Raw genomic sequence first — 144,179 nt, forward strand, 5'->3', positions numbered from 1 at the left:
AAACTTGGAAAGCAAAAGTTAGCTTGAATATTAATGACATTGTTTTAAGTGTAAGAAGAATGACACATGTCAAGCAAAAAAGGGAGAAGATTCAAAGGAGAAGGTTAGAGAGAAGGTTGCTAGCATTCCTCTGATAATTGTATTAGGATATTACTTTCCCTTCATTTTTGTTATTGATGGGCCTAAAGCAGTTTCTATCTGGTTTGGTTTAACGTGCATCATTTTCAGGTCTAATTTTCTAGGCACCAAATTCATTATTTATGATACCCAGCCTCCCTACAACAGCGCTCAGCTTTACCCACCTGGCCAAAGCCGTCGGTTTTACTCTAAAAAGGTCTCTCCCAAGGTTCCTACTGGCAGCTACAACATCGCTCAGGTGACATATGAGTTAAATGTACTTGGCACTAGGGGGCCACGCAGGATGCACTGCAACATGCACTCAATCCCTGCCGCATCCCTTGAGCCTAGTGGCATTGTCCCTAGCCACCGAGCTTCTCCAGCGCTCCCTTGAGGACTCATTCCGGAGCATATCCTTCTCAAAATCAATTGATAATTCAACTGAGTTTAGCAGTGCTCGATTCTCTGATATAGTCGGGTCCCATTATGAAGATGAAGGAAAAGAGAGACCATTGATTCTTCGGAACAAGGCACCGGGATGGCATGAACAGTTGCAGTGTTGGTGCCTTAACTTCCGTGGAAGGGTAACATTTGCCTCTGTCAAGAACTTTCAGCTGATAGCAGCTACACAGTCAATTGCTGGTGCACCGACACCCTCGCCACCACCGCAGCCAATCCAATTTGACCATGACAAGATCCTCCTTCAGTTTGGTAAAGTTGGCAAGGATATGTTTACCATGGATTACCGGTATCCTTTGTCTGCATTTATCCTTTGTCTGCATTTCAGGCCTTTGCTATCTGCTTGAGCAGCTTTGACACCAAATTAGCATGTGAATAGAGGAGAGAAATTGTGGCAAGAAATAGAAAGTGTAGTTGGTAATTCTTTCTAGGCCTTTAAAATAGATTGTGGTTGTTGTATGATGTCACTGTTACAACTCATGCCAGACTGCATGTCCGTGCACACAGGCGCGTGCGGTGTAGATAAACAAACCGTTGAGATCCAACGGTTAACTTCAAACGAATGACAGATATTTTATTGTGATGGTTTTAATGGTAAAAACAATAGTAAATTTGGCTTACACCCTTCAAATTCAATTTGCCGTACCTAAAACCCTTCACTTTTTGTTCCTATAAATAATACCCAATTTGTATAAGTAAAAACCCATGACTAGGATCCAACTCAGCAAGTTACCTAATTAAGCATAAAATCTGATTTATTATATTTTTCAGATTCCAAAAATACCCCCAACTAAGCCATTATTGAAATTGGTACTTAGGTGACTAATGGTAAATTTAATTACACAAACAAGACAAAACAACACAGCAATCTTCACACATTTTAAACCTTGACCAAATACACATATGACTAGTCAACTGCTAGTCATGAACAATCACAATCAAGAGAACACACAGATCATGCCACAATGTACCTGCAACCCTAGAAGATTACTAGTGACAACCTAGGCACTCAGAAGGACCCCAATCTAGGCATCCCCTATGCTAGCAACAACTGTGGTGAAAGTGTGTGAAATCATCATAATCATGCAAACATCAAACAACAGATAAAGATGACTAGTTAACCACCAAGAACACAAACCCTGAAAAATTACAGATATGCAAAACAGATTTTGTTCACCCAGAAACCCACCATTGGGAAAATCTGGGAGTCATCAACCGACCAGGCACTCCACTAAGTAGAAAAAGATTCTTACAAAGGAAACACAACCAAGCTCAAGATGCACCTAGGTCTATTTAGGAATATGAGCAATACCTCCTTTGTGCAATCTTCTTCTCCAACTTAGCAAAACTTGAAGCTCAGTTCTTCATGGCAATGGCAGCTCCTTCTCCAGCTCGTTCATCCCATGGCACTAGCTTGCAAGCTCCAACACAGACCGAAACGAATATTTGGATTCAAAGGAGAATGACCAATTTCTTCAAGAAACCATACTCTTGAAGAAATCAGTCTTGAATCCAAGGATTAAAATATCGGCCGTGCAGATAATATCGGGCCTCCAATTTACAGATATTTCGGGGGATATATCGTTATCGTTTTAGGTATCGGGAAAAAATCAACAAAAAGGACAGATATAGGCATTGAAACACATAATCTTTGTGTAAAACTTTCATAGATGTTATATACATTATCAATGAATGTATTGAACAAATAAAACTGAAAATTTACTAATAATAAGACATACATTGATGAAATATAAGTGGTATGTAATGCGAATTAATGAAAAATTTGAAAATAAAATTTTGAGTAGAATGAATAAACCATGCATAAATCCATAGTTTGTTTAAACATTAGATTACAATTTAGATAAGTGTCCACCTACATAAATGAAGAGCTCCTATGAGGTTCAAACAATGAGGAACAACCATCCAGATTCATACAATAGTCATACCAAGTCATGTAACCCGAGCAGTTTGTAAGCCATGTTAGAACATGGGGCACATAAGTCTCTCTCGAGCTCCCTACTGTCCTCCCATATATGGGATAGTTAGGATTAACACAACTAGTAGGTCCATAATCTGTTTCATCATCTTGAGCTCCATAACTAGTTCCACTATAATCAGACATGACATAACCATAGCCATCATAAGATTCATTTGAGTTAGTACTAGGTCTAGTTTCTATGCTCATAGATCCAAAACTATTCCCCATGTCCTCTTCAGATGGATTGAAGGTATGTGGCCGGATCTGTACGATTCTTCATATTAATAAATTATAGGGTCGGGCAAGGATTAGCAATTTTTGGGTTTCAATTTGCTTCAATTGCCTTCAAAACTTCTGAATTTTTTTTGGGTTCTGTTATGGGTATCAGTGAAATATCGATATCGCAAAATATCGAAATATCGTGACTTATCGGAGATATATCGTCGATACATTGTGAAGATATGGCCTTAACCCCAAGAGTGATCGTGTCGATAGTTGAAAATACCGATATATCGGCGCGATATATCTGCATCGCCGATATTTCAATCCTTGCTTGAATCTGACCTAGATATAAATGAGAGATGATTTGAATAGCTAGATGCAGATTCGGGTTTTCAAAAGCAGTTTTTCAAAAGAAATCAATTGGAAAAACTCATAGATGAAAATATATGGTTCTCTCTTGAGGAAGAAGAGAAAGAAAGCAAAGCAATCTTTCCAAAACTTCCACGCAAAGAGACAACACCAAATGACCAAAAACGAAGCCTTTACACCAAAAAAATTCGTTAGGTCAGAAAACAAAGATGGCAGAGAGAGAGAGAAAGAGGAATAGGACAAAACAGTTTGTTATCTAGCTGGAAATCCAACAGAGCAAGGATGACTAGTCATCCGAGAAACGGATGACTAGTCATCATTTTTATGAAGACTGTTTTATGAAATGATATGCAATGCACTATACCTTTGTCAACTTGCTTGAACCTCCATAGAGCAGAAGTTAGAGAAGAGCACCAATAAAGGTTTTCCTTAATCTAAACTTGAGCTTGATAAATAACAAAACACATCCTATTACAAAGTTGTCAAGGGAAGCCAAAAGAAAATAGTAAAAACCATACATTAACAATTATTGCATTTTGTATATTAATGTAGAAATCAATATGGAAACCGTTTTTAATTGGATTGTATATAATGACATATGTTGAATTTGGAAAGATCTCCAAATGGTTGTAATTGATGTAGGAATTAACTTTGAAACATTTTAAAAAAAATTTAACAATAAATTCAAATTTGGGTAATCGGTTTGTTTAATAAAATGTTTATGTTATTTTCTTTTTATGAATTATACATGACTAATAATCCACTTTATAATTGTTTTTGAATAAAACTGTACATATTAATTATGTTGAAAAAATAATGTACCTATTTCTTGTTTGTGTTATGAAAAATATAATTTACCTAGTATGAAAAATAATGTACCTATACACATTTACAGGTATATTGTAAAATAATTTACCTGTGGGTAAATAATGTACCTATTTTTATATAAATTATTGTGTACCTATTTTTAATTATGAAAAATATACGCATAATTACAAAGTAACTGACTTTGTTTTTTTGTTTTTTGTGTAAATAATATACCTATATTTTATATGTATATATTTATATTATATTTTTCATAGGTACATTATTGGATATGTAATTTCCAGAATTTTGTTTTGTTTGCAATTTTAGGGGGCGAGATGTGAGAGGGAATGACAACTAAAAGAAATGGGGTGATTGATATGCTATTAATAGAGAGTATATTAATTACAATTATGGCAGTTAATGAAATGCTTGAAATAAATTATAAATAAAATATGAAGTTTAGTGGCAACGATGTAAAAACATGGAAATACTACGACCTCTTATATCCTACTGGTCATTTAAATTTGAAATTGGGTTTTACACATAGATTTATAGAGTGATGGGTATATGTCTAAGAAATAGAAAATGTAGGGATCTATATTGGACAAGCCCAATGATCCAAATTTAAATCCAGCGGTAAAAATAAAATAAAAATACAAAACATATTCAATCCCAAATTTCACCCCAAACTCTATAAATATCAAATACCAATCCATTTGTGAATTAATCCACACAAAATCAATTTCAATATATTTCACTGTCAAAGTTTCTTCAAATTTATTTTAATTTTCATTCTTTTTTTCATTTCCTTTGAATAGGGCTCCAAAAACATCCGAAAGAGGTTCCAATTGGAAGCACCAGGAAGATGAAGCTCTATGTAGAGCTTGAATTTCCATAACCGAAAATAAAAACACACATTCTGCTTCAGATTTCCATAACCCAAAAAAACAGAATCCACAATGTAGCGGACTTAGACTAGTTTTAATTTATTTTTTATGATACAAGTGATATTGGGGAGGGGAGATTTAAACACATGACCTCGAGTGTAGGGGTAACTGTTCTTAATCACTTGAGCTACAACAAGCCATTTGCTAACGAACTTGACTATTATATTCATTACATCGACGGCGATCCCTTCACTCAAAGGTCCATAGAGAGAATGGAGAAGGTTGCGAAGACTGGAAATCATATGGATGTTTAAATTTTCTAAGAAGATAAAGCTCTTTTCTCCTATGCTATGCACATAACGTGTCTTATTACAATGAAGGTTATTGGTGCTAAATGGAAAAAAAAAAGGTAGGGCCTATGCATTATGTAAGTAAATTATTCGATATTAAAGGGTTTAATAAATGTTATTCGAAATAATCATATTGGTCAAATTAATGGAAATCGTATCTAAAGTTTAATTTTAAGCTAATTGAAAAGGGAGCTGGGAGTATCCACAGACCAAAAAATCATCCCCTACTTTAGTTCAACAAATGAGTGATGAACCATAAAAAAAGAGAGAATATTTTTAAACCCAGATCATTACAAATAAAGGAAAAATCTCATAAAAAACATGATACACACAAGTTTATTTCGAAGATGTTGACTTCTTCTGAAACATACATAAAAGGAGGAAAAACAAAAAATACTCACACTGTCACACATAAAGGAAGAAGAAGAGGGAACCATAACTGAGAGCTATAGCAGCACACTCTTATTCTGACTGACCTTTCGAGCTATAGCAACAGCATAGAGCTCACAAATCATATCACTCAACGCGGGGAAGTCACTCGATCTTATCTTATAAAATAAAAAAGTATCCGCGCTGGCTGCCACCCCAAAAGAAGCGACGGACAATAGACCTTACCCTTGTAAACCTAGACTATAGTATCTCTAGCCTTCAAACTTTGGGAAAATCCAAACACACCCCGAATTGAAGATATAATCGGCTTCATTTCCTTTGAAATGTAATTCACACATTGGCGAAATCCACATACAAAGGAAATTGCGAGAGCCCAAACACAGAGACAGGAAGAAGGGCAACCACATAAATGAGGGACGTTGTCCACATCTTTTGATGATGAATCAAGAGCACAACAGCAGCAGTGAAGGTGAGCATGGTGGATACCAACGAGAAGAAGAGAAGGGCGAATCCTAAATGCAGCCTTAAGGGAAGAGAATGGTGAAAGTTTTTGTACTCAATCGGGGACGTCGAGGATAGAGAGAAAGCGTGCACAAAGAAGTCAATGAGAAGATGAGCGAGATAATGTCCGAAACGGCGAATGTGACAAAGAAAGTAGAATGCCCGAGAACAGGAACCCGTAGTTATTACTCCCGGAGCCGTAAAGGTACTGCAGATAGGCCACGGTGGCCACCAGTCGCCACGGTCGAGCACGCCAGGTGTCTCTTTATCCATCCTTTTGCCAATTTAAGATCATCTGCATGCTCCTTCTCAAGAGCTTCACATTATCGAAGCCCCGATTGTTCGTGCATGGCGTAATGACTTGGCATTATCTTTTCCACACGCTAGCCACAAATGGAAAAATTATTGAGGATGATGAACCATTTTGATCAAGTAAACAATGATTTATAACTAGTTTCATTTCATATACTTCTGTTTGCAATGTTTGAAGATAATTATTAAATATTATTAAAAAAATTAGGGAATCGACGTGTATATATAAAGTCACTCACCGCCATCCAACGCAATTCTTCTTGCAATTGAAATGCAGGACCATTGAGCCTTGAGCGTCTACAGGGTAAGAACTCATATGTGCAGCGTGGTGCAATATGGTGTTCCCATCAGTATCAATCCTGTAAGCCAACCTTGACGTTATCGATTTGCTCCTTTTTAGTATGTTAAAGATGGCCAGCCGGCGATACTTAATGGCCATGTGCAAAAAGCGTTTTGTCGATTTGCAGGATCCAACATTTCCACCGCTTGAGGTGATAATCCAACATCATTTCCACAATTTTGATATTCCTTGCATGTTGCTACAAGCAATGGGGCATGCTAGGGTAGATTCAGAGGTTTTTTGTGGAGGAGCATCTGATTTGTTTGGACATACCAGAGTAAATGTGTTGTTTGAGGTTTTTTGTGGAGGATCATCTGATTTGTTTGGACATACCAGAGTAAATGTGTTGTTTTTGTTTCTTATAGTATTTACCGCCCATGAATAGTCCTTCTCCACCAGCAAATGAGTGAGTGTCGATAGACATTTTTGATTTTTGATTTCATCGAACATATCACGGATTGGTCGCCATCCTAGTAAGTTATGATCATTATATATTAATATTCATGAGAGATAATATGAAGAGAAGGAGAAAAGTAATAAAGCTGTAAGAGCATGCATCCACATGCATGAAATGTAGAATTGTAAGTTGTGAGTCTGATTTCTTTTAAGCCTAGAGTGTTAATTGTGTATTCACTTAGTCCTAGAATGACAAGTGTAAGGCTACAAACATGTAAAGACTGAAATAGCCAAGAGCTAGAATTAAGACAGATGGATGGCTGAGATTCACTGATGCTTGTGTGAATCTAGCTCAAAGCTAACGGTCTGATTGTACTTACCGTGTGAGCTCATTTTCTTACATAGAGAATATACAAGAGTCTTGCTCACTGATTTCGTGAGCAAGCAGAGCAGTTAGTCAAAATTACATTTCTTCATCTTTCTTCTTTTCTCTCTAACAGACCTCTGCACAAAACCCAGCTTGAATATCAAAACACTAACATGGCCTTAGAGCCAGGTTGGATCAATTGAATCTAGGCGTTTTTCAAATCTGTGAAATCAAGCTGAATTGGTGCTCACTCAAGCTCGTGGCGATCGATTGGAGCTCATTTGATATCTGAAACGAGTTGGTTGTGGTTATCTGAGATTAGCAATGTTTGGATCTGGAGGTTCAGAAGTAAGAACTCCGATCTTCTCCGGTGAGAACTATGAGTTCTGGAGAATCAAGATGATAACCATCTTCAAGTCATATGGGTTGTGGGCTCTAGTGGAGAAAGGAATTACGATTCCAACATCGAAGAAGAAGAAGGTAGTTGATGAAACATCTATAGAGGAAGATGATGAGAAGATGGCTGCGATTCTTATGAAGGATGCAAAAGCTTTGGGGATTATTCAGAACTCTGTCTCTAATCAGATCTTCCCTCGCTTTGCTAATGCTGATTAAGCTAAAATGGCATGGAATCTGCTATATGGAGAATATCATGGTGGTGACCATGTCAGGTTGGTAAAGCTTCAAAACCTTAGACATGAGTTTGAGTATACTAGGATGCATGAAAATGAATCTCTGTCTGTATATCTTACTCGTTTGAATGAGCTGATTAATCAAATGAAAACGTTTGGTGAATCTCTATCTAATGAAAGGCTTGTTCAAAAGGTTCTAATTAGCTTAAATAAGGTTTATGATCATATTTGTCTGGTGATTGAGAATACAAAGAGTCTGGAAACAGTAGATTTGCAGGAAGTCATTGTCATTCTAAAGAGTCAAGAGCAACGATTTGAGCTGCATAATACTGATATCGTTGAGAAGGCATTTGCCTCTTTTTCTGTGAATTCCAAAAGCCAGAACAAGGGAGGATATCAATCTGGTTAGTCTAAGTCTGAGAAGAATTGGAATCCAAAAGGCAAATCGTGCGAATCAAACTCCAAGCCTCAACACACCAATTTTGCACAGAACTCATCATCAACAGTGGGTCAAGAAGGCTCAAAACCACAGTGCAAAGTGTGTTCTAAATTCCACTTTGGTGAATGCAGATACAAGGGAAAGCCTAAGTGTTACAATTGTGATAAATTTGGACATTTGGCTAGGGAGTGTACTGCAAGCAAGAATGTGCAGAAAGCAAACTGTGCAAATCAAATGGAAGTGACTTGAAACCTATTCTATGCCAACAGTACCATTCTTGCCACAAATGTTACTGGAGAATGGTATATAGATAGTGGGTGTAGCAACCACATGACTGGAAATGGGAGCTTGCTGATAGATATTAGAACAAATGTGGTAGGCAAGGTGCAAATGCCAAATGGTGAGCTTGTGAATGTAGCTGGAATGGGCACGTTGACAATTGATACTACCAAAGGCAGAAATTATATCAAGGAAGTGATGTATCTTCCCGGTTTGAAGGAGAATTTACTAAGTGTGGGCCAAATGGATGAACATGGTTATTATCTAGTATTTGGAGGAAAGGTGTGCAGCATCTTTGAAGGTCCTTCACTAAAGTGTCTTGTAATCAAAGTGGAGATGAAAAGGAATAGGTGTTATCCCTTGGCACTATTACCTAATGACCATATTGCACTAAAGGCAAGTGTATCTAATTCCACTTGGACATGGCATAAAAGGTTGGGTCATTTACATCTAAAAGGACTAAGTCAACTCAAAGAGAAGGATATGGTGCATGGATTGCCATTCATGGAAAAGGTTGATGGAGTTTGTGATGGATGTCAGTTTGAAAAGTAGCATCAGGAATGGTTTCCTAAGAACCAAGCATGGAGAGCAAGCAATCCTCTTGAGCTAGTTCATGTGGATTTGTGTGGACCTATGCAAAATGAATCCATTGCTAGAAACAGGTACTTCATGCTCCTTATAGATGATTTTTCAAGAATGGTATGGGTTTATTTTCTCATATACAAATCTGATGCATTGAATTGCTTTCAAAAATTCAAGTCAATGGTAGAATTGCAAAGTGGTTTTAAGGTCAAGTGCTTGAGAAGTGATAGAGGAGTAGAGTTCACATCTAGTGAATTCAACAAGCTATGTGAGGATGAAGGGATCCAAAGACAACTCTCTATGGCCTACACTCCACAACAAAATGGAGTGGTGGAGAGGAAAAATAGGACTGTGGTGGAAATGGCAAAAGCAATGCTTCATGAGAAAGGATTGCTTTACTATCTGTGGGCAGAAGTTGTACATACAGCTGTTTACTTGCTAAATAGGTGCCTTACTAGAGCACTTGGAGATAAAACACCATTCGAGGCATATAGTGGGAGAAAACCAGGTCTAGCTCATCTCAAAATATTTGGCTGTCTGTGTTATGTACACATACCAAGTGAAGTGAGGTAGAAATTAGATGCAAAAAGCACCAAAGGTATTTTTGTGGGATATGCAATATGTGAAAAAGGTTATAGAGTGTATGATCCTGCTACTAAGAAGATTCTACTCTCAAGGGATGTTGTGTTTGATGAGAATGCAGCTTGGGATTGGAAACAAATGTCTGATAAACAAGGAAGTGTGATCAATCATGAAGAGCAATCTGATCTGCCGAATGATTTATCACAAGTGACACCTTCTAGAAGTCATGATCACCTTCAAACTCCAAGAACAAGTGATATAAGCAGCAGCATGAGAAATACTCAAGCTTATGATCACACTCCATTAAAATGGGGAAATCTGGACGATGTTCTAGCTCAATGCAATCTTTGCATTATGGAACCAGAAAAATTTGATGAAGCTACTAAAGATGAGTCTCGGATGAAAGCAATGATGGATGAATTGTCAATGATTAAGAAGAATTCAACATGAGAGCTAGTGGACAGACCAGCTGATAAACCTATAATTGGAGTTAAGTGGGTGTTCAAAACCAAGCTAAACCTTGATGGATCAGTACAGAAGAACAAGGCACGGCTGGTTGCCAAAGGTTATGCTAAAAAACCAGGTATTGACTACAATGAGACCTTTGCAACAGTGGCTAGACTTGATACAATCCGCACACTAGTTGCTTTGGCAGCACAAAAGAATTGGAAATTGTATCGGCTATATGTCAAATCTGCTTTTCTAAATGGTGTCTTGGAAAAGGAGGTGTATGTAGACCAACCGGATGGTTTTGTGGTCAAGGGGAGTGAAGATAAAGTGTACAAACTTCATAAAGCTCTCTATGGCCTAAAACAGGCACCAAGAGCTTGGTACGGTGGGATTGACACATACTTTGCTCAATGTGGATTTACCAAGAGTCAAAGTGAGGCCACTCTCTATACCAAAACTAGAGGAGAAGCAGAAATTATAATAGTGTCCATTTATGTAGATGACATTATTTATACAGGGAGTTCTCAGTCAATGTTAGAGGAGTTCAAGCAAGACATGATGGTGAAATATGAAATGACAGACTTGGGGCTCTTGCATCATTTCGTAGGAATGGGAGTTATTCAAACTCACACTAGCATTTTTCTTCACCAAAAGAAATATGCAGCATATTTGTTGAGCAAGTTTGGCCTACATGAATGCAAACCTGTATCTATACCTTTGGTTACAACTGAGAAGTTAAGCAAAAAAGATGGAAGTGGTCCAGCAAATGAAGAGCAATATAGGAAGATTGTGGGAAGCTTGCTATACCTCACGACTACAAGACTCGATATAATGTATGCATCTAGTCTACTTGCTAGATTTATGCATTGTCCTACTAATAAGCATTATGGGACTGCTAAAAGAGTTCTCAAGTATATTCAAGGGACACTTGATTATGGGCTGGAGTATGTGAAAGGAAGGAATGCAATGTTAATTGGCTACTTGTGACAATAACTGGAGTGGCTCGATGGATGACAGTAAGAGCACTTCAGGGTATGCTTTCTCTTTTGGCAGTGGTGTTTTTGCTTGGGCATCAGTCAAATAGAATTGCGTTGCTCTTTCTACGGCAAAGGCAGAATACATCAGTGCTTTAGAAGCAAATGCACAAGCAATTTGGCTCAGATTTGTCTTGGAAGACTTTGGTGAATTTCAAGCTGAAGCTACACCACTACACTGTGATAACACAGCTGCTATTGCTATCACAAAGAACCCTGTGTTTTACCAGAAAACTAAGCACATTGATAGAAGATATCACTTCATCAAGGATGCCTTGCAAGAAGGAATCATTAACTTGATTTACTATCCTACAAATGAGCAACTGGCAGATATCTTCACAAAGTCATTGGCTAAGGATTGATTATGCTATCTCAGAGACAAGGTTGGTGTGAAATCAGCTCAAAACTTAAAGGGGAGTGTAGAATTGTAAGTTGTGAGTTTGATTTCTTTTAAGCCTAGAGTGTTAATTGTGTATTCACTTAGTCCTAGAATGACAAGTGTAAGGCTACAAACATGTAAAGACTGAAATAGCCAAGAGTTAGAATTAAGACAGATGGATGGCTGAGATTCACTGATGCTTGTGTGAATCCAGCTCAGAGCTAACGGTCTGATTGTACTTACCGTGTGAGCTCATTTTTCTTACATAGAGAATATACGAGAGTCTTGCTCACTGATTTCGTGAGCAAGCAGAGCAGTTAGTCAAAATTACATTTCTTCATCTTTCTTCTTTTCTCTCTAACAGACCTCTACACAAAACCCAGCTTGAATATCAAAACACTAACATGAAAATGAACCTTCAATTGTGAAAAATTAGTCTTACATTGTCATTCTTGGATAAGGCCTAATTAAAAACCTGGCTGTGAGATTGGTTCTATTTTATTTTTAGTTCTCTAACTCTTTATATTTGCAGTTTCGTTATTATTACATTCTAAACATATACGTTTGGTAGGTATATCGATTCTAACTTATGAGCATATTTGTAGGTATATATTACAGTATGTATACGATCATAATTTACTAAATTAGACTATATCTCTATGAATATATATAGATATATAGTCAAAAGGAGCAAAACTAAAATCTAACCTCACAGCAAGTTTAACGAAAAAGTTTCTTAGCTAAGAATAGCTTACCAACATTTTTGAGATAAAGACAATAGTATTTGTAATTCAGTCACAAAGGCAGCCAAAAAAGTTAGCCATGATAAATTGCCTAATAATGGCTTCTGTATTTATAATATCCTTGTATGGTTATCTGTACTAATTTGTACTGACTTACCAGCATTTTATGTTATGGAAAAATAATATACTTTTCTTTTTTAACAAATCAGTTGTTTTTAAGATTTTAGGGTTTATGGAAGGATGACATTCTATATGTAGAGAGCATTTTTGCTCACCACTTTAACTCAATGTGTACCCTCACCACTATTTAAAAATTTGACATCTGTCCATATGTAAACCATGTGTAAAAAAATTCTCACTCGTAATGAAGTCATCGTTTTGATTTGGTGGCTGATCGGATCCTCTCTCCAAGTCATCCTTTTGATTTGGTGACTGATTGGATCTCCTCTCCGAGTCACAGTTGTCATCATGGCCTGAATCCGAATGCATAAAAAGGGGAGGACAATTAAAGATCAGCATTATCATCATCAGAAGTTAAGGCTTGCATAAATAAAGGGGGCACTATTCCTTCTTGCACCACAAGCTTGGCTTGCGAGATCAGAAATACCAATGGCTGTAGTCCAGGTTATCCTTTGAAGAAACAGAAAATTACCATCTATAGCTTTACTTGTTTGAACTGTTGTCCATCTAAAATAAACTAAGAAGAAAAAAAAAAAACAATATAAAACCCAGCAGGTAAGTTTTTTTTAAATTTTTTATTTATTAAAGAAGAAAGAGATAATAAAAGAATATTATCTATCTAAGCAACAATTTTGGAATTTAATGGGTTGCTTCCCCTTTTTGTTATGAGGGTAAAATGATGGGCATTGAGAAAAGTCAAACTATCTGACTACGAAAATAGGCTGACTCATCAGTAATACATGCGTTGTTCCTAAATTGAATTTTTGAGTTTGTATCTAATTTTAGTTGTGGTGTATAAGCAGTAGAGTAGATGGTACATTTTATAAATGAGAGTCCTCCATATGCTTTTGGGAAGTCAAAGTCAACCATGCCCACCATTCATTGACATCACTTGCGATATGTCTATTATATTATATGTGTATATATATTGCTTATCATCTTATTATGATCTCATCCTTGGTGTGACAGGCTTCACCAAAAGTCAAAATGAACCATAAGTAGAACTACCCCTAATACAAAAAAATAATGAGAGCAAAATTAAAATCTAACGTCACACCAGGTTTAAGGAAAATGTTTCTTAACTAATAATGGGTTACCAACATTTCATATTATGGAAAACTAACTTATTCTTTTTTTCTAACAAAATAAGTTGTTTTAAAGATTTTATGCAAGAGGATGGCATTCTATATATATATATATATATATATATATGGGGGCGGATCCGTGGCACTACGTTTTTTACACAAGTTTTGACACAATTTTTGGGCCATTAGATTACTCCACTTTCAATGGTTGAGATTAAATATTATATGGCAAGTAGTTTTAATTTTTTTAAATAGACAATCATTAATTTTATTTTCTCTCTAATACAAATAAAAGGAAATTTTTCTCTCTCCAACCTTTTTGCCAGAAGATGTAATCTCTCCTGCCTCTTTAATCTCAAATATTTATTAGGGTCTAATAAATAAACAATCTCACCAAAAACTAAATATCCAAACCACAATCCCACTTCTCACGCCTCTCTCTCTATCCTTTGATTGAATCGGCAAATAAAAATGATATGAAACCAGTAAGGTTTGCCTATAGCTTTGATCAATGAAGTATTTCATTGAATAAATTCTCTGATGACAGTTAGTTCTTCTACCTCTTAGACATTAAAATAAAAAGTGAAAGGAAGAAATTTGGGAGGAAAATGAAAATGATATGAAACCACAATGCAAATATTAATTAAGAAGCTGGTTTGGGGACGAGAGAGAGAGAGAGAGAGAGAGAGAGAGAGAGAGAGAGAGAGAGAGAGAGAGAGAGAGACGTTAATTCTCTGTAGAAGAAAGAGAGAGAATTAAATAATTAAAGATAATTAATGAGAAGAGAGAAAATGAATTCTTAATTAATATGGTATCAGGATTTGAATCCCAATGTATAAATATTAATTAAAGAGAAAAATATTATTTTGCCATGTCATATTTAATCTCAACCATTAAAAGTGGAGTAATCTAATGGCCCAAAAATTGTGTCAAAACTTGTGTAAAAAATATGGTGCCACGGATCCGCCCCCTATATATATATATATATATATATATATATATATATATATGGCGAAGCCAGGATTTCATGTGTGTGGGGGCCTCTTACAAAATATAAAGAATCAAAAATTCGAACTCATAATACATACAAAAAATAGTGTATATATATCACATATGTCAAGAATTATATCGCTTATTGGTTGCAATCATAATTGTTCTCGACAAAGGGATAGACAAATACATTCTAAGCAAGAAAAATTGCAAGAGATAGACAAAGAGTAGGGATTTAGAAAATATTTTTAAAGCTTTTTCCCCATTAAATCCAATAGAAAGGAAAAAAAAAATCAAAATTTCCCAAATTAAAAACAACCTTAGGCTCCTTTATGCATTCATATCATACATGAAAAAATATGGGGGTTTTACTAAAACACCCAAAATGGGGGCTGAAATTATAAAAAAACCCAACACCCAAAACACTTTATAAACACACTCAAAGCCCATCATTACACACACTCAAAATCCATTTATAAACAAACCCAAAAAATATACAATTGTTGATTTTAGGTGTGTTTCTATGTTTAAATAGTGTTTGGGTTTTTTTATAAATACATGTCTAGAATTGGATTTATTTATAAATTTGTAAAAATGTATTTAAAAAAGTATTTACTAAGTATGAAAAAATGGTTTTTTTGAATAATCATTTTCTCAAGATAATTTTTGGCGGCTTTTATTCCTTACACATGAAATAAGAAAATATGATTTTATGAGATTTTAGTATGAATTATATATTGACTTAATGAGCCATCATTTTTAGCCTAAATCGTATTTTACACTAAAACCGATTTTTCATATTTTGACTTGGTGAGAATTTGATTTTCTAGTATTTTTATTTGAATTCAAATAAGGGTACTTCCTTATTTACATTGTAAACTTAAGTAAATAGAGTAATATAAAAATAAATTAAAGTCAAAGGACAAAGACATTTACTTAAATGTTGAAAATGGAAATAAGGTAATCTGTACACCTGGAGTGCATCACCACTAGCTGAGCAAGGGCGCAATTTGAACTACCTCCTTGTGCCTTAATAAGTCCGCCACAATACATGTGGGTACATATCAAAACATAAAGTATTTGAAATAATATACATATACAAATACATAGCAGTATATTACTTTTAAAATATAAAAAAACTTGAGTGGGGGCCCGGGACCACACTGGTCCCAGTGTGGCTCCGCCCCTGTATATATATATATATATAACTTTGAAAGTTTGATTAGTTACTTGTGTTATTCTGTGAACAAATAGACTGGGAGGGCTGATTGATCCTTGTGATATTCTGTGAACAACTAGACTGGGAGGGCTGATTGATCCTTCTCTTCAAGTCAATCAAGTCATCAGTAAAAGGGTAAATCCCTGAACAATAAAGAGCGCACAAAGATCAGCATTATCACATCAGAAAGCGTTGCATAAATAAAGCTTGGATTGCACTTCATTCTGAGAGTGGAAATAGCAACGGCAAGGCTAACATGCATGCGCTGCAGCCCTCTAGGTAATCCTTTTAAGAAAAGAAAAATTACCATCTATAAATGGGGCTATAGGTTGACTCATTAGCATGGCCAACGATAAATTTTTTGATATAAACCTGAAAAATGGGCCTAAATTGATCCTAAAAAATAATAGATGGTTGTTCCTATGAATTTGTGAGTTTATCTCTAATTCTAATAGTAGCAGTAGCGTAGATGGTACATTTATAAATGAGCATCTTCCATGCGCTTTTGCGAAATTTGGCTTCGAAGGCATATGGCATTTGGGCTAGCAATTGAAGACATGTGAGTCCATTTCTTTCCTTTCTATTCGCAAGATTTGGGTACTCTTTTAGTAACCAAAGAGCAGTCTCTGCATTGAAGGAAAACCGTGTTAGTAATAATAAAGTCAAATAAAAAAATATTAGACTAATGTTTATTTGGCAAGATTATATATTCCAACCACACATTCAGACAAGAATTAATCTTAATTCACAGCTATATTTCATAGATAACTAACATATATAACTAACAATGCAATTGTCAGAGGGGAGAGAGAGAGGGAGAGACCAAAATGTTGGCTAATGACTGCGATCTGAAGAATGGATATGTTATCATGGTTTCTGTTGAAGTGGTACTCCATAGCCTCCTCCTGCTGCTTCTCTATATCCTGCTGCTGCGGCTGCAGCTTCACTTGGGAAGCCAAATATTTGACCAAGTTTGTGTTACCGAAAGCAGCAGCCCTGTAGAGTGGGGTCTCTCCTAAGTTGTTCTTAATCGCTAGCATACCTCGACAGCTATGATCCTTTTCCTTGCTCATCAAGATCATTGCTGCTTCCAGATTTCCAGACACAGCCACCTCATGCAGAATGGTATTGCCATAGTTGTTCCGGATTGAAAGCGCATAATCTAAGATCGCAGGGTGTTTTATCTGTTCAATCAAAAACCGAAGCACGTCGTTGTGTCCGGCAGCGGCTACGACATGTAGTACAGTGTCGTTGTTCGGTGTCAATTGGCCAACTACTTCATTTGGCTTATTCTCGTAGAATTTTTTTAAGGGGTTCCCATTCGCCGTACATGGCACATTTATATGGCTTTTGGCAGTGACTCAGTGCCTTTCCTATAACCTCCTCCATCTCCTCCTCCTCCATCTCCTCCTCCTCCTCCATCTCCTCCTCCTCCATCTCCTCCTCCTTCTCCATCTCCTCCTCCTTCTCCATCTCTAGCTATATTATGTTTCGACTCAATTCGTTGCTTTCTTTATATAACCGCGCGCTCTCCACTACTATATATATGGCGAGTAATATTTGATATCCCCAATATCACCTTGCTTTTTTTTTTCTTGAGCATCACATACCTTGCTTAATCAAGTAACAAAGTAACTTCAGACCAAAAAAAAAAGAAAAAGTAACAAAGTAACTTACATCGTTCTGGACAAAACAAAAATCAATTAACAAAGTAACACGTATACCAGCCCCCATAGTTGTAAAATTTTAAAAAGAAAAAGTAATAAAGCAAAAGTAGAATAACAAATTTAAAAAGCATCAAATAAATTATAGCAAATTTGTCTTACCCCCTTCAAATTCAATTTGACTTACCTACAACCCTTCACTTTTTGCTTCTATAAGTAATATCAACCAAAACCCATGACTAGGATCCAACTCATCAAATTATCTTATTACAAATTTATAAATAAACCCAATTATAGACATGTATTTATAAAAAAACCTAAACACTATTTAAACATAGAAACACACCCAAAATCAACCCAAAAATCAACAATTGTATATTTTTTGGGTGTGTTTATAAATGGGTTTTGAGTGTGTTTAATGATGGGTTTTGGGTGTGTTTCTATGTTTAAATAATGCTTGGGTTTTTTTATAAATACATGTCTAGAATTGAGGTTTTTTTATAAGTATCCCTTATCTTATTAAGTTATATATCTGATTATTATGATTTTTAAGTTCCCAAAATATCCCTATTTACAATTGAGCGCGTAAGAGGCTAGTGTTTGAAGTTTTGGTCCCCTTATTTATTGTAGTGATCCTCTCCAAAATTTGTGTCTGCAATTAATTATCCGTTTTGATTATGGGGTTAATTTTCTTAGTCCTACGTTTTGATTATGGTTTTAGTTTGGAGTTTGGTGTTCTTATTAGGGTTCCTAAAGGTGGAAATTTGGTTGAGGGGTTTCTTCTGTTGCAGTTCAAGAAATTCCAGGTATTGAAATTCCATTTGAAAATTCCGGAGCATTCGACATTGACTAGTAAGCGTGAGTGGTCTGCCATCAAATTGCAGGTAAAAAACGTCTTTCTCTTTTATGTACATGGAGCCCTGTTCATTGTTAGTCCTAACCAAAGCAAAACCAAAGCAAAATTGGGTATCTGGGTATTAGTTTACCTACACGGAAAAGATTGATTTTTGGTTTTTTAAAACCTGGTTATGGACCTACAACATACAAACTAGAGCAAAACCAGAGCAAACCTGGGTATCTGGATATTAGTTTACCCACACGAAAATAGATGGGTTTGATTTTTGCTGTTTTTAAACCTGGTTTGATTTTTGCTTTTTTTGATAACCTGATGACAGGTTCTGTTGTACATGATCCTGTTTATTTTAGAATCAATTTTTAAGTTTTATACTTTTGTATAGTGATTGTTGGTTTTATCCTGCCAGTACAGAAAATCAACATCAGCCCACCATGTAGGTAAATACTGATTATGTACCTACATACAGTTTATATACCCAGATACCCAATTTTGCTCTGGTTTTGCTATGGTTAAGTTTTATACTTTTGTATAGTGATTGTTAGTTTTATCTTGCCAGTACAGAAAATCAACATCAGCCCACCATGTAGGTAAATATTGATTATGTACCTACAGGCAGCTTATATACCTACAGGTTTTCTAATCATTAAATTATTTTGACATCTTGCATACTGTGTGAGTTTGGTTTTAATAATCGTTGTCATCAAAGGAGTTTTTTGCTTCTGTTATCTCGTGCTTTTACAACAAATTTTGCTATATATGATTACGCTTTTTTTTCTATATATTTTTTGAGATGCTCCAGTAACTCATAACAGTTGTCTTCTTTTTCTTTTAGTTGGTTAGGTCAATTATTCTCATCATTTTTATTCTACCTATCCAACAAACAATGATTTTTCTTTGCATGTAATAATCTTGGATACTTGGGTAGGTACATTAGCACATGAAAGAGAGAGACTAACAATCATTACTTTCTTTGTTATAGCAAAAATGGAACATGTCTTATTTGGAAGATGTGTGTTTAAGGACAAAACTGTTTCCATTCCACTTCAAAGTGACTCAACTTTAATGTTCTTGTGTTCTAATATATGTTCAAGATTCAATGAGATTGAGGTTGGGGCATTTGATATGACTTACCTCGTGCCGGATCATCCTCCATGTGTACTAGAGACCGACTTAGATGTGCGTGTAATGTATCTGTCCTTGATGAATGAGAAGAAATATGTAGTTACAATTGCTATTAAGGAGTTTCTATTTCCTGAGAAGCAAAACGGTGTTGATGATGTGTTTTGTGGTGATGGTAATACGCATATTGCTGAGGACGATTTGGTACAACTTAGGACATATAAATTAAAAGAAGCATCAAATAAATTAAACTTGTTATATGGATCAGCCAATAACACAGGTTTCACGTTTTGGTACGACTTAGGTATAAATATAGATAGAAGGGAGCTTCTCTATTACAGAACAATAATGCTACGGACACCAACTTATTAATACCAATATATATTACACGCAAGTTGTGTCATTTCTCATGGCAACCCTATCATCTGCCACATCATCTTTTTTTTAATTGTTTATTTTGTTTGGAAAAAGAAAAGAAAATCACCAAGAAAAACAGTAGAAGAGATGACCCAGCAAGTTTAGATCCAATTGTTGAACCCATGCCAGAAAAATGGTTGTACTTTAACTGTTTGTTTACCGTGATTTTTTATTTTCAAAATCTTCGTCTATTATTTTCAAAATCTGATACTTTTCCATGCATAACCACTAATCTACCCTGACCTTCTCCTTCAATACCTGCCAGCGCCAGTCTGCACGCCTTGTTTTGTGATATGCTTCCGTTCCTTTCATATTTATACACATTTAGACTTCGTTCCTTCAATACCTGCCAGTGTCAGGTTGGTGGGTTACAACGATGGCCATGGGTGGGTGAGTTTTAATTTTTGACAGGGATAGAGAAAAGGAAAGGTAATGGGTGGGTCACAGCGACGTTAATGGGTGGGTGAGTTTTAATTTTGGACAGATGGTAATGGGTGGGTGAGTTTTAATTTTGGACAGAAATAGAGAAAAGGAAAGTTAATGGGTGGGTTACAGCGATGGTAATGGGTGGGTGAGTTTTAATTTTGGACATTAAACTGTTGAGATTGGTAAAATTTTCATGTGGGACCCATATAGTAAATGGGAAAGCAAGTTCTGGTTTTGGTTTGGCTTTAAGAGGAAGTTATGTTGCATTAAATGAGTGGTTGAAATTGAAGATTAGGTCTTCACTTGGGGCTGCCGACATTGGTGTAGAGTATGAGAAAAGTCTTGTTTTTCATATTGAGCAAAAGGCCTATTAATATACAGCATCTGATTCATTTAGTGTGTGGGGACTTTGAAAACAACATAAAAATATAATATTAGAAGTATTAAAAGTAACAAAATTTTAAGTGGCAGGGACTGGGAAGAGGAATGTAGGCACGCCAACAATAGCAAACATGTTATATTATAGATTTGTAAATTTGTAAATATTATATGTAGTATTTTTTTATTTTATAAAAGTTGAGAAGGTATGGAAGAGAGGATTGGGTTAGATGTTGCAGAGAGTGAAACTATGAAAAAGAAAATGGGAGGTTTTGTTTTTTGTTTTTTTAATTTTCTTTTTCAAAGTTGGGGTTTGGGCTTTTTTCATTTTAATTTTTTTTAAAAGGTAAGTGTAGTCTCTATACATTATAATTTTATTCTTTATAAAAAATGATATTCTCTTTTAGATGAGACATTAACAAAAGTGCCTAAAATTATTAAAAAAATAAATGATTTATGAAGCTACAATGCAATGTTTTTAAAAGAAAATTCGTCGTGTATAATTGAAGTTTGGATGGAAAGTACTATTTTTCTGTTTTTCTAGTGTTATTTTCTTCTAAAAAAATTTCGAAACTTTTACACTATGACCCCTTGGCCCGAGAATCCTAGATCCGCCATTGGTCACAAGCTAAAGCCCTCATCCTCATCGTACACGTAAATACCAAAATCATATGCATTATATGCATACATGGAAATGACCAACTTAGCCCTGCTTTTACCTATATAAGCAACAAGAAGCATTGGATGGAAGACGTATATTGAAGAGATGGGGGAGTCCGAAAATGTCTGTATGGTGAATGCGAAGGATCTGAAAATCGCTTGGTCTGATGACCGTCGTTACTGGCGATGGGTCAATGAGACAGAAACCAGGTAACAAAAACTTCTTTACATAACTTATGGTTTCTCGGTTTCTCCAGTCCTATTGAACATTTGAAACAGATACGAATAACATATACAAAATATATATATATGCTATCCGTAATCTCAGTCCTAACTTCGATTCCATTGCAGTCGCGTTGCTGAACTGGTAAATGTATGTTGGCTAGAAGTGAGTGGAAAACATGAAAACCCAAACCTGTCACCAGGAACTCAGTATGAAGTTGTACTTGTGGCCAAGATGAAAACTAGAGCTTATGGATGGGAAGATCAAGTGAATTTCAAATTCACTCACCCAGGTGGTACAAATGACTGGCCCATTAATTTGGAGGATATGTTTAAGCATAGTAAAGTAGATAATCAATGGAAATATATTAAGTTGGGTGAGTTCAACGCATCCGCAAATCAAGGGGACATCGAGTTTTTGCTCTATAAATGTGGTGGGAAATGGAAGAGCGGACTTGTTATCAAGGGTGTTGCCGTTCGACCAAAGAGCCAAGTTGCATGTGAGCCAAGTTGCATATCTAATAAATGATAATTAAGAACAGAATAATGAAGCACTTAATCCCAATCTCCCAATCTAGTTGTTATCAAGGAGATTTTGAATGATAATTTAATTGTATCATTATTATGTACTATATAGTTCATTAAATCACTCAATTCCAATCTCCAAATGATTTTGTTTATGAACAATGTTGAGCAGTGCCAAACCCATATTATAACTACCAGTACCAACTAATTTTATATTTATATATGATAGGCATAATAACTACATGCAAAATTATTTTGGAGATTTATTGTTTCATGACTTACTCTTTATAATACATGTACTTTACACATACACCTGATGAAGACAACAAAAAGTGTGAACTAGGAATTTTATGTGAGATTAAGTTACTTATGTGTCTTATTATGTAATTATAAATTATAAAATACAAAATTAGGATGTGTTTAATCTTGTTTAATTAATTACTGCACGTATTCTAGGCTTGAGTGTTTGTTAGCTCACAATATACTCAAAGCACTCGAACAAATTATGCAATGCGTTTACTTCAATTCTTTTTTGTCAAATAACAGATAATTGACATCTTCTAAGGCATACACATGCAGCATCAGCTCTCCAGCCGTACCTCAAGCGTAGCTGGCATAGGGTAAGGGTTTTGTATGCATATACACTTTACCTATCTTTGTATTGATCAGAAAGCAGAGCCGCTGATTCATGCGAAAGGTGAGCTGCATATATGTTCTTTTATAGAAGTTTTCCATGGTATCAGAGCTTCTCTCCACCCATCGGTGATTCCCCTTCTTGTGCACCGGTCCATATTGCATCTCCTCCTTTCACCAATTCATTAATTCTCCATATGGCATCTATTACTTTCCCCAATCCTTTATGCCTACACTCCACCTGCCACAACAACCAAGCATATCTCTTCTCTTTTACGCATCAAGCTCTCCCGTACGTGACAATTAATAAGTGCATAAATTCACATGTCTTTAATACATACTTTTAATTGGTTTCTGTATTTGTTCCTCTTTAACATGAGCCAATTAGTTTGGTTTCAATTGTGTTTTGTAGAATAATTAGGTCAGAGAGAAGAATTTTGAGCATAAACGGAAGTTTCTGAGCCTTTCCTACAAAAAATTGTTGTGAAAGTTACGAACCTAATTTCTAGACCAACTTAATCAAAATTTTAATTGCAAGTGCACGAAACATGTAATAGTACAGCAAGCAAATACAAGATCCTTTTCAAGATCCTTTTCATAGAAATTAATTTAAACACTTTAATTTTATTAGTTAACTTAGTTAAATTAGATGAAGATTTAAGAAAATACGAGATCCTTCGATCCTTACCATAGAAATTAATTTAAACACTTTAGTTCTATTAGTTAACTTAGTTAAATTAGATGAAGATTTAAACAAAGACAAGCATACACACAACTTGTAACCATATATTTCTTCATGGCCAAATTAAATCTTTCAAACAATCCAAGGTGATATTATTGCTTCAACCAAAACAAAGCCAAGTGGCAAGTTCAAATATACGTCTTCATTTAAGTCTCCATGTACAAAAGCAATCTTTATATAATATTGCTACAAAGGCAAATCTAAATTTGCAGCCTGTGACAAGAGGACTCAAATTCTATTAATCTTGAAAACATACGTAAAGGTTTCCTCATAGTCAATTTCATAAGTCTGATTGTATCCTTTCATAATTAATCGAGCTTTATACCTCTCAATGAACCCATCAGAATTAATGGAAAAAAAAAATTTGGGTCGTGTTTGTCTAAGCCCACATCCAGCAAGCCTTATCTAATATAGATGATAAGTTTTATAAATAAAAAATAGAAAAGTAAAGCCAATTATCCAATAAGCTTTTCAAGTATTCAAAGGTGGGTTAATCCCACGTGCAAATCTCCTAAAGGAATTTAAACATAGGAGGCTGACCAATCAATGAAAACTCTCAAGAGAGGTTGACGGTTCCTGTTTTGGTGGAGCTGATTATTGAATAAAAAGTCCTTCACAAAAGTAATCTCTCATGGCTAGCCTACAAAAAGCACAGCTGTGGGAAAAGAAAAAGGGGGGAGGATGAGCATGAAGGCTGCAAAGAGAGAGAAAAAAAAAACGAAGAAAAAAAAAGAAGAGAAGCGGCAAGGCTTGGGAAAGAGTGGAGCAAAAAAAGATAGAAGCAATCAAAGATGCATTTTGTATCTGCAACAAAGCTCATCTCTTTAAGTTGCCTCATGCTTGAGTATAAAACCTGCAAATCGAACAAATGGATAGCAATCCATGTTGGGTGACAACCCGCAAATCAATAATGATTTGCCAAGCAAACCCCCGTGTTTTGGTATAAAACTCACAAATCAAACAAATGGATGGTAATCGTTGTTGGATGGTGATGAGTCGATTTTATATTATATATTTAACCCTATTCTTAGGATAACAATCTTTGGGGACAACGACCTTGCATGAGCATTTATACTACAATTACCTTGTATTCTTGCAAGTATTTTCAGTGATTTTAACCCTGTTTGCTCAGGTACTAAAAATCCTATCAGATGGCAACCACAAATCTCCATGCCTTGCCTAGCGAAACTCCATGCTCTGCTGAGCGAACTTGGATGATGAATTCATTTCAGGTACAAAACCCACAAGCTAAATATTGGTGTTCCATGTGTCAAGGCAGTGAAAGACGAGGGCATGCAATTACCCAAGTCAAAAAAAAAAAAAAATTTGTCTTCTGTTCAAATTGTGGAGCCATGAAATGCTGTGCAATAAGGGAAAAAAGTGCCGCAAGACCGAAGTACCATTTTGGCAGTATTCTCTAATTGCAACCACAGAAAATATCTATTTGCTGGCAGAGTGAAAAGAATAAATCAAGGCTAGGATGTTTAGCCCAACGTTAAAAACAGTTAACTGATGATCTTTATCATAACCCAACATGAGCGATGATTGTGAGCATCACATGCTTTGGTCTTGGAGCTCACTTCCAGCAAACAAGAAAAGATCACACTTTCTTTTCTTGGACGGGAAAGTATCAGCCAAAAAAAAGGAAAGTAGCTCACGGATAAGGTGACATTTCACTTAAATTTTTCTTTAAGGTGAAAAATTGAAACTAATCTATAAATTCAAGTGATATTTCTACAAATATCTCTTTATTTTATTTATATATTTTGTTGTTACAATTATGCCCCTAAAACATAAAAGCATCTCCAACAGCCTCTTCAACAACTTTGAAATTCTAAAATAGGTGAGCCACATCAGAAAAACTCTCTCCAACAACTTTTTCAACCTTAGTCATCAAAGCTGCAACCTCTTTCTATCTCTTTAGAATTGGTAAGTTGACTTCGGCTCTTCAAACATTTATTTTTACGTCGGAAAAACAAAACCTACATTGAAAATGTTAAAAGCATGCATTTTTTCTTTTCATATAAAAAATACATAGACATATTCACATGTTTTCATATATATATATTATGATATTGCATTAATTGAATTGAAGAGTCTGTTAGAGCAAAAATTATTCAAATAGCAAATAAGACTTTTCAATGCAAAGTGCATTACTGAATATATGGGACCTAAAAGTGCATTTTTGAATATAAAATTTGTTTTTGTTCATGTTCTTAGGTCAACTTCTTAACCATTGATCACCATGTTCCAGTGCTCGGATGCGGTAAAGTTCTTCATGAAACTTGTTCCAATGGGTATCGACTATAACATATCCGAAATTTAGTTCCATTCATTAAGTACAACCCCCAACTGTTCCAACATTGATCTTAGTTTTGGGAGTTTATTTTGGGCCAGTTTTACCTCCACAAGGGAGCGTTTTAATGAATTTAAAAACCAAATCTCATCATGACATGAAGAATATAATATTATCTTCTATTGGCCACTGGCATCTGCTGTCCATTGGCCATGGATTAATAATATGGGGTAATGGGGATTCGTTATGGCGACTTTACATTCTTAGCCTTGGTTTTGCAGGAAGCACTCCTGCAAGAAGTATTTCTTTTGCAAATGATATTATTTTAAAGAATTTTAAGATGCATATTAATTGTTTTTTTACACATATCAATTCCCTTCTCTTCTTCCAAGGATATTGGTGATATTGCGGGTTAGTATTGTACTTTTATGTGTTATCTCTCTATTTCAGTTGCTTTGGCTGCATTGGAACTTCCATTGCTATATCCTTAATTTGAACATGTATGAAATACTGACTTTATGAGGCATTATGACCATGGTTGAATAACTGGTGACAGTCCTTTCGTTATGATGTGTTTTGGTCTGTCACTTTGCATGATGTCAGTGTCCGCAATTGTTGCTGCCTGAGTTCTCATGGATGCATTCGTATAGTGGTGGTTCTTATATTTTTATTACAACTAATATTTTATTGTTGGCATGTTTTATTTATTAATTCTTAATTAGTAGCGAAGTTTGTTGACCTTTTAGCAGTTCATGCTATTGGAAATGCAGCTAAACAAATCAAGTTGCGGACATGCAATAGTAATAATAATTGTATTAGGATATTACTTTCCCTTCATTTTTGTTATTGATGGGCCTGAAGCAGTTTCTATCTGGTTTGGTTTAACGTGCATCATTTTCAGGTCTAATTTTCTAGGCACCAAATTCATTATTTATGATACCCAGCCTCCCTACAACAGCGCTCGGCTTTACCCACCCGGCCAAAGCCGTCGGTTTTACTCTAAAAGGTCTCTCCCAAGGTTCCTACTGGCAGCTACAACATCGCTCAGGTGACATATGAGTTAAATGTACTTGGCACTAGGGGGCCACGCAGGATGCACTGCAACATGCACTCAATTCCTGCCGCATCCCTTGAGCCTGGTGGCATTGTCCCGCCAGCCTGAGCTTCTCCAGCGCTCCCTTGAGGACTCATTCCGGAGCATATCCTTCTCAAAATCAATTGATAATTCAACTGAGTTTAGCGGTGCTCGATTCTCTGATATAGTTGGGTCCCATTATGAAGATGAAGGAAAGGAGAGACCATTGATTCTTCGGAACAAGGCATCGAGATGGCATGAATAGTTGCAGTGTTGGTGCCTTAACTTCCATGGAAGGGTAACAGTTGCCTCTGTCAAGAACTTTCAGTTGATAGTAGCTACACATCAGTTGCTGGTGCACCGACACCCTTGCAACCACCGCAGCCAACCCAAACTTGTAAGATTTGCATTCTAATACAAACTCTAAAGATGGTCTCCTAATCACTTAAGGATAACTAGTCCAATGTCAATTAGGATTACATGGATCGATTTATTTTAAGGCTTGATATATATGACTTTTCAGATAAATACAAGTGCTTAAGATTTCCTATATTAAATGGATTGAGATACCTAATCCTTTTGGCTAAGGGAGTTTAAGTAATCCATGATGAGGAGGATTCTTAAACTATGCCTAAAAAAGGGAGGTCCCTATGCTAACGGCAAATCACTCTCATATTATTCTACCCCATCAAGAAGAGATTCAAGAGCCGGATAGCATAGAGAAACTACCCTACTGCGATACTGCAAATCTGTCCAAGAACGAACCAGCCAAGAACCTGCAGACTTCCAGTTTCTTCCAGAGCAAGAAATCCAGTTCCATGCTGCAGTAATTATCACCATGTCTGATCAAGGTATGTTATGTGTTTTGAGCATTTAAACATATTAAGTTAACATGTGGTATCAGAGCTTAGGTTATATGTTCTTAACCTAATTACAAGATAAAATTCGCTTTAAAAGAATATGTTTTATACTGTCATTATAAGCATGTAAGTTTTGATTGCATATCTTAATTGCTAAGGTATGAGTTAAGCATAAAGTTCTCTGCTTAAATCATGCTTGAAAGACTGATTGATCAAAGTTTGGAGAGAATCTTGAATCGATTAAGTAAGCCACAACAACTAAATGGATGCAGGAAATTCTTCATTCAAAGTTCCTGATCAAGATTGCATTATATTCAATCTCTCTTGTACAAATCTCTGTCCACAGATGTGAATTGTGCAAGAATGATTGATTATAATGGAACGGATTACAAAAATAGATTGTATGAGCAAACAATGAATGTTTCTCCATCCACAGATGTGGAATCATTCGTTGTTTCAAGACTGCTTCTACAGATTTGTTGTTCTAGGACCATGGAACATGTTTGATTTGTGATCTACATATGCAAATCAATAATGTTTAATTAAAGTTATTGGGGATTTGTATTTATGTTTTTCTTTAAATTACAGTCAATACTACAAGCTACAACTCCATCGAAATCTTGACTGGTTCAAACTATCTAAAGTGGAAAGAAGAGTTGGAAATCTCACTAGGGCTAATGGACTATGATATTGCTCTAAAATGGGATGCACTTAAGGAACCTGCTGCAGATGCAACTGTAGATGTCAAAAGGAAATACCAAAGATGGGAAAAAGCCAATAGGATGGCTACACTGATTATGCTGAAAACCATGACACCTTCTTTAAGAGGAAGTATTCCAAGATCAGATTGTGCCAAAGATTTTCTTGTTTCAATTGGTCAGAAGTTTAAAGAATCTGAGAAAGGAGAGAAAGGTGTCCTGCTGAACAAATTGACTGAGATGAAGTATGATGGGCGAGGTTGTGTAAGAGCTCACATAATGAATATGACAGACATTGCGAACAAGCTAAAGGGATTAAACATGACTATAGATGATGATATGATGGTGCATTTTGCATTGAATTCACTGCCAAAAGAATTCAAAACTCTCAAGAGTTCTTATGTGGCTCAAAAGGAAAGTTGGACATTGAACGATCTCATAACAATAAGTGTTCAAGAAGAAAATAATATCACCATGGAAAGGGGTCAAAAGACTATGAATATGGTTCAAGATTATCGTGTCAAACAATCCAAAGAAAAGAAGGGAAATTTTGCAGAAAAGAAGGATAAGGAAAATACCAAGATGAAAGAGGGAAAGCCAACTGGATTGAAATGCTATTTCTGCAGAAAATTTGGACACATGAAAAGGAATTGCACAAGGTACCAGAGGTGGTTAGAAAAGCAGAAAAACAAACGCAAAAATGAAGGTAAGATTGAAAACGTTTTGGTCTGTTTTGAATCAAATTTGACTGATGTTTCTACTGATACTTGGTGGTTAGACAGTGGTGCTTCAATACATGTTGCTAATTCTTTGCAGGGGTTCATAACCAAGAGACCGCCAAACAAGGATGAGGTGAAGGTGTTCGTAGGAAATGGAGTCAAAGTACAAGTGGAGTTCATTGGAGCAGTTAGGATTCAATTAGATTCTGGTTTTGTTTTGGATTTGGTAGATGTAGTATATGTTCTTCTATGACAAGGAACCTTATTTCAGTTGCTAGGCTTGTAAAATCAAAGGTCACTTTGAGTTTTGATGAATTTGGTATTTCAATTTTCAATAATAAAGAGTTAGTTGGAAATGGAATTCTTGTTGGCAATATGTTTCAGTTAAATTGCAAGGCTCCTCAAATGGTTATGAACATTACAAGCACAAAACGTAAGAATCAAACTTTTGCAAAAATTTGGCACATAAGACTCGGGCATATTTCAAAAGAAAGATTGAACACCCTACGCAAAGAATCTGTGTTAGCACCACTTGATTTTAATGAGTTGGATGAAAACTGTGTTGAATGCATAAAAGGAAAACTAACCACCTTAAGGAAGAAAGGAGCAGTAAGAAGTGAAAATTTGTTGGAATTAATTCACACTGATATTTGTGGTCCTTTTCCAAATCCAACACATGAAGGATACAAGTATTTTATCACCTTCACAGAGGATCACTCGAGATATGGACATATCTATTTAATAAAAGAAAAATCAGAAGCCTTAGATATGTTCAAAATCTATAAAGCCGAGGTGGAAAAACAGTTGGAGCTTAAGATTAAAGTGGTAAGGTTAGACCGAGGTGGAGAATATTATGGAAAATTTGATGAAGCTGGAAGAAATCCAGGTCCTTTTGCAAGATATCTCCAGGAAGAAGGTATAATAGCTCAGTATACCAATCCAGGTACACCTCAGCAGAATGGAGTTTCTAAGAGAAGGAATAGGACTTTAAAAGACATGGTAAGAAGCATGATGTGCTGTACCAATCTCCGTATTTTCCTGTGGGGAGAAGCCTTGAAGACTGCAAACTATATCTTGAATAGAGTTCCAACAAAAAGCGTTGACAAAATCTCTTTCGAAATATGGAATAAAAGGAAACCAAGCTTAAACTACTTAAAGGTTTGGGGTTGCAAAGCAGAGGCAAAGCTCTACAACCCTGTGGAAAAAAAACTAGACTCAAGAACTGTGAGTTGTTTTTTTATCGGCTATCCTGAAGGATCCAAAGGGTATAGGTTCTACTGTCCAAAGAACACTACAAGATTTGTTGAAACTCAAAGGGTAGTTTTCATGGAAAATGAATCTGATGAAATAGAAGATAGAGTTTTGGATTTTGATGAAGAATCAATGGAGATTGATAACAATGCTGGATCTGAGACAAGTAAAGGCATTGTTATAATACCTGCAGTTGAGACAAACTATGAAAACCTTGACAATATGGAAGAAGACACGGATCAGGCACAAGACATAGTTGAAGCAGAAATTATGAATCCACCTGTGCAAGACAATAACGACATTCCAGACACAGCTCAAGCAGGAATTTTGAATCTACCTGTGCAAAATAATATTGACGTTCAAGGCACAAACCAAAATATGCAGGATATGGAGTTGAGAAGGTCAAAAAGAGCAAGGAGATCTGCATTGCCGGATTTCTATGTATATCTACAAGAATTTAAGCATGACATACTTGGGAAGGATGATCCTGAGAATTTCAAGCAAGCTATAATGGGTGAAGACAATGAAAGGTGGTTGGCTGCAATGAAATCTGAGTTAGAGTCAATGAGAAAGAATGATGTTTTAGAATTAAAAGTTTTACCTCAAGGATGTAAACCTATAGGCTGAAAATGGGTTTATAAGACTAAAAGGGACTCGAAAGGAGCAATAGACAGGTACAAAGCTAGGCTGGTTGCAAAAGGGTACACACAACAAGAGGGCATTGATTATACAGAAACCTTCTCACCAGTATCCACTAAAGACTCAATCAGAGTGATCATGGCGTTGGTCGCACATTTTGACCTGCATCTTTACCAGATGGACGTCAAAACTGCATTCCTAAATGGATATTTGAAGGAAGAAATTTACATGCAGCAGCCTGAGGGTTTTGTTCAAAGGGGACAGGAAAACATGGTCTGCAAATTGAACAAATCGCTATATGGTTTAAAACAAGCTTCAAGACAGTGGTACATGAGATTTGATGAAGTTATTAAGACATATGATTTCACAGAAAATGTCCTAGATTCATGCATATATGTCAAGATCAGTGGGAGGCACTATATTCTACTTGTACTCTATGTGGATGACATTCTCCTAGCAAGCACTAATCTCACATTGTTACATGATGTCAAGGTCTTCCTATCTAAACATTTTGAAATGACTGATTTGGGAGAGGCATCTTATGTTCTTGGAATAGAAATTAGCCGAGATAGGAAAAGAGGCTTATTAGGACTCTCACAAAAGGGGTACATTGAGAAAATACTCAAAAGGTTCAATATGATGGACTGTGTAGGGGGTGATGTGCTTATTAACAAAGGTGATAAGTTCAATCATGAACAAGCACCAAAAACAGATCAAGAGAAGTTGGAGATGGCAGATAAGCCTTATGCTTCGTTGGTTGGCAGCCTTATGTATGCTTAAGTTTGCACAAGGCTTGATCTAGCTTTTCCTTTAAGTGTGTTAGGGAGGTTTCAATCAAATCCAGGACAGGCTCATTGGGTAGCAGGGAAGAAAATCATGAGATACTTGCAGAGGACAAAGGATTTTAAGATAGTTTACAAAAGGAATGAGAGCTTAGAATTGGTTGGCTATGCAGATGTTGATTTTGCAGGGTGCGTAGATGACTTAAAGTCTATTTCAGGTTTTGTTTTTCTATTTGGAGGAGCTGCAGTTTCTTGGAAAAGTGTTAAGCAGCCTATTGTGACTACCTCAACTATGCAGGCATGAAACGACTGACCCAATTTCCACTTTGGAATCCGGTGAAACTCGCTTAAAATCGACACTGTAATCGTGGGTCGAATGACCAAAATGCCCTCAAAACAAGAACATAAACCCCGAGCCCTAACTCGTGGCTGCGCTTAATAATCGTAGGGTGCCTACGCATTCTTCAGAGGATCAAGCCACACGTAGTTCTTTCCTCTGTTCGACTCAGAATCGGTTTGTTTTACTATAAACCTTACTCTATGACTGACATTTTTGGAGTATCCGGGACTCCGTTTACGATCCACAATTGCTATACGATCCTGAAATTACCTAGATCAACATACTGGAACATGATTACGATCCAACTGTTCAAACCTGCTGAACCCGGGAATCACCCACTAGGCGAGGTCCATTCGAGGTTCAAACGTTATATGAATTAAGATCCGTGAAATCCTACGCGCTCATGGGGACTAGGAGATTATTCTAGGGCTGACTCTGGTCCTCACCCTATTGCCCACGCGCCGGCAGCGCGTGGTGCCTAAAGCGATAACACTCCGCTGAAAAAACTCTAAATCACGGCTCAAGACTCCTACCCTAGGTATAACACCCTATTTGGATCCACTTTTGTTCTTGGACCTACCCTAAAAACTGGCCAGAAGTGGCCGGAACAGTGACCCAAAAGTCTGCTGAAACCTAACTTAAAAATCGAACGATCTACGCTTGAAATCTCTGAAATCCTACCCAACCAGCAGCTAGAGCATGGAAAATAGCTAGAAAACCATACCTCACTCGTCCGATTTGGTGGCCGGACGATGGAGAACGAGAGCTTGAAAGTTCTGTCAAAAACCGGTTGTTTTTCGGTGGCGGAGTCGCCGGGTCGGGATGCGCGGAACCGATGGTCGGGTGATGGCGGTCCTAGCTGACCGGTCCTGTGGACCGCCGTGGTGTTGGCGGTGGGTGGCGAAGCCACGGCTGGAGGAGAGAAACGGGGAGGGGCTGGGTCGCAGAGGAGGAGAGAGAGAGAGAGAGAGAGATCAGTTTTAAAACATCTAACCTGGCAAATTACCATTTTGCCCCTGAACGTATTTTGATCGTATCTCCCTCAATACAACTTAGAATCGAGTGTACTGCACGTCTACGAACTCCTTTCATCGCGCTCTACTCAACGGTATAACTGAAATCTCAAAATTCCTTCTAGGTTAAAAAGTCAACTTTTATATTATTAAAATATTCTAGGGGTATAGTGGTCTTTTACTGGAATAGATTAATAATTAAATAGTAATTAAGGACCGGGTTGTTACAAGGCAGAGTTCATAGCTTGTTATGAAGCAATATGTCAGGCTATTTGGCTGAAGAATTTTCTAACTAGCCTGAAAGTTTTGGGAACAATTGAGAAGCCTATTCAGATTTGGAATGATAATAACTCAGCTATATTGTTTGCAAAATGGAACAAAAGGTCAATCAGAGGGAAGCCTCTATCGCTAAAGTTCTTATCAGTGATAGAAAAGATCAGTGAAGGAATCATTGCCATGGATCATATTAATACAGAGTCTAATCTAGCAGATCCATTCAATAAAGGGCTACCAAATAATGTTTTCAAGAGGCATGTAACTAGTATGGGACTGCTATCCAGTTTTGATGCATAAAAATAGTGGGAGCGAATGGATGTAGCGGGAATTTGCAGTTTTATTGTCCGAGCTCTGATTGAGATGCATGATACCTTTTCGAAAAGGGAATGAAGCCATGAATCAAACACACAGTTATGCTGTGACATATGATGGTTTTTGGCCATCCGAGGTCGTTTAGCCTTTCAAAAACGCATTTAAAGAGTTGAAAGTATTGATTTTAGTATTGTTTTGCTTACTTTGTTTGAACAATTTGTTTTGCATAAACTGTTTTGTTGGTTGAATGTAATTAACAGTGAATGGTGCTAGCTTAAGGTTAATTGTTAAAGTATTGCATTCATAACAGTGATGTCTTTTACCTAGAGTAAAAGAAAGGATCTTGAACAATCCTATAAGTTGGACTACGAGAATGATCATAGCAGTTATGTCATTTGGTTAGCTGTGATTGTTCTATGATTTCAATCTTGATGGTAGCCCTATGTGACATTGGATTTGATAATTGTAGTTGTAAAGACTTCAAGGAAGTTTCTTTGCTCAGTCTTGATAACTCATTATCATTTTCACTGTTGACAAGTTGCTTGATGAGGAAACAAAATCGAACTGTATTCCACATAGGCCTTACAGTAATTGACATTGTTCTTTAGTGATTATTTGACCAAGTGGGAGAATGTAAGATTTGCATTCTAATACAAACTCTAAAGATGGTCTCCTAATCACTTAAGGATAACTAGTCCAATGTCAATTAGGATTACATGGATCAATTTATTTTAAGGCTTGATATATATGACTTTTCAGATAAATACAAGTGCTTAAGATTTCCTATATTAAATGGATTGAGATACCTAATCCTTTTGGCTAAGGGAGTTTAAGTAATCCATGATGAGGAGGATTCTTAAACTATGCCTATAAAAGGGAGGTCCCTATGCTAACGGCAAATCACTCTCATATTATTCTACCCCATCAAGAAGAGATTCAAGAGCCGGATAGCATAGAGAAACTACCCTACTGCGATACTGCGAATCTGTTCAAGAACGAACCAGCCAAGAACCTGCAGAATTCCAGTTTGGAAATCCAGTTCCTTGCTGCAGTAATTATCACCATGTCTGATCAAGGTATGTTATGTGTTTTGAGCATTTAAACCTATTAAGTTAACAAATCTGACCATGACAAGATCATCCTTCAGTTTGGTAAAGTTGGCAAGGATATGTGTACCATGGATTACCGGTATCCTTTGTCTGCATTTCAGGCCTTTGCTATCTGCTTGGGCAGCTTTGACACCAAATTAGCATGTGAATAGAGGAGAGAAATTATGGCAAGAAATAGAAAGTGCAGTTGGTAATTCTTTCTAGGCCTTTCATATAGATTGTGGTTGTTGTATGATGTCACTGTTACAACTTATGCCAGATCTGCATGTGCGGAACAAGAAAACTGCACATCGGACGAGGGCCTCTCTTCCTATGTTCTTTTTTCAATTGTTTTTCTTTTTTCTTTCTATTTTCCCAATTCTCTATCTTTTGTTAAGACTTTTGTTTTATTATACGCTTTGAAAATAACAGTCTAGACTTGGTAGCATTAATCAAGCTAGGATTGGGCTAAAAAAGTTGGGATCCACGAAGCAATGGGCGGAAGAGCAATTTTTGTCTGTTTGTTGGTTTTTGGAACCGGATGGATCAATTGTGGCGCGCAGCTGTTTTCTATCCGTGCACCTGAGGCGCGTGGGGTCTAGATAAACAAACCATTGAGATCCAACGGTTAACTTCAAACGAACGACAGATATTTAATTGTGATGGTTTTAATGGTAAAAAAAATTGACGGTCCAAATTCAATCCCAAATTTCACCCCAAACTCTATAAATATGAAATTACAATCCATTTGTGAATTATTACACACAAAATCAATTTCTTTATATTTCAGTGTCAAAGTTTCTTCAAATTTATTTTAATTTTCATACTCTTTTTTTCATTTCCTTTGAATAGGGCTCCAAAACCATCCCAAAGGGGTTCCAATTGGAAGCACCAGGAAGATGAAGCTCTACGTGGAGCTTGAATTTCCACGAGTGAAAAAAAAACATGAACACACATTCTGCTTCAGATTTCTTTATTAATGGTGAGCCCCAACCATAATCATACTCACCCCTCATTCTGACACCAAAAAAAAAAAAAAAAAAAGCATCCGCACTGTAGCGGACTTGATATGATACAAGTGATATTGGGGAGGGGAGATTTGAACACATGACCTCGAGTACATGGGTAATTGTTCTTAATCACTTGAGTTACAAGTCCCTTGCCGACGAACTTGACTATTATATTCATTACATCGATGGCGATCCCTTCATTCAAAGGCCCATAAAGAGAATGGAGAAGGTTGCGAAGACTGGAAATCATATGGGTGTTTCGATTTTCTGAGAAGATAAAGCTCTTTTCTCCAATGCTATGCACATAATGTGTCTTATTACAATGGAGGTTATTGGTGCTAAATGAAAAAAAAATAGTAAATTTGGCTTATACCTTTCAAATTCAATTTGCCGTACCTAAAACCATTCACTTTTTGTTCCTATAAATAATACCCAATTTGTATAAGTAAAAACTCATGACTAGGATCCAACTCAGCAAGTTACCTAATTAAGCATAAAATCTGATTTATTGTACTTTTCAAATTCCAAAAATACCCCCAACTAAGCCATTATTGCATTTTGTATATTAATGTAGGAATCAATATGGAAACAGTTTTTAATTGGATTGTATATAATGACAGATGTTGAATTTGGAAAGATCTCCAAATGGATGTAGGAATTAATTTTGAAACATTTTTAAAAAAATTTAACAATAAATTCAAATTTGGGTAATCGGTTTGTTTAATAAAATGTTTATGTTATTTTCTTTTTATGAATTATACATGACTAATAATCCACTTTATAATTGTTTCTGAATAAAACTGTACATTCTAATTATGTTGAAAAAATAATGTACCTATTACTTGTTTGTTTTATGAAAAATATAATTTACCTAGTATGAAAAGTGCACATAATTATCTATTCCAATATACCTACATTATACCACATCCAATATACCTACATTAATTTTAATGTACTTACAATTAGGATTTAGGTATTATATGTCATCCAATGTACCTAGCATTTGAATAATATACCTACTACGAATAAAGTACCTATTATTTATCTAAATAATGTACCTATTTTTTTCTATAAATAATATAGCCTTTTTTCTCTGAATAAAGTACCTATTATTTGTTTTATTAAAAGTATTTTTTTAAAATGAACCTATTTTGTCTCTCCAAATAACTTACCTATTTTTTTCCTCTAATAATGTACCTATCTTTCCTCTCCAAATAATGTACCTATACACATTTACAGGTATATTGTAAAATAATTTACTTGTGGGTAAATAATGTACCTATATTTTATATAAATTATTGTGTACCTATTTTTAATTATGAAAAATATACGCAATTACAAAGTAACTGAATTCTTTTTTTGGTAAATAATATACCTATATTTTATATGTATATATTTATATTATATTTTTCATAGGTACATTATTGGATATGTAATTTACAGATTTTTTTTTGTTTGAAATTTTAGGGGGTGAGATGTGAGAGGGAATGACAACTAAAAGAAATGGGGTGGTTGATATGCTATTAATAGGGAGTATATTAATTACAATTATGGCAGTTAATGAAATGCTTGAAATAAATTATAAATAAAATATGAAGTTTAGTGGCAACAATGTAAAAACATAGAAATACTACGACCTCTTATATCCTATTGGTCATTTAAATTTGAAATTGGATTTTACACATAGATTTATAGAGTGATGGGTATATGTCTAGGAAATAGAAAATGTAGGGATTTATATTGGATAAGCCCAAAAAAAGAAGAAGAAGGTAGGGCCTATGCACTATGTAAGTTAATTATTCCATATTAAAGGGTTTAATAAATGTTATTTGAAATAATCATATTGGTCAAATTAATGGAAATCATGTCGAAAGTTTAATTTGAAGCTAATTGAAAAAGGAGCTGGGAGTATCCACAGTCCAAAAAATCATCCTCTACTTTAGTTCAACAAATGAGTGATGAACCATAAAAAAAGAAAGAGAATATTTTTAAACCCAGATCATTACAAATAAAGGAAAAATCTCATGAAAAACATGATACACACAAGTTTATTTCGAAGATGTTGACTTCTTCTGAAACATACATAGAAGGAGGAAAAACAAAAAACACTCACACTGTCACACACAAAGGAAGAAGACGAGGGAACCATAACTGAGAGCTATAGCAGCACACTCTTATTCTGATTGACCTTTTGAGCTATTGCAACAGCATAGAGCTCACAAATCATATCACTCAATAATAGACCTTACCCTAGCAAACCTAGAATATAGTATTTCTGGCCTTCAAACTTTGGGAAAATCCAAACACACCCGAATTGAAGATATAATCGGCTTCATTTCCTTTGAAATGTATTTCACACATTGGCGAAATCCTTCATACAAAGGAAATTGCGAGAGCCCAAACACAGAGACAGGAAGAAGGGCAACCACATAAATGAGGGACGTTGTCCACATCTTTTGATGATGAATCAAGAGCACAACAGCAGCAGTGAAGGTGAGCATGGTGGATACCAACGAGAAGAAGAGAAGGGCGAATCCTAAATGCAGCCTGAAGGGAAGAGAATGGCGAAAGTTTTTGTACTCAATCGGGGACGTCGGGATAGAGAGAAAGCGTGCACAAAGAAGTCAATGAGAAGATGAGCGAGATAACGTCCGAAACGGCGAATGTGACAAAGAAAGTAGAATGCCGAGAACAGGAACCCGTAGTTATCATTACCCCGGAGCCGTAAAGGCGGTGCATAGGCCACGGTGGCCACCAAAGCTGCCACAATGAGCACGATCGAGCTGTCTCTTTATCCATCCTTTTGCCAATTTAAGATCATTTTCATGCTCCTTCTCGAAGAGCTTACTGTCAGGCCCGATTGTTCTGGTGCATGGCGTAATGACTTGGCATTATCTTTTCCACACGCTGCCACAAATGGAAAAATTATTGAGGATGATGAACCATTTTGATCAAGTAAACAATAGATTTATAACTAGTTTCATTTCACATACTTCTGTTTGCAATGTTTGAAGATAATTGTTAAATATTATTAAAAAAAATTAGGGAATCAGGCGTATATATATAAAGTCACTTACCGCCATCCAACGCAATTCTTCTTGCAATTGAAATGCAGGACCAATTGAGCCTTGAGCGTCTACAGGGTAAGAACTCATATGTGCAGCGTGGTGCAATATGGTGTTCCCATCACTATCAATCCTGTAAGCCAACCTTGACGTTATCGATTTGCTCCTTTTTAGTATGTTAAAGATGGCCAGCCGGCGATACTTAATGGCCATGTGCAAAATGTTTTGTCCAGTTGCAGGATCCAACATTTCCACCGCTTGAGGGTGACAATCCAACATAATTTCCACAATTTTTGATATTCCCATGCATGTTGCTACAAGCAATGGGGCATGCTTAAGGGTAGATTCAGAGGTTTTTTGTGGAGGAGCATCTGAATTGTTTGGACATACCAGAGTAAATGTGTTGTTTTTGTGGCTTATATTATTTACCGCCCATGAATAGTCCTTCATCACCAGCAAACGAGTGAGTGTCGATAGACATTTTTGATTTTTGATTTCATCGAACATATCACGGATTGGTCGCCATCCTAGTAAGTTATGATCATTATATATTAATATTCATGAGAGATAATATGAAGGGAAGGAGAAAAGTAATAAAGCTGTAAGAGCATGCATCCACATGCATGAAATGTAGAATTGTAAGTTGTGAGTTTGATTTCTTTTAAGCCTAGAGTGTTAATTGTGTATTCACTTAGTCCTAGAATGACAAGTGTAAGGCTACAAACATGTAAAGACTGAAATAGCCAAGAGCTAGAATTAAGACAGATGGATGGCTGAGATTCACTGATGCTTGTGTGAATCCAGCTCAGAGCTAACGGTCTGATTGTACTTACCGTGTGAGCTCATTTTTCTTACATAGAGAATTGTACCGTGAGCAAGCAGAGCAGTTAGTCAAAATTACATTTCTTCATCTTTCTTCTTTTCTCTCTAACAGACCTCTACACAAAGCCCAGCTTGAATATCAAAACACTAACATGAAAATGAACCTTCAATTGTAAAAAATTAGTCTTAGATTGTCATTCTTGGGTAAGGCCTAATTAAAAACCTGGCTGTGAGATTGGTTCTATTTTATTTTTAGTTCTCTAACTCTTTATATTTGCAGTTACGTTATTATTACATTCTAAACATATACGTTTGGTAGGTATATCGATACTAACTTATGAGCATATTTGTAGGTATATATTACAGTATGTATACGATCATAATTTACTAAATTAGACTATATCTCTATGAATATATATAGATATATAGTCAAAAGGAGCAAAACTAAAATCTAACCTCACAGCAAGTTTAACGAAAAAGTTTCTTAGCTAAGAATAGCTTACCAACATTTTTGAGATAAAGACAATAGTATTTGTAATTCAGTCACAAAGGCAGCCAAAAAAGTTAGCCATGATAAATTGCCTAATAATGGCTTCTGTATTTATAATATCCTTGTATGGTTATCTGTACTAATTTGTACCGACTTACCAGCATTTTATGTTATGGAAAAATAATATACTTTTCTTTTTTAACAAATCAGTTGTTTTTAAGATTTTAGGGTTTATGGAAGGATGACATTCTATATATATGGAGCATTTTTGCTCACCACTTTAACTCAATGTGTACCCTCACCACCGTTTAAAAATTTGACATCTGTCCATATGTAAACCATGTGTAAAAAAAATCTCACTCTCCCCTCCTTTTTGACCCTAACCCCAACCCAGTCTTCGTTCAAACAAAAAAAAAAACAAAAAAAACAAAAAAAAACAAAACCCAAACCTAGTCCTAGACACCCTATAGCTATACCCCCTCAGCCACCCCAGCCACCACGCCTGGTGTTTTCTCTGCCATCATGGTTGTTCTACAACAAGTCATCTATGATCTCTCCATCCCCAGTAACCCTAATCCTAGAGTTGCCGTCACATGTTGTGACTTCATGTTCGTCTCCGTTAGTAGCCTTTCCGGCTTCAGATATGAAATCTCATAACTCTTTTCTTACCACTGCAGGGCATCTTCAAACCATCCCTCTATCAATTCTCATTGGAGGCTGGGATTTTCCCAAAACTTGCCTTTATTGAAATCTTATTTTCAAGAGTCTCAAACGTAACTAACTAATTTCAACTAAAGGGTACTATTATGTGTTGCGTTGGACATGTGTTAAGATTTTAAAATGGTAGTGAGGATATACCTTGAGTTAAAATGATAAGCAAAAATACTCCCCATATTTATAGACACACACAAACATTGAAAGTTTGATTAATTACTCGTAATCTTCTTTGAAGAACTAGATTGGCGAGGCTGATTGGATCTTCTGTCCAAGTCATCGTTTTGATTTCGTGGCTGATTGGATCCGCTCTCCAAGCCATTGTTTTGATTTGGTGACTGATTGGATCTCCTCTCCGAGTCACAGTTGTCATCATAAAAAAGGCCTGAATCCGAATGCATAAAAAGGGGAGGACAATTAAAGATCAGCATTATCATCATCAGAAGTTAAGGCTTGCACAAATAAAGGGGCCACTATTCCTTCTTGCTCCACAAGCTTGGCTTGCGAGATCAGAAATACCAGTGGCTGTAGTCCAGGTTATCCTTTTAAGAAAAAGAAAAATTACCATCTATAAATGGGGCTATAGGCTGCCTCATTAGCATGGCCAATGATAAATTTTTTGAGATAAACCTGAAAAATGGGCCTAAATTGATCCTAAAAAAATAATAAGTGGTTGTTCCTAAATTGAATTTGTGAGTTTATATATAATTCTAGTAGTAGCAGTAGCGTAGATGGTACATTTATAAATGAGCATCTTCCATATGCTTTTGCGAAATTTGGCTTCGAAGGCATATGGCATTTGGGCTAGCAATTGAAGACATGTGAGTCCATTGCTTTCCTCTCTATCCGCAAGATCTGGGTACTTGTGTAGTAACCAAAGAGCAGTCTCTGCATTGAAGGAAAACCAAACAAAAAAATATTAGACTAATGTTTATTTGGCAAGATTATATATTCGAACCACACATTCAGACAAGAATTAATCTTGATTCAGAGCTATATTTCATAGATAACTAACATATATAACTAATAATGCAATTGTCAGAGGGGGGAGAGAGAGAGACCAAAATGTTGGCTAATGACTGCGATCTGAAGAATGGATATGTTATCATGGTTTCTGTAGAAGTGGTGCTTCATAGCCTCCTCCTGCTGCTTCTTTATATCCTGCTGCTGCTCTATATCCTGCTGCTGCGGCTGCAGATTAAAGATAATTGCTGCCAAATCTTCGACCAAGTTTGTGTGACCGAAAGCAGCAGCCCTGTAGAGTGGGGTCTCTCCTAAGTTGTTCTGAATCGCTAGCATACTTTCATAGCTATGATACTCTTCCTTGACTTTGTTCTCCTCTCTCATCAAGATAATTGCTGCCTTCTGATTTCCAGACGCAGCCACCTCATGTAGAATGGTATTGTCATAGTTGTTCCGGATTGAAAACGCCTGGAATAACTTCTTACGGTCTTTTTTTATTAGATCAATCAAAAACTGAAGCACGTCGTCGCGTCCGGCAGCGGCTACGACATGTAGTACAGTGTCGTTGTTCGTTGTCAATTGGCCATATACTTCATCTTGCTGATTTTTTTTTTTGGTCTGAACTTCACCTTGCTGATTTTTTTGCTGATCATTGTAGAATTTTTTTAGGAGTTCCCATTCGCCGCACATGGACCATTTATATGGGTATTGGCACTTATCCAGTGCCTTTCCTTGAAAAGCCATTTGTATGGCTTTTTCGACTCAATTCGTTGCTGTCTTTATATAACCGCGCGCTCTCCACTACTCTATATATATAGCATCACATACATTGCTTAATCAAGTAACAAAGTTACTTCCATCGTTCTGGACCAAAAAAAAAAAAATCAAGTAACAAAGTAACACGTATAACAGCCCATAGTTGTAAAATTTAAAAGGGAGTTTCACTAAAACACCAAAAATGGGGGTTGAAATTATAAAAAAACCCAAGCACTATTTAAACATATAAACACACCCAAAACCCATCATTACACACACTCAAAATCCATTTATAAACACACCTAAAAAATTGACTTTGGGGTTGATTTTGGGTGTGGTTCTATGTTTAAATAGTGTTTGGGTTTTTTTATAAATACATATCTAGGATTGAGTTTATTTATAAATTTGTAAATTTAAAAAAGAAAAAGTAATAAAGCAAAAGTAGAATAACAAATTTAAAAAGCATCAAATAAATTAAACTTGTTATAAGACCAGCCAACAACACAGGTTTCATGTTTTCGTACGACTTAGCTATAACTATATATAGAAGGGAGCTTCTCTATAACAGAACAATAATCCTATGGACACCAACTTATTAATACCAATATATATTACACGCAAGTTATGTCATTTTCATGGCAACCTTGTCATCTGCCACATCATCTTTTTCTTAATTTTTTTATTTTTTTGGAAAAAGAAAAGAAATTCACCAAGAAAAACAGTAGAAGAGATGACCCAGCAAGTTTAGATCCAATTGTTGAACCCATGCCAGAAAAATAGTTGTACTTTAACTGTTTGTTTACCGCGATTTTTTATTTATTTCAAAATCTTCGTCTATTATTTTCAAAATCTGATACTTCTCCATGCATAACCACTAATATACCCCTACCTTCTCCTTCAATACCTGCCAGCGTCAGTCTGCACGTCTTGTTTTTTGATATGCTTCCGTTCCTTTCATATTTATACACATAGAGAAAAGGAAAGATAATGGGTGGGTTGGGTGGGTGAATTTTAATTTTGGACAGAAATAGAGTGGTTGAAGTTGTGTTGGATTAAATGGGTGGGTGAATTTTAAGTTTGGACAGAAATAGAGTGGTTGAAGTTATGTTGGATTAAATGGGTGGGTGAGTTTTAATTTTGGAGGAAGTTATGTTGCATTAAATGAGTGGTTGAAATTGAAGACATTTAGGTCTTCACTTGGGGCTGTCGACATTAGTACAGTATGAGAAAAGTCTTGCTTTTCACATGGAGAAAATGGCCTATTAATATACAGCAGCTGATTCATTTAGTGTGTGGGGCTTTAAAAACAACATAAAATATAATATTAGAAGTATTAAAAGTAAGAAAAGTTTAAGTGGCATGGAATGGGAAGAGGAATGTAGGCACGCCAACAACAGCAAACATGCTATATTTATAAAAGTTGAGAAGGTACGGAAGAGAGGATTGTGGTGGATGTTGCAGAGCAGAGAGTGAAACTGTGAAAAAGAAAATGCGAGGTATTGTTTTTTGTTTTTTATTTTTTTAATTTTCTTTTTCAAAGTGGGGGGTTGGGCTTGTTTCATTTTAAATTTTTTTAAAAGATAAGTGTAGTCTGTATACATTATAATTTTATTCTTTATAAAAAATGATATTCTCTTTTAGTTCTAGAGCAATTTCTAAGGATATGGAGGATAGATTCAGAAAGCCAACCACAAATCATGCAGGATGGGTCCAGAATGAGGTGCCTTTTTGCTCTCTGCTCATTAGTTAAGACTTTACCCTGATAAATCAACCAAGCAAAAATCTTCAATTTAGGGGTGATTTGCAGTTTCCACACACTTTGCCAAAATCTGATACTTTTCCATGCATAACCACTAATCTACCCCTACCTTGTTCTTCAATACTTGCCAGCGTCACTCTGCACGTCTTGTTTTTGTGATATGCTTCCGTTCCCATCTTTTCCCTCTTTTCAGGGTGGTGTGGAAGGAACTTTTGGTCCTTCTTTTTTGAGTGCGGGGCGTGCCACCACCAAGCCCCGAATTTTTGCTTGAATGGAATGTGAGTAGATGGATGTGTTGTGTCCGAGATCTGACTTTAATCAAATGATTGTTCTGCCGAGCAAGGAACCTCATCACGGCCTAGGTTCTTTCACTACCTCGAGGTCAAGGCTTTATGTGAGCGACCAGATGATTAGGAGTGGGTGGAGATGTAGATGGAAGGTGACACGTAATGAAACGGAGAACAAGCGTGTAAAGTAAAGGTGCTTAAACTTAAATATAATTTAAAGACAAATGCGTAAAATAAAGTGTGAAAGATAAATAACATAAAGAGGAGAATTAAAGTGTGATAAAATGAATCAAAGCGATAAGTAAAACAATAACGAAATGAAAGCGATAAGAACGATAAAGTAAAATGAACTTGAAATTAAACTTAATTGAAGTGCGATAACAATGAAACACAAAGCAATTGAAATAAACTTGAATTTAAATGACAAGAAAATATAAATTGAACGAGAATTTAAACTTATACTAAGAAAAGGAAGAACTTGCTACACTAAATGCATGAAAAGTAAAATCCTAAGTCTAGGAAAAGAAAAGTGCGAGACGAAAAATAGGCTTGTCTGTCTGATATTGTGTGTCTTCTGTCTTCGTCTGGTGAAGTTTATATAGGGCTTCCATCAGCCCATGGGCTGGCCATTGAATGGCCAAATGTCAACTCTTTTAAAAACCTTTCCTTTTGAGGCTCCTTGAATCCGTGGGATTACATTGGTTGAAATATTCTGATTGCTTGATCCTCTCTTGTTTTGGAATATTATGAACTATCATCAATCTCCTTGATTTGTTTCCTTGTGAGGCCTCCATTACATGCACACTGACCTCCGAAAATCTTGGGCGTGAATCCGTGACTTGGGCCTTGACCTCCGAGATTTCATCTTGACATATGGTGGAACCTTGTGCCCCTTGAGCTTTTAGAATTTTACAGTTGGCTTACCATCCGCCGACCATCCGCCAAGATGGGTGGTATGGGAACTCCAAATATTTGGATGTTGGGCTTGGCCTTACATTGGACTATATTTGAGTTCTCAAATATTCGAATATTGGGCAGTCAGCGGACATACCTCCGGCCGAACTTCAACTCCCTTGGCCCGCCTTTGCTTGCCCAAGTGTTGAGAGGAGGGTGCCAAGGTGAGCAAAGAGAAAATTCGCCCGACCCAACTTTTTGAGAAGGAAGCATTCGACCACTTTTTGTAAGGATATGCCCGACCACTTTTGCAAAGGGAAGTGTCCGACTATATTTGCAAAGGGAAGTGCTCGACCATATTTTTGAGAAAGCACCATGACCTTTGAAGAAAACACATCGGCTGCATTTTGGAGAAGGCACCATGGCCTTTGAAGAAAACACATCGGCCGCATTTTTGAGAAAGCACCATGGCCTTGAAGAAAAGACCTCGCCACCTTTTGAGAAAGTACTTCAGCTGCTAGGAATTCTCGGCTAGAAATCTCGCCGCTAGAATTTCGCCCGCTAGGAATCTTGCCTATGAAATCTCCTCGTTAGAAATTCTGCCGCTAGGAATCTTGCCTTTAGGAAACTCGGCGCTAGGAAATCTACTTTGCTAGAAATTTCCCGTTAGGAAATCTAGCATGCTAGGAATTTTGCCCGCTAGGAACTCTTGCTCTGAACTTTCGCCCACTAGGAATTCGCCGCTTGGAATCTCGGCCGCTAGGAATCTCGGCCGCCTTCTTGAGAAAGTACTTCGCTGAAATCTCCCCACTAGGAATTCTGTCCGCTTGGAATTTATTGGCTAGAATCTTGCTCGATAGGAACTCTCGCCCGCTTAGAATTCCACCGCTAGGAATCTTGGCAGCTGAAACTCGGACCTCGCCAGCTAGGAATTCCACCCTCTAGGACTTTCGCCGCTATTCTTCCATTCAAGAAACGGCCGCATTCATCCATTCCAAGTTCGGCCGTAATTTTTCAGATCTGCCCAGCCACTTTCGAATCTCATTACAAATGCAGCCCGGCCAATTTGGCTCCAAAAAATCTGGTTGTACCAGTGTGTAACCTAGCTGCCCAAACTCTCGAAGCCTCGGCCGCCATTCTTCTTGTGCCCAGCCCAACTTCATAGTTGAGAAGCCCAAGTTAGATGGATTTCTAGCACCCCTAAACACCATCATATTTAATTATTTATACACATTTAGGCTTCTGTTCCTTCAATACCTATAAAGAAAAGGAAAGGTAATGGGTGGGCACAAAGATGGTAATGGGTGGGTGGGTGAGTTTTAATTTTGGACAGAGATAGATAAAATGAAAGGTAATGGGTGGGTCACAGCGATGTTAATGGGTGGGTGAGTTTTAATTTTGGACAGAGATAGATAAAAGGAAAGGTAATGGGTGGGTGAGTTTTAATTTTGGACAGAGATAGAGAAAAGGAAAGTTAATGGGGTGGGTTACAACGATGATAATAGGTGGGTGAGTTTTAATTTTGGACAGCAAACTATTGAGATTGGTAAAATTCCCATGTGGGACCCATGTAGTAAATGGGGGAGGAAGTTCTGGTTTTGGTTTGGCTTTTGGAGGAGTTATGTTGCATTTAAATGAGTGGTTGACATTGAAGACATTTAGGTCTTCACTTGGGGTTGTCGGCATTGGTGTAGAGTATAAGAAAAGTCTTGCTTTTCACATTGAGCAAAAAGCCTATTAATATACAGCATTTGATTCATTTAGTGTGTGGGGACTTTGAAAACAACATAAAAATATAATATTAGAAGTATTAAAAGTAACAAAATTTTAAGTGGTAGAGACTGGGAAGAGGAATGTAGGTACGCCAACAACAACAAACATGTTATATTATATGTAGTATTTTTTTATTTTATAAAAGTTGAGAAGGCATGGAAGAGAGGATTGGGGTGGATGTTGCAGAGAGTGAAACTGTGAAAAAGAAAATGAGAGGTGTTGTTTTTTGTTTTTTTAATTTTCTTTTTCAAGGTGGGGGTTTGGGCTTGTTTCATTTTAAATTTTTTTAAAAGATAAGTGTAGTCTCTATACATTATAATTTTATTCTTTATAAAAAATGATATTCTCTTTTAGATGAGACATTAACAAAAGTGCCTAAAATTATTAAAAAAAATAAATGATTTATGAAGTTACAATGCAATGTTTTTAAAAGAAAATTCGTCGTGTACAATTGAAGTTTGGATGGAAAGTACTATTTTTCTATTTTTCTAGTGTTATTTTCTTCTAAAAAAATTTCGAAACTTTTACCCTTGGCCCGAGAATCCTAGATCCACCACTGATCACAAGTTAAAGCCCTCATCCTCATCGTACACGTAAATACCAAAATCATATGCATTATATGCATACAGTGAAATGACCAACTTAGCCCTGCTTTGACCTATATAAGCAACAAGAAGCATTGGATGGAAGACGTATATTGAAGAGATGGAGGAGTCCAAAAATGACTCTAAGGTGAATGCGGAGGATCTGAAAATCACTTGGAATGCGAAGGATCTGGAAATCACTTGGGGTAATGACCCTCGTTACTGGCGATGGGTCAATGAGACAGAAACCAGGTAACAAAAACTTCTTTACATAACTTATGGTTTCTCGGTTTCTCCAGTCCTATTGAACATTTGATACAGATAGGAATAACATATACAAAATATATATATGCTCTCAGTAATCTCAGTCCTAACTTCGATTCCATTGCAGTCCTATTGAAATGTTAAATGTGTGTTGGCTAGAAGTGAGTGGAAAACGTGAAAACCTAAGCCTGTCACCAAAAACTCCGTATGAAGTTGTACTTGAGGCCGAGATGAAAAGTAGTGCTTATGGATGGGAAGATCCAGTGAATTTCAAATTCACTCACGGAGGTGTTACAAATGACTGGCCCATTAATTTGGAGGATATGTTTAAGGATAATAAAGATCGAATGAAAGATATTAAGTTGGGTGAATTTAATGCATCCGCAAATCAAAGGAACATCGACTTTTTGCTGTATAAATATGGTGGGAAATGGAAGAGCGGACTTGTTATCAAGGGTGTTGCCGTTCGACCAAAGAGCCAAGTTGCAAGTGACGTTCGACCAAAGAGCCAAGTTGCAAGTGAGCCAAGTTGCATATCTAATAAATGATATTTAAGAACAGAATAATGAAGCACTTAATCCCAATCTCCCAATCTAGTTGTTATCAAGGAGATTTTGAATGATAATTTAATTGTATCATTATCATGTACTATATAGTTGATTAAATCATTCAATCCCAATCTCCGAATGATTTTGTTTATGAACAATGTTGAACAGTGCCAAACCCATATTATAACTACCAGTACCAACTAATTTTATATTTATATGATAGGCATAATAACTACATGCAAAATTATTTTGGAGATTTATCGTTTCATAACTTACTCTTTATAATACATGTACTTTACACATACACCTGATGAAGACAACAAAAAGTGTGAGCTAGGAATTTTACGTGAGGCTAAGTTACTTATGTGTCTTATTATGTAATTCTAAATTATAAAATACAAGATTAGGATGTGTTTAATCTTGTTTAATTAATTACTGCACGTATTCAAGGCTTGAGTGTTTGTTAGCTTACAATATACTCAAAGCACTCGAACAAATTATGCAATGCGTTTACTTCAATTCTTTTTTGTCAAATAACAGATAATTGACATCTTCTAAGGCATACACATGCAGCATCAGCTCTCCAGCCGTACCTCAAGCGTAGCTGGCATAGGGTAAGGACTAGTGTTGTCTTTATCCTCCTCAATGGATCCAAACCTAGTGTGCTAGGGCTTTGTATGTATATACACTTTACCTATCTTTGTATTGATCAGAAAGCTGAGCCGCTGATTCATACGAAAGGTGAGCTGCATATATATTCTTTTATATAAGTTTTCCATGGTATCAGAGCTTCTCTCCACCCATCGGTGATTCCCCCTCTTGTGCACTGGTCCAGATTGCATCTCCTCCTTTCACCAATTCATTAATTCTCCATATGGCATCTATTACTTTCACCAATCCTTTATGCCTACACTCCACCTGCCACAACAACCAAGCATATCTCTTCTCTTTTACGCATCAAGCTCACCCGTACGTGACAATTAATAAGTGCATAAATTCACACGTCTTTAATACACACTTTTAATTGGTTTCTGTATTTGTTCCTCTTTAACATGAGCCAATTAGTTTGGTTTCAATTGTGTTTTGTAGAATAATTAGGTCAAAGAGAAGAATTTTGAGCATAAACGGAAGTTTCTGAGCCTTTCCTACAAAAAATTGTTGTGAAAGTTATACGAACCTAATTTCTAGACCAACTTAATCAAAATTTTAATTGCAAGTGCACGAAACATGTAATAGTACAGCAAGCAAATACAGGATCCTTTCCATAGAAATTAATTTAAACACTTTAATTATATTAATTAACTTAGTTAAATTAGATGAAGATTTAAGAAAATACGAGATCCTTCTGATCCTTCCCATAGAAATTAATTTAAACACTTTAGTTCTATTAGTTAACCTAGTTAAATTAGATGAAGATTTAAGCGAAGACAAGCTTACACACAACTTGTAACCATATATTTATGCATGGCCAAATTAAATCTTTCAAACAATCCAAGGTGATATTGCTTCAACCAACACAAAGCCTTTTTTTAACTTGTACACATGTTCCTCTTTTACTTCCCTGAAGCGGAGTACCCAAGTGGCAAGTTCAAATATACGTCTTCATTTAAGTCTCCATGTACAAAAGCAATCTTTATATCATATTGCTACAAAGGCAAATCCAAATTTGCAGCCTGTGACAAGAGGACTCAAATTCTATTAATCTTGAAAACATACGTAAAGGTTTCCTCATAGTCAATTTCATAAGTCTGATTGTATCCTTTCATAATTAATCGAGCTTTATACCTCTCAATGAACCCATCAGAATGAATGGAAAAAAAAAATTTGGGTTGTGTTTGTCTAAGCCCACATCCAGCAAGCCTTATCTAATATAGATGATAAGTTTTATAAATAAAAAATAGAAAAGTAAAGCCAATTATCCAATAAGCTTTTCAAGTATTCAAAGGTGGGTTAATCCCACGTGCAAATCTCCTAAAGGAATTTAAACATAGGAGGCTGACCAATCAATGAAAACTCTCAAGAGAGGTTGACGGTTCCTGTTTTGGTGGAGCTGATTATTGAATAAAAAGTCCTTCACAAAAGTAATCTCTCATGGCTAGCCTACAAAAAGCACAGCTGTGGGAAAAGAAAAAGGGGGGAGGATGAGCATGAAGGCTGCAAAGAGAGAGAGAAAAAAAAAAAGAAGAGAAGCGGCAAGGCTTGGGAAAGAGTGGAGCAAAAAAAGATAGAAGCAATCAAAGATGCATTTTGTATCTGCAACAAAGCTCATCTCTTGAAGTCCTTCATGCTTGAGTATAAAACCTGCAAATCGAACAAATGGGTAGCAATCCATGTTGGGTGACAACCCGCAAATCAATAATGATTTGCCAAGCAAACCCCCGTGTTTTGGTATAAAACTCACAAATCAAACAAATGGATGGTAATCGTTGTTGGATGGCAACCACAAATCTCCATGCTTTGCCTAGCGAAACTCCATGCTCTGCTGAGCGAACTTGGATGATGAATTCATTTCAGGTACAAAACCCACAAGCTAAATATTGGTGTTCCATGTGTCAAGGCAGTGAAAGACGAGGGCATGCAATTACCCAAGTCAAAAAAAAAAAAATTTGTCTTCTGTTCAAATTGTGGAGCCATGAAATGCTGTGCAATAAGGGAAAAAAGTGCCGCAAGACCGAAGTACCATTTTGGCAGTATTCTCTAATTGCAACCACAGAAAATATCTATTTGCTGGCAGAGTGAAAAGAATAAATCAAGGCTAGGATATTTAGCCCAACGTTAAAAACAGTTAACTGATGATCTTTATCATAACCCAACATGAGCGATGATTGTGAGCATCACATGCTTTGGTCTTGGAGCTCACTTCCAGCAAACAAGAAAAGATCACACTTTCTTTTCTTGGACGGGAAAGTATCAGCCAAAAAAAAGGAAAGTAGCTCACGGATAAGGTGACATTTCACTTAAATTTTTCTTTAAGGTGAAAAATTGAAACTAATCTATAAATTCAAGTGACATTTCTACAAATATCTCTTTATTTTATTTATATATTTTGTTGTTACAATTATGCCCCTAAAACATAAAAGCATCTCCAACAGCCTCTTCAACAACTTTGAAATTCTAAAATAGGTGAGCCACATCAGAAAAACTCTCTCCAACAACTTTTTCAACCTTAGTCATCAAAGTTGCAACCTCTTTCTATCTCTTTAGAATTGGTAAGTTGACTTCGGCTCTTCAAACATTTATTTTTACTTGGAAAAACAAAACCTACATTGAAAATGTTAAAAGCATGCATTTTTTCTTTTCATATAAAAAATACATAGACATATTCACATGTTTTCATATATATATATTATGATATTGCATTAATTGAATTGAAGAGTCTGTTAGAGCAAAAATTATTCAAATAGCAAATAAGACTTTTCAATGCAAAGTGCATTACTGAATATATGGGACCTAAAAGTGCATTTTTGAATATAAAATTTGTTTTTGTTCATGTTCTTAGGTCAACTTCTTAACCATTGATCACCATGTTCCAGTGCTCGGATGCGGTAAAGTTCTTCATGAAACTTGTTCCAATGGGTATCGACTATAACATATCCGAAATTTAGTTCCATTCATTAAGTACAACCCCCAACTGTTCCAACATTGATCTTAGTTTTGGGAGTTTATTTTGGGCCAGTTTTACCTCCACAAGGGAGCGTTTTAATGAATTTAAAAACCAAATCTCATCATGACATGAAGAATATAATATTATCTTCTATTGGCCACTGGCATCTGCTGTCCATTGGCCATGGATTAATAATATGGGGTAATGGGGATTCGTTATGGCGACTTTACATTCTTAGCCTTGGTTTTGCAGGAAGCACTCCTGCAAGAAGTATTTCTTTTGCAAATGATATTATTTTAAAGAATTTTAAGATGCATATTAATTGTTTTTTTACACATATCAATTCCCTTCTCTTCTTCCAAGGATATTGGTGATATTGCGGGTTAGTATTGTACTTTTATGTGTTATCTCTCTATTTCAGTTGCTTTGGCTGCATTGGAACTTCCATTGCTATATCCTTAATTTGAACATGTATGAAATACTGACTTTATGAGGCATTATGACCATGGTTGAATAACTGGTGACAGTCCTTTCGTTATGATGTGTTTTGGTCTGTCACTTTGCATGATGTCAGTGTCCGCAATTGTTGCTGCCTGAGTTCTCATGGATGCATTCGTATAGTGGTGGTTCTTATATTTTTATTACAACTAATATTTTATTGTTGGCATGTTTTATTTATTAATTCTTAATTAGTAGCGAAGTTTGTTGACCTTTTAGCAGTTCATGCTATTGGAAATGCAGCTAAACAAATCAAGTTGCGGACATGCAATAGTAATAATAATTGTATTAGGATATTACTTTCCCTTCATTTTTGTTATTGATGGGCCTGAAGCAGTTTCTATCTGGTTTGGTTTAACGTGCATCATTTTCAGGTCTAATTTTCTAGGCACCAAATTCATTATTTATGATACCCAGCCTCCCTACAACAGCGCTCAGCTTTACCCACCCGGCCAAAGCCGTCGGTTTTACTCTAAAAAGGTCTCTCCCAAGGTTCCTACTGGCAGCTACAACATCGCTCAGGTGACATATGAGTTAAATGTACTTGGCACTAGGGGGCCACGCAGATGCACTGCAACATGCACTCAATTCCTGCCGCATCCCTTGAGCCTGGTGGCATTGTCCCGCCAGCCTGAGCTTCTCAGCGCTCCCTTGAGGACTCATTCGGAGCATATCCTTCTCAAAATCAATTGATAATTCAACTGAGTTTAGCGGTGCTCGATTCTCTGATATAGTTGGGTCCCATTATGAAGATGAAGGAAAGGAGAGACCATTGATTCTTCGGAACAAGGCATCGAGATGGCATGAATAGTTGCAGTGTTGGTGCCTTAACTTCCATGGAAGGGTAACAGTTGCCTCTGTCAAGAACTTTCAGTTGATAGTAGCTACGATCGATTCTTTGGTGCACCGACACCCTTGCAACCACCGCAGCCAACCCAAACTTGTAAGATTTGCATTCTAATACAAACTCTAAAGATGGTCTCCTAATCACTTAAGGATAACTAGTCCAATGTCAATTAGGATTACATGGATCGATTTATTTTAAGGCTTGATATATATGACTTTTCAGATAAATACAAGTGCTTAAGATTTCCTATATTAAATGGATTGAGATACCTAATCCTTTTGGCTAAGGGAGTTTAAGTAATCCATGATGAGGAGGATTCTTAAACTATGCCTAAAAAAGGGAGGTCCCTATGCTAACGGCAAATCACTCTCATATTATTCTACCCCATCAAGAAGAGATTCAAGAGCCGGATAGCATAGAGAAACTACCCTACTGCGATACTGCAAATCTGTCCAAGAACGAACTAGCCAAGAACCTACAGACTTCCAGTTTCTTCCAGAGCAAGAAATCCAGTTCCATGCTGCAGTAATTATCACCATGTCTGATCAAGGTATGTTATGTGTTTTGAGCATTTAAACATATTAAGTTAACATGTGGTATCAGAGCTTAGGTTATATGTTCTTAACCTAATTACAAGATAAAATTCGCTTTAAAAGAATATGTTTTATACTGTCATTATAAGCATGTAAGTTTTGATTGCATATCTTAATTGCTAAGGTATGAGTTAAGCATAAAGTTCTCTGCTTAAATCATGCTTGAAAGACTGATTGATCAAAGTTTGGAGAGAATCTTGAATCGATTAAGTGAGCCACAACAACTAAATGGATGCAGGAAATTCTTCATTCAAAGTTCCTGATCAAGATTGCATTATATTCAATCTCTATTGTACAAATCTCTGTCCACAGATGTGAATTGTGCAAGAATGATTGATTATAATGGAACGGATTACAGAAATAGATTGTATGAGCAAACAATGAATGTTTCTCCATCCACAGATGTGGAATCATTCGTTGTTTCAAGACTGCTTCTACAGATTTGTTGTTCTAGGACCATGGAACATGTTTGATTTGTGATCTACAGATGCAAATAAATAATGTTTAATTAAAGTTATTGGGGATTTGTATTTATGTTTTTCTTTAAATTACAGTCAATACTACAAGCTACAACTCCATCGAAATCTTGACTGGTTCAAACTATCTAAAGTGGAAAGAAGAGTTGGAAATCTCACTAGGGCTAATGGACTATGATATTGCTCTAAAATGGGATGCACTTAAGGAACCTGCTGCAGATGCAACTGTAGATGTCAAAAGGAAATACCAAAGATGGGAAAAAGCCAATAGGATGGCTACACTGATTATGCTGAAAACCATGACACCTTCTTTAAGAGGAAGTATTCCAAGATCAGATTGTGCCAAAGATTTTCTTGTTTCAATTGGTCAGAAGTTTAAAGAATCTGAGAAAGGAGAGAAAGGTGTCCTGCTGAACAAATTGACTGAGATGAAGTATGATGGGCGAGGTTGTGTAAGAGCTCACATAATGAATATGACAGACATTGCGAACAAGCTAAAGGGATTAAACATGACTATAGATGATGATATGATGGTGCATTTTGCATTGAATTCACTGCCAAAAGAATTCAAAACTCTCAAGAGTTCTTATGTGGCTCAAAAGGAAAGTTGGACATTGAACGATCTCATAACAATAAGTGTTCAAGAAGAAAATAATATCACCATGGAAAGGGGTCAAAAGACTATGAATATGGTTCAAGATTATCGTGTCAAACAATCCAAAGAAAAGAAGGGAAATTTTGCAGAAAAGAAGGATAAGGAAAATACCAAGATGAAAGAGGGAAAGCCAACTGGATTGAAATGCTATTTCTGCAGAAAATTTGGACACATGAAAAGGAATTGCACAAGGTACCAGAGGTGGTTAGAAAAGCAGAAAAACAAACGCAAAAATGAAGGTAAGATTGAAAACGTTTTGGTCTGTTTTGAATCAAATTTGACTGATGTTTCTACTGATACTTGGTGGTTAGACAGTGGTGCTTCAATACATGTTGCTAATTCTTTGCAGGGGTTCATAACCAAGAGACCGCCAAACAAGGATGAGGTGAAGGTGTTCGTAGGAAATGGAGTCAAAGTACAAGTGGAGTTCATTGGAGCAGTTAGGATTCAATTAGATTCTGGTTTTGTTTTGGATTTGGTAGATGTAGTATATGTTCTTCTATGACAAGGAACCTTATTTCAGTTGCTAGGCTTGTAAAATCAAAGGTCACTTTGAGTTTTGATGAATTTGGTATTTCAATTTTCAATAATAAAGAGTTAGTTGGAAATGGAATTCTTGTTGGCAATATGTTTCAGTTAAATTGCAAGGCTCCTCAAATGGTTATGAACATTACAAGCACAAAACGTAAGAATCAAACTTTTGCAAAAATTTGGCACATAAGACTCGGGCATATTTCAAAAGAAAGATTGAACACCCTACGCAAAGAATCTGTGTTAGCACCACTTGATTTTAATGAGTTGGATGAAAACTGTGTTGAATGCATAAAAGGAAAACTAACCACCTTAAGGAAGAAAGGAGCAGTAAGAAGTGAAAATTTGTTGGAATTAATTCACACTGATATTTGTGGTCCTTTTCCAAATCCAACACATGAAGGATACAAGTATTTTATCACCTTCACAGAGGATCACTCGAGATATGGACATATCTATTTAATAAAAGAAAAATCAGAAGCCTTAGATATGTTCAAAATCTATAAAGCCGAGGTGGAAAAACAGTTGGAGCTTAAGATTAAAGTGGTAAGGTTAGACCGAGGTGGAGAATATTATGGAAAATTTGATGAAGCTGGAAGAAATCCAGGTCCTTTTGCAAGATATCTCCAGGAAGAAGGTATAATAGCTCAGTATACCAATCCAGGTAGACCTCAGCAGAATGGAGTTTCTAAAAGAAGGAATAGGACTTTAAAAGACATGGTAAGAAGCATGATGTGCTGTACCAATCTCCGTATTTTCCTGTGGGGAGAAGCCTTGAAGACTGCAAACTATATCTTGAATAGAGTTCCAACAAAAAGCGTTGACAAAATCTCTTTCGAAATATGGAATAAAAGGAAACCAAGCTTAAACTACTTAAAGGTTTGGGGTTGCAAAGCAGAGGCAAAGCTCTACAACCCTGTGGAAAAAAAACTAGACTCAAGAACTGTGAGTTGTTTTTTTATCGGCTATCCTGAAGGATCCAAAGGGTATAGGTTCTACTGTCCAAAGAACACTACAAGATTTGTTGAAACTCAAAGGGTAGTTTTCATGGAAAATGAATCTGATGAAATAGAAGATAGAGTTTTGGATTTTGATGAAGAATCAATGGAGATTGATAACAATGCTGGATCTGAGACAAGTAAAGGCATTGTTATAATACCTGCAGTTGAGACAAACTATGAAAACCTTGACAATATGGAAGAAGACACGGATCAGGCACAAGACAGAGTTGAAGCAGAAATTATGAATCCACCTGTGCAAGACAATAATGACATTCCAGACACAGCTCAAGCAGGAATTTTGAATCTACCTGTGCAAAATAATATTGACGTTCAAGGCACAAACCAAAATATGCAGGATATGGAGTTGAGAAGGTCAAAAAGAGCAAGGAGATCTGCATTGCCGGATTTCTATGTATATCTACAAGAATTTAAGCATGACATACTTGGGAAGGATGATCCTGAGAATTTCAAGCAAGCTATAATGGGTGAAGACAATGAAAGGTGGTTGGCTGCAATGAAATCTGAGTTAGAGTCAATGAGAAAGAATGATGTTTGAGAATTAAAAGTTTTACCTCAAGGATGTAAACCTATAGGCTGAAAATGGGTTTATAAGACTAAAAGGGACTCGAAAGGAGCAATAGACAGGTACAAAGCTAGGCTGGTTGCAAAAGGGTACACACAACAAGAGGGCATTGATTATACAGAAACCTTCTCACCAGTATCCACTAAAGACTCAATCAGAGTGATCATGGCGTTGGTTGCACATTTTGACCTGCATCTTTACCAGATGGACGTCAAAACTGCATTCCTAAATGGATATTTGAAGGAAGAAATTTACATGCAGCAGCCTGAGGGTTTTGTTCAAAGGGGACAGGAAAACATGGTCTGCAAATTGAACAAATCGCTATATGGTTTAAAACAAGCTTCAAGACAGTGGTACATGAGATTTGATGAAGTTATTAAGACATATGATTTCACAGAAAATGTCCTAGATTCATGCATATATGTCAAGATCAGTGGGAGGCACTATATTCTACTTGTACTCTATGTGGATGACATTCTCCTAGCAAGCACTAATCTCACATTGTTACATGATGTCAAGGTCTTCCTATCTAAACATTTTAAAATGACTGATTTGGGAGAAACATCTTATGTTCTTGGAATAGAAATTAGCCGAGATAGGAAAAGAGGCTTATTAGGACTCTCACAAAAGGGGTACATTGAGAAAATACTCAAAAGGTTCAATATGATGGAGTGTGTAGGGGGTGATGTGCTTATTAACAAAGGTGATAAGTTCAATCATGAACAAGCACCAAAAACAGATCAAGAGAAGTTGGAGATGGCAGATAAGCCTTATGCTTCATTGGTTGGCAGCCTTATGTATGCTTAAGTTTGCACAAGGCTTGATCTAGCTTTTCCTTTAAGTGTGTTAGGGAGGTTTCAATCAAATCCAGGACAGGCTCATTGGGTAGCAGGGAAGAAAATCATGAGATACTTGCAGAGGACAAAGGATTTTAAGATAGTTTACAAAAGGAATGAGAGCTTAGAATTGGTTGGCTATGCAGATGTTGATTTTGCAGGGTGCGTAGATGACTTAAAGTCTATTTCAGGTTTTGTTTTTCTATTTGGAGGAGCTGCAATTTCTTGGAAAAGTGTTAAGCAGCCTATTGTGACTACCTCAACTATGCAGGCATGAAACGACCTGACCCAATTTCCACTTTGGAATCGGGTGAAACACATTAAAATGACACAGTAATCGTGGGTCGTAAATGACCAAAATGCCCAACGATAACATAAACCACAGGCCCTAACTCGTGGCTGCGCCTAATAAGCGTAGGGTGCCTACGTACCCTTACAGAGGATCAAGCCACACGTAGTTTTTTCCTCTGTTTACGACACAGAATGGTTTGTTTTACTATAAACCTTACTCTATGACTGACATTTTTGGAGTATCCGGGACTCCGTTTTACGATCCGTCAATTGCTATACGATCCTGAAATTACCTAGATCAACATCTTTGGAACATGATTACGATCCAATGTTCAAACCTCTGAACCCGGGAATCACCCACTAGGCGAGGTCCATTCGAGGTTCAAACGTTATATGAATTAAGATCCGTGAAATCCTACGCGCTCATGGGGACTAGGAGATTATTCTAGGGCTGACTCTGGTCCTCACCTTATTGCCGCGCCGGCAGCGCGTGGTGCCTAAAGCGATAACACTCCGCTGAAAAAACTCTAAATCACGGCTCAAGACTCCTACCCTAGGTATAACACCCTATTTGGATCCACTTTTGTTCTTGGACCTACCCTAAAAACTGGCCAGAAGTGGCCGGAACAGTGACCCAAAAGTCTGCTGAAACCTAACTTAAAAATCAAACGATCTACGCTTGAAATCTCTGAAATCCTACCCAACCAGCAGCTAGAGCATGGAAAATAGCTAGAAAACCATACCTCACTCGTCCGATTTGGTGGCCGGACGATGGAGAACGAGAGCTTGAAAGTTCTGTCAAAAACCGGTTGTTTTCGGTGGCGGGCTGCTGCCGGGGCTGGGATGCTGCGGAACCGATGGGGTGATGGCGGTCCTAGCTGACCGGTCTGTGACCGGCCGTGGTGTTAGCGGTCTTGGTGGCGAAGCCACGGTGGAGGAGAGAAAGCGGGGGAGGAGGGGCTGGGTCGCAGAGGAGAGAGAGAGAGAGAGAGAGATCAGTTTTAAAACATCTAACCTGGCAAATTACCATTTTGCCCCTGAACGTATTTTGATCGTATCTCCCTCAATACAACTTAGAATCGAGTGTACTGCACGTCTACGAACTCCTTTCGTCGCGCTCTACTCAACGGTATAACTGAAATCTCAAAATTCCTTCTAGGTTAAAAAGTCAACTTTTATATTATTAAAATATTCTAGGGGTATAGTGGTCTTTTACTGGAATAGATTAATAATTAAATAGTAATTAAGGACCGGGTTGTTACAAGGCAGAGTTCATAGCTTGTTATGAAGCAATATGTCAGGCTATTTGGCTGAAGAATTTTCTAACTAGCCTGAAAGTTTTGGGAACAATTGAGAAGCCTATTCAGATTTGGAATGATAATAACTCAGCTATATTGTTTGCAAAAGGGAACAAAAGGTCAATCAGAGGGAAGCCTCTATCGCTAAAGTTCTTATCAGTGATAGAAAAGATCAGTGAAGGAATCATTGCCATGGATCATATTAATACAGAGTCTAATCTAGCAGATCCATTCAATAAAGGGCTACCAAATAATGTTTTCAAGAGGCATGTAACTAGTATGGGACTGCTATCCAGTTTTGATGCATAAAAATAGTGGGAGCGAATGGATGTAACGGGAATTTGCAGTTTTATTGTCCGAGCTCTGATTGAGATGCATGATACCTTTTCGAAAAGGGAATGAAGCCATGAATCAAACACACAGTTATGCTGTGACATATGATGGTTTTTGGCCATCCGAGGTCGTTTAGCCTTTCAAAAACGCATTTAAAGAGTTGAAAGTATTGATTTTAGTATTGTTTTGCTTACTTTGTTTGAACAATTTGTTTTGCATAAACTGTTTTGTTGGTTGAATGTAATTAACAGTGAATGGTGCTAGCTTAAGGTTAATTGTTAAAGTATTGCATTCATAACAGTGATGTCTTTTACCTAGAGTAAAAGAAAGGATCTTGAACAATCCTATAAGTTGGACTACGAGAATGATCATAGCAGTTATGTCATTTGGTTAGCTGTGATTGTTCTATGATTTCAATCTTGATGGTAGCCCTATGTGACATTGGATTTGATAATTGTAGTTGTAAAGACTTCAAGGAAGTTTCTTTGCTCAGTCTTGATAACTCATTATCATTTTCACTGTTGACAAGTTGCTTGATGAGGAAACAAAATCGAACTGTATTCCACATAGGCCTTACAGTAATTGACATTGTTCTTTAGTGATTATTTGACCAAGTGGGAGAATGTAAGATTTGCATTCTAATACAAACTCTAAAGATGGTCTCCTAATCACTTAAGGATAACTAGTCCAATGTCAATTAGGATTACATGGATCAATTTATTTTAAGGCTTGATATATATGACTTTTCAGATAAATACAAGTGCTTAAGATTTCCTATATTAAATGGATTGAGATACCTAATCCTTTTGGCTAAGGGAGTTTAAGTAATCCATGATGAGGAGGATTCTTAAACTATGCCTATAAAAGGGAGGTCCCTATGCTAACGGCAAATCACTCTCATATTATTCTACCCCATCAAGAAGAGATTCAAGAGCCGGATAGCATAGAGAAACTACCCTACTGCGATACTGCGAATCTGTTCAAGAACGAACCAGCCAAGAACCTGCAGAATTCCAGTTTGGAAATCCAGTTCCTTGCTGCAGTAATTATCACCATGTCTGATCAAGGTATGTTATGTGTTTTGAGCATTTAAACCTATTAAGTTAACAAATCTGACCATGACAAGATCATCCTTCAGTTTGGTAAAGTTGGCAAGGATATGTGTACCATGGATTACCGGTATCCTTTGTCTGCATTTCAGGCCTTTGCTATCTGCTTGGGCAGCTTTGACACCAAATTAGCATGTGAATAGAGGAGAGAAATTATGGCAAGAAATAGAAAGTGCAGTTGGTAATTCTTTCTAGGCCTTTCATATAGATTGTGGTTGTTGTATGATGTCACTGTTACAACTCACGCCAGACTGCATGTGCGGAACAAGAAAAGTGCACATCGGACGAGGGCCTCTCTTCCTATGTTATTTTTTCAATTGTTTTTCTTTTTTCTTTCTATTTTCCCAATTCTCTATCTTTTGTTAAGACTTTTGTTTTATTATACGCTTTGAAAATAACAGTCTAGACTTGGTAGCATTAATCAAGCTAGGATTGGGCTCAAAAAGTTGGGATCCACGAAGCAAAGGGCGGAAGAGCAATTTTTGTTTGTTTGTTGGTTTTTGGAACCGGATGGATCAATTGTGGCGTGCCGCTGTTTCCTATCCGTGCACCTGAGGCGCGTGGGGTCTAGATAAACAAACCATTGAGATCCAACGGTTAACTTCAAACGAACGTCAGATATTTAATTGTGATGGTTTTAATGGTAAAAAGAATTTGACGATCCAAATTCAATCCCAAATTTCACCCCAAACTCCATAAATATGAAAGTACAATCCATTTGTGAATTATTACACACAAAATCAATTTCTTTATATTTCAGTGTCAAAGTTTCTTCAAATTTATTTTAATTTTCATTCTCTCTTTTTTTCATTTCCTTTGAATAGGGCTCCAAAACCATCCCGAAGGGGTTCCAATTGGAAGCACCAGGAAGATGAAGCTCTACGTGGAGCTTGAATTTCCATAAGTGAAAAAAAAAACATAAACACACATTCTGCTTCAGATTTCTTTATTAATGGTGAGCCCCAACCATAATCATACTCACCCCTCATTCTGACAAAAAAAAAAAAAAAAGCATCCGCAGTGTAGCGGACTTGATATGATACAAGTGATATTGGGGAGGGGAGATTTGAACACATGACCTCGAGTACATGGGTAATTGCTTTTAATCACTTGAGTTACAAGCCCCTTGCCGACAAACTTGACTATTATATTCATTACATCGATGGCGATCCCTTCACTCAAAGGCCCATAGAGAGAATGGACAAGGTTGCGAAGACTGGAAATCATATGGATGTTTTGATTTTCTAAGAAGATAAAGCTCTTTTCTCCAATGCTATGCACATAACGTGTCTTGTTACAATGGAGGTTATTGGTGCTAAATGAAAAAAAAAGGATAAAAAAGAAGGTAGGGCCTATGCATTATGTAAGTTAATTATTCGATATTAAAGGGTTTGATAAATGTTATTCGAAATAATCATATTGGTCAAATAAATGGAAATCATATCTAAAGTTTAATTTGAAGCTAATTGAAAAGGGAGCTGGGAGTATCCAGTCCAAAAAATCATCCTCTACTTTAGTTCAACAAATGAGTGATGAACCATAAAAAAAGAAAGAGAATATTTTTAAACCCAGATCATTACAAATATCATAAAAAACATGATACACACAAGTTTATTTCGAAGATGTTGACTTCTTCTGAAACATACATAAAAGGAGGAAAAACAAAAAACACTCACACTGTCACACACAAAGGAAGAAGAAGAGGTATAGCAGCACACTCTTATTCTGACTGACCTTTTGAGCTATAGCAACAGCATAGAGCTCACAAATCATATCACTCAATAATAGACCTAACCCTAGTAGACCTAGAATATAGTATCTCTAGCCTTCAAACTTTGGGAAAATCCAAACACACCCCGAATTGAAGATATAATCGGCTTCATTTCCTTTGAAATGTATTTCACACATTGGCGAAATCCTTCATACAAAGGAAATTGCGAGAGCCCAAACACAGAGACAGGAAGAAGGGCAACCACATAAATGAGGGACGTTGTCCACATCTTTTGATGATGAATCAAGAGCACAACAGCAGCAGTGAAGGTGAGCATGGTGGATACCAACGAGAAGAAGAGAAGGGCGAATCCTAAATGCAGCCTGAAGGGAAGAGAATGGTGAAAGTTTTTGTACTCAATCGGGGACGTCAGGATAGAGAGAAACGTGCACAAAGAAGTCAATGAGAAGATGAGCGAGATAATGTCCGAAACGGCGAATGTGACAAAGAAAGTAGAATGCCGGAGAACAGGAATCCCGTAGTTATCATTACCCCGGGAGCCGTAAAGGCAGCTGCATAGGCCACGGTGGCCACCAAAGCGCCACAATCGAGCACGATGGGCTGTCTCTTTATCCATCCTTTTGCCAATTTAAGATCATTTGCATGCTCCTTCTCGAACAGCTTCTGCTGTCAGGCCCTGATTGTTCTGGTGCATGGCGTAATGACTTGGGATTATCTTTTTCACACGCTGGCCACAAATGGAAAAATTATTGAGGATGATGAACAATTTTGATCAAGTAAACAATAGATTTATAACTAGTTTCATTTCATATACTTCTGTTTGTATGTTTGAAGATAATTATAAAAAAATTAGGGAATTAGGCGTGTATATATAAAGTCACTCACCGCCATCCAACGCAATTCTTCTTGCAATTGAAATGCAGGACCAATTGAGCCTTGAGCGTCTACAGGGTAAGAACTCACATATGCAGCGTGGTGCAATATGGTGTTCCCATCAGTATCAATCCTGTAAGCCAACCTTGACGTTATTGATTTGCTCTTTTTTAGTATGTTAAAGATGGCCAGCCGGCGATACTTAATGGCCATGTGCAAAATGTTTTGTCGAGTTATAGGATCCAACACTTCCACCGCTTGAGGGTGAGACTCCAACATTTTTTTCACAATTTTTGATATTCCCATGCGTGTTGCTATATGCAAAGGGGTCTGCTTAAGGGTAGATTCAGAGGTTTGTTGTGGAGGATCATCTGATTTGTTTGGACATACCAGAGTAAATGTGTTGATATCGGTTGTTATATTTACCGCCCATGAATAGTCCTCCTCCACCAGCAAACGAGTGAGTGACGACAGACATTTTTGATTTTTGATTTCATCGAACATATCACGGATTGGTCGCCATCCTAGTAAGTTATGATCATTATATATATGCATCCATATTAATATTCATGAGAGATATTATGAAGAGAAGGAAAAAAGTAATAAAGCTGTAAGAGCATGAAAATGAACCTTCAATTGTACAAAATTAGTCTTAGATTGTCATTAGAACTACATGGTGTGACTAGAACTAGCCCTAATACAAAAATATAATGACAGCCATAGTCAAAAGGAGCAAAATTAAAATCTAACCTCACACCAGGTTTAAGGAAAATGTTTCTTAACTAATAATGGCTTACCAACATTTCATATACAACTTATTCTTTTTTTCTAACAAAATAAGTTGTTTTAAAGATTTTATGCAAGGATATATATAACTTTGAAAGTTTGATTAGTTACTTGTGATATTCTGTGAACAACTAGACTGGGAGGGCTGATTGATCCTGCTCTTCAAGTCATCAGTAGAAGGGTAAATCCCTAAACAATAAAGAGCGCACAAAGATCAGCATTATCACATCAGAAAGCCTTGCATAAATAAAGCTTGGCTTGCACTTCATTCTGAGAGTGGAAATAGCAATGGCAAGGCTAACATGCATGCGGCTGTAGCCCAGGTAATCCTTTTAAGAAAAAGAAAAATTACCATCTATAAATGGGGCTATAATAGGCTGACTAATTGGCATGGCCACTGATAAATTTTTTTTATATAAACCTGAAAAATGGGCCTAAGTTGATCCTAAAAAATAATAGATGGTTGTTCCTAAATTGAATTTGTGAGTTTATATCTAATTCTAGTAGTAGCAGTAGCGTAGATAGTACATTTATAAATGAGCATCTTCCATATGTTTTTGCAAAATTTGGCTTCGAAGGCATATGGCATTTGGGCTAGCAATTGAAGACTTGTGAGTCCATTGCTTTCCTTTCTATTCGCAAGATTTGGGTACTCTTTTAGTAACCAAAGAGCAGTCTCTGCATTGAAAGAAAACTGTGTTAGTAATAATAAAGTCAAATAAAAAAATATTAGACTAATGTTTATTTGGCAAGATTATATATTCGAACCACACATTCAGACAAGAATTAATCTTAATTCACAGCTATATTTCATAGATAACTAACATATATAACTAATAATGCAATTGTCAGAGGCGAGAGAGAGAGAGAGAGAGAGAGAGAGAGAGAGACCAAAATGTTGGCTAATGACTGCGATCTGAAGAATGGATAAGTTATCATGGTTTCTGTTGAAGTGGTACTCCATAGCCTCCTCCTGCTGCTTCTCTATATCCTGCTGCTCTATATCCTGCTGCTGCGGCTGCAGCTTCACTTGGGAAGCCAAATATTTGACCAAGTTTGTGTGACCGAAAGCAGCAGCCCTGTAGAGTGGGGTCTCTCCTAAGCTGTTCTGAATCTCTAGCATACTTTTATAGCTACGATACTTTTCCTTGACTTTGTTCTCCTCGCTCATCAAGATCACTGTGGCCTCCAGATTTCCAGACGCAGCCATCTCATGCAGAATGGTATTGCCATAGCTGTTCCCGGTTGTAAATGCACACAATAACTTATTAGGCTCTTTTATTAGATCAATCAAAAACTGAAGCACGTCGTTGTGTCCGGCAACGGCTACGACATGTAGTACAGTGTCGTTGTTCGTTGACAATTGGCGGACTACTTCATCTGGCTTCTTCTTGTAGAATTCTTTTAGGGGTTCCCATTCGCCGTACATGGCCCATTTATATGGCTTTTCGCTCTGACGCAGTGCCTTTCCTATAAAAACATCCTCCTCCATCTCCTCCATCTCCTCCATCTCTAGCTATATTATTTTTCGACTCAATTCGTTGCTTTCTTTATATAACCGCGCGCTCTCCACTACTCTATATATGGCGAGTACCCCAATATCACCTTGCTTTTTTTTCTTTATTTTTTTCTTTTCTTGAGCATCACATACCTTGCTTAATCAAGTAACAAAGTAACTTCCACCGTTCTGGAAAAAATAAAAAAATAAAATTAAGTAACAAAGTAACTTCCATAGTTGTAAAATTAAAAAAATAAAAAGTAATAAAGCAAAAGTAGAATATAACAAATTAAAAAAGCATCAAATAAATTAAACTTTGTTATATGGATCAGCCAATAACACAGGTTTCACGTTTTGGTACGACCTAAGTATAAGCAAAAGTAATAAAGCGAAAGTGGAATAACAAGTTAAAAGAAGCATCAAATAAATTAAACTTGTTATATGGATCAGCCAATAACACAGGTTTCACGTTATGGTACGACTTAGGCATAAATATAGATAGAAGGAGCTTCTCTATTACGTACAGAACAATAATGTTACGGACACCAACTTCTTAATACCAATATATATTGCACGCAAATTATGTCATCTCTCATGGCAACCCTGTCATCTGCCACATCATCTTTTTCTTAATTGCTTATTTTGTTTGGAAAAAGAAAAGAAAATCACCAAGAAAAACAGTAGAAGAGATGACCCAGCAAGTTTAGATCCAATTGTTGAACCCATGCCAGAAAAATAGTTGTACTTTTACCATTTGTTTACCGTGAATTTTTTTTTTCTTCAAAATTTTCATCTATTATTTTCGATATCTGATACTTTTCCATGCATGAACCACTAATCTACACCTACCTTGTGCTTCAATACCCAACGTCAGTCTGCGGATCTTGTTTTTGTGATATGCTTCCATTCCTTTCATATTTATACACATTTAGACTTGTGTTAAGGTATAGGTTATTCTTATTATAGAAAATTTGGCATAAGTGCAATTCTAATGAGAGGTGTTGGGTGCAATCCATGCAAAAGTTGTTATTAATCCCATTTTTTTGACTTTTGCGCCACATAAGATTACATGCCTTTTTTGATTTATTGATGTTTACATTTGAGCTATAGCAACAACATAGAGCTCACAAATCATATCACTCAATAATAGACCTTACCCTAGCAAACCTAGAATATAGTATTTCTAACTTTCAAACTTTGGGAAAATCCGAACACACGCCGAATTGAGATATAATCGGCTTCATTTCGTTTGAAATGTATTTCAAACTCCTGCAAAATCCATCATACAAGGGAAACTGCGAGAGCAAAAACATAGAGACAGGAACAAGGGCAACCCCATGAATGATGGGCGTTGTCCAGCACGTCTTTTGATGATGAATCAAGAGCACAACAGTAGCAGTGAAGGTGAACATGGTGGCTACCAGCGAGAAGAAGAGAAGGGTCAATCCTAAATGCAGCCTGGAGGGAAGAGAACAGTGAAAGTTTTCGTACTCAAACGAGGACGTTAGAATAGAGAAACGTGCCCAAAGAAGCCAATGAGCAGATGAGTGAGACAGTGTCCGAAACGGCGAATGTGATGAAGAAAGGAGAATGCCGGAGAACAGGAATCCCGTTGTTATCATTACCCCTAGGAGCCGTATAGGCGGCTGCATAGGTCACGGTGGCCACCAAGCTGCCACGGAGACCAAAATGTTGGCTAATGTGATTTTGTAGTTTTGTTCAAATGGAATTTGTAGTTTTCCTTATTAATTAATTGATGAATGCTTGATTTTCTATTTCATGGGTTCAATCATGTTTTTCTCATTGTGTAGTAAAAACTTTCATGCTTTTTAAAGAGGAGATAATTACTAAGATAAATAAAATTTCAATGAAGATTATTTTTTGATAGTTTGTTGCCAATGGTACAAGTTATGCTTAGAATACTTCTAAAGGAAATTGAAAAGAGCTTTAATTATTTTGAACAACTACAATGGAAAATGTTTTATGGATCAAATTAATAAGAGTTGCGTGCTTATATTAAAAGTGGAACCCCAATGCCTTAGTGTTTTAATAAATTAAATTTTCTTTAAATCAAATCCTGCTTAAATCTACTTCTACATCACAATTGTTTCTTTTCAACTCTATAATTTTATTTACACTGCTCTCTGTGGATACGACACTCGGACTTTCGAGCTACACTGCTATACGACACATTCGCTTGCGTTTGCAAAGTGGTAAAAATCACTGGTCAATGCTTGCGACCGACTTCTGTCCAAAGGGCTTTTGCTAATCACTAATTGGGCTTTTGCAGATGCTGGGAAAACTCTTGGCAGTTTGGGCCTTAGTCAGTTTAACCATGAGATTGGTCTTTTAACTGTAGGAATTAACATGTGTTAATTTTGGTCTAAATAATGCCAAATCCAAAAACAGATGTTTTTATGTAGTTGCCGATTGTTTTCTGGGGTTTTCCCCTCTTGTTCATGTAGTACCAGGAGCATCCTTTTTAGCATCTTTTAAGAGTCCAGCCAATGAATATAGGTCAATGAAAATTCAATGTGAACTACTGGATTGCAGATCAGGCGAGCTTATGCTTTTCCTAATGGAGTTTGAATGAGCAGCAAAGAGAAACAAAGTTAGAAAGAGCTTGACCGAAAGAAAAAAAGGTTAGAAGGAGAAAAAACGAAGTGCCAGAAGATAGAAAAAGGAAGGCACGAGAATTTAGGAAGGATAGAGGAGAGATAATGTAAAAGCATTAAGTGTCAAATTTGTTATGGTAATCACAATTAATTATTATAATGGATGCAATCTGAAACATTGAATGTGACTAAATCTAATGGCTTAAAATGTGTGTACTAATTTGTGTCAAAAATATGTCTCCCAATCCTGACCCATATATATATATATATATATATATATATATATATATACTTATTCTCTTATTCGAATGTCCGCACGTTATTATTGTGTGGATGTTATTGTAAACAAGTAGGAAAGCAGCGAGGGATAGTACAAAATACATGGTGTTCGTACTATAATAACGTCCGCATAGGATAATTTCTGTAAATACATGACACATAAACAAAACACACACCACTTTGAAAGTTTGATTATTTACTTGTAATATTATGTGAACAACTAGACTGGGAAGGCTGATTGATCCTGCTCTCCAAGTCATTAGTAGAAGGGAAAATCCCTGAACAATAAAGGGAGCACAAAGATCAGCATTATCACATCAGAAAGCCTTGCATAAATCAGGCTTGGATTGCACTTCATTCTGAGAGTGGAAATAGCAATGGCAAGGCTAACATGCATGCGGCTGTAGCCCAGGTAATCCTTTTAAGAAAAAGAAAAATTATCATTTATAAATGGGGCTATAGACTGACTCATTGGCATGGCCATTGATAATTTTCTTATATAAACCTGAAAAATGGGCCTAAATTGATCCTAAAAACTAATAGATGGGTAGTTCCTAAATTGAATTTGTGAGTTTATATCTAATTTTAATAGTAACAGTAGAGTAGATGGTACATTTATTATTTTATAGTAGTAACAATATAGCAATTAAACCTTATTTTTCCAACATATAGAATTTTGTTGTGGAAATGATGTAGGAGTTGATTTTCTGAGAAGATAGACCTCTTTTATTCCTATGCTATATGCACATTATGTAAGTTATTAAGGGTTTAATAAATATTTTTTGGAATAATCAAATTAATGGAAATCATATCTAAACTTTAATTCGGAGCAGGGAGAGTGACGAACCATAAACAAAAAAAAAAAAAAAAAAAGAAGGAAAAATTACATAAAAAAGCATGATACAAATAAAGGTAAAATCACATAAAAAAGCATGATACATGTGGTTTTGCATAAGCTTTATTTCGAAGATGTAACTTCTTCTGGAACACACATAAAAGGAGGGGAAAAAAAAACACACAAACACACAAAAGAAGAAGCGGGAACCTTATTAATTGAGAGCTATAGCAACATCCTTATTCTGACATTTTGAGCTACAACATAGAGCTCACAAATCATCACTCATTACCAGATACTCTATCAGCTTCCTTTTTCCTTTTAATGGGAAGTGGAAGTTGATTTATAGTCTCCCTAATTGAAGATATAATCGGCTTCATTTCCTTTAAAATGTATTTCACACATTGGCGAAATCCGTCATACAAAGGAAACTGCGAGAGCCCAAACACAGAGACAGGAAGAAGGGCAACCACATAAATGAGGGACGTTGTCCACATCTTTTGATGATGAATCAAGAGCACAACAGCAGCAGTGAAGGTGAGCATGGTGGCTACCAACGAGAAGAAGAGAAGGGCGAATCCTAAATGCAGCCTGAAGGGAAGAGAACGGTGAAAGTTTTCGTACTCAAACGGGGACGTCAGGATAGAGAGAAACGTGCACAAAGAAGTCAATGAGAAGATGAGCGAGATAATATCCGAAACGGCGAATATGACAAAGAAAGTAGAATGCCTGAGAACAGGAACCCCGTAGTTATCATTACCCCCGGGAGCCGTAAAGGCAGCTGCATAGGCCACGGTGGCCACCAAAGCTGCCACGGTCGAGCACGATTGAGCTGTCTCTTTTATCCATGTTTTTGCCGATTTAAGATCATTTTCATGCTCATTCTCGAAGAGCTTCTGCGCTGTCAGGCCCTGCTTGTTCTGGTGCATGGCGTAATGACTTGGCATTATCTTTTCCACACGCTGGCCACAAATGAAAAAATTATTGAGGATGATGAACCATTTTGATCAAGTAAACAATAGATTTATAACTAGTTTCATTTCATATTTAATAAATAACTATAACTAGCTCTCAGTCCAGTGATATACTTCTGTTTGCAATGTTTGAAGATAATTATTAAATATTATTAAAAAATTAGGGAATTAGGCGTGTATATATAAAGTCACTCACCGCCATCCAACGCAATTCTTCTTGCAATTGAAATGCTGGACCACTTGAGCGTTGAGCGTCTACGGGGTTAGAACTCACATATGCAGCGTGGTGCAATATGGTGTTCCCATCTGTATCAATCCAGTAAGCCAACCTTGACCTTATCGATTTGCTCTTTTTCAGCATGTTAAAGATGGCCAGCCGGCGATGCTTAATGGCCATGTGAAAAATGTTTTGTTGAGTTACAGGATCGTGCGCCTCCACCGCTTGAGGGTGAGAGTCCAATATCTTTTTCACAATTTTTGATATTCCCATGCATGTTGCTATAAGCAATGGGGTATGCTTAAGGGTAGATTCAGAGGTTTTTTCTTCCATCTGTGGAGGATCATTTGATTTTTTTGAACATACCAGAGTAAATGTGTTGACTTCGGTTGCTATATTTACCACCCATGAATAGTCCTTCTCCGCCAGCAAACGAGTGAGTGTCGATAGACATTTTTGATTTTTGATTTCATCGAACATATCACGGATTGGTCGCCATCCTAGTAAGTTATGATCATTATATATATGCATCCATATTAATATTCATGAGAGATATTATGAAGAGAAGGAAAAAAGTAATAAAGCTGTAAGAGCATGCATCCACATGCATGAAAATGAACCTTCAATTATACAAAATTAGTCTTAGATTGTCATTCTTGGGTAAGGCCTAATTAAAAACCTGGCTGTTAGATTGGTTCTATTTTATTTTTAGTTCTCTAACTCTTTATATTTGCAGTTACGTTATTATTATATTCTAAACATATCGATACTAATTTATGAACATCTTTGGAGGTATATTAGATCATCCTTGCAAAAAATTAGACAAATCGGAAACCATTTCGACATCCAATTGTGTTCTACAAAATCAATGAACACAGTGCTTCAAGACAATACTAAAATTTCAATAACTGAATTGAGTGGTAAAATGATATCGGATTTAAGTAATTTTTTGTAGAGATGATCTTTGAATGATTATCTAAAAAATAGCCAGTTTGGATTAGCGAAATACATTGCGGAGTGAGCCCTATAAGAGTGTCCCTCAATAGAAGCTCTCGCTATATATATATATATAACTATTATAAAGCCAGGCCTTATCCTATGGTGTGACAGCCTTCAGCAAAAGTCAAAATGAACCATAACTAGAACTAGCCCTAATACAAAAAAATAATGATAGCTATAGTCAAAAGGAGCAAAATTAAAATCTAACCTCACACCAGGTTTAAGGAAAATGTTTCTTAACTAATAATGGCTTACCAACATTTCATATTATGGAAAAATAACTTTTTTTTTTTTTTTTTTTCTAAAAAAATAAGTGGTTTTAAAGATTTTATGCAAGGATGACATTCTATATATATAACTTCGAAAGTTTGATTAGTTACTTGTAATATTCTGTGAACAACTAGACTGGGAGGGCTGATTGATCCTGCTCTTCAAGTCATCAGTAGAAGGGTAAATCCCTGAACAATAAAGAGCGCACAAAGATCAGCATTATCACATCAGAAAGCCTTGCATAAATAAAGCTTGGCTTGCACTTCATTCTGAGAGTGGAAATAGCAATGGCAAGGCTAACATGCATGCGCTGTAGCCCAGGTAATCTTTTAAGAAAAAGAAAAATTACCATCTATAAATGTGGCTATAGGCTGACTCATTAGCATGGCCAATGATAAATTTTTTGATATAAACCTGAAAAATGGGCCTAAGTTGATCCCAAAAAATAATAGATGGTGTTTCTAAATTGAATTTGTGAGTTTATATCTAATTCTAGTAGTAGCAGTAGCGTAGATATGGTACATTTATAAATGAGCATCTTCCATACGCTTATGCGAAATTTGGCTTCGAAGGCATGTGGCATTTGGGCTAGCAATTGAAGACATGTGAGTCCATTGTTTTCCTTTCTATTCGCAAGCTTTGGGTACTCTTTTACTAACCAAAGAGCAGTCTCTGCGTTGAAGGAAAACCGTGTTAGTAATAATAATAAAGTCAAATAAAAAAATATTAGATTAATATTTATTTGGCAAGATTATATATTTGAACCACACATTCAGACAAGAATTAATCTTAATTCACAGTAATATTTCATAGATAACTAACATATATAACTAATAATGCAAATGTCAAAGAGGAGAGAGAGAGAGAGACCAAAATGTTGGCTAATGACTGCGATCTGAAGAATGGATATGTTATCATGGTTTCTGATGAAGTGGTACTCCATAGCCTCCTCCTGCTGCTTCTCTATATCCTGCTGCTCTATATCCTGCTGCTCTATATCCTGCTGCTGCGGCTGCAGCTTCACTTGGGAAGCCAAATATTTGACCAAGTTTGCGTGACCGAAAGCAGCAGCCCTGTAGAGTGGGGTCTCTCCTAAGTTGTTCTGAATCTCTAGCATACTTTCATAGCTATGATCGTTTTCCTTGACTTTGTTATCCTTGCAAATCAAGAGCCTTGCTGCGTCCAGATTTCCAGACGCAGCCACCTCATGCAGAATGGTATTGCCATGGCTGTTCCTGATTGTCAACGCACAGACTAAGTCCGCAGGGTCTTTTATTAGTTCAATCAAACACCGGAGCACGTCGTTGCGTCCGGCAACAGCTACGACATGTAGTACAGTGTCGATGTTCGTTGTCAATTGGCCAAGTACTTCATCTGGCTTCTTCTTGTAGAATTCTTTTAGGGGTTCCCATTCGCCGTACATGGCCCATTTATATGGCTTTTCGCTCTGACGCAGTGCCTTTCCTATAAAAACATCCTCCTCCATCTCCTCCATCTCCTCCATCTCTAGCTATATTATTTTTCGACTCAATTCGTTGCTTTCTTTATATAACCGCGCGCTCTCCACTACTCTATATATGGCGAGTAATATTTGATATCCCCAATATCACCTGGCTTTTTTTCTTTTCTTTAGCATCACATACGTTGCTTAATAAATTAACAAAGTAAATTCCATCGTTCTGGAAAAAAAAAAGAACAAAGTAACAAAGTAACACGTATACCAGCCCGTAGTTGTAAAATTTAAAAAAGAAAAAGAAATAAAGTAAAAGTAGAATAACAAATCAAAAAAGCATCGAATAAATTAAGCAAAAGTATAAGCATGAATCGTTTGGTACGACATAAGTATAAGCAAAAGTAATAAAGCGAAAATGGAATAACAAGTTAAAAGAATCATCAAATAAATTAAACTTGTTATATGGATCAGCCAATAACACAGGTTTCACGTTTTGGTACGACTTAGGTATAAATATAGATAAAAGGGAGCTTCTCTATTACAGAACAATAATGTTACGGATACTAGCTTATTAATACCACTATATATATATATATATTGCACACAAGTTATGTCATCTCGAATGGCAACCCTGTCATCTGCCATGTGGGAGCATATATTTTCGTCTCCAATCAGGGCACGCCATGTGGAAAATAAGATTATCTCTCAAATTAATTAATTGAATCAGTTTATTTGGCCAATTAATTAATTGGGATAAATATCTTAATTAATGAGATATTATCTTTATTTAAGACCAGCCAACAACGCATGAATCGTTTGGTACGGCTTAAGTATAAGCAAAAGTAATAAAGCGAAAGTGGAATAACAAGTTAAAAGAAGCATCAAATCAATTAAACCTGTTATATGGATCAGCCAATAACACAGGAATCATATTTTGGCACGACTTAGGTATAAATATAGATAGAAGGGAGCTTCTCTGTTACAAAACAATAATGCTACGGACACCAACTTATTAATACCAATATATATTGCACGCAACTTATGTCATCTCTAATAGCAATCTTGTCATCTGCCACATCATCTTTTTCTTAAGTGCTTATTTTGTTTGGAAAAAGAAAAGAAAATCACCAATAAAAACAGTAGAATAGATGACCCAGCAAGTTTAGATCCAATTGTTGAACCCATGCCAGAAAAATAGTTGTACTTTAACTGTTTGTTTACCGTGATTTTGGTTTTTCAAAATTTTCGTCTATTATTTTCGATATCTGATACTTTTCCATGCACGAACCACTAATCTACCCCTACCTTGTCCTTCAATACCTGCCAGCGTCAGTCTGCACATCTTGTTTTTGTGATATGCTTCCATTCCTTTCATATTTATACACATTTAGACTTGTGTGAAGGTATAGGTTATTCCTATTATAGAAAATTTGGCATAAGTGCAATTCTAATGAGAGGTGTTGGGTGAAATCCATGCAAAAATTGTTGTTGATCTAAGTTTTTTGACTTTTGCGTCACATAAGATTACATGCCTTTTTTGATTTATTGATGTTTACATTTTGTTTTAGGGATTTTTATAGACATGTCACCTGAACATATACATCAATTTCAATTTGTCACCTTAAAGAATTATGCCCCAAAAACATAAGAGTATCTCCAACAGCCTCTTTAACAATTTTGGAGTTCTAAAATAGGTGAGTCACATAAGAAAAACTCTCTCCAACAACCTCTTCAATCTTAGTCATCAAAGCTGCAACCTCTTTCTCTCTCTTTAGGACTGGTAAGTTGACTTTAGCTCTTCAAACATTTATTTTTACTTCGGAAAAACAAAACCTACCTTGAAAATGTTAAAAGCATGCATTTTTTCTTTTCATACAAAAAATACAGACATATCCACATGTTTTTTTTTCCGTGATATTGCATTAATTGAATTGAAGAATTTGTTAGAGCAAAAATTATTCAAATTGCAAATAAGGTTTTTCAATATAAAAGTGCATTACTGAATATGTGGGACCCAAAAGTGCATTTTTGAAAATAAAATCTGTTTTTGCTCATTTTCGTAGGTCAACTTCTTAACCATTGATCACCATGTTCCGGTGCTCGGATGCAGTAAAGTTCTACAAGAAACTTGTTCCAATGAGTATCGACTACAACATATCCGAAATTTAGCTCCATTGAACAAGTATAACCCCCCAACCAATCCAACATTGATCTTAGCTTTGGGAATTTGTTTTGGGCCAGTTTTACCTCCACAAGGGAGCGTTTTAATGAATTTAAAAACTAAATCTCATCATGACATGAAGAATATAAGATTATCTTATATTGGCCATTGGCATCTGCTGTCCATTGGCCATAGATTAATAATATGGGGTAATGGGGATTCGTTATGGTGACTTTACATTCTTAGCCTTGGTTTTGCATACAGTAAGCACTCCTACAAGAAGTATTTCTTTTGCAAATGATATTATTTTAAAGAATTTTAAGATGCATATATATATATATATTTTATACATATCAATTCCCTTTTCTTCTTTAAAAAAATCCAAAGATATTGGTGATATTGTGGGTTAGTATTGTACTTTTATGTGTTCTCTCTCTATTTCAGTTCCTTTGGCTGCATTGGAACTTCCAATATTGACTTTATGAACATGTATGAAATATTGACTTCATGAGGCATTATGACCATGGTTGAATAACTGGTGACAGTCCTTTTGTTTTGAAGTGTTTTGGTGCAAGGATATAAGATTATCTTCTATTTACTTATAATACACACACGCACACACACACTCACAGACATATATATCTTTAATCAGTAGACTTTACATCCATTGTCACACTTCTGAACCAACTTGGTCTGTCACTTTGCATGATGCACTACTACAAAAAGTGACAAAGATGATCAGAAAAAAACGACGGTCTAAGGAAAAACCGTCGTTGTTTTTAAAAACGCAGTTCTATAAAACCGCCGTGTAATAATACTTTAGACATCTAAAAAATGGAGGTTATTGGTGCTAAATGAAAAAAGAAGAAGAAGAAGGTAGGGCCTATGCACTATGTAAGTTAATTATTCGATATTAAAGGGTTTAATAAATGTTATTCGAAATAATCATATTTGTCAAATTAATGGAAATCATATCGAAAGTTTAATTTGAAGCTAATTGAAAAGGGAGCTGGGAGTATCCACAGTCCAAAAAATCATCCTCTACTTTAGTTCAACAAATGAGTGATGAACCATAAAAAAAGAAAGAGAATATTTTAAAACCCAGATCATTACAAATAAAGGAAAAATCTCATAAAAAAACATGATACACACAAGTTTATTTCGAAGATGTTGACTTCTTCTGAAACATACATAGAAGGAGGAAAAACAAAAAACACTCACACACTGTCACACACAAAGGAAGAAGAAGAGGGAACCATAACTGAGAGCTATAGCAGCACACTCTCATTCTGACTGACCTTTTGAGCTATAGCAACAGCATAGAGCTCACAAATCATATCACTCAATAATAGACCTTACCCTAGCAAACCTAGAATATAGTATTTCTAGCCTTCAAACTTTGGGAAAATCCAAACACACCCCGAATTGAAGATATAATCGGCTTCATTTCCTTTGAAATGTATTTCACACATTGGCGAAATCCTTCATACAAAGGAAATTGCGAGAGCCCAAACACAGAGACAGGAAGAAGGGCAACCACATAAATGAGGGACGTTGTCCACATCTTTTGATGATGAATCAAGAGCACAACAGCAGCAGTGAAGGTGAGCATGGTGGATACCAACGAGAAGAAGAGAAGGGCGAATCCTAAATGCAGCCTGAAGGGAAGAGAATGGTGAAAGTTTTTGTACTCAATCGGGGACGTCAGGATAGAGAGAAACGTGCACAAAGAAGTCAATGAGAAGATGAGCGAGATAATGTCCGAAACGGCGAATGTGACAAAGAAAGTAGAATGCCCGAGAACAGGAATCCCGTAGTTATCATTACCCCCGGGAGCCGTAAAGGCAGCTGCATAGGCCACGGTGGCCACAAAGCTGCCACAATCGAGCACGACTGGGCTGTCTCTTTATCCATCCTTTTGCCAATTTAAGATCATTTGCATGCTCCTTCTCGAACAGCTTCTGCTGTCAGGCCCTGATTGTTTTGGTGCATGGCGTAATGACTTGGGATTATCTTTTTCACACGCTGGCCACAAATGGAAAAATGATTGAGGATGATGAACCATTTTGATCAAGTAAACAATAGATTTAGAACTAGTTTCATTTCATATACTTCTGTTTGTATATTTGAAGATAATTATAAAAAAATTAGGGAATTAGGCGTGTATATATAAAGTCACTCACCGCCATCCAACGCAATTCTTCTTGCAATTGAAATGCAGGACCAATTGAGCCTTGAGCGTCTACAGGGTAAGAACTCACATATGCAGCGTGGTGCAATATGGTGTTCCCATCAGTATCAATCCTGTAAGCCAACCTTGACGTTATTGATTTGCTCTTTTTTAGTATGTTAAAGATGGCCAGCCGGCGATACTTAATGGCCATGTGCAAAATGTTTTGTCGAGTTACAGGATCCAACACTTCCACCGCTTGAGGGTGAGACTCCAACATTTTTTTCACAATTTTTGATATTCCCATGCGTGTTGCTATATGCAAAGGGGTCTGCTTAAGGGTAGATTCAGAGGTTTGTTGTGGAGGATCATCTGATTTGTTTGGACATACCAGAGTAAATGTGTTGATATCGGTTGTTATATTTACCGCCCATGAATAGTCCTCCTCCACCAGCAAACGAGTGAGTGACGACAGACATTTTTGATTTTTGATTTCATCGAACATATCACGGATTGGTCGCCATCCTAGTAAGTTATGATCATTATATATATGCATCCATATTAATATTCATGAGAGATATTATGAAGAGAAGGAAAAAAGTAATAAAGCTGTAAGAGCATGAAAATGAACCTTCAATTGTACAAAATTAGTCTTAGATTGTCATTAGAACTACATGGTGTGACTAGAACTAGCCCTAATACAAAAATATAATGACAGCCATAGTCAAAAGGAGCAAAATTAAAACCTAACCTCACACCAGGTTTAAGGAAAATGTTTCTTAACTAATAATGGCTTACCAACATTTCATATACAACTTATTCTTTTTTTCTAACAAAATAAGTTGTTTTAAAGATTTTATGCAAGGATATATATAACTTTGAAAGTTTGATTAGTTACTTGTGATATTCTGTGAACAACTAGACTGGGAGGGCTGATTGATCCTGCTCTTCAAGTCATCAGTAGAAGGGTAAATCCCTAAACAATAAAGAGCGCACAAAGATCAGCATTATCACATCAGAAAGCCTTGCATAAATAAAGCTTGGCTTGCACTTCATTCTGAGAGTGGAAATAGCAATGGCAAGGCTAACATGCATGCGGCTGTAGCCCAGGTAATCCTTTTAAGAAAAAGAAAAATTACCATCTATAAATGGGGCTATAATAGGCTGACTAATTGGCATGGCCACTGATAAATTTTTTTTATATAAACCTGAAAAATGGGCCTAAGTTGATCCTAAAAAATAATAGATGGTTGTTCCTAAATTGAATTTGTGAGTTTATATCTAATTCTAGTAGTAGCAGTAGCGTAGATAGTACATTTATAAATGAGCATCTTCCATATGTTTTTGCAAAATTTGGCTTCGAAGGCATATGGCATTTGGGCTAGCAATTGAAGACTTGTGAGTCCATTGCTTTCCTTTCTATTCGCAAGATTTGGGTACTCTTTTAGTAACCAAAGAGCAGTCTCTGCATTGAAAGAAAACTGTGTTAGTAATAATAAAGTCAAATAAAAAAATATTAGACTAATGTTTATTTGGCAAGATTATATATTCGAACCACACATTCAGACAAGAATTAATCTTAATTCACAGCTATATTTCATAGATAACTAACATATATAACTAATAATGCAATTGTCAGAGGCGAGAGAGAGAGAGAGAGAGAGAGAGAGAGAGAGAGAGAGAGAGACCAAAATGTTGGCTAATGACTGCGATCTGAAGAATGGATAAGTTATCATGGTTTCTGTTGAAGTGGTACTCCATAGCCTCCTCCTGCTGCTTCTCTATATCCTGCTGCTCTATATCCTGCTGCTGCGGCTGCAGCTTCACTTGGGAAGCCAAATATTTGACCAAGTTTGTGTGACCGAAAGCAGCAGCCCTGTAGAGTGGGGTCTCTCCTAAGCTGTTCTGAATCTCTAGCATACTTTTATAGCTACGATACTTTTCCTTGACTTTGTTCTCCTCGCTCATCAAGATCACTGTGGCCTCCAGATTTCCAGACGCAGCCATCTCATGCAGAATGGTATTGCCATAGCTGTTCCCGGTTGTAAATGCACACAATAACTTATTAGGCTCTTTTATTAGATCAATCAAAAACTGAAGCACGTCGTTGTGTCCGGCAACGGCTACGACATGTAGTACAGTGTCGTTGTTCGTTGACAATTGGCGGACTACTTCATCTGGCTTCTTCTTGTAGAATTCTTTTAGGGGTTCCCATTCGCCGTACATGGCCCATTTATATGGCTTTTCGCTCTGACGCAGTGCCTTTCCTATAAAAACATCCTCCTCCATCTCCTCCATCTCCTCCATCTCTAGCTATATTATTTTTCGACTCAATTCGTTGCTTTCTTTATATAACCGCGCGCTCTCCACTACTCTATATATGGCGAGTACCCCAATATCACCTTGCTTTTTTTTCTTTATTTTTTTCTTTTCTTGAGCATCACATACCTTGCTTAATCAAGTAACAAAGTAACTTCCACCGTTCTGGAAAAAATAAAAAAATAAAATTAAGTAACAAAGTAACTTCCATAGTTGTAAAATTAAAAAAATAAAAAGTAATAAAGCAAAAGTAGAATATAACAAATTAAAAAAGCATCAAATAAATTAAACTTTGTTATATGGATCAGCCAATAACACAGGTTTCACGTTTTGGTACGACCTAAGTATAAGCAAAAGTAATAAAGCGAAAGTGGAATAACAAGTTAAAAGAAGCATCAAATAAATTAAACTTGTTATATGGATCAGCCAATAACATAGGTTTCACGTTATGGTACGACTTAGGTATAAATATAGATAGAAGGGAGCTTCTCTATTACAGAACAATAATGCTACGGACAACAACTTCTTAATACCAATATATATTGCACGCAAGTTATGTCATCTCTCATGGCAACCCTGTCATCTGCCACATCATCTTTATCTTAATTGCTTATTTTGTTTGGAAAAAGAAAAGAAAATCACCAAGAAAAACAGTAGAAGAGATGACCCAGCAAGTTTAGATCCAATTGTTGAACCCATGCCAGAAAAATAGTTGTACTTTTACTGTTTGTTTACCGTGAAATTTTTTTTTTTCTTCAAAATTTTCGTCTATTATTTTCGATATCTGATACTTTTCCATGCATGAACCACTAATCTACCCCTACCTTGTGCTTCAATACCCAGCGTCAGTCTGCGCATCTTGTCTTTGTGATATGCTTCCATTCCTTTCATATTTATACACATTTAGACTTGTGTGAAGGTATAGGTTATTCTTATTATAGAAATTTTGGCATAAGTGCAATTCTAATGAGAGGTGTTGGATGCAATTCATGCAAAAGTTGTTGTTGATCCCTTTTTTTTTTACTTTTGCGCCACATAAGATTACATGCCTTTTTTGATTTATTGATGTTTACATTTTGTTTTAGGGATTTTTGTAGACATGTCACATGAACATATATATCAGTTTCAATTTGTCACATTAAAGAATTATGCCCCTAAAACATAAGAGTATCTCTAACAGTCTCTTCAACAACTTTGGAATTCTAAAATAGGTGAGCCACATCAGAAAAACTCTCTCCAACAACCTCTTTAGCCTTATTCATCAAAGCTGCAACCTCTTTCTCTCTCTTCAGGACTGGTAAGTTGACTTTGGCTCTTCAAACATTTATTTTTACCTTGGAAAAGTTAAAAGCATGCATTTTTTTTCTTTTCATATAAAAAAATATATAGACATATCCACATGTTTTCATTTTTTTTCTTCCATAATATTGCATTAATTGAATTGAAGAGTCTGTTAGAGCAAAAATTATTCAAATAGCAAATAAGACATTTCGATATAAAAGTGCATCACTGAATATATGAAACCTAAAAGTGCATTTTTGAATATAAAATCTGTTTTTGCTCATTTTCATAGGTCAACTTCTTAACCATTGATCACCATATTCCGGTGCTCGGATGTGGTAAAGTTCTACAAGAAACTTGTTCCAATGAGTATCAACAAAAACATATCCGAAATTTAACTCCATTGAACAAGTATAACCCCCCAACCAATCCAACATTGATCTTAGCTTTGGGAATTTGTTTTGGGCCAATTTTACCTCCACAAGGGAGCGTTTTAATGAATTTAAAAACCAGATCTCATCATGACATGAAGAATATAAGATTATCTTATATTGGCCATTGGCATCTGCTGTCCATTGGCCATGGATAATAATATGTGGTAATGGGGATTCGTTATGGTGACTTTACATTCTTAGCCTTGGTTTTGCAGTAAGCACTCCAACGAGAAGTATTTCTTTTGCAAATGATATTATTTTAAAGAATTTTAAGATGCGTATTAATTGTTTTTTTACACATCAATTCCCTTCTCTTCTTGAAAAAAAATCCAAGGATATTGGTGATATTGTGGGTTATTAGTATTGTATTTTTATGTGTTATTTCTCTATTTCAGTTGCTTTCGCTGCATTGGAACTTCCATTGCTATATCCTTAATTTGAACATGTATGAAATACTGACTTTATGTATGTGTTGGCATGTTTTATTTATTAATTCTTAATTAGTAGTGAAGTTTGTTGACCTTTTAGCAGTTCATGGTATTGGAAATTAATGCAGCTAAACAAATCAATTTGCGGACATGCAATAGTAATAATAATAATAATTGGGGGAATGCTAACAACCTTCTCTTTAACCTTCTCCTTTGGACATTCTCCCTTTTTTGCTTGACATGTGTCATTCTCCTTACACTTAAAACCATGTCATTAATATATTATACGAGTTAACTTTTTCTTTCCAAGTTTACCCTTATTAAATGTATTCAATTTATCTAAAAAAATTTCATAACTTTCTTACGATATTATTATTATTTTTTTAAAGAAAATGTTTGCTTTTAAAAAAAGAGAGGAAATGTCCAGTTTTTTTTAAAACACAAAGGATTTTTTTTTTCCTATCTAAACCCTTTTTGTTAAAAAAAATAAAAAAAGAAAGGGACATTTCCTCTTAAAAGCATATATTTTCTTTTAAAAAACATAATTGACGTTAGAAAAAAATTAATAAGACGGTAAGAAAGTTGTGAAATTTTTTTGGATAAATTGAATACATTTAATAAGGGTAAACTTGGAAAGCAAAAGTTAGCTTGAATATTAATGACATTGTTTTAAGTGTAAGAAGAATGACACATGTCAAGCAAAAAAGGGAGAAGATTCAAAGGAGAAGGTTAGAGAGAAGGTTGCTAGCATTCCTCTGATAATTGTATTAGGATATTACTTTCCCTTCATTTTTGTTATTGATGGGCCTGAAGCAGTTTCTATCTGGTTTGGTTTAACGTGCATCATTTTCAGGTCTAATTTTCTAGGCACCAAATTCATTATTTATGATACCCAGCCTCCCTACAACAGCGCTCAGCTTTACCCACTGGCCAAAGCCGTCGGTTTTACTCTAAAAAGGTCTCTCCCAAGGTTCCTACTGGCAGCTACAACATCGCTCAGGTGACATATGAGTTAAATGTACTTGGCACTAGGGGGCCACGCAGGATGCACTGCAACATGCACTCAATCCCTGCCGCATCCCTTGAGCCTGGTGGCATTGTCCCTGGCCAGCCTGAGCTTCTCCAGCGCTCCCTTGAGGACTCATTCCGGAGCATATCCTTCTCAAAATCAATTGATAATTCAACTGAGTTTAGCAGTGCTCGATTCTCTGATATAGTCGGGTCCCATTATGAAGATGAAGGAAAAGAAAGACCATTGATTCTTCGGAACAAGGCACCGAGATGGCATGAACAGTTGCAGTGTTGGTACCTTAACTTCCGTGGAAGGGTAATATTGCCTCTGTCAAGAACTTTCATTGATAGCAACACGATCTTGCTGTTGCACCGACACCCTCGCAACCACCGCAGCCAACCCAATCTGACCATGACAAGATCATCCTTCAGATTTGGTAAAGTTGGCAAGGATATGTTTACCATGGATTACCGGTATCCTTTGTCTGCATTTCAGGCCTTTGCTATCTGCTTGAGCAGCTTTGACACCAAATTAGCATGTGAATAGAGGAGAGAAATTATGGCAAGAAATGGAAAGTGTAGTTGGTAATTCTTTCTAGGCCTTTCATATAGATTGTGGTTGTTGTATGATGTCACTGTTACAACTCATGCTAGACTGCATGTGCGGAACAAGAAAAGTGCACATCGGACGAGGGCCTCTCTCCCTCTGTTTTTTTTTGAATTGTTTTTCTTTTTTCTTTCTATTTTCCCAATTCTCTATCTTTTGTTAAGACATTGTTTTATTATATGCTTTGAAAATAACAGTCTAGACTTGGCAGCATCAATCAAGCTCCTAATCACTTGAGCTTGACGAGGGGAAATTTGAACACATGACCTCGAGTGCATGGATAACTGCTCTTAATCACTTGAGCTACAAGCCCCTTACTAGCGAATTTAACTATTATATTCATTACATCGACGGCGATCCCTTCACTCAAAGGTCCATAGAGAGAAAGGGGAAGGTTGCGAAGACTGGAAATCATATGGGTGTTTTGATTTTCTGAGAAGATAAAGCTCTTTTCTCCTTCGCTATGCACATAATGTGTCTTATCACAATGAAGGTTATTGGTGCTAAATGGAAAAAAAAAGGTAGGTCCTATGCATTATGTAAGTTAATTATTCGGTATTAAAGGGTTTAATAAATGTTGTTTGGAATAATCATATTGGTCAAATTAAATGGAAACCATATCTAAAGTTTAATTTGATAAGCTAATTGAAAAGGGAGCTGGGATTATCCACAGTCCAAAAAAATCATCGTCTACTTTAGTTCAATAAATGAGTAATGAACCATGAAAAAAAAGATAGGATACTTTTAAACCCAGATCATTACAAATAAAGGAAAAATCTCATAACAAGCATGATGCACACTAGTTTATTTCGAAGATGTTAACTTCTTCTGAAACATACATAAAAGACGGAAAAACAAAAACACTCACACACAAAGGAAGAAGAAGAGGGAACCCTAACTGAGAGCTATAGCAGCACACTCTTATTCTAACCTTTTGAGCTATAGCAACAGCACAGAGCTCACAAATCATATCACTCAATAACAGAATATCAAATTTAAATTACACTTTCAAAAAATAATTTCAAAGTTACAAACACATCACGAATTAAAGATATAGTCGGCTTCAATATTTTCTTTGAAATATATTTCAAACTTTTGCGAAATCCGTCATACAAAGGAAACTGATAGAGCCCAAACGCAGAGACAGGAAGAAGGGCAACCACATAAATGAGGGACGTTGTCCACATCCTTTGATGATGAATCAAGAGCACAAGAGTGGCAGTGAAGGTGAACATGGTGGCTACCAGCGAGAAGAAGAGAAGGGTGAATCCTAAATGCAGCCTGAAGGGAAGAGAAAGGTGAAAGTTTTCGTACTCAAACGGAGACGTCAGGATAGAAAGAAACGTGCACAGAGAAGTCAATGAGAAGATTAGCGAGATAATGTCTGAAATGGCGAATGTGACAAAGAAAGGAGAATGCCTGAGAACAGGAACCCCGTAGTCATCAGTACCCCCGGGAGCCGTAAAGGCAGCTGCATAGGCCACGGTGGCCACCAAAGCTGCCACGGTCGAGCACGACTGAGCTGTCTCTTTTATCCATATTTTTGCCAATTGAAGTAGATCTGCATGCTTATTCTCGAAGAGCTTGTGCGCTGTCAGACCACTGATTGTTCTGGTGCAGGGCGTAATGACGTGGCATTATCTTTTCCACACGCTGGCCGCAAATGGAAAAATTGTTGAGGATGATGAACCATTTTGATAAAGTAAACGATAGATTTATAACTAGTTATATTTCTCTATGTAATGTTGGAAGAAAATTATTAAAATTAAGGAATTAGGCGTATATATAAAACTCACTCACCGCCATCCAAAACAATTCTTCTTGCAATTGAAATGCAGGACCGCTTACGTGTTGAGTGTCTACAGTGTAAAATTTCGTATCTGCAGCGTGGTGCAATATGCTGTTCCCATCACTATCAATCCTGTAAGCCAACCTTGACGTTACTGTTTTCTCCTTTTTCACAAACTTGAACATGGCCAACTGACGATGCTTAATGGCCACGTGCAAAATGTTTTCTTGAGTTTCAAAATCACGCGCCTCAATCGCTTGAGGGTTAAAGTTGATAATCTTTTCCACAATTTGTAATATTCCGGCACACGTTGCTGTAAGCAATGGGGTATACTTGTAAATAGATTTACTGGTTTCCCCTCCGTCGTGACAACCACAATCATCAGAATCTTCTTCCACCTGTTTGTTTGAACACAACAGACAAAAGGTTTTCCTTATGTTTGGTGAATCACTGTATTCCAACGCCCACGAATACTCCTTGACCAGCAAATCAGTCAATTTCGATAGTAATTTTTGATTTTGCATTTCCTCGAACATCTTACTGGTTGGTCGCCATCCTAGTAGTAGTTCTGATCATTATTAATAAAGATATTTAGTGATATACCCATTCTTAGCACTAATATTATAGATAAACCATACACTATTGAATTTCTATAAATAAACCAAAAAAAAAAACCAAAAAATGACAGCTGACCTTATTGAATTTAATATTGATTATTAAATTACTTTGATGTCTTACTGAGTATTTTGGGTATTTTTATGAGATTTTGGGGTTGAGTTTGTTTTAAGAAATTGATGGCAATTTTGTAATTTATAAGAAGTTAAAAGCCTCTTTGTTATGTTGTAAATGGGCTTTGTGTGTGTTTCTAAAGTCCATTTCATGTAGGATATATTTATAATTTGGGCCCCTATATTTGGGATAATAGTGAATCTCCCCTTTTGTAGTCATCTCTTATATCGATCCTCTCTCTCAATCTCGTTATCACTCCCATTATCACTCTAATTTTCTTCTATACTCTAGCACAAAAAATAAAAATAAAAACTAAAATTGAAATAGTTATTAAATGAGGTCCTTAAGTAAGCAGTTGTACAAAATTAGATTATCACCTGCCTGTTAGATTGGTTTTTTATTTTATTTTTATATTTGCAGTTACGTTATTACATTCTAAACATATACGTTTGGTAGGTATATCGATACTAACTTATGAGCATATTTGTAGGTATATTACTGTATGTATATGATCATAATTTACTATATTAGACTATATATCTATGAATATATATAGATATATAGTCAAAAGGAGCAAAACTAAAATCTAACCTCGCAGCAAGTTTAACGAAAAAGTTTCTTCGCTAAGAATAGCCTATCAACATTTTTGAGATAAAGAGGAGAGCGTTGTAATTCAGTCACAAAGGCCACTACAAAAGTTCAGTCATGATAACTTGCCTAACATAATGGCTTCCGTATTTATAATATCCTTATATAGTTATCTGTATTAATTTGTACAGACTTACCAACATTTTATATTATGGAAAAATAAAATCCTTTTCTTTTTTAACAAATAAGTTGTTTTTAAGATTTTAGGGTTTATGGAAGGATGACATTCTATATATATATATATATATATATATATATATATGGCTCACTTTGAAAGTTCGATTAATTACTCGTAATCTTCTTTCGTGGCTGATTGGATCCGCTCTCCAAGTGGTCGTTTTGATTTGGTGACTGATTCGATCTCCTCTCCGAGTCACAGTTTTGATTTGGTGGGTCCCAATCAATGTTGTCATCATCAAAAAGGCCTGAATATGAATGTATAAAAAGGGGAGCACAATTAAAGATCAGCATTATCATCATCAGAAGTTAAGGCTTGCATAAATAAAGGGGCCACTATTCCTTCTTGCTCCACAAGCTTGGCTTGCGAGGTCAGTAATACCAATGGCTGTAGTCCGGTTTATCCTTTGAAGAAACAGAAAATTACCATCTATAGCTTTACTTATTTGAACTGTTGGCCAGCTAAAATAAACTAAGAAAAAAAAAAAAAAAAACCCAGCAGGTGAGTTTTTTTTTTCTTTTAAAAGAAGAAAGAGATAATAAAAGAATATTATCCATCCAAGGATCACATAATAAGGAAAAATTTAGGAATTTAATGGGTTTTTTTCCCTAATAACATAAATAGGTTGACTACCCGACTACAGAAATAGGTTGACTCATCAGAAAGGCACATGTGTTGTTCCTAAATTGAATTTTTGAGTTTAATTATATCTAATTTTATTAGTGGTGTATAAGCAGTAGAGTAGATGGTACATTTATAAATGAGCTTCTTCCATATGCTTTGGCGAAATTTGGGTTGGAAGGCAGATGGCATTTGGGCTAGCAATTGAAGACTTGTGAGTCCATTGCTTTCCTTTCTATTCGCAAGATATGGGTAATTTTTTAGTAACCAAAGAGCAGTCTCTGCGTTGAAGGAAAATCGTGTTAGTAATAATAAAGTAAAATAAAAAAATATTAGACTAATTTTATTTGGCAAGGTTATATATTCGAACCACACATTCAGACAAGAATTTATCTTAATTCACAGCTATAAATAGATAACTAACATATATAACTAATAATGCAATTGTCAAAGAGGGGAGAGAGAGAGAGAGAGAGAGAGAGAGAGAGAGAGAGAGAGACCAAAATGTTGGCTAATGACTGCGATCTGAAGAATGGATATGTTATCATGGTTTCTGTTGAAGTGGTACTCTATAGCCTCCTGCTGCTGCTCTATATCCTCCTGCTGCGGCTTCACTTGGGAAGCCAAATATTTGACCAAGTTTGTGTGACCGAAAGCAGCAGCCCTGTAGAGTGGGCTCTCTCCTAAGTGGTTTCGAATCTCTACTAGAGTGCTAAAAGAAGACTGACCGGAAAGTCTCTTATCCTTGTCCACCAAGAGCTTTGCTCCGTTCAGATTTCCAGACGCAGCCGCCTCATGAAGAGGGGTGTTGCCATCGTTGTTCTCTATCTTCAAATCTGCATTGTCATTTATCAGCGAAATAAAATGCTCAAGCAGGTCGCTGTCGCAGTTGGAGGCTACGACGTGAAGTGCAGTGTCGTTGTTCATTGTAATTTTTGAAACTATTTCCGTCGGATTAACCTCGTAGAAGTATTTTAGGGAAATCCACTTGCCGTCCATTGCGAATTGATATTGCATTTTCGCCAAACTCGGTGCCTCTCCTCTTGTCATCTCTAGCTATTAAATTTTCTACTCAATGCACTGGTTTCTTTTTTAAAACCGGGCGATCTCCCAGTACATCTATATATAGCGAGCAATATTTGATATCAATCCCAATATCACCTTGCTTTGGGTTTTCTTTAGCATCACATGCCTTGCTTAATCAATTAACAAAGTATTTCGTACTAGCCAAGAGTAATAAAATTTAATAAAGAAAAAGTAATAAAGCAAAAGTAGAATAACAAGTTAAAAGAAGCATTAAATAAATTAAACTTTGTTATAAGGATCAGCCAGTAAGACATGATCCACGTTTTGATTTGTTATTTGTCTTGGCAAGCCCAGGGCCGGTCCTGAGTTTTCAAAGGCCCAGGGTGAAAATTTAAAGTGTGCCCTACACACATTAATCACTAACACTAGTATACTTGTTTTATCAACTAAGGATTGGTTTTTTTAGTAAATATTTATTCCAAAATATTTTTAGATTTTGAGCAATGTCTTCCATATTCCTAATAATGAAAACAAATGTCCAACTATAGATACCATACCAGTTAGTCAAAGAATTTCAAGAATGCAAGTCAAGCCAATATCAAAGAATTTCTTTTAAAACTCTCGTCATGGATCCTTTGTTCCAAAATTTCAGATTCATCTCAATATTCTATTCCTAAATTATGGAAAACAATATCTATTTAATTTTGATTCCTAAATGATGAACTTATCATCATCGGTGTCAGGGAGAAATTCGATAAGAGTTCATGTCATTGGCAGATTGGGAGGAGATAGGATAAGAGGAGGTCAAACGATGTGAAAAATCTACAAACAAATAAATAAATAAAATCATATTTTCCTTTTCATTTGATGTCAAATCATGAAAAATTACCTTCAATTGATTTATACAAGGACCAATTTTGCACTGAACAAAAGCCTACAATTTGGATTTTGGAATCTCCCCAATCTATCAATAGAAAAATTAATTTAGGGATTCATAATTCTGGAACTAGTATGAGAGGCTTAGATGAGATGAGATGAGATGAAGAAGAAGAAGAAGAAGAAGAAGAATAAGAAGAAGAATAGAAGAGATCGTGGTTCTGAATGCCATTTTTTGTTTTTCTCTCAAAAATATTAAATTAATTTATAATAATATAATATAATACTTATTATATAAATAAAAAATTTGGGACCCCCTTGAATAATGGGCCCAGGGACCGACTGCCTAGTTAGGGCCGGGACTGGGCAAGCCATGTCGTCTGTCACATTACCTTTGTCTTAATTGTTTATTTTCTGAAAAAATAAAATAAAATCACCAAGAAAAACAACAGAAGAGACCACCCAGAAAGTTTAGTTTACATCCAATCGTCCCATGCCAGAAAAATAGTTATGCTTTACTGTTTGTTTATCGTGAATTTTTTTTTCCTCTAATTTTTCATTTGTTAGAAAATTAAAAATTAATCAAAAGTTACAGATCGGTTTGGTGCATGGCTTTTCAATTGAATTGTCATAAAATATATTATTTTATAATAGCAGACGTGTGATAGCAAGCCTTGTTGAGAAACACTCTCACGTAATGAAGATAACAGTTTTTTGCCATTTGGTTAATAACTCATTGCCAAGTGGGCCACGTGTCAATGTGTTATTAGTCCGGGATGACAGGACCTGACTCAAATTCCCCTTGGAATCCTTTTCAAATCATGCTTCCCTTTCTACACCCATAGGATGCCGGGCCCATTTACTAATTTAAACCCCTTTTTCCTGCCTTAAAAGCATAAAATGGTTAAGACTTCTACTGAAAACGGATAATTCCAAAATTTACACCTACATACATCCATAACAAATTCACTAACTTCATGCATGCAAGGTCTACACTCCAACCACCGTCAAAAGAAATTCTAAAGTGGCTCAGCTTCGTTATACATATATAATTCAAACCTCAATCGAGCTTCAGGCCCACCAAAACAAAAAGAATTCTAAACCTTATTCGCAAACCACTTTGAGTTTAAGACTCCGTAACCATTAACAGATCCAATGATATATTTTGATGCAATTCAAGCACAACTCACACAGTTTATTTCGTGGTTGCACTTAGGTTAACCTAGGTTATCTACGTACCCTTACTGAGGAATCAAACCACACGTAGTTCTTTCGGTATTGATATTATTGGCATACAATCCAATAAATCAGTCTAAACCAAGTTTCAAAATCAAACCTTACTTAAAGATACTAATGCTTGTGCATAGTAGTCTCATTGCACATACTTAAGAAAATCCCATTGTAAATAACAATATAAAACTCATACTGATTTTCCCTCATCGTTGTTCCCATGATACGTTTATCTTCACATATACACATTTCCCAGACACACAAGACGGAATCCTCGACGCCCGTGCGGCTGAAACTAAATCCCCAGACATGCATAACAGAATCCTCAAAGCCCGTGCATTTGGAACCAAAACCACTATCCCAAATCCCAAAACACAAGGTCATATAATTTTATAATAAAAACTCAACCCACAACCAAATTTTCAATAAACCAATATACATTATTCATTTACTTAATAAATAAAATAAACTCAGATGAACACGTAAGACATTTATAATAATATCCGATATATAAATAATCCAATACCAATATCCAAACATCCCTTTTTCCACAACCATATTCGAATTCCAGGATCGTACAGATAATAATGTCATTCAATATCAAATAAGCATCAATTCGCACTATCCCCATAACCCAATTTATATCACATATGACACTTATCCTTTCCTTCTCCTAATCTTGTACCCACTATCTATATATGTATATATATATATATATATATCTATATTGCACAACCCACACTATCATCATGTACCAGGGGAAAACAATCCAACACGGGGATCGTTTTAACTAGACCACATGGTAGAATCCTCAATACTCATGTGGCTAGGGAATAAGCAGTCCAACCGGAGGACTATTGCTACTAAATATCCCTCCTACTTGCGTAGACTACAGGTCAAGGGCTTCGGTACACCTAGTCAAGGGTGCCCAGCATACCGATACACCTCCAAAGAGTTATCGCGTGTCAATATATCAAGTATCAATAACAGGGGAGGTTCCTATAAATCCAACAATATCTACCAACCAAGTCCCGGGGGTTTAGTGTCGATCAAGCAGTCGGATTACTCTCGATCGCACAATTGGACTGTAATCGGTTTACCTAAAACCAAATTCATTGACTTGGAGTATCCGGGACTCCGATTCTCCATCCATAAGTTTCCACACGATCCTAGAGATATGAGGGACAACATATTTGAATTTGGGACCGATCGAACTGTTTGAACCTATCGAACCCAAATATCACATATTGGGTGCAATATCTATTGGGTCCAAATCCGAGCATACTGTCGAACTCAGGACAACAAGGAGAACATTTTAGAACCCAATGGGCTGCCACAAAGTGGTCCACGCCCCGCCACCCACCGACGGTAGCGAGTGAGTGCCTTGAGTAATTTTTGATGATCGGAAAACTCCAAATTGCCAGTCATTACCCATACCATTAGAATTAGATTACCTAGGGGATCAACTGTTCTTGGACCACGACCAAAAACTGACCGGAACTAGACGAATCGAAGCGAAATCGTCAGCATAATTGGGGGTTAGAAATCAATCTCTAAAACCTCAAAATTGACGCAAACCAAGCACATACAGGTAGAGCGCGATGAGAGGATGAAGTTTCATGTATGGTTCAATGATTTTGGCCACCTAAATCACCGAAAATCGAACAAACGCGGTCGAAGACGAACAAGGGTTATAGCTCAATTTCAGTCCAAAATCACAACCAATCTTGGAGTTTCAAAGGTGGAAATGGGTATGGACATGTAGAAGAGGAAGAGACGAATGTTTTGTGGGTTGTGGAATTGCTTGTAGTGGCAAGAGGGAGGAGAAAACGACTGCCAAAGTGGCTGGTCTGCTTTCGTGAAGGGGAGAGAGAGAGAGAGAGAGAGAGAGAGAGAGAGAAGCGGTTAAGATTTATAAAAAATTTGAGTTTGCAAAATTTACGGTTGTGCCACTGCACTTCCTTAAATTATAACTTCTCCATTTTAGCTCCGAATTGAACCCACTATGCATCTACGAACTCCTGAGAGCGAGCTTTACGCAAAGATGCCACTCAAATCCCCAAAATCCTTCCAAAATAAAAAAGTGACTAAATTGTCCCTACTCCTGATGGTAAAAATGTAATTGCACAAATAAAATAAATTGAATAAGACGATTAAACTGGGTTGGGGTGTTACAGGGGATAACAAAATAGTGTTATCCCTATTACAAATAAGTTTTTCTACCTTGTAGAAAAGTTGTCTATATAAAATAATATATTTCAGAAGGTTGCAAAACAGGAATGGTAGCATGAGCAGTTGCAATTATGAAGCTTTTATGTTGGAATAGCTTGGGGAGTTCCTAGATGGGTTTTGCTACTCAAGTTGTTTTTCTTATTTAGTCTTTGCATTTAGATTTAGTTCGTATTTTGGACTGAAGAGCCTCTGCTAGGAGAGCTAAGTCATTAGCTCATAGCTAGTGTTCCTCCCCAAAACAATTTCTTTGTTCCTGCAGTGTGGGGGTCTTTTGTTGTTTTGGAATCCTTTGGTTATGAATTGTTTTATTTTGCTTTATCATGATTGTTTCATTCACTGGTTTATTAAAGATGTGCTTGGTAAGAAATGCTGGTATGTTAAGACAATATTGCAGGTGGCACAACTATTGGAACCATTCCACCAACAACTATGTTGTTTTCAAAGATGTCATACAGGAAGGAATAAAAACAGGAAGGCTAAAATCAAGTGAAACCTCCTCGATTACAACAGATCCTTTTCCCCAACCTGAGGTCAACATGGTCAACTTAAATTGGCTAGAACAGAAGAAAGACAAACCAACAATAAAAGCTAGCTCCAGTAGAGGCAAAAGAGTCACAAAGGAGACTAGTCAAAGGCCAAAGGCAACCATCTTGGCTGGGGTAGTGCTGTGCATCAAGTGCAAGTGTGAAAGTGAGTTAGAAGTGACTCTAGACAGGCAGAGTTAGCCTACACCTAGTGTTTTTGATAGGATTGGAACATCATGCCAACAAAGCCCAGTTCCGGCTCCATCTAAAGACAGAGCCAGACAAGACAGAGCAGACAGAAGGACTATCTAAGGCACTGCTTAGTGCAGTGAAAAATGATAGAGCAGCCAAAGAAAGAGATACCAATTAAAATGCCGAAAATGAAAATCCCTTGGCAACTATCATAGAAGGCAGATGGTATTCTCTGGAAAGAGCGGTAGACCAACTCGGAGTTAACAGAACTCGAGAAGAGGAGAGTTCAAAGGCAATCTGCACCTTCCTCAGAACAAGAATGACACAGTACTTCCGAGACAAGTTACGCGAGAAGAGGAAGAATCCAGTAGCTCATTTGGCGAACAAACAACACATCAAGCAATAAGAGCGATGAAGAGAATAGCGAGCAAACCTTCCATCCATCTTGCCTCACCCTCGGTCAATCAACTTGTACCTTCACAAACACAAGGTGAATCCGAACCTATTCGATAGAGGGCAAGAAGACTGGGTGAAAAGTATGAAGATAAGCAGTTGGACTATGAACCATCTGCAGATGACCAGATTGGACTCATCGAAATAGGAGAACAGGAAGACTGCAGAAGAATATGGGGAAGAGCGGATGGAGGCTGGATGAAGAAAGCTGAGGCTTTGGTGCGAATTAGAAAGTCTGTTACAAGGGGAGTGCAGATTGAGAGAAGAGTTCAGGCTAATAGAAGGGCAAGGAAGCACTTTGGAAGGTGATGTGCTTTCCCAAAAAAGTTTTGAGTGCAGATTGACAGAAGTAGAGGAGGTGCTAGAACAGCAGACACCTACTGCCAAGATAAGCGGAACTACAGAGAAGTTGGCTGTAGAACAACTTTGTTTCTCCAAACCAACCAAGGAGATGGCCAATCACCTCAGACCTCTATTCATAATAGCAAACTTTGGGGGTATTCCTATTCCCAAAGTGATGTTAGATGGAGGTGCAACCATTAATCTTCTGCCTCACTGGTTACTGATCAAGATGGGCAGAACAGAGAAGGATCATATTCCAACACATTTGACTATCAACAACTTAGCTGGGGGCATCACTAAGACTCATGGAATCCTAGATGTGGATGTCATAGTTGGAACCAAGGAGCTGAAGATTGCATTTTTTGTGGTAGACACCACTTCTACCACTTACAATGCATTGCTTGGCAAGGATTGGATCCACCAAAGCTTCTGTGTTCCTTCCATTCTGCATCAGCAGTTAGCCCTTTGAAATGAAGAAGGTTTCATGGAGATAGTAGAGGCCGATCCACGACCATTTCTGCCATCTGCCATGTATTTTGAGGCAAGATATTATCATGATGACCTTGGTCCTTTCACATTCTTTAGAGTCAACCAGAACGGCAGCCCCTATGGTGTCATAGCCCAGAGACTCATTGAAGATGGTCTAGCCAATTCTCTAGAGGACTGGGATAGACCTTTTGTTCTAAACCTTCAAAACTCTGATGTTTAGTATTAGTCAACAAGAAAAGGATCGAGCTATAACAATCCGATCCATTACAAAAAGATTGTTGATATATTGGGAAGAATTCAGCCATCAACATTGAAAGCACTGAAGAACAAGAAGAGAGTTTTCAGGAGGAAGTACTAGATTTTGAACCAGCAGCACTGGATAACTTTTTACTAGAAGTGGAAGATCCATTGCAAGAGATAAACTTAGGGACAAAAGAGGATCCAAGACCCACTTTGCATGATTTTAGAGACTGTTTTGCTTGGCATTATCATGAGATACCTGGATTAGACAGAAAACTGGTAGAACACAAGCTGCCAATCAAAGAAGGCTACCTCCTAGTCAAACATGCCAGAAGAAGGATGTCTATGGAAACAAAATTGAAAGTTAAGGAAGAAATAGAAAGACTAGTCAAGGCAGGATTCATCAGACCAGCCATTTATGCTGATTGGTTAGCCAATATTGTGCCATTCTGAAAAGAAAAGCAAGGGCAATTAGGATCTGTGTGGATTACAGGAATCTGAATGAAGCATCTCCCAAGGATGAGTATCTTATGCTAATGACAGATATCCTAGTAGATGGAGCTGCTCATATCCAAATGCTATCTTTTATGGATGGCAATGCAGGATATAATCAGATTATGATAGCAGAAGAAGACATCCATAAGACAGCTTTCATGTGCCTAGGACATATAGGTGCTTTTGAATACACTATAATGAATTCTGTTTTCCATGACATGATAGGTCATTCTCTAGAGGTGTACATAGATGATGTGGTGATTAAGCCCCCAGAAGAAGCAGATCATGTGTCAAATCTGAAAAGGGCACTCCTAAGAATCAGACAACATAAGTTAAAAAATGAAACCCTAGAAATGTGTTTTTGGAGTTCAAGCAGGAAATTTCCTAGGTTTCTTGGTCCACCAAAGGAGCATAGAGATCGATAAAAATAAAGCAAAATCAATCATAGAAGCTCTACCACCTCCGAACAAGAAAGAGTTGCAGAGTCTTCTGGGAAAAATTAACTTTCTAAGGAGATTCATATCCAATTCTGCGGGAAAAATCCAGCCTTTCTTCTCCTTGCTAAGATTAAAGTAGGAATAGACGTTCAAGTGGTAAGAACAGCACCAGCAGGCTTTTGAGGAAATTAAGCACTACCTCTCAAATCCACTAGTTTTGTCCTCACCAAAGGGATGCAGATTGCTCAAACTCTATGTTTCTGCATCAGAAGTGTCCATTAGGAGTTTTTTTAGTTCAAGATAACAAGGAAGGAAAGAAACATGCAGTCTCCTATATGAGCAGAACTTTGACAAAAGTAGAAAGGAAATATTCTGCAACTGAAATGCTTTGTCTAGCCTTATACTTTACTGCCGTGAAACTCAGACATTATATGCTGCCATTCATCGCCTACATCATTGCCAAGACAGACCTAATCAAATACATGCTAACAAGGCCAATGTTGAGAGGCAGAATTGGCAAATGGACTCTGGCTTTGACAGAATTTGCTTTCAAATATGTTCCCAGGAAAATTTGTCAAAGGACAAGTTGTAGCAGATTTTTAGCCGATCATCCAAGGGAAGAGATTGAAAACATGGATTCTTTGGATATAGCAAATGCAGATTTGTTGACTAGAGCTCATACTTGTCTAAACAATCCCATCTATTCAATTCACCTAACACCTTAGAAACTATACTTTGATGGATCAAAAACTGATGTAGCCTGCAGGGATTGTCTTGGAGGAGCCATTGAGGATCAGACACTATTATTCTTTTCAGTTAGATTTCCAATGCACCAACAATAGGGCTGAATATGAAGCTTTAATCATTGGCCTTGAAATGTTGGTGGAATTAGGAATCCAATCTGTGGAAATCTTGGGAGATTCTATGCTTGTGTTGAAGCAGATTGCTGGAGAATACAAGTGTCTAAATCCTTCTCTAGCTGTCTATCTAGTGGCAGCCATGAATCTTTTAATAGAATTCATGGAAGCTACTTGGGAACATATTCCAAGAGAGGAGAACTTCTCAGCCAATGAAATGGCTCAGATAGCAACAAGAGTACAAATACCTGAAGACTGTGTCCAAAGGATTATCAAGGTAGGAAAGAAAAGTCTACCATCTATTCTGACCAGAGGGATGGAGATAGATATCAATTTTGCCATAATCACTGAAGATGATTGGAGAACTCCCATCATAAATTACTTGCAGTATTCGACCCCGTCTTCTGAAAAAAGAGTTAGACTCATGGCTTTAAATTACCTTATGTGGAAAGGAGATTTGGTCCGAAAAAGCAAAGATGAGGAGCTTTTGAGGTGCCTTGTAATGACCCGGTCCTAAATAAATAGGTAAATATTAATTTATCCAGTTAAAAGACCATTTTGCCCCTAGAATATTTTATTAGATTTAAATTTGACTTTTTGACTGGGAAGAAATTTGGGAATTTCGACTACACCGTTGCATAGAGCACGGCGAGCTAAGTCCGTAGACACCTAGTGGGCTTGAATCGGGTTATGCGAAGAAGTTCTGAGCAAAACATCATCAGTGGCTGTCGTAAATATTGAGAAAAGGATTTGATAAAAATCAGAAAACCCTCATTCTCTCTCTCTCGCTCCTCCCGATTGCGCCTCCTCCTTGTCAAAACAGCAACGGCGGTTTTCCGCGCCATACCGCTTCCTCCGGCCACCATTCAAGGTGGTGCTAGTCCCAAAATGACGGTGGTCTTCCACTTCAATCCCGGCCAAGACCCGCCCCGGTCGCGAGTTCGCTAGAAATTGCAGAAAATTTGGCGGTTTTTCACTAATTTTCAAACCGCTCGTTCTCTCTCATTTATCCACCAAATTTGACGTGTAAGGCATGGATTTCTACCTATTTTTCATGATCTAGTTGATGACTAGTTAGGATTGCATCAATTTTGAGTGTAGGTAATTTGATTTTCAAATTGGATTTCGGCCGATTTTGGGATCACGATTCCGACCAGTTTTGGTTAGATTTTGGGGTAGGTCCAAGAATAAAAGTGGTTCCAAATAGGGTGTTATACCTAGGGTAGGAGTCTTGAGCCGTGATTTTGAGATTTTACGGCGAAGCATGATCGCTTTGGACACCCACGCGCTGCTAGCGCATGTGGCGGCACGTGGGCACTATAGAAAAAAGGCATTGTGTCCCGACTGGTCCTCACGAGTGCGTAGGTGTGCTCGGATTTCAATTTGGATAGCGTTTGAGTCTCAAACGGATATCGCCTATTGCGCGTTATCCGGGTTCTCTAGGTTTGGACCGTTGGATGGTCTTGAGTTTGTTATATTAAATCTGGACATCCTTAGGATCATGTAGGATTCGATGGATCGTAAAACGAAGTCCCGGATACTCCAGAAATGCCAGCCGTAGGGCTAGGGTTACAATAACCGTCCGATCGTGCAATTGTGAGCTATCCGACCATCCGATCTTGACCAAACTTGCAGGACGTGTGTCCTAAGCCTTGTAGAAACCATAGGAACTTTCGGATCGGAATTTGGAGGTCGTGGGCCTGTGGGCCCGTTTGACCAAGGATGGGTAGTTTGACCTTGGGTTGATTGTGAGACTCTCGAGGTAGTTTTACCTTCTCATGATTATTAAAATGACCGTAGTGACAGGTCTTTACCATTAGTTGAGTTATGTTGATTACGGGGGATTAGGATATTAATTTATTGTTTTAAATTGAGGGACTATCGGATGCTATATCGTGGTTAAGGTTTATGAAATAGTGGAAATTAATATATATATATATATATACAGTCCCCTTCTATTGAGGGATCCCTCAAATAATTTTATTTGAGGGACGCCCTTTAGGGTATCCTACAAACTTTTTCCCAATGATCAAAACCATCTATTTTTTAGGTCTTCATTCATAGATTATCCTTACAAAAAATTAGACAAATCGGAAATCGTTTCGACATCCAATTGTATCTTGCAAAATCAACGAACACGGTGCTTCAAGAAAGTACTAAAATTTCAATAACTCAATTGAATGGTCAAATGATATCGGATTCAAATGATTTTTTATAGAAATGATCTTTGAATGAATATCTACAAAATAGACGGTTTGGATTAGTAAAATACAATCCGGAGTGGGCTCTACAAGGGGTGTCCCTCAAATAAGCTTATTTGAGGGATCCCTCAATGGAAGCTCTCTATATATATATATATATATTATAAAGTTATTAAGATGTTTGATTCCACTGTAAGCACCATCCTGTGATATGAAATGAGAGGTCTTTTACATATTGAATGATAATATAAGATGATTTAATGTATAAAACAACATTTCTTGCCCATTGATAACATAATATGTCTTTTATCAAAGATATCCTTAACTCTAACTATTACATAATTAGTTGCTTTAAGGGCATATTTCTAACACCTTCTGGAAGTAAATCTCCTTGAAGTATCAATAATTTTGTAAAACATACATCACTCATCCCATGTTTTACTTTCAAATTATATAACTTTACCAAAACCGAAAACTTCGTGTACTTACTTCAACCACGGTACAAGGGTTGATCTCCATCCCCAGTCACATTGGCAAACTCTAATATCATCCATCCCTACTTCTTAAAAAAAAATATATATATATAAAATTACTACACCTGCTTTGATTATCTTCTTCCATATTTCTACTAGCATTAGTAGTCCATTCCCAAGGTTTTCCGTGCCATGTCCAAATCCTATAGCTTTGGTTAATTTCATTAAAGTATAAGTGATCTCTTATAATTCCAATCCCAAACAATCAAATATTCTCACTGACAGGACCCGCCCCAAATCCCTATGAATCCGTGACAGATCCTGTGGTTTTTTCGATATCAATTGATGCCGGGCCCACTTACTAATTTCAAACATCCTATTCCCAAAAACAAAGGAAAAACGGACAAAGACTTCTACCGAAATTTCGGCAAAGTTTCCCTTGAAAAACGGACTTAACCAAAATTTTCAACCTGTCAGAACACAGTTTAAAGTTCCCAAAGCACAGTCGTAAGTAGTTGTAAAGACTCAATCCACAATCATTCATCATTCTAAAACAGGTTTCCGTCCCTTCACAACCACAAACACATTTTAACCACATCCCTTCAGTAAAAACTGGAATATAAACAGACATTTAATCTCGCCTAAGTTTCAATCGGGCTTTAGGTCGTGGACAAATTCAAAACCAAACTTAACAACTCTAATATAAATAGGATTTGATCCTGATTACCAAATTAGAGTCCAAAAATATGGTTTATCATGCGGCTGCACCTGGCTGGGTGAGACCCCAGGCTACCTACGTAGGCTTACTGAGAGATCAAGCCACACGTAGTTCTTCGATCAATTGTCACGAACCATATAACATAAAATTATTTTTAGTAGCATCAACAAGTTAATTTTTGAATCATCTTTTCCCTATTTAATAAAATCACAATATGCTAAGCATAATTCTTTTAAACATTAAGGATTAGAATACTCCCCCTTGAAGCGATTAGGTCGAGCATGGATGCATTTGGAGCTCGCGACTTCTCCTAATACTCCACACTTCTCATTCTTATGATTGGAGTTGCATTTTCTCTCCCTTTTTATTGAGCTATCTAAATTGCTAAAATAAACACACACACAAAACTTGAAAGAGAATTAAAAGGATTAGGAAATAGAAAGTAAAACGAAAAAGAAAATCAACACATATCCAATTCCATGAGTAATAAACACCAATGTGTTGTGTAAGCTGGGACTTAAACTCAGTTCTCTTGCTTGTTAGGCTCCGTTGGACTACAAACACAACTTGTCCATTAACATCATTAACTTTTAAACATGAAACTGTCTAGGAAAACATGAAAAGGAAAAAAAAAACAAGTAAAACAAGTAGGGAAAAGAAATAGAACCAAACTATGTTGCCAATCCTCGGCAACGGCGGCAAAAACTTGTTGTCGTCGTATCAGCTGCATCCTCAACTTGTGATACTTACAAGTGCACGAGCTGTTTGGTAGTATAGCATATGTAAGTACGAGGTCAATCTCACTAGGATTGATGATAGATTGATTCAATTCGATTCCCTGTCCGAAACAAAAATAGAAACAGAAAGGAAATAAAACAATAAAGAAAGAAAAATTACTAACACAAGCAAATAAGTTCCCAAGTCAATTTAGATTAATGGATTGATTCTAGCTAAAGTATGATTAGGCCATGGTGTCTGGTCCTAACCTTGTATTCCTAATTCCCTAATTTGATCATATGTTGTCTAGCCTAAAATTAAGCATTAGGAATCCATTAAGCATAGAAGAACATTTTAAAAACCAAGTATGTTCTAATCCCTGTTGTTGATTGTCCATACATACTCTTCCTATTCATAGTTCAATTCGAATTAAAGCATGGTGTCTACTCTTAATTCAAACCAAGATAGCTAACATACAAGCCTTAGTGGTGATCAATAATTCAAACTGGCATATTAACTTATAAGCATAATGAATAAGAACAAAACCATAATTGGAACTTGGAAACTAATCAAACTTGAAAACTAAGAAATTACATTACAATAAAAAAAATTAAAGTAGAACTCAAAAACTTGAAGGAAAATTTAGTAAAAGGATTTTGTTACAACAATTGAGAACTAGGACGGAAAAATAAGAGGATTTGAGGGAGAGAAGGGAGGGGAGCTCTAGAGAAGTGTTTGAGAGCTCCCCCCCTTGGGATGTATTTACAAGCTTGGAGAAACTTACTATTTATAGGCCTAGGGGAATTGAAAATCTGAATTAAGTATTACTTCTACCTACAACACTCACTTCACTAACTTACAACACTTAATTCACCAACTTTACCTAACACACAATTGCATTTAAAAACAATTTCTCTTGTCTTTAAGCTTAGTGTTGCAGCTCCCACTTCATCTTCTTTTACTTCATTTGGCTGCTGCAAAACTCCACTCCAATTATAAGTATTGAATATGCTTCACCTAACTTTCCCACAATCAATGACACTTAATCATGCATGACAATGCATTGCAGTCAGCTTGTGGGCTCGTTTTGGGCTTGTTTCTTCCTTCTACAAAATCTGGAAAAATATGTATCTTCAAGCTCTTTGTCTTATCTTTCCAAGCATATACATCCCAGCTCAAGGCAAAATCGGAAAGACCTTCAAAAGTCAACGTGGATACCGCCAAATTTGACCTTAAGCTGTGAAAACTTGCATAACTTCCTCTAGAAGAATAGGAATCATGAACTGTAAAATGCTACAGAAACTAAACTTCTGCATCTTTCAAATGATGTAGGACTCATTATCTGTTTCTTCTTGAGCAAGTACAGTTCAATCCGTGAATTTGACTGATCTGCAGGCACCATTTTGAGCTAACTTGTCTCCAAAATACATTTAATGAGTCTCAAGCTTATTACACTGAAACAAACACAAAACTTATTAAAATCACAAGTTTAACTCAAAAACATAACCAAATCATAAGTTAGAAAGGTACAAAATAATATGTAAATATGCACCGATCAAAGGTCTCTTGTCTGACTACCTCCATAACACTTTACTTCAATTTGTTGGCAAATTTTACTCTCTGCTATCTCGGTAAATTGAAGAATTGACTTGGGGAAACCCCAGCTCCAATACCTCTTACTCTCCCACCATGCTCAGGGATTCCCAAAGCCATAATTCAAAACATCATTGCTCCCAGAGACAGTCATAGTTCCCTCGGAGACTTTTTTTTTTAAATCATCCTAGAGAGAGAGAGAGAGAGAGAGAGAATGTTAGTGAGTGAATATATTGTAAAACAGATAAAATAAAACGGCTAACTCAAAAATATAAAAAGTATTGGTATTTCAGTGAAGACAACGGTTCCTTGATAAAACTGGCGTCATATATAATTTCAAACGGCAGTGAATTAATATTGTTGTTGTATAGAAATTATAACGTCGGCATGAGAAAAAACAGACGTATAATTCAAATGCACAATTAAAAAAAGTGCACAGAAAATTAGCATTCTTTACCTGAAGTAAAGTTAAAAACAATTGCAGAGAGAGAGAGAGAGAGAGAGAGAGAGTGTGTGTGTGTGTGTGTGTGCGGGCGTGTGAGAGTAATTGAAGATAAAATAAAACAACCCTAAATCAAAAATCTAAACCGTTGTGGTACTTACTGAAGGCGATGGATTACTTGAAAAAATTGACGTAGTATTGCATTTCAAAAGGCGGTAAACAAATACTGTCGTGTAAAAATTCTAACACATTGGTAGAGAAAAAAACCGTCGTATAATGCAAAAGTTGTGTGTGAGTAAATGAAAGTTGTAAAACAGAAAAATAAAAACGGCCCTAAATAAAAAACATTCACCGTCGTGGTATTTCAATGAAGATGATGGGTTCTAAAAAAAACTGACGTGCACTTTTTTTCAAACGGTGGCAAACAATTACCTTCGTTGTGTATGAATTCTAACATCGGTAAACGAAAAAACCGTCGTATAATTCAAATGCAGAGATAAAAAAAACTTAACAAAAATAAGCATTCTTTACCAGAAATAGTGTAAAAACGAATTGCAGAGAGAGAGAGAGAGAGAGATAGAGTGTGTGTGTGTGAGTAAATGAAGATAGTTGTAAAATTTTTAAAATATAACGACTAACTCAGAAATGTAAACCGTCATGGTAATTCAATCCAGACGTCAATTTCCTAAAAGAATAGATCCTATATTGTTTGAAACAGCAGTAAATAAAAACCATCGTTGTGTGTCTTTTCTAATGATGTTTAGAAAAACAAACGATGTCTAAATGAAATTGAAAATCTCGGTTTTTCAAATTTAGAACACAGTGAGTGAGACTTGCAATTAATTTTGAAAAACAACGGTTCCTTTGGATCGGGGATGTTTCCCTCTTGATCTTCTCTTGCCTTTTCTCCATAACATAGAACGATCAATTTCTTCACTAGGCACAGTTTCTTCTAATTGGTCCTCCAAACCAACATACCCTTTCGAGACAACCTATTGTTGTACTCGCATTTTTCCCTTCTCTATGACTGCTCAGTATGCACAACCTCAAATTCTGGGGATAACCTTGAAGCAACAAAGGAATCCCATTGCGATTTCTCTATGAAGTTATATAGCTGAGGGGGTTCTTTTAACTGCCTAATTAAGGTAGAATTGAAATCCTTCTATTTTTTTGGCGGCAAACTATAACACCATCTTCTTGCCCCCTTGCCCAAAAACATAAGCCATTTCAACAGCTTCCCAAACGTAATTGAGTCCATTTCTTGTCGATAAGAGGGACTCTGGTGTGTGACAAAACACCAATGTAAGATTGCATCTCAATAGCAGCCTTGCCATGTGGTTGGTCCCTTTTATTATACTCAACTACGAGTTTAATCTTATGGATTTTCCTCTTCAAAACACAGCTCATTGTGTTGATACCATGAGTCAATTTTGGCTCCTTATCAAATGTCACTGAGCTAGGGTCTTTCTCAAAGGTTGACGTAAATCTCATCTTCTTCAAGGGATTGTTTTGAATTGCTTTGTCTTCATTCCTTTGAGCCTTTGAAATTGCAAGGTCCTTGCTTTGACCTTTTGATACTTGAGCCTCCTTACTTTGAGATTTCGAAACCATGTTTAGAGAGGAACAAAACCTGCAAGTGAAAAAATGACGATTAATTAAAAAGTACGGCATAATATTAGACAGAAGACGTCGACAAAAAAAAGCAACCGTCATGATATTTCTGTTAGCACGCCGGTAGTTAATCACCGTTGTGGTATGGCTATTAAAATGACGTAAAGAAGATAAAACAATCATCTTATTAAGGGTGAATACATAAAAATAAACAGCTCAGATCTCTCTCTCTCCCACGATCCTTTCTGTATTACTCGTAATAAGATGACGGTTTTAACTAGTTTACGTCATATTAATTATCACACCACGACGGTGATTAACTACCGCCGTGCTATTTGCATTAGCATGGAGTTCATTACCGTCATCGTGTGTTAATTAAAATGACGTAAACGAGACAAAACTGTCATCTTAATACGTTGTGAAAGTGAGAGACTAGTGAAATTGTTGAAAACGGATTCTTGTTTCCAGACTCTTTCTTTCATGGTATCAAAATTAGAAAAACCTTTGCAAAAAAAAAAAAAAAAAAAATTGAAATGATTTTGACAAAACAAAAGGAGAGTGAGAAAATGACAGGACCTGCCACGAACTCCTAGAAAATCCTAGACGAATCATGTGGTATTTGGGACATCATACTGATGCCGGGCCCACTTACTAAAGAAACGTGACTTTTTGCTGAAATTTCGGCAAGAGTCTCTCTTGAAAAACAGACATTCCCAACATTTTTAACACCAACTGGCAGCATGCACAAGATAATATCATGCAATTTACATCATAGTCCCCCGGCCTTACAATCAAACCCATAACATGGGTGACATCAGAGCAATTTATAGATTCACCCTACAAGAGATTGAGCTTGGAAGTTAGGATCTCGGCTCGGCCGCTCTGTACAAGTCTATCTACTCCCTGGGGGGCGCAAAATAGAAAAGTGTGAGTGGACAAAAATAAAGTTTATTTTACATTTGAAAACAACATAATATAACCCCATTGTTTGGAAAATAATGCTAAAACATGTAATTGATACTATTTCTATGTAATCATTATGGAATCAAAGTATTCTCACTTCCCCGATATCATATAGTATTAACCAAGTCATGTCATTGACTTCAACCTAACCCGTTTCCGAGTCATAGGATTATGAAACGTAATATTTAATAATAACTTAAGAAAAATCCACTTATGCTTTTATATATACATATATGCAAATATATATATATATAGATACATATAGGCTATGATAACCTCATTTTATATAAATATATACCCCCAATTCCATAAGTATATGAATATTATGACATATATATATATATATATATATACAGAAATTCTCTTATGCGGACATCCTGACGTTATTATTGTGTGGACGCTGTGTATTTTGTACTACCCCTCTCTGCTTTCCTACCTATTTACAATAGCATCCACATGATAATAACATGCGGACATCCGGATAAGAGAATAACTGTATATATATATATATATATATAAAGATAGTGTCACACCAACTAAAGTATCGGGGAAATAATCCAATAGGGGGCTTGTGTGACTAGCCTGCAAGATTTCAACTTTCTACCCAGCATCTAGGAATGAGTTGTCCAACCGGGGGACTAACACTCTACAGTACACACGCTGGAAATTCCAAAGTCACTTGTGGCCAAATCCAACCACTAAGTCCTACACGCACAGACTACACTATCACACGTCGGATAATCCAACGCCGTGTGTGATAAGAAACTAACACAACCATATATGTGCCCACAAGCTGGATAGTCCAACACCACATGTGGGTACAATAACCATGGGAGGGTACTTAGCATGGTACAATCACATATTCACATAGCAATCACGAAGTACCATAACTCATATTAATCTCTTACTCGGAATTAGCCGGAATGAGCAGTGAATTTTGGGTAAAAATCGGCCCTTTTTGGCCTTTTCTCGACAAATGAAGGTGGCGATTGTGACCGCTGAAGGGTGGGTTAGGAAGAGGAGGTTGAGGTGGTTGTTTTGGCATCGGTCCCGTGAAGTTTGGTGGCCAGAGGTGGCAGTGGGAGGCCAAAAGGTCGTCGGGTGAACAGTAACAAAGGGGTCTATTTAAATGCAAGGGAGAGGAGAGAGAGAGAGAGAGAGAGAGAGAAGAAATTCTGATTTTTAAAAACCCTTTTTGAAATATTTACGATTATGCCACTACGCTTCCGTATCTCGTAACTTCTTCGTTTCAACTTCCATTTTTGCCCACTATGTGTCTATGAACTCATCTCGACGTGGTATATATATATATATATTAATAAGGTGCTATTTATGAATACACCGCCATGGTTAATATGAATAATACCGCTCTCTTTACGATTAAACCCCTGGATGTATATATAAATTGGGGCTTTTCTATTAGGGTTCCAACTCTAACTCAAGTCGCATACGCCCTTGGCTCTCTCTAAATCTCTGAAGGTATGGATTTGAGTGGGAGGAAATAATTTGGAAGTTGATGTGTGTGTGTGTGTGTCTCTCTCTCTCTCACACACACCTCTCTGAAGGTCCAAAATATTGATGACACACATTACATCTACTTCCAAAATATTGTCTTTCTCATGTTGGATGGTTCGATTGTGATAAGGAACATAGCTCCAATTGGTAAGATTTCATATATCTTCGGTTTGCATTTCTCTCAAGATTTAATTGAGTAAATAAGCCTAAAATTACAACTCATACCACGGTTTTCTAAATAAACCGTCGTGGTTTTACTCCGTACTTGTAATTTTGTTGATCTATCATCGTAGGCTACTAAAATCCGGAAATTAAATTTAAAAAAGAATACAAATTTAAGACGATGGTATTCAGAATGGACAATCGTATAAAAAAATAGACGGCAGTGTATTTCACTTAACGACATGGGAATTTAATTTTAACGATGCTATAACTAAAGAAACGGACATTGTTAGTAAACAACCCGATGCTATATTCTAAATAACCACCCTACCATGTCTTTAAAACGATGCTAGGATAGTAGAAACCAATGTGGTTGAGTATATTAGGTTAATTCTGGGCTTAATAAAAAATAAGCTTTGTGGATTTTTTTAATATTAGACGATGCAATTTATAAAGGGACCGCCGTGGTTAGTAAAGATTATTTGTATAAATTGGGGCTTTTCACGCTTTCTTTCACTTTTAGTTTTCACTTAGGGTTTCAACTTGAAATAAATTCGCATTCTTTTGGCCCTTGGAGGCCAAATTTTCAATTTAGACCCTTGCTTGCCGTCCTCACTTTAGGCCTTGACTCTCTCTCAGCACTATGGAGGCAATAATTTGGATGTTATGTATGTGTTTTGGTGTATCTCAAAGACACCAAAACACACACGTTAACTTCCAAAAAATTGTCTTTCTCAAAGCTTGCTGTTGTCAGTTCAGGCCGGGTTTGGTTTAGAGGCAAATAGTTTGGATTTTGATGCGTATGTGCCTTTGTTTATCTCAAATACACAAAGACACAAACGTCATCAACGTCTAAAATATTGTCTTTCTCAGATAAATGGTTCGATTATGATGAGGAACATAGCTCCCACTGGTAAGATTTCATATCTTTTGGGATCTCATTTTATTTTCTATGTGATGAAGGTTTTCTATATAAACCGTCATGGTTTTTCTCAATTTTTGTCATTTTGTTGATCTACCATCGTAGGCTACCAAAATCTTTATATAAAAAAAAATCTTAAAAAGTAATCAAAATTAAGACTACAGTTTACAGATAAAAACATTCGTATAAATTGAATAAATACGATTGTACTTTTCACTTAATGACGTGGTAAAATAATTATACGAAGCTCATGGACAAACCGACGTGGTTAGTACTAACTTATATGGACCGTTTTCGTGTACTAACTTAATATGTCTTCATATAGTAAAAATATGATGTGGATATTTTTGAATTTAGGCGTCGTTATCTACTCTTCTAGTGTTGTGGTTTTCAACTACTCTATACGACAGTAGTGATATAAGTACCATCGTAGTACGTTGGGGCATAATTCGTTGATAAATTTATCTTTACTGTCATGGTACATGACTTTACTACAGCGTTGATTTGTAATATATCGGTATGGATTCCATTAAAATAATACGACACTGCTTAAGGTCATGTTTATCTAGGAATTAACACGACGGCTGTTTTGGTAAATCGTCGTCTTTACTTTCTATGTCGGTGGCTTCATACCTGGTGGTGTTGTTTTTGGGGTCAAAGTTTAAGTATGAAGAAAACCTGTTTAATAAGATGACGCTTTTGAGTTGGGTGCGTCGTGTTTTAGAAATACCCAAGCAGATCTTGATTTTTTAGGTGTTTAAGTTACTTATCCACCTTGGTTTTCTATTATCATTGTCTTTCTAAACACGATAGTATTTTGTTCTACTATCGTTGTTTTCTGGTCGTCTTTTTCCCTTTTTGTAATAATGAGGTGAATAAGAGACTAGATAAGATTACTAGTGGTAAATTTCATTGTCCTAGTGCTTTTGTAAACTTCAATTTCTCATCCTTGTGTTTCGTGACTTTCTACTTGCTTTGTCTTTTAATTTCGTTGGTAATTAAATCATTCTTTCACAAACCCCTTTTGTGTTTACGTGAGTATGCTATGTGTTTCATTTCTTGTTTCTATAATTAAAGTAGTTAAAGTATTTTGTGAAGTAAATTGGGTTAGACTAATTGGAAGTTGAACTCAATCCTCATGGGAATGAACTCGTATTTGCCACACTATATTACGATTGACCTTATGCACTTGTGAGTATAATTTGTGTTTAGACTAATCTTTATAATCTCCAATTTTTAGGTTCTCCAAAATTCACAACAGCTTGCTTTTCACAAATTTTGCCAAGTCTTCTCCTCCATTTCTCGTCATTTCCTTTGATCCAATCCTCTTTGGTGAAAATTCCTTAATCCAAGCACACTATTTCATTTGAAAACAATTTCTTTTGTCTTTAGGCTTGTGTCGTAGCTCCCACTTCATCTTCTTTTAATTCATTTGGCTGCTGCAAGAATTCCACTAACAAATCTCACCACAAACAATTAGCTCATGCATATGTCATGCATGACAATGCATTGTAGTTTTTTTTTGGGCTTGTTCCTCCAATCTGAAATTTTTTGAAAAATATGAATCTTGAAGCTCTTTGTTTTATCTTTCCAAGCATATGCAGCCCAACTAAGGAAAAATCGAAAAGAACTTAAAATGTCATTTTTGGCCTAGTAACGTAGATGCTACTGAATTTGACCTTAAGCTGCCAAAACTTGTATAACTTCCTCTAGAAGATTTGGAATCATGAACCGTAAAATGCTCCAGAAACTAGACTTCCACATCTTTCCAATGATATAGGGTTCATCATCTGGTTATTCCTGAGCTAGTACAGTCCAATCCGTGAAGTTGACTTATCTGCACACACCATTTTGAGCTAACTTGACTCCAAAATGCATTAAATGAGTCCCAAAGCTTAATATACTTAACACAAAGATAAAAAAGATTAAAAGCACAAGTTTAACTCAAAAACATAACCAAATCATAAGTTAGAAGAATACAAAATGATATGTAATTATGAACTGATCAAAGGTCTGCACTATTGTCATAGATGGTGGAAGCTGTGAAAACATTGTCTCCAAAGACATGGTGAACAAATTGAAACTCGATACTCAGCCACATCCAAAGCCTTATTGGATCTCTTGGTTCAAAACGGTAATGAGGTAAAAATCTCTAAACAGTATCTAATCTCATTATAGGGGCAAAAATGATAAGGACCAAGTCTGGTGTGATGTAGTGCTAATTGAAGTGTGTCACATACTTTTGGAAGGGCCACGGCAATATGATAGGGAGGTTGTCCATGATGGGCATAAACATACTTACGCTTTTAAGATGGGAAAAGTGGAAATTGTTCTTTTTCTTTGCAACGAAGAATTGAGTCGTGCATCTCCTCAAGTGGAGGGTAATAATTTTCTCACTTTGTCTGAATTTGGGAAGGAAAGTGAAGGGAGTGGCATTGTTTACATGCTAGTCTCTAATGAAAATGTGCAGATCTCCGAGGCACCAGGTGTGGTACATGCTCTATTGGAAGAATTCAGTGATGTTTTACCTGATGATATCCCAAGTGGGCTTCCCCATCTTAGAGATATCCAACGCAAAATTGACTTAGTTCCGGGAGCAAGTCTTCCTAATAAAGCTCATTATCACATGAGCCCTAAGGAGCATGAAGAATTTAAGAGGTAGGTTCTAGAGCTCTTAAGCAAAGGCTATATCACAGAAAGTATAAGCCCATGTGCAGTCCCAGCTTTACTCACACCAAAGAAGGATGGAACTTGGTGTATGTGCGTCGATAGTCATGCAATTAATCGGATTACTATCAAATACCGATTTCCAATTCCAAGGATTTAGGATCGACGACATGTTTGATATGTTCGCTGGTGCAAAAGTGTTTTCTATGATTGATATTCAAAGTGGACATCACCAAATTCGCATCAAACCTAGTGATGAAGGGAAGACCGCATTCAAGACCCACGAAGGACTTTACAAATGGCTTGTTAGGCCGTTCGGACTTCAAATGCACCCAACACATTCATGTGTTAAAGAATCAAGTCTTTCATCCTTATGTTGGTAAATTTGTTGTCATATACTTTAATGACATTCTTATATATAGTAAGGACAAAAATGAGCTTATTGCACATTTGAGAGTTGTTCTAACGACTATAAGAACTGCAAAGCTTTATGTAAACCTCAAAAAGTATTCTTTTGTGAGGAATAGCCTAGTTTTTTGGGGCTTTGTACAGACCCCTGCAGGAATTAAATTTGATAATGAGAAGATCCAAGCTATCCAAAATTGGCCAATACCCAAAAGCTTGGAGGAAGTCAAAAGTTTCCATGGATTAGCTTCATTTTATCAGTGATTCATACGAAATTTTAGCACCATTTCTGCTCCCTTGACTTTTCGTATGAAGAAAGGAGTGTTCGTTTGCATGCTAGAAGCTAAAAAAAGTTTCCATATTGTCAAAAAGAAGTTGTCCAGTGCCCCCGTACTTTTTATATCAGATTTTGAGAAAATATTTGAAGGCAATTGGGATGCCTCGCACGTGGGCAAATGGGGAGTCCTCATCCAAGAGGGACAATCCCACATCAACCAACGGAGAGGGGGTGATGTGCCTTATATGTAAATGCCTGCCTCCATCTAGCACGAGGCCTTTTGGGAGCTCATTGGCTTCGGAGTCATGGGAACTTGAAGTTAAGCGAGTTGGAACTAGAGCAATCCAAGGATGGGTGACCTTTGGGAAGTTGCTCATGAGCTCCCGAAACAAAACCGTGAGGCGGAGAGGGGGCCCAAAGAGGACAATATCGTGCTATGGCAGAGCAGATCCTAGGATGTGACAATTTGGTATCAGAGCCACTTTATCGTGTGGTGCGAGTGTGCCAGCGAGGACGTCAGGCCCTAAAGGGGGTGGATTATAACATCCCACATCGACCAACGGACAGGGGGTGATGTGCCTTATATGTACATGCCCGCCTCCATATTCAGAGCAATGTTCTCTTGTTCATTCTTTCTCTGTGATTTCTTCCTTCCTCCCAAACATCCAAAATATTCAAAACTATGAATTCTTGAATGTCCCTCCAAGTCTCTCAAGAAGGTAACACCATTTGAAGCTTACACTGGCAGAAAACCAGGTATCGCACACTTGAAGATTTTTGGATCTCCTTGCCATGTGCACATCCCTTCAGCACTAAGACATAAACTTGAAGAAAACAGCCACAAGTGTATCTTTGTGGGTTATAGAATATGTGAAAAAGGGTACAGACTATTTGATCCAAAATCTAGAAAGATTATTCTATCTAGAGATGTACATTTTGATGAAGATGCTTCATGGAATGGGAGAATACTGGTGCAAGAGAAATGAAAGTGTCTATGCCTACTGAAAATCAAGGCTATGAATCAAGTCAAACCTTCGAACCATCAACTCAAGTGGACGGAGGTACTACACTACAAGATGAGGAAATACTTGAAAGCTCGCAAGCTATTGACCACACACCAAAGAAATGGAAAAGTATCAACGAGATCATGGATCAGTGTAATATGTGCATAGTGGAACCTGAGAATTTTGAACAAGTTGATCTAGATAAGTCATGGAGAAAGGCAATGGAAATTGAGTTGGAAATGATAGAGAAGAATAATACTTGGCAGCTTGTTGAGAGACCGTTTAATAAACTTGTCATTGGTGTCAAGTTGGTCTATGAGACCAAACTTAATCTAGATGGTACTGTGCAGAAAATAAGGCTCGATTGGTGGCTAAAGGCTTCTTACAAAAGCCTGGGATTGATTACGATGAAACCTTTGCCCTAGTGGTAAGGTTAGACACCATTAGAACCTTGATTGCTCTTGCTGCACAGAAGAAATGGAACTTGTATTAGCTGGATGTTAAGTCTCGTTCCTCAATGGGGAATTAAAAGAAGAAGTGTATGTTGAACAACCACAAGGTTTTGTGAAAGAAAATGAAGAAACAAAGGTGTACAAATTGCACAAGGCATTGTATGGATTGAAACAAGCACCAAGGGCCTGGTATGATGAAATAGATGCATACTTCAACAGTGCTGGTTTCAAGAAAAGTTCAAGTGAAGCAACTTTGTATGTTAAAACAAGTGAGAATTCAGGTATTATTATTGTCTCCCTATATGTAGATTGTGGGAATCAAATTAAATCATACCCTAGGTCAAATGATTCCTTCCATTTGAGGATTATTTGACCTAATTGGGAATTAATCAACCTAATTGGGAGTTACTCAATTTAATTGGGGATTACCCAATTAAATTGAAGATTACCTAATTGGGTTGAGAATTGATTTGATTCCTACACCGATTCCCAATTAAATGAGGAGTTACCTAATTAAAATGGGATTTGATTTGATACCTACCACAATTAGGGATTTGATTTACCCTAATAAATCAAATCCCTAATTAATCAAATCAATTCCAAAAAAGGGAGAATAATTCCCTTCTATCTACAGAATTATTTCTCTGAAACCCTAGTCTCCAAGACAACTATAAAAGGATGGCCACACACAAGGGTTGAGGTACGTCTAAATTCCTATTGAAACTCTGCAGAAATCATTTCTCACAAACCCTAGCCACCACTTTCTTTCTCTCCCTTACACAAGGCTCCGGCTACCACACACGGCTCCGGCCACTCGGTTTTCCTTGAAATACCTTACCTAACTTAGGCATCGGAGGGCCTTTGGCCAATCACCCCCCGGGTGTGGTCCTTTTACTCGATCTGTTTTGCAGGGGGAAAGAGAAGCGGAGAAGACGAAGGAATCTTTGATGAATATTCTCGTAGGGAAAATCATTCCCTCCAAATTGGTGCTTTCATTGAGAGCAAGAGTTATACTCAACGCGTGCTCAAGGAATCCGTTTCTCCTACTTTCCAATCCACCGAGGCCTTCCAAACAACCATGGTTGGAAGCATGAAGACGAGGGGCAAAACCTCTCACCACTGCACCGGCCACCTCCGCCGAACATGGTGGAACCTCTCATCAAGGTGGGCTTGTTACCACCGCCGACTTAGGCCCGGTCTTGGAGCAACTTCAAGCGTTCCCTCCATTGCCTCCACGCTCGACACACGCTCCCGTGCACACCTCCAATGAAACCCTAGCCCGTATGCAATTGGAGCTCCACACACTTCTCTGCTCCCGATCCACGAAGTCAAGCAGACCTTAGTCTGAGAGTTGACCAGCTAGCTCAGAGAATGGACAACCAAAGTGATCTGATGAGGCAACTCCTCCACCAAATCAGCTTGGCTCAAGACCTTGACCTTGGACAGCTGGGCGAAGAGAGAAGGATGGGACGAACGCACCGGCATGCAGCTCAATGGGTACCCAGCAGGTCAAGCGGAGTGGGCGGACAAGGCGAGGACAACAACGATCGGCCTACCAACATGTCACAAGCATCCGCGAGCCCCACTCGGGCAGATTAAGTTTGAGGAACAACATGAGCGAGAGGCTAGGCCCACGACTTGGCGTCCACGCCCGCTTGGGCCTGCAGAAATGTAATTCAAAGGCTAGGCCCCCAGGGAGGACAACGGACAACCATCATAGCGAGGATCGTGAAGAAAGGCGCTCGGCTGTCCACTCGCAGAGGAGCATTCACGAGGCTAGATCCCAGTGTGGTCAAGCTGGATAATCCTCACAATGAGGACTACGAGGAAGGATGCTCCGCTGCTCACTCTCGAAGAGCAGTTCTCGTCGACAAGCTACGGAGAATCTCGGCAAGCGCGATCCACCAACACAGCGCCTGGCGAGGCGAGAAGGTCGACCCTCGCGGACCCAAGAGGAGTCGGTCAGCGTCGGCGAATCACGAAGGTCGCCAACGTGATCGACATGCAATGTATGGAAGGACGTTGAGAAGCTTATGAATGACCGACTTCAAGATCTGAAGACGGTGGGAACCTCGACGATGCACTATGCAAGGAGATCGACTAGGCAAATTCTCCACGCCTTCGTTTACACACTTCAAAGGGGACTCCGATCTCGAGAGCCACCTAAAACACTTCAAAAGTGTCATGATCCTCCACAAGTTCGACGACGCGTTGATGTGCAAGGTATTCGTAGTGACCTTGCGAGGAGCAGCCAAGATTGGTTCCACACCCTGTCATCGGGTCGATCAACGCTTCAAGGAGTTGGCTTACGTCTTCACCAAAGTACACCTCTTACCGAACAATCAAGAAAAATCCGACCACTTGTACAACTGCGCAAAAGTCGCGAATTCCTTGAGATTACATCAAGAGATTCAAGCGAAAAGGCCAACATTGTAGGATCGACGATCGAATCGCGTCATACGCTTTCAAGAAAGGCCTTCCCGAACACGACTTGTACGCGGTGACTATCACTCCCGGCCGGACTCTGGCGGAGGTCTGCGACGCTACGCGCTCTGGGATGATGATTGAATGGCCGCAAAAGAGTCTACTAAGCAGGAAGATCAATCGACTAAGCAGGCAGGTCAAGCGATGGATTTAGCAACAAGAACAAGGATAAGCGCAGGTCATACCCACAAGGAGACGCTGCAGCAGGAGAGAACTACACCAAGTTCACCATCCCCATACATCAAATCTTAGCCCAAGTGAAAAACAAACCTTGGGTAAGAAGACCGCCACCCTTGAAAGGAGATCCAGACAAGAGGGATACTAGCAAATACTGTGCCTTCCATGGGACATATGGGCACACTACCAACTGTCTCGCTTGGAAAGCACACCTTAAAGAACTCGTGAGAGAAGGTCACTACATGGAGTTCATCTCGAAGCAAGCCATCTAGCGGATTGAAGATCGAGACACCGCCAAGGAACTGCTCCAGAAGGTCATAAGGATATCCTAGCGATGCCAAGGAGTCAAGGCGGCGATGGGAAAAGAAGAGAAAGATCAAGCGAGGCCACCATGATCTCCCAAGTCTCGACTGACCTTCCACAGAAGACGATCACATGTAATCGGCTTCCAAAAGAAAGATCGATCGGCCTCAACATACCACATAGCGATGCCCTTGTCGCCCGCCACAAATTGCTCAAGCCATGGTCGACTGAATCCATGCGAGCGAGTGCGGTAGCGAGCAATATCCTGCGGTGGTGTCATCGGCGAGATGGGCTTGGAGGCAAGATCAACAAATCAGCGGATCGCGACCGGCTTCAATGGTGCAACAGCGGTTACCATGGGCACGATAGACCTCGACATCTACTCCCCACGTAGTGCGCGCAAGCGTTCATGGTCATCAATGAGGTCTCACCCTACAGCGGCGTGCAGGCGGGCCATGGATCGGCAAGATCAAGCGTCATCACCTCGCCACACATCAAAATCCGTACCTAATCCCTAGAGGCGGTGTTGGACAAATCAAGCGATGATCAAGCAATGGCGAGGAAATGCTCCGCCCAAGGGCTAAAGAAAAGCAAACAAGCGCAATTCCTCCCTGTGAGCTAGGCGGATCTAAAGGAAGTTGAACAACGAATCTTGCTATCTTATAATAATTAAAGCGTCGAGGCCCAAGCCGAGAAATTCGACAGGTCTTTCACGAAGAAGGATGGAAACACGAGGAAGATGTCGAGTTAATACCCTTGGATCTGATCAGCCGGACAAAAAAGTGCGGATCGGCTCGTGCCTAAGCCCAGACGAGAAGATGGAGCTTACCACATTCCTCCGAATAACAAAGATATGTTCGCATGGTCGCCGTCGGACATGCACGGCATCGACTCGAAAATCATCGCCACCGACTCCATGTCAACCCTACACCGCAAGCGGTGGGGCAAAAGAGACGCAACCGCACCCGGCGAGTCGCTATCATCGAAGCCAAGATTGACAAACTCCTAGCTGCCGGCTTTATTGAAGAGATCTCCTACTCAGAGTGGCTTGCCAACATGGTTCTAGCAAAACAAGAGAAGGGCAAGTAGAGAGTCTGCGTCGATTACACTGATCTCAACAAAGCATGCCCAAAAGACAACTTCCCATTGCCTTTGAGAATCGACCAACTCGTGGATTCCACTACGGCAATCAGCTGCTCAACTTCATGGATGCTTACTTCGGCTATAACCAAATCTTGATGCACACGGATGATAAGGCAAAAACTTCTTTCATCATCGAGAGAGGGACCTACTGCTACAAGGTCATGCCCTTTGGGCTGAAGAACGCCGGAGCAACCTACCAAAGGCTGGTGAATAAAATCTTCAAGGAGCAAACCGGCAAAACTATGGAGGTATACGTGGACGACATGCTGGTCAAGGCCCCAAAACGTGCAGATCACCTTAAAAACCTCGCCGAGGCATTCAGCCTGCTCCGCCAGTATCGCATGAAGTTGAACCCAAGTAAATGCACGTTTGGTGTATCCTCCGGTCGATTCTTGGGATACTTAGTCACACAACGAGGAATCGAGGCACACCCACGTCAAATCAAAGCCATTCTCAAGATGAAGTCGCCTTCCACAGTGAAGGAAATACAAAGTCTGACTGGCGAGCAGTGGCCCTCAACCGATTCCTCTCGAGATCAACCGACAAGTGCAAACCATTCTTCAAAGCTTTGAAGAAAGGACAAAGAGACAAATGGAATGAGGAGTGCGAAGTAACTTTCCAGAGTTTGAAGACTTATCTCACTTCACCTCCCCTAATTTCAAAGCCAGTCCACAGTGAGGACTTGTTCGTGTACGATGTCCAACTCACCGGTGTCAGCTCGGCTCTCATTCGAGAATAGCTGAGGGCCCAACATCCGGTATTCTACACGTCAAAAGCTCTCCTCGATGCAGAGACTCGTTACCCAAAATTGGAGAAACCCATTTTGGCTCTTGTAGTTTCCGCGAGAAAGCTACGACCCTACTACCAAGCTCATCGAGTCATCGTCATGACCGACTTTCCTTTGAGATCAATCCTTCATAGCCCTGATGCTTCTCAGCGACTCATGAAGTGGGCTATAAAACTAAGCCAATATGACCTCCTCTGGCCAAAAGCTGCAATAAAAGCCCAGGCTTTAGCTGACTTCATAGCGGAGTTCACCCCATCGGCCGAAGAAGAGAAAATGGTCAACGAAAAGAAGGAAAGTTCAAAAGCAGACGGGACCTTCGCTGAACCTAGCCAACCTAGAGACACATGGCGATTGCGCAGTAGGCGGGCGCCAAACCAAAAGGAGCTGGAGCGGGTGTCGTCATCATCACCCCGGATGGAACCTTGTTGGAGCAAGCTATCACGCTTGGCTTCCAGACCTCGAACAATGAGGCAGAATGTAACAACCCGGTCCTTAATTAATATTTAATTATTAATTTATTCTGGTAAAAGACACTTGTACCCCTAGAATATTTTATTAGTTTAAAAGTTGATTTTTTGACCGGGAAGGAATTCGGGAATTTCAGTTGTACCTTTGCGTAGAGCGCGACGAAACGAGTTCGTAGACACGTAGTGGACTCGAATAGGAGTTGTAACGAAGGAGCTACGATCAAAATAATTTCAGTGGCATAGCAGTAAATATTTGAAGTTCAGATTTTATAAACCCGAGTGCGAATTTCGGGAGGGCAGCCGACTACGGAGGTGTTTTCTCTCGGCTCCGACCTCCGATTGAGTAAGACCAGTGCCAAGCGAACCACAAACTTCTCTCTTCCAACTCCAGCCCTTCTCGCCTCGATCCACCGCCATAGTCATTGAAGCGACCTCGAAGCAGCGGTGTTGGGCGATTTTGACAAAACTTCCAAGCTTTCGTTCTCCGTCGTCCACCACCAATCGGACAAGTGAGGTATGGATTTCTAGCTATTTTTCATGATCTAGCTGCTGGTTGGGTAGGATTACGAGCTAGGTTTCAGCAGGTTTTTGGGTCACTGTTCCGGCCAGTTTTTGGGGTAGGTCCAAGAACAAAGTGGTTCCAAATAGGGTGTTTTACCTAGGATAGGAGTCTTGAGCCGAGAGGTTGAGATTTTCCGGCGAGGCGTTATCGCTTTAGGCACCGCTGCCGTGCGTGTGGCGGCGCGTCGGCAGCGAGGTGGGGACCACAATCAGTCCTAGAATGATCTCCTAGTCCTCACGAGCGCATAGAATTTCGCATATCTTAATTTGAATATCGTTTGAATCCTGAACGGATCTCGCCTCTGTGCGATTTCTGAGTTGAATACGTTTGAACCGTTGGATTGTAGTTAATTCCAAGTATGTTCATCTAGACTTTCTCAGGATCGTATAGTATTTGACGGATCATAAAGCGGAGTCCGGATACTCGGAATGGTCAGCCCTATAGCAGTTTCACATGATTCGATTCTGGTCGAGAGCAGAGGAAAGAATTACGTGTGGCAGTCCTCGAAAAGTGCGTAGGCAGCCTACGATTATCGGCGCGACCACGAGTTAGGGCTCAAGGTTTATGTTATTGCAGGTATTTTGGTCTTTTACGACCCATCGTTACGGATGTCGCTTTTAAGCGAGTTGGCCCGATTTTCAAAGTGGATTTTGGGTCGGGTCGTTTCAATTGGTGTCAGAGCATTAGGTTAACTTCCTGTAGACATTGCATCACTTGTGCATCCTTATTTAAAAATTGTTGGACATGTCTTATGTTATTTTACTTTATTGGTGTGGTTGAGTAAACAGACATCCAGAATAGTTTTATAAAAAAAAAATCATTGAGGTTTTTATATGAAAAACATATTATTACATGTTTATATTTGTTCATTTGGTTAATGGTGTTGTAAGATTATAAATATGATTTTGGATTGATATGTTAATCAGGGACCGATATGGCTAACTAGCTAGTTAAGTATTTGATACATATATTCAGTGGTTGAGAAGGAAGAATTATAACTTTTGATTTTTATCAAATTTTGGTATATATATATATATATTATATATATATAGATATTTTAAGTTCAGATGAGAACCAGTTTATGGAATAAGTTCAGTTGAGAATCAATTTGTTGAAAGTTTATGTAAATAACAGATTATGATTTTCAAACCCACCATAGGGTACCCCCCAGTTGCCTTGAGACAATCAGATTATTTTGCCCCACGAGTTCGGGCGCCTAAATCGTGTGGTGTCGATGTCTGATCGATTATTTTGCCCCACGAGTTCGGGGCGCGGCCGTGTGGTGCCAAAGTTCTGGCTCGGATTGAGAGGTTGTCTCGAGACACCTGCCGGTTTGCGGATCAGGTGACTACGGTCCCTGAGTCACTGCGATTCGGCTCGGGTTGACTTTGCGTCACCGAGACACGCTAGGGAATTGTGGATAATAAGGAATGTGACGGAATATCAGGAATTGACGGATCAGATATGGGGGTATGCCTAGGTAGAGAGGATTTTATACAATTACCATTATTTTCTTAAGCATTACATCTATATATATATACACACACATACACACATGGTTACTTATGAATTTTAAATGAGTTCGATGCAAGTTTATTCAAAGTTTGTTTATTTTATTTTATTTTCATCCAGGTTGCTTTAATTTATCTTATTTTATGTTATTTAAATTGTTGACTGTAATTTTTATTGTTGGTTATGATATTAAACAGTTCAAGTATTTCTAGCATATGTTGCCCCACGAGTTTTACATTATCGGACCGTGGGAGCGAATTGCGATCGTTGACGGATGTCTCGAGTCGGCCGGATTAGAACATGATGAATTATACATTCAGTGTTTTTCAGTAGAATTACTATTTGATAAGTCGTACATAAGTAAGAATGCAGGAGTCAGAAGGTTTGAGATTGCTAGAGTATTTTATTAATTTGAAAGTTGACATGAATTTCATTAGCAGACTCATTTATTTGAATCGTTGTGGCCTGAGGCCAAAATATTATGATGCTTGATTGCTTGGATATGATTTCATGCATGCTGGTAATTGTGATACAGATACATATTTAAACATATATACTTGTTTCTGAGGCAAAATGTTTTTGGGAAATGTTCAATTTGTAGGGAAGACTACTGCGAATTTTGATAGAAGTCACACTAAATTTCATTAATTTCGATTAAAAAGGGCAAATTAGTCTTTTGTGCCCAGCGTGGCAGTGTCGGACACTCGGAGGGAAACTAAATAAGTAGATTCATGGCGTGAGTTTTAAATTTATCGAAATTCATTAGTTATCAGATCCTTTGAGTTTTATATTTTCTTAAGCCAGCTCAGGTTTTCAGATATAAAAATGTGGCCTTCAGATTTTATTGATTGCCCTATATATACAATTATTGAGATGCAAGTGGTGAGTACAATACTAGAAGAGCGGACTTGAGAACCCAAGTAGCGATCGTATACCCAGTACCCTCACCCCTCCGGTGAAGGGTAAGTAAAATTTCAAGGACGAAATTTTTGTAAGGGGGGTAGATTGTAACAACCCGGTCCTTAATTAATATTTTAATTATTAATTTATTCTGGTAAAAGACACTTATACCCCTAGAATATTTTATTAGTTTAAAAGTTGACTTTTTGACCGGGAAGGAATTCGGGGATTTCAATTGTACCTTTGCATAGAGCGCGACGAAACGAGTTCGTAGACACGTAGTGGACTCGAATCGGAGTTGTAACGAAGGAGCTACGATCAAAAGAATTTCAGTGGCATAACCGTAAATATTTCGAAGTTCAGATTTTATAAACCTAGAATTCTGCATTTCGGGGAGGGGGCAGCCGACTTGAGGTGTTTTCTCTCAGCTCCGACCTCCGATTCAAGCAAGACCAGTGCCAAGCGAACCACCAAACTTCCCTCTTCCAACCCTTCTCACCTCGATCCACCACCATAGTCGCGAAACAGCCTAAAGCAGCGGTCTTTGGGCGATTTTGACAAAACTTCCAAGCTTTCGTTCTCCATCGTCCAGCCACCAATCGGACAAGTGAGGTATGGATGTCTAGCTATTTTTCATGCTCTAGCTGCTAGTTGGGTAGGATTACAGGCGAGTTTCAGAGTTTTGGATCCATTCGGCCACTTAGGCCAGTTTTTGGGGTAGGTCCAAGAACAAAAGTGGTTCCAAATAGGGTGTTTTACCTAGGATAGGAGTCTTGAGTCGAGAGGTTGATATTTTTCGGCGAGGCGTTATCGCTTTAGGCACCACGCGCTGCCAGCTCGTGTGGCGGCACGTGGGCAGCAGGGTGGGGACCACAGTCATCCTAGAATGATCTCTTAGTCCTCACGAGTGTGTAGGATTTCGCGGATCTTAATTTAGATATCGTTTGAACCACACGGATCTCGCCTCGTGCGATTTACGGGTTCAATACGTTTGAACCGTTGGATCGTAGTTAATTCCAAGTATGTTCATCTAGACTTTCTCGAGATTGTATAGTATTTGACGGATCATAAAATGGAGTCCGGATACTAGAATGGTCAGCCCTATGATTCGATTCTGGTCGAGAGCAGAAGAAAGAACTACGTGTGGCTTGATCCCTCGAGAAAGTGCGTAGGCGACCTATGGTTATCGGTAGCGACCACGAGTTAGGGCTCAAGGTTTATGTTATTGCAGGGTATTTTGGTCTTTTTACGACCCACGGTTACGGATGTCGATTGTAAACATGATTGGCCCGGTTCTCAAAGTGGATTTTGGATGGGGTCGTTTCACGAATCTGAGGCACTACTCACCGGCCTGCGCTTGGCAAAGGAACTCGCAATCAAGAAGCTAGCCATCTATTCAAAATTTCAGCTAATCACGAATCAAGCGTTAGGTGAATACATGGCGAAACACCCAAGGATGATCTTGTACCTTGACAAAGTTCAGGAGCTGTTGAAGGTGTTTCCTACCTTCACCATCCAACAAGTACCACTGGGCAGAGAACGCACATGCGGATGCACTAGCCAGCCTAGGGTCGCGTTGGATACCCAGTTCAGATGCTCCATCTTGGTTGAACACCTTGACCGACCAAGCATTGAAGAAATAAAGCCAATCGACACAATGCAAATTGACGAGGACCCCAGCTGGCAAGACCCCATCACGACTACTTGGTGAATGGAGCACCTTTCGGACAAGTCGAAACTAGGAAGGTCAGTGAGGCCACTAGATACTATATGCACGGTAGCAAGCTCATCCAGTAAATCATACTTCGGCCCTCATCTCATCTGCATAAGGTACCCTCAAACACTTGAGGTCCTCTGTAAAATTCACGACGTGAGTGTGGCAACCACTATGGGGGCAAATTACTGCTTTGGAAGGCTCTAAACACAGGCTATACGGCCTACCATGCGCCACGACTCCACTTAATATGTCAAGAAATGTGATCGCTGCTAGCGATACAAGCCGATCCCTAACCTGCCTGCCGAAGTCTACCATTCATGGAATGGGTCATTGACTTAGTGGGACTCTTGCCACTCGTGCCGCCAAGAATGACATGATGATCATCGCCACCGACTACTATACTAAATGGATCGAGGCCGAAGCTCTATCCTCTATTAAAAAGCCGATGTGGGCGATTCATGCGGAGAAACATCATCTGCAGGTTTGGTTGCCACTGTCGCTGGTTGCTGCTCCGATTCATTGGCGGACAAATCAGTAAAGCATCACCCATAAGCAGCGTCCTAAGGGAGGCGCGAGGCGGCGACCAAAGCGTCATCGGAGCGCAGCCCGTAAAAAGCATCCTAAGGAGCGCAGTGCGCCAGAATTTCTTAAAGAAGGTCTCCATGCCTTGCGGAAAGTATCCGAGTTCCTATCCGTTTCCTAAGAGAGGAGATAGACACGCGATTGCCCATAGCGGCGTCCTAAGGGAGCGCGAGGCGGCGACTAAAGCGTCCCGGGAGGCGCGGCCGTAAAAGCGTTACGAGGAGCGCGAGTGCGCAGAGTCCCTAAAATGAGGTCTCCATGCCTTCGCGGGAATATCCGAGCTTCTATCCGTTTTCTAAGGGAGCGAGGATAGACACACGATTGCCCATAAGCGGCGTCCTTTGGGAGGCGAGGCGATGACCAAGGCATCCAAAGGATGTGCGAGAATATGCCCAGAGCCTCTTAAGGGGCCCCGCACTCGCCAACTTCCTAAGGGAAACTATCCTAAGGGATGTGCGAGAACACGCTGGAGCCTCTTAAAGGGCCCGGCACTCGTCAACTTCTAAGAAACCATCCTAAGGGATGTGTAGGACACTTGGGGCCTTTTAAGGGGGCCCTGGCACTCGCCAACTTTCTAAGGGAACCATCCTAAGGGATGTGCAGGACACGCTGGAGTCCCTAAAGGGACCCGACACTCGCCAACCTCCTAAGGGAAAAACATCATACGGGATGTGCGAGAATACGCTCGGAATCCCCAAGGGGAACCCTGTCACTCATGAATATCCGAAGAAGATGTGCAATCAAGACACAGGCTGGTTACTCAAGTAGTTCACAAATCAATACGCAAATTAAAGTGAAAAATAAACTGAAATTTCCATAACAAGCTGACCAATCGGCCAAAGTTCAACAATGAGAAGATGGTCAAATAAGACCAATTATTCTAAACAAGAAAGCAAACTACAAAAGCTGAAAAGAAACAAAGAAGTCTTCATATACTCCGAGGGGCTATGAGGAGACCTCTGAGTTCAGACCTCTTCGGCATCCACGATCAGCTATGCCTTGGTGCCTCACTTGCCTAATCCGCATGATGTTTATCACTACCTCATCTGTTGCATCCTCATCTGCTTCATCCTCTTGGCTACCTCTTGTTGCCTCCTCTTGACTTCTTCCATGTTCACGGCATTAACTGCTCACTCTGCATAGGGAGCAAGTCATATGAGCATCTCGATGTCTCCATCTCAATGGCATAGAATGAACCATTTCGGTTGAGCGGTCCAAGTAGCCCAACATGTACGTATTTGTGGTAGCTTCAAGCTTGGACTTTTTAGCGGACTTAGGACATGCGCCAACCAGAAGCTTGTCATAACTAAAGGAGACGTCAGGATTCTTGCGCTCAAGGCAGTAGGCATCTTTTAGTCTAATTAAGTCGACTTGAGAAGAGGGGGCAACGCGCAGATGAGTTTCGGATAGTTTCAGCAACATCAACTACTCATTTTTTAAGCGGATGAAATGTTGCTTCACTTTGTTTTTCTAAGGAAAGACTAGAGAAGGGCCGAGATCGGACTGGCAGATGTGATTAACCAACTCGGCACAAGAGGCGGGTTTGATAGAAAGTTTGTCTTGGCGGTCGGACACACATGCATCCCTGCGGTGGACTTGTTCACCTTGGGATCAACCGCCGACATGAAGATCCCTTCGCCCGAGGCAGATGGCGCTCTAGTCTTCTTAGCCTCCGCCAACCTCATCTCCAAAGGAGTCAATGATCTTGAATCAACTCTACGCTTGACGCCCGTGACTCAACAGTTAGATTGTGAGTAGACTCCGCCGATCTCCATCTTTTGACCAATGATTCAAACTTCGAGGAGGAATGTCTACATCTCCTTGGCCTTCGGCAAAACTAGGTCGGTCTGAGCTGCCTCACGAAGCATATCATGGTTTTCAAACTTCTCAGCAGGAGGCTTGGGTAGAACACCTCGAACACTACACATACCACCAACCTTCTTGCCATCTGCGCCAAAGAGATGTCTGACCCTGGCAGATGACGATGGAACAAGTCTTACTTGAGTCTTCTCAGCAGAAGGGATCCTTGGCTTCTTCCTCTACGGGGATGCATCCTTCACCAACGAAGTCGCGACTTCATTTCTTGAAGACTTGACATCAGCCTTCCTTTTTGAAGGAGTCCAGCAGATCCCTAACAGACCTTCGCCGCAAAAAAGAAGAAAAGACGAATAAAAAGAAAATACATGCTCGACTTACCTTGGGATGCACGGCGACTCCTCTCTTCGACAAGCAGTACAAATTCTCCAAGATCTCTCTCAAGCTAGAAAGTAGAGAAGTTAAGTTTGCGATGTGAAGGAGAGTGAAGAGAAGCCTGCATTTACAGTTGGGCATCCCAGGTTAAGAAGGAATCGCAAGCTCATTCCTATTGGGAACCCAACTCCAAGAACAGTCAAAAGCTCACTCCAATTGGGAACCCAATTTGCAAAAGGAGTCCAATTCATTAAAGGAAGCCCGATTACATTGGACAGCCCAACAGATAATCTACATCTCCTACATGCCACCACGCCATGTAAGTGGGGGCATTTGTGGGAACCGAATTAAATCAGACCCTAGGTCAAATGATTCCTTCCATTTGGGGATTATTTGACCTAATTGGGAGTTACTCAATTTAATTGGGGAATACCCAATTAAATTGAAGATTACCTAATTGGGTTGAGAATTGATTTGATTCCTACCCGATTCCCAATTAAATGAGGAGTTACCTAATTAAAATGGGATTTGATTTGATACCTACCACAATTAGGGATTTGATTTACCCTAATAAATCAAATCCCTAATTAATCAAATCAATTCCAAAAAGGGGAGGAATAATTCCCTTCCATCTACGGAATTATTCCTCTGAAACCCTAGCCTCCAAGACAACTATAAAAGGATGGCTACACATAAGGGTTGAGGTACGTCTAAATTCCTATTGAAACTCTGCAGAAATCATTTCTCACAAACCCTAGCCACCACTTTCTTTCTCTCCCTTACACAAGGCTCCGGCCACCACACACGGCTCCGGCCACTCGGTTTTCCTTGAAATACCTTACCTAACTTAGGCATCGAAGGGTCTTTGGCCAACACCCCCCGGGTGTGGTCCTTTTACTCCGATATGTTTTGCAGGGGGAAAGAGAAGCGGAGAAGACAAAGGAATCTTTGATGAATATTCTCGTGGGGAAAATCATTCCCTCCATAGATGATATTGTATATACTGGTAACAGTCCACAAATGCTTGAAGAATTTAGAAAAGACATGATGAAGCACTATGAGATGACAGATTTGGGATTGTTACACCACTTTCTTGGAATGGGAATACTACAAGCCGAGAAGAGTATTTTTATACACCAAAAGAAGTATGGACAAAAGTTGATTGAGAAGTTCGGATTGAAAGATTTCAAAGCAGTGGCTACTCCACTTGCAATAAATGAGAGATTAAGCAAGATTGATGGAAGCTGCGAATGAAGGAGAATATAGACAAATTGTGGGAAGCTTGCTCTATTTGACTGCAACTAGACTTGATGCGATGTTTGCAGCAAGTCTCTTGGCAAGGTTCAAGCACAATCCTACCAAGAATCACCTGGGGACAACAAAGAGAGTGCTGAGATACATTCAAGGAACACTGAATTTTGGAATTGAATTTATAAAGGGAAGAGAACTACTCTAATCAGCCATTCTGTGATAGTGATGGGCAGGAAGTGAAGATGATATGACGAGCACTTCAGGGTATGCATTTACTCTAGGATCTGGTGCGTTTTCATGGGCATCGATTAAGCAAAACACAGTAGCATTGTCCACTGCAGAAGCAGAATATGTCAGTGCTGCTGAAGTTACTTCCCAAGAAAAATGGCTGAGGTTCGTACTTGAGGACTTTGGAGAAGAACAAGTTGAAGGAACTCAAATCATGTGTGACAACACATCAGCCATAGCAATGGCAAAGAATCCATTTCTCCACCAGAAAACCAAACATATCAGTAGAAAGTTTCACTTCATTAGAGAAGTTATCCAAGCAAAGGAGATTGAACTTATCTACAGGAAAATAGAAGATTAGATTGTAGATATATTAACCAAGGCTCTGTCTAAGGATCGATTTGTGTATCTAAGAGAACTACTTGGTGTGAAATCAGCTAAAGGGTTAGAAGGGAGTGTTGATGTGTAACCCTTAACCTAAAAACCTTGGAGCCAAAGTCACAAAGTCTGTTTTAATTTCATTTTATACGTTTTAATTTCTGTTTGTAATGTGAGCCATTGGATCATAGTCCAAGTGGACTCTCTTTCTAGCCTAAGACTTCAGTGCCAGCCAGTGACACATGTAAGCATCTCATAGGATGATAGAAGCATTGGCTAGGATTCAATTTTGATGTAAATCCGTTAGAGAAGTATCTCACTTCTCTCTCTGTGCTAACGATATATTGGCTAGTGGAGTGGAATGAATAGTAATCTCCAGCTTTCTTTTCAGAGCAACGTTCTCTTGTTCATTCTTTCTCTGTGATTTCTTCCTTCCTCCCAAACATCCAAAATATTCAAAACTATGAATTCTAACACCAGTGGCTTTCTTTAGTGAAAAATTGAATACAACAAAGAAAGAGTATTCCACCTATGATCTGAAATTTTATTCCATTGTGCAAGCACTTCAATTTTGGCTATCTTACTTGATTCAAAGGGACTTCATATTGAATACAGAATATGAAGCTGTTAAGCATATCAATAACCAAGGGGGTAAAATCTCAGACATGCGAAGTGGATTGCTTTTATGCAAGAATACTACACATTTGTGCTAAAGCATAAAAGTGGACGGTGCAAACAAGTGGCAGATGCGTTTAGCAGACAGGTGACACTTCTCAATACTATGCAAATCCAACTTGAAGGATTTGACCACATCAAGAGTCTGTACGTCCAAGATGAAGATTTTAGTGAAATTTGGAGCCTATGCAAAGACGGTCCCCATGAAGATTACATTCTATAGAATGATTATCTTTTTAAAGGCACTTGCTTGTGTATTCCAAGACGTTCTTTGCGAGAGTATATTATTAAAGAGCTGCATTCTAGGGGTTTAGGTGGACATTTTGGGAAAGATAAGACAATTTCCCTGGTGAAGGACAGGTATTTTTGGCCAGCAATATTTCAAAATGTCATCAAGTTTGTGAAGAGGTGTCATATATGCCAAACTAGCTAAGGGAAGAAACAAAATACTGGGTTATACATGCCATTACCCGTCCTCGCAACCCCTTGGTATGATATAAGCATGGACTTTGTAGTTGGTTTGCCAAGAACCCAGCGAGGTAATAATTCTATTTTTGTGGTTGTTGATCGTTTCTCCAAAATGGCTCATTTCATTCCATGCAAGAAAACAATGTATGCTTCCTATATAGCTGATATTTATTTCAAAGAGGTGGTGAAGCATCACGGTGTTCCAAATTTTGGATAGGGATACAAAATTTCTCAGCCATTTTTGGAGGTGTTAGTACGAAAATCGTATTGGCATTTCTTAGACTTTAGTATAGGTGTGAGGAATTGTTATTCGATGTTTTGGTACTACTCTTTCAACCCCATAACCGAGGCATGCCTCGACCATATGAGAAACTTAACAATAGGTAAATCATGACATATCATGTATTCATGATAGGACTTGTAGTTGAAGCTGTCTTAGAGTCTTTCTGACTCTAAATCTAAATCTTGGCATTTTGATAGTGGATGTTCGAGACAAGGGAAAATTCATATTTATCAGAAATCTCTACAGAATGCGTGAGTGGAATGGTCACTTTTGGAGAAGGAAGAAAATCCAAGATTTTGGGCAAAGGAAAGATTATGGCAATTGGTACACCTAGCTTGGACAATGTTTTATTAGTTGAAAATCTACAAGCAAATCTCATCAATATAAGTCAACTTTGTGATGAAATAGGTGAGGTAAGTTTTACTAAAACCCAATGTATTGTCAATAATAAAGATGGATCAAATGTGATGATTGGAAATAGATCACTTCATAGTTATTGTTTTTCCACTAATGAAGTTTCTCAAGTTTGTTTTAGGACGAGTAAAGATCATCTTGATTTATGCCATCAACGTTTGGGACACATGAACTATCAAGACTTAATTAAATTGTCCAATTGTGAATCTGTAAGAGGATTGCCCAATTTTTCAAGTAGACGTGAGGGTGTTTGTGAAGGGTGCCAACTGGGGAAGCAAACCAAAAACCCTCACAAAGCTACAAAGTCAATCTCTACTTCTAAAACTTTGGAACTGATGCATATGGATTTAGTTGGTCCAATTCAAGTTGCTAGCTTAGGAGGAAAGAAATATATTCTTGTCTTAGTAGATGATTTCTCATGTTTTACTTGGGTCATTTTTTTGCATGATAAGATAGAAGCCTTTAATTCCTTCTATGTTTGTACAAGCTAATCATGAATGAAAAATATGACACTAATTCTTCTATCATGAGACTTAGGACAGACCATGGAACGGAATTTGAAAATCAAGCTTTCTCTGATTTTTGTTCTGAAAAAGGAATAAAACATGAATTTTCTGCTCCAATCACTCCCCAATAGAATGGGGTAGCTGAAAGGAAAAATATAGTCCTTGACATGGCTCGTGTCTTGTTGAAAAGTGCCAAATTGGCGGACTATTTTTGGGCTGAAGCCATCAGTACTGCATGCTATACATCTAACTGTGTGTTTTTCAGGCCACATACCAAGGGCACTCCGTATGAAATCTAGAAAGGGAAGAAACCAAATGTCAAGCACTTAAGGACTTTTGGCACTTAAGGACATGGTGCGAAACAAGTTCAGAAAGATCACTCACCCTCATATGTTATTAGGAATGTTAATGATAAATTGAGAACTCGACAACAAGTTTGTAATGAGGTAACCAATTTATGTTATGTATCCTTTATTAAACCTAAGAGTGTGACAGATGCTCTTGCAGATAATGATTGGATTCGGGCTATGCAAGAGGAATTAAATCAATTCAAAAGAAATGATTCCACATCCCAAAGACTCAAATGTAATTGGTACCAAGTGGATCTTTCGAAATAAGATAGATAAGAAAGGGAAAATTATGCGCAACAAAGCTAGACTTGTTGCCCAAGGTTATACTCAAATTGAAGGTTTGCATTTTGATGAGACTTTTGCTCCAGTTGCGCATTTAGAATCTGTTCGATTGTTGCTATCCATTGCATGCTATCTTTGGTTCAAGCTTTATCAAATGGATGTCAAGAGTGCGTTCCTAAATGGAGTTTTAATGGAGGAAGTCTATGTGGAACAACCTGCAAGTTTTCAAGATCCTATCCATCCCAATCATGTATATCGTCTACAAAAGGCTCTCTATGGACTCAAACAAGCCCCGAGAGCATGGTATGATAGATTGTCCACACATCTTCTTCAAAAAGGGTACACATGTGGTAGCATTGATAAAACCCTCTTTGTCAAAAGAACCAAACAAGATTTAATGGTTGCTCAAGTATATGTGGATGATATTGTTTTTGGATCTACTTGACATCCTTGTCAAAGAATTTCATGAGGTAATGCAAACTGAATTTGAGATGAGCATGTTTGGGGAACTAAATTTTTTTTCTTGGTTTGCAGGTCCAACAATTCAATGGAGGCATGTTCATCTCTCAAACAAAGTATGCCAAAAACCTGGTGTCCAAATTTGGTCTAGATTCTGCCAAGCCCATTCGAAATCCTATGAGCATAAGCACCAAACTTTCCAAGGATTTACATGGCAAAAGTGTAGACCAGAAACTATATAAAAGCATGATTGGCAGTTTGTTATATTTGATTGCCAGTAGACCAGACATCTCTTTTAGTGTTGGACTTTGTGCTCACTTCCAATCCGATCCCAAAGAATCACATCTACTTGTTGTGAAAAGAATTCTCCTCTATGTAAGTGGCACTACAAACTTTGGTGTATACTACTCATTTGACTCAAATGTTGAACTTGCAGGCTATTCCGATGCAGATTGGGCTGGGAGCATTGGTGATAGAAAAACTTTTTTAGTTTTCAATAAGTCTCCATTCAACGCAAAAATCAGCAAAAATCAGCTTGGTAAATCAAACCTGCAAACAAAAAAATTATGAATTTTAACTTTTCTGAATTCTTGCTTGTCATCACTAATGTCCACAAACAGAATTCCAATTTAGAAGTCAGATTTTCAAAACCCACATATTTCCCAAACCAGTCTTCTTCAAGTCAACTATGCTAAAACATTGCAATCAGTTCCTAGAATCACATTCCCAAATTTTCTTTCCCCTACCAAAACAAAAATTATCAAATTCAAATCCCCAATCCCATAAACCAGTATAAGAACGAATTTGAATTAAAACCTTGTAGTAAAAGAACGAACATATCTTTAAACAGAGCTACCCAAATAGCAGCATATCCTGCTTACCAAAACAGAGCTATCCTAAACCAAAAGAACCAGCATATCCAAATACCGATTTCCGGGGTTTACCAACTAATTTTTAATAACAAATAGAAAACCTTACCAAAAGCAATCATATAGTATTTTAATAACTAAATTGTTTAACCTAATTTCATCAAAATAATAACAAAATCAAATCCATTTCAGTATTTGGATAAAATTTGCAAATCAATAACACAGACCCACTATGAGGAAAAATTAGGTATTTGGACTTTTAGGGCAGCTAATTAAAACAGGTCTTATAGTTTAATCAAATAAGATCCAAGATATTAGCAACAACAAAAATGAAAAAGAAGAGCAACAAAAATCGAATGGAAAGATTAAGCAAAATTTACTTACATTTAATGAGAGAAAGAGACTGAAACACAGAGAGAGAGAGCTGGAGTTCGATCTGAAGAAGAAGACCAACGCACTCCACTCCTATAAAGTCGAAGCCTCTAGATAATCTCCAACAGTAGACCGGCCTCTTCCATCATTGCCCGACAACCAGATGGACATCGAAGAACCTAAACAAAGAACGATGGAATGAAAGAGGAAGAAACGATGAGAACGATGAAGAAATTTCGGAACGAACGAAACCTTCGCAGCGGAGGAGAGAAAGGAAGAGAGGAGAGAGAGAGAGGGCTGCATTGAAGGACTCCTTCTCTCACTCAACGACTACAACGAAGAAAATAAAACAGAGCTGGAGGGCATAACGGCCAATCCACTGTTCATAAGTCAACTCAAGGAAGCAGACCATCACTTAAGTGGGGGTAAAATCGTCACTTCACTATTCCTAATCTACTGTCTAGGAACAGTGAATTGGTGGATTCAGTTTTAATATATATATAATTTGAGTCCTTTCATTTGCTTCTATTTTAGCTTAAATAAGAGTCCGTAGGCTATTGTGGAGATGATCAATTATTAAGAATTTCAATTGTAATGTCAAACAGAGCTATGCTCTTTCTATTATCAAAGACTCCTTCTTTAAGCGTCTCGTGTAATTTCTAGCTATTTCGCATTAGCACTTTGTGTTTCATCAGTCATATAAATAAAACTTCTGGCTATAAAGTGAATTTGATCTTGAACATTAGGTTCAAAAAGATCACATAAAAGTATTGATTTTAAGAAAAATATGTTCAAAACCAAATGATGAATCAAAGGTCTTTCAAGCTCAATTTGATAGCAATAGCATAGACATGATAATTGAAGAACTTCGGGTTCAAATTAGATTGTGTGATATAGAACTACAGGTTCTAATCAAATATAAGAATAATAAAAACTAAGAACCAATGAACTTGAAAGTTCCAATCTTTTGATTCCATTGTGGAAAACATGATAAAGATAAAAGAAAAAACAACATTTGATTCTGAACTTCAGGTTCAATTAACATTTTATATATATTATTCCAGAACTACAGGTTCTTGACAGGATATGAACTATGGGTTCATATTAATATTAATCTCAATAGACAATTATGAACTTTGGATGTATATTAACATATATATGAAACTTCAGGTTTGGGTGCCTATATCAAATGAAACAGAATACCTGGTTTTGAACTGTAGGTCCAAATTTATAGTAATATGATATTGTTCAAGGTAATAAAATAAAACGATAATAATAAATAAAAATTAGAAAACATAAAATCCAAATAATGTCGAAACAATCAAGTTCTTAACATGATGTATATTTTTCAGCCCAAAATCATAATACATATGCACTTGTTGAATATCAATTTGGAGGTTGACACAATTGGAACTTCACATTCTTGAATTTATTTATTTTAATGCACATGTGGCCGAAACTTATAGTTTGGATTAGACATTAAACTTCAGGTCCTTCAATTTAAACTATTGAAATGAAAACAAATAACTGAATATAACAATAATAATTAAATAATAATTAAAAATAAAATATATTGTTGGAACTTCTGGTTCCAGTTAAAGAAAAATCAAAGAACTCCAAGTCTTGATTTGCTTTCTGAGAAGTGCAGAACTTCAAGTCCTTGTATATATATATATATATATATATTATATGGATTGAGAACTAAGAGACTTTGGATCTTTATTTAATTATATAATTTAGGGACTTCAGGTCCTTGCATAAAATAAAAATGAAACTAAAGGAAATAAATAAGTTAAAATAAAATACAACAAAAATTAAAATATTGAAATAAAATAAATTGTTGAAACTTCTGGTTCCAACGAAAAATAAGTCAAAGGGCTTCAAGTCTTCATTTTCCTTATAAGAATTGGGGAACTTCAAGTGCACAAATATTTATATTATAATAAGGATTGGAATCTAAAGATCTTCTGGCCCTTACATGATTGAATAAGAACTGAGTAACTTCTTGTCCTCCATTAGTTATATAAGAATTGAAATTCTTTGAGTATCTCACTTTACCTCATAAAGATTGGTGATATGAAATATCACGTTGATATTGATCTTTACTCTGAATGAAAATCTTGAATTTCTGAGAGATAAAAAAATACAGTTGAAATCTTGTAAGTAGATAGAGAAGATAAATATCTAAAATAAAAATGCTAATTTCTTTGTAAAATATCAAATTTGATATGCACTAGATATGTAAATAAAAATAAAATAACTTATCTGTTTGGAATCTTGTTGTTCATCTTCCTTTTGTTGATGCACTTCTTTCCTTTTGTCAAAGCCTATGTAACAAGAGTTCTAAACTTGCGATAGATAAGAGGAAACTATTTGACTCATAAATTACAAGTCCATAACTATGGTATTTAGTGTATAGGTTACATAGAATTAAAAATGGTGAATGCTAAGAGGTATGGTGGTCATCCACCAACTCATGCATTTACAACATCACACAACTTTTCATTGTTATACACTCTTTTCTATAGAACTGATCCTTTTGGTGGGCATGCTAGTCTCTAGCAATTCAAGCATAAACAAAATCTAGCTTCAACTCAAAAAAAAAAATATAAATATACAAACAAACAAAACAACTAAGCCATTTTCGCAGGGATCTCAATTGCATTTAGTGTATGCAACAAGTCTTTAAACCCCTAAGTTGCCCTAGTGGACGAGTATAATCTTGTGAGGGTTTTCAGGGATGATACCCACAAACATCTGAAATTTTAAGTAACTCTCCTGCCAAATCATCATCAATAATGTCAAAGCTCAAAAACCAAGATTCTCAATTCATGAACAAATTTAAAAGAGTGAACACAATTCCAAAACTTTAAGTTCTTCCAGTCCAAAGTCAAGTCATTTCTCACCATTAATAAACTTTTCATTTGCTTTCGTTGGTGTAAATTGAAGTAACACAGTTGAGAAGACAAAAGTTCAATCTTCATCACACCATCCTTGCTATCTTAGATTTATTTATTTATTTATAAATAATAAATATATTCATGCTATTATGTGGACTGTGCAATGTTTAGCTCTTTTAAGTTTTCTAATTAACCCATATAACGAGTGTTAGGCCAATGACTCTCAAACACAAAGGCTTTAAGGCATTAGATGTTGAAACACTCCGATGAGCTTAATAACTCGAGTTTAAAAGGCTACAAAGCTGAACAAGTCACACATGCATTTTTTTTAAGAACTTCATGGTTTGACACAAACACGCACTACTGATTAGGCAAGAGGCTCGGTTACTAAGTGAAAGTTCTCTTTTTATTCTGTTTTTTTTTCAAGACAACAAAGATAAATACAATCACTCAAACTCTATCTTCTCAAGCGCATTAGTGCGAGTGTAAATTTATCAAAGCTTAGCTCATAAATTGTTCATTAAGTAGAAATAAATGAAAAGACTAAAGACTGGATTAGTTATCGTATTGCTGAAGTGTTTTCAATTTTAAATTCATGCATGAATATCAAATCTCAATTTAATGCAAGTATGTTTTGATGACAACAAGCGTGGATTTTTTTTTTGTTTTTTTTTTTTGGGAAAACAAATTTGCAAACTAACAAATTGCCATAAATAATTCCACTTCCCCCCAACTTGAATGATACATTGTCCTCAATGTGTTATAAAAGAAAAATACGAGAGACATGTTGGAACGAAATTATAACGAGTGGGATAGAAGTCACCTATAGAAGTCACCTAAATGCTGAAAAGTCTTTGAATAATTTTCTTCCTGAAAATAATTAGGTGTAGAAATGGATACCACAGGGGAAGTGTCAACTTCAGTGTTTGGCAAACACTTAGGGAACAATTTCAATTTTACTTTAGGAGCCTCATTTACACTTGACATCATAGGCTCATCATATAAAGGTGGAAGTTTGTCAATTTTGGGTTTCCAGCCAATCCCTTCATGTACCTATAAAGAATCAAATAATGAACCAATTTCAGTAATTTGTGAATTTCTTGTTAAATCAGAACTAATATAATTAATTTGAAATTTTTTTGAACAAGAAACAACACTACTTTTCGCAAATTGATCATGCGATAAAGTTGAGATAGAATTCACAAATTCAGGTTCATCTTCCTCCCCAGATGACTGTTTATAAACATTAAAAACATTAACTTCCATAGTCATATTTCCAAAACAAATTTTCATGACTGCACTTCTGCAATTAATGTTAGCATCACAAGTAGCCAAGAAAGGACGTCCTAAAATCACAAGGTTTAAGCTCACCAAGACCTAGCTGCAAGTACACTGAATAAAGCAATAAATTTACACTTGCGCCCATATCAAGTAATGCACGATCAATAAAATTATTTCCAATTACACACGAAAGAGTAGGACTTCCAAGGTCTTTATATTTTGCAGGAATTTTATATTGTAACAATGCACTCATATGTTCAGTTAAAAGGGCCTTTTTCTTCACTTGATGCTTTCTTTTGATTGTGCACAAATCTTTCAAATATTTAGCATAGGATGGAATCTGTTTAATAGCAGCTAACAAAGGAATATTCACTTTGACCTCTTTAAAGACATCTGAAATTTCAGAATTTTGACTCAATTTCTTTGGAGGATTTAAAGCTTGTTAAAAAGGAGCAGGAAAATGATATTCATTTGATTCATTCAAGTTGGACATGTTAAGTTTATCATTATTCTTAGATTTTTCAACTTCCTTATATGAAGGTGTGTTGTTAATTATTTTACCACTTCTAAGAGTAATAACAGACTTTACATGCTCGAGTGAAGATTCACAAGAATTAGCCCCTTTTGGATTTGGTTGAGTGTTGATAGGAAATTTTCCTTTTTCATTAACAGCCAAAAAGTTGGTCAACTTGGAAATTTGACTCCTAATTTCTTTATTTTCTTCAACCAATTGACCACGCCCAGTATCATACCTTTGATTTTGCTTTCATTGTTCATGCATCAATGTGTGAAGAGTATTGCTCAAAGATGGCCTAACATTGAATGCATTAGGTGCCTAAAACTGATTATTGGAAGAATTCATGTCACTTACCTGAGTTTGTGACTCATTGCTCCAACGATAGTTTGGATGATTCCTCGTTGCTGGATTATAAGTGTTGGAAAAAAGAGAATACTGTTGTTTGAAGTTTCCAACAGCAGCACAACACTCCTCATAAGCTCCTTTTATTTCTTGAAAAATTGGGCAATTTTTAACTGTATGACCAATCTCATAACAAGAATCACATACTTGATGAACATGTTGAGGTAAATTTGATTTTTCCATTTTCAAAGCAACTATCTCTTTAGTCAAAACCTCAAATTTTAATTTCCAATCATCTTCTTCTTTTAATTGATAAATTACTTTATTAGTAGAAGATGTGGCAATTCTTGACCGATCAGTGGTCTCAACTAAACTGGAAACAGTCCATTGATGAGTTTTTTTTAAGAAATTTCATCCAAAAATTCTAGGGCATCATTAGGGTCTTTTTGCATAAAATTTCCATTACACATAGACTCAACAAATTGGCAATCACAAGGGAGAAGTCCCTCATAGATATAACTAGCAAGATGACAGTTTTCAAAGCCATGGTGTGGGCACAAATTCAAAATCTTTTTAAATTTTTCCCAGGTTTGATATAAAGTTTCATTTTCCTTCCGAGAGAAATTTGAGATTCTTTTTTTAAGAGCAATTCTTTTGTGATTAGGAAAATATTTGTTAAAAAATGCTTGAGTCATTTATGCCCAAGAACTTATGGACCCAACCCTTAATGAATATAGCCAACTCTTCATCTTTTCTTTTAAAGAAAATGGAATTTTTTTTAACCTTATGAGATTAATCCTATCAAGTTGACCATTGTAAAAAGTACCAATAGCTTCTTCAAATTCCCTAACATGCACGTAAGGATTTTCATTTTCCATACCATGAAAAATAGGTAGCAGTTGAATCATTCTAGGTTTGAAATCATAATTTGGCATGTTAGGTGGAAACATGATGCAAGAAGGATTTGGTGCACGAATATGATGCAATAATGTCTCTAAAGTTCTTGGGCCAAATGCTTCTTCTCCTATTTCATTATTCACAATCCGAGCATTAACCTCTCTTTCATTATTCACAATTTCTTGTTCATACCATACTTTCAGATTTGTTAGATGTTTCAGTTGAAGAAGTTAAAGCAGAATGTTCTAAATTAACATTTTCAGACTTTTTGACAAATCTCCCTAGATGATCTCTAGGTCGCATAAAGAACATAAATAAATAAAAAAAAACAAAAACAAAAAAGTAAAAAATATATATATTAACAATGAGATGAGTTTGGAAAGAGTGTGCCAGATGTGAAGAATTTCACATAACCAGCAAACCTCTGACCAAGGGGATCTCTGTACTCTTTGACAAGCCACTCCTTAGCAACGACGCCAATTTGTTAGTACCACTTTGCAAAACCCAAGAGAAAATGTCGTATGGCAGTGTAGCTCAAAAGTCCAAGTGTCGTATCCACAGAGAGCAGTGTAAAGAAAATAATAGAATTGAAAAAGAACAATTGTAATTGAGAAGCAGATTTAAACAGGATTTTATTTAAGGAAAATGTAATTGATTATAACACTAAGGCATTGGGGTTCCACTTTTAACATAAGCATGCAACTCTTATTGATTTGATCCACAAAATATTTTCCATTGTAGTTGTTCAAAATAATTAAAGCTCTTTTTAATTTCCTTTAGAAGTATTCTAAGCATAACTTGTACCATTGGCAACAAACTATTAAAAAATAATCTTCGTCAAAATTCTATTAATCTAAGTAATTCTTTTGTCTTTTAAAAGGATGAAAGTTTTTACTGCACAATGGGAAAAACATGATTGAACCCATAAAATAGATTATCAAATATTCATCAATTAATTAAAAAGAAAACTAAAAATTCCATTTGAACAAAAACTACAAATTCACATTAAAGCTTAAGTTTGGATCAAACTAATAAAATTACACACTCATATTAAAAGCTTTCTCTTAGCTAGGGAGTTAGTTCTGCATAAAATAAAACTAAAGAAATTAAAACTAGAAGAATTGGAGGAAGGAGAGAGAGCTCAAGAGAAGATTGTGAGCTTGGTTTGTGTTTTGAAGCTTGTAGACTTCTCTATTTATAGGGCTAAGAAGGAGAAACATCATGATGGATTCCAAAATCACCATTCCTATTTTAATGCAATACCTAACTCCCACTTCATCTTGCCTATGTTAGTGTGGTTGGAATCAATTCCATTGTTGAATTGTTTTCTCTTTTTCTTCCTTTCCTTGTGGCTTTTATCATCTTTTTGGATAATTTGCATTGAATTTGAACTTCTTTGGAGTGGATGACACCTTACAAGCATGTGAATTCAATTTCTTCTTGTTTGCTTTCATCCCATACTTCTTTTCCTTTCTTCTTTTAGCATGGGTGTGGCATTTCATGCATTCTTTTCAATTCTTTTCTTCTTGTGCTAATAGCACTTTTTCCTTCATCATCATTGCTTCATGGATATGTTGAAGTTCTTTAATTGGCCACTAGCATATTATATATCTTTGGGTGGCACACTTCTTGGCATGCAAATTGAGTTGGTTTCCACAACACACAAGCCTACATAGGAAGTCATTGATCAAAGTTAATAAAATAACATTAAACCAATTTAACCAAGTAAAAGTAAAAATGCATAAGATTATTTAATTACTCATTATAATTGCTTTTAAAATTAAATGTTAAGGGAAATAAACATGTATTATTGTAATATTATCAAGGCATTTACATTATACATTATGTCTCTTAAAACATAGCACTAGAAAACGAATATAATGTTTTCAATAAAACGACGAAATATTCGTGAGATAATCAAATAGTCAAATAATTTCAAATTTGTTGATTTTCTTAAATGGAGATCGAAAATTAGACAGTTTATATCCTTGAACCACATGTGGAGGTGACCAAAAAAGTAATTATTTCATGCATATTATCTACAAAAGAGTTAAATTTGTAAATAAATTTCAATTTTTCATACAAGCGATAGTTTAAAATTATTTAAAATTAATTAAATTTATGGGAAGGGAGGTTCGAACTTAGATGCAAGGAGGCGGGCTCACTTGCATAACCCACATCTACATGTCATTCTTATTGATAAATTAAACAAAAGAGAGTAAACAGAATATTAGACAAAAAATTTAGGGAGAAATTATGGTATATGCATACACATACATACATGTCGCTTAATGAACAAATGAAAGGGATGAAAAATGTTACACTTTATAAATCGATAAAGTCACACAAACCAAATACCAAGTCACATAAGTTAGAGCAACTCCAGCGGAAGGCTGAGCCCAAGGCTAGGGGAGAAAAAACGACGCGTTCCAGCGAGGAGCCCAAGCCCAGGTTGGGAGTGGGACCTATGAAGACGGGCTGGCCCTCAGGCTACCTTAGCCGGAGCTCGAGCTCGAGGGTTGATAACGTCATGCGCCACGTCATTGCACGGGTTGAATTTTTTAATGGTAAAAAATTTAAACTCGCGTGCGCTTAATGTCACCTGCAAGCTCCAATGGGTAGAAGACAGTGTCACGCCCCAGACTCCGATCTACTTCTCCTCCTCCAATCCAATGGCTGACATTTTTTTGGCAATAAAATTATGAAAAAAAATCAAATTTTTTTTTTAAAAATACTGATTTTTTTTTTCTTCTATAAATACCTATCAATACCCTTCATTGTCAACACCAATCCTCATACATTTTCTTTTACTTCTACTATTATTCACTCTTTATACTCAACATTTTCCTCTCTTTCACCTTGTAATTTTAGTTATTATATGTATGGCTTCTTCTTTTGAAACCGGAGGGGCGTGAATAGTGGCTGCCCTAGCTCCCCTTTGCCATGGTTAAGAGCACTTCCAGCCCAATTGGGCTCGGGCTGGGGAGAGTCCAAATGCCATTCCAGCAACAAGTCTTGGCTCTGCAGTGTGGGTCCACTTGCCTGAGCTAGCCGGCGGCTGCCCAGCAAAGAAAGTCAAGGTGACGCCGCAGCGCAATTTTTTTCTTTCACGCCACATGCGCGATCCGTCCTTCCGATTTTTGAATTTTCATCCAATCCAACGCCTGGAATTTTTCAAGGCAAAAAATTATGAAAAAAAATCGTAAAAATTTTAAAAAAACCCCAAAAAATACTGAATTTTTTTCTATAAATACCAATCCATACTCTTCACTTTTAACAACAAATTCACTTTCTACTCAATAATTTTTTCACTTTCAACTCTAAATTTTTTTCACTTTCAAGTTTAATTATTCACTTTCTACTCAATAATTTTTCACTTTCAACTCTAAATTTTTTTCACTTTCAAGTTTAATTATTCACTTTCTACTCAATAATTTTTCACTTTCAACTCTAAATTTTTTTCACTTTCAAGTTTAATTATTCACTTTCTACTCAATAATTTTTTCACTTTCAACTCTAAATTTTTTTCACTTTCAAGTTTAATTTTTCTCTATCAAAGAAACTATTAAATAAAATTCCTTTTTATTCAAAACATTCCATACATAAAAAAACTAACCACAACCAAAGCATTAAATATATAAAAACAAACAAACCACAACCGAAGCATAAAAAAACCAAACATAACTAAACATAAAACATAAACATTAAAATCTTAAAAATGTTCTTCACTTCACTTCATTCACTGTTATTGCCTTTTACCTCCCATAAATGCTCCATTAAGTCAACTTGACGGCGTTAATGAATATATGAAGATGACACGTGGCGCAATTTTATAGGGTGAAAATCTTATCCGAAAATTGAAACTCAGATGAAATTTATCTGAAATTGAAATTCAGATGAAATTTATCTGAAATTGAAATTCAAATGAAAAGTTGAAATTCAAATGAAATTTATCTGAAATTTGAAATTCAGATGAAATTTATATGAAATTTGAAAAATAAAATTTATCTGAAATTTGAAATCGGAAATCTTATCTGAAAATCTTATCCGAATATTTTATCGAAAATCTTATCCGAATATTTTATCAAAAATCTCATCCGAAAATATTGTCCAAATTAATTGTTTAGGTAAACAAATTTGTGAAAAAACAAAAAAATTGAATAGTACCCTCCCTTGCCATGGAAACTGCTAGAAGTGCAATTTACTTTTTGTAGGGCGACACTATTCCCATGAATAGTGTCAGCCCTACCCCCCCTTGCCATGGCAAGAATCCAACTGCTGGAAGTGCTCTAAGGGCAAATGGGTGGAGTTACTCTTAGGGGCAAAAGACAAACATTTCAACTAGCATGGAGGTCCCGGTGTTATACTTATGGTTATTTATTAATATTATACTCTAGACTCGTGAAATGTCAATTAGGTTGTCTATATATATATTTGACAAAAACAATGTTCTAAATATCTCCAACGTACAGATGAGCAGGTTCGAATTCAAGTTCAAATTAAAGTGTCTCCACCCATATTAATAGCATATCAAGACATCGTACACCCAAAACATTTCGATAGTTTACAAGAAAATCATAGACCTCCCCCCACTTATTTGGATGAAGGCTATCACTATCGAGTTTGATATCCGTGCTGTGTTATCCATATGGCATCTGTCTACAATGGGGTGCTTCCCCGATAGTCATAGGCCAAATCTCACATAGTTAATCTCAATTTTTTTTTTTTAAAAGAAGGATAAATTGTTGGCGTGACTTGTGGATATTGACTTACTTTCCTTACACACCAATGATTCCT

The 144,179-nt window shown here is 37.2% G+C and overlaps 8 protein-coding genes, 1 long non-coding RNA gene, 1 other non-coding gene and 4 pseudogenes across 14 annotated transcripts; 8 read left to right on the forward strand and 6 right to left on the reverse strand.

The window, feature by feature from the left end:
- The first annotated feature begins 310 nt into the window (after positions 1-310).
- LOC148915966 (tubby-like F-box protein 14 pseudogene) lies at positions 311-991 on the forward strand (annotated as a pseudogene).
- A 7,125-nt stretch (positions 992-8,116) lies between these two features.
- LOC148915967 (uncharacterized) lies at positions 8,117-9,397 on the forward strand. The gene is made up of 3 exons (XM_089055027.1): positions 8,117-8,531; positions 8,698-8,773; positions 8,836-9,397. The coding sequence occupies exons 1-3, from the start codon at positions 8,117-8,119 to the stop codon at positions 9,395-9,397; spliced, it is 1,053 nt and encodes a 350-aa protein (XP_088911153.1).
- Positions 9,398-12,461: 3,064 nt separating this feature from the next.
- Positions 12,462-17,507, reverse strand: LOC148915968 (uncharacterized). Of its 2 annotated transcripts, XM_089054729.1 has the most exons (4): positions 16,913-17,507; positions 16,566-16,715; positions 16,101-16,232; positions 12,462-13,088 (listed from the first exon to the last, which is right to left on the reverse strand). In XM_089054729.1, exons 1-4 carry the CDS (start codon positions 17,169-17,171, stop codon positions 12,919-12,921), a joined length of 711 nt encoding a protein of 236 aa, XP_088910855.1. In that variant the 5' UTR covers positions 17,172-17,507; the 3' UTR covers positions 12,462-12,918. The 2 variants fall into 2 exon arrangements, with proteins under 2 accessions (XP_088910855.1, XP_088910856.1); XM_089054730.1 differs by lacking the exon at positions 12,462-13,088 and having other exon boundaries at positions 15,780-16,232; positions 16,913-17,506.
- Positions 17,508-21,702: 4,195 nt separating this feature from the next.
- Positions 21,703-22,518, forward strand: LOC148915969 (protein PHLOEM PROTEIN 2-LIKE A1-like). Its single transcript, XM_089054433.1, has 2 exons — positions 21,703-21,819; positions 21,961-22,518. Exons 1-2 carry the CDS (start codon positions 21,716-21,718, stop codon positions 22,358-22,360), a joined length of 504 nt encoding a protein of 167 aa, XP_088910559.1. The 5' UTR covers positions 21,703-21,715; the 3' UTR covers positions 22,361-22,518.
- A 25,774-nt stretch (positions 22,519-48,292) lies between these two features.
- On the forward strand, positions 48,293-50,083 carry LOC148915970 (protein PHLOEM PROTEIN 2-LIKE A1-like). Of its 3 annotated transcripts, none has more exons than XM_089055432.1 (3): positions 48,293-48,449; positions 48,589-49,054; positions 50,026-50,083. In XM_089055432.1, the coding sequence occupies exons 1-2, from the start codon at positions 48,319-48,321 to the stop codon at positions 49,007-49,009; spliced, it is 552 nt and encodes a 183-aa protein (XP_088911558.1). In that variant the 5' UTR covers positions 48,293-48,318; the 3' UTR covers positions 49,010-49,054; positions 50,026-50,083. The 3 variants fall into 3 exon arrangements, with proteins under 3 accessions (XP_088911558.1, XP_088911559.1, XP_088911557.1); XM_089055433.1 differs by lacking the exon at positions 50,026-50,083 and having other exon boundaries at positions 48,589-48,955; positions 48,986-49,167; XM_089055431.1 differs by lacking the exon at positions 50,026-50,083 and having other exon boundaries at positions 48,589-49,167.
- LOC148915971 (uncharacterized) lies at positions 48,885-50,963 on the reverse strand. The gene is made up of 2 exons (XR_016128245.1): positions 50,026-50,963; positions 48,885-49,054 (listed from the first exon to the last, which is right to left on the reverse strand). It is a non-coding gene; the product is annotated as an uncharacterized LOC148915971 (long non-coding RNA).
- A 1,387-nt stretch (positions 50,964-52,350) lies between these two features.
- On the forward strand, positions 52,351-62,017 carry LOC148915972 (tubby-like F-box protein 8; annotated as a pseudogene).
- On the forward strand, positions 55,111-56,296 carry LOC148915973 (uncharacterized). Its single transcript, XM_089053823.1, has 2 exons — positions 55,111-55,921; positions 56,032-56,296. The coding sequence occupies exons 1-2, from the start codon at positions 55,195-55,197 to the stop codon at positions 56,064-56,066; spliced, it is 762 nt and encodes a 253-aa protein (XP_088909949.1). The 5' UTR covers positions 55,111-55,194; the 3' UTR covers positions 56,067-56,296.
- Positions 62,018-64,030: 2,013 nt separating the features above from the next.
- On the reverse strand, positions 64,031-66,587 carry LOC148915974 (uncharacterized). The gene is made up of 5 exons (XM_089055028.1): positions 65,947-66,587; positions 65,584-65,733; positions 65,167-65,244; positions 64,282-64,793; positions 64,031-64,123 (listed from the first exon to the last, which is right to left on the reverse strand). Exons 1-5 carry the CDS (start codon positions 66,563-66,565, stop codon positions 64,031-64,033), a joined length of 1,452 nt encoding a protein of 483 aa, XP_088911154.1. The 5' UTR covers positions 66,566-66,587.
- A 3,805-nt stretch (positions 66,588-70,392) lies between these two features.
- LOC148915975 (uncharacterized) lies at positions 70,393-74,272 on the reverse strand. The gene is made up of 5 exons (XM_089053779.1): positions 73,613-74,272; positions 73,265-73,414; positions 72,853-72,930; positions 71,453-71,973; positions 70,393-71,244 (listed from the first exon to the last, which is right to left on the reverse strand). Exons 1-5 carry the CDS (start codon positions 74,244-74,246, stop codon positions 70,564-70,566), a joined length of 2,064 nt encoding a protein of 687 aa, XP_088909905.1. The 5' UTR covers positions 74,247-74,272; the 3' UTR covers positions 70,393-70,563.
- A 3,157-nt stretch (positions 74,273-77,429) lies between these two features.
- On the reverse strand, positions 77,430-80,855 carry LOC148915976 (uncharacterized; annotated as a pseudogene). The gene is made up of 5 exons (XR_016127661.1): positions 80,215-80,855; positions 79,842-79,991; positions 79,425-79,502; positions 78,540-79,051; positions 77,430-78,381 (listed from the first exon to the last, which is right to left on the reverse strand). The product of XR_016127661.1 is annotated as an uncharacterized LOC148915976 (transcript).
- A 2,916-nt stretch (positions 80,856-83,771) lies between these two features.
- Positions 83,772-84,651, forward strand: LOC148915977 (tubby-like F-box protein 14 pseudogene; annotated as a pseudogene).
- A 670-nt stretch (positions 84,652-85,321) lies between these two features.
- Positions 85,322-89,642, reverse strand: LOC148915978 (uncharacterized). The gene is given in 6 exon segments (XM_089054795.1): positions 85,322-86,207; positions 86,209-86,259; positions 86,407-86,963; positions 88,063-88,197; positions 88,703-88,852; positions 89,072-89,642. Coding segments are annotated over 6 exon segments (2,049 nt in total). The 5' UTR covers positions 89,622-89,642; the 3' UTR covers positions 85,322-85,601.
- Positions 89,643-139,025: 49,383 nt separating this feature from the next.
- LOC148915979 (small nucleolar RNA R71) lies at positions 139,026-139,132 on the forward strand. The gene has a single exon (XR_016128366.1). It is a non-coding gene; the product is annotated as a small nucleolar RNA R71 (small nucleolar RNA).
- Positions 139,133-144,179: the final 5,047 nt, after the last annotated feature.

The sequence above is a fragment of the Prunus mume genome, linkage group LG6, assembly GCF_029339155.1.
Source record: "Prunus mume cultivar Tortuosa linkage group LG6, ASM2933915v1, whole genome shotgun sequence".
NCBI lineage: Eukaryota > Viridiplantae > Streptophyta > Magnoliopsida > Rosales > Rosaceae > Prunus > Prunus mume.

What these genes read in the sequence shown, in the direction of transcription:
- LOC148915970 (XM_089055432.1), top strand. Translation starts at nt 48,319, where the DNA reads ATGGAGGAGTCCAAAAATGACTCTAAGGTGAATGCGGAGGATCTGAAA. An exon ending in GTCAATGAGACAGAAACCAG is followed by an intron (nt 48,450 to 48,588) that starts GTAACAAAAACT and finishes ATTCCATTGCAG; the next exon opens with TCCTATTGAAATGTTAAATG.
- LOC148915969 (XM_089054433.1), top strand. Translation starts at nt 21,716, where the DNA reads ATGGGGGAGTCCGAAAATGTCTGTATGGTGAATGCGAAGGATCTGAAA. An exon ending in GTCAATGAGACAGAAACCAG is followed by an intron (nt 21,820 to 21,960) that starts GTAACAAAAACT and finishes ATTCCATTGCAG; the next exon opens with TCGCGTTGCTGAACTGGTAA.
- LOC148915973 (XM_089053823.1), top strand. Translation starts at nt 55,195, where the DNA reads ATGGACTATGATATTGCTCTAAAATGGGATGCACTTAAGGAACCTGCT. An exon ending in AAACAAACGCAAAAATGAAG is followed by an intron (nt 55,922 to 56,031) that starts GTAAGATTGAAA and finishes AATTCTTTGCAG; the next exon opens with GGGTTCATAACCAAGAGACC.
- LOC148915967 (XM_089055027.1), top strand. Translation starts at nt 8,117, where the DNA reads ATGGCATGGAATCTGCTATATGGAGAATATCATGGTGGTGACCATGTC. An exon ending in CAAGGGAGGATATCAATCTG is followed by an intron (nt 8,532 to 8,697) that starts GTTAGTCTAAGT and finishes TGGTGAATGCAG; the next exon opens with ATACAAGGGAAAGCCTAAGT. An exon ending in AGTGTACTGCAAGCAAGAAT is followed by an intron (nt 8,774 to 8,835) that starts GTGCAGAAAGCA and finishes CTATGCCAACAG; the next exon opens with TACCATTCTTGCCACAAATG.
- LOC148915968 (XM_089054729.1), bottom strand. Translation starts at nt 17,171, where the DNA reads ATGATCTTGATGAGCAAGGAAAAGGATCATAGCTGTCGAGGTATGCTA. An exon ending in AGTCATTAGCCAACATTTTG is followed by an intron (nt 16,716 to 16,912) that starts GTCTCTCCCTCT and finishes CCTTCAATGCAG; the next exon opens with AGACTGCTCTTTGGTTACTA. An exon ending in TTGTTCACAGAATAACACAA is followed by an intron (nt 13,089 to 16,100) that starts GTAACTAATCAA and finishes ATTCGGATTCAG; the next exon opens with GCCATGATGACAACTGTGAC.
- LOC148915975 (XM_089053779.1), bottom strand. Translation starts at nt 74,246, where the DNA reads ATGGAGGAGATGGAGGAGATGGAGGAGGATGTTTTTATAGGAAAGGCA. An exon ending in GAAGATGCTCATTTATAAAT is followed by an intron (nt 72,931 to 73,264) that starts GTACCATATCTA and finishes TTTATTGTTCAG; the next exon opens with GGATTTACCCTTCTACTGAT. An exon ending in AAGAATTGCGTTGGATGGCG is followed by an intron (nt 71,245 to 71,452) that starts GTGAGTGACTTT and finishes ATTTGTGGCCAG; the next exon opens with CGTGTGGAAAAGATAATGCC.
- LOC148915974 (XM_089055028.1), bottom strand. Translation starts at nt 66,565, where the DNA reads ATGGAGGAGATGGAGGAGATGGAGGAGGATGTTTTTATAGGAAAGGCA. An exon ending in TTGTTCACAGAATATCACAA is followed by an intron (nt 64,794 to 65,166) that starts GTAACTAATCAA and finishes ATAACTTACTAG; the next exon opens with GATGGCGACCAATCCGTGAT. An exon ending in AAGAATTGCGTTGGATGGCG is followed by an intron (nt 64,124 to 64,281) that starts GTGAGTGACTTT and finishes ATTTGTGGCCAG; the next exon opens with CGTGTGAAAAAGATAATCCC.